The 144,179-nt window shown below is 42.8% G+C and overlaps 2 protein-coding genes across 7 annotated transcripts; one reads left to right on the forward strand and one right to left on the reverse strand.

Moving 5' to 3' along the window:
- The first annotated feature begins 684 nt into the window (after positions 1–684).
- Positions 685–67,399, forward strand: LOC134573083 (semaphorin-3F-like). Of its 5 annotated transcripts, XM_063432527.1 has the most exons (19): positions 2,933–3,071; positions 3,438–3,527; positions 7,015–7,126; positions 36,699–36,859; positions 37,103–37,165; positions 38,112–38,231; positions 38,863–38,956; positions 39,068–39,187; positions 39,989–40,128; positions 41,830–41,944; positions 43,689–43,758; positions 44,040–44,184; positions 45,938–46,160; positions 46,318–46,406; positions 57,509–57,550; positions 58,880–59,037; positions 59,894–59,961; positions 60,040–60,173; positions 66,500–67,399. In XM_063432527.1, the coding sequence occupies exons 3-19, from the start codon at positions 7,027–7,029 to the stop codon at positions 66,749–66,751; spliced, it is 2,094 nt and encodes a 697-aa protein (XP_063288597.1). In that variant the 5' UTR covers positions 2,933–3,071; positions 3,438–3,527; positions 7,015–7,026; the 3' UTR covers positions 66,752–67,399. The 5 variants fall into 5 exon arrangements, with proteins under 5 accessions (XP_063288595.1, XP_063288597.1, XP_063288596.1 ...); XM_063432525.1 differs by lacking the exons at positions 2,933–3,071; positions 3,438–3,527 and adding an exon at positions 685–919; XM_063432526.1 differs by lacking the exon at positions 2,933–3,071 and having other exon boundaries at positions 3,122–3,527.
- Positions 67,400–68,753: 1,354 nt separating this feature from the next.
- On the reverse strand, positions 68,754–117,742 carry LOC134573082 (lysine-specific demethylase 5C-like). 2 transcript variants are annotated; one of them, XM_063432522.1, is made up of 28 exons: positions 117,578–117,742; positions 116,231–116,613; positions 105,698–105,775; positions 103,871–103,993; positions 102,557–102,727; positions 102,279–102,416; positions 101,878–101,943; positions 101,403–101,526; positions 92,900–93,075; positions 92,648–92,806; positions 92,429–92,548; positions 92,113–92,271; positions 91,839–92,020; positions 90,701–90,863; positions 90,458–90,577; positions 89,012–89,388; positions 88,746–88,870; positions 88,337–88,487; positions 86,983–87,079; positions 86,516–86,871; positions 86,274–86,412; positions 85,597–85,776; positions 84,022–84,162; positions 83,416–83,937; positions 78,505–78,559; positions 78,190–78,392; positions 74,809–75,018; positions 68,754–69,730 (listed from the first exon to the last, which is right to left on the reverse strand). In XM_063432522.1, exons 2-28 carry the CDS (start codon positions 116,372–116,374, stop codon positions 69,719–69,721), a joined length of 4,491 nt encoding a protein of 1,496 aa, XP_063288592.1. In that variant the 5' UTR covers positions 116,375–116,613; positions 117,578–117,742; the 3' UTR covers positions 68,754–69,718. The 2 variants fall into 2 exon arrangements, with proteins under 2 accessions (XP_063288592.1, XP_063288593.1); XM_063432523.1 differs by lacking the exon at positions 101,878–101,943.
- Between the last annotated feature and the right edge of the window lie 26,437 nt (positions 117,743–144,179).

A 144,179-nucleotide genomic window follows, 5' to 3' on the forward strand; every position in this document is an offset into this window, starting at 1 on the left:
CTGCATTTGAGATAAGAGAGCTGTTTTGAACTGGATCCTGTTGTGCATTTTTTTTTTCTTCTTGTATCTTTCACTGTTTCAGCCCTCCCTATTTCCACTGCTCCCTGCCAGCTTGCTTTGCCTGTTTGTCTGATTGTTATCACTGACTGTCCGTACAGGATTAAACATGCTAAGAGGAATTTGAATGCAGTGCCAGGAACACCCTTAAACTTGGTAACCTTAAGACTAAAAATTGTATAATGTGGATGACGTACTATATTGAATACCCTTCGCTTCTCAAACATTGATATTTTTTGCTTTGCTGCTGCTAACACAAGTGACTGGCTTATTTTTTTTATAACAATACGTGCTCTAATGGGCTTAGTTTGGTAACTTAATTATTATTGTTTTTTTTTTATCATGTCTCGTGCTTGTTAAACTTAGGCTTGGTATCACCTGGCATCTAACATGGGAAATTCACTGGACATTGGTCTTTTTTGTCTCTCTATCATACGCCGAAAGCTTTATTCCTTTACTTCTTAGAAATAGTGTAAAAGCAGTTTGTGTGGGATCACCTTTGGCTTGGCTAGCTTTCTTTCTTGCTTTTTCATACTTGCTTTCTTGGCTGCCGGTCGCCTTAATTAGTATAGATGTCCTCTTCAAGTTGCAGAAGAATGCAGCATCCTTCAGACTCCACCTTAGGGACCTACAGACAGACTGATGGATAGAAAGATGAAGGATTTCAGTGACTGGAAGCCCAGCTCTCAGTGGGAGTCCTAATCACTTTATGAGCCCCTCAGCACATTCCAGACTTTTGTGTCCCTTCTTACCACTGTTCTTGTTGCAAATAATCTGCAAACAGAGTTGGGAAGCAATCCTCAACGACTGTCTTGCTTCATCTAGTCCGGTCCCTGGTTTTCCCTCCATGCTATTGCTGAAGGTAAGCAACCTGATGTAATACACCTGTCCTCTCTTGGGTCTTAACCAGGTTGTGAATTTGTGAACTAAATCTTACAAGGGCAACATTTATATACATCTAAATTAAATCATGTTGTCTATTAGCCATATCAAAAAGGAGAAATGCAAATGTATTGTTGTATAAATGTTATCTAGTTCTTGTTCAAATATATTTTTATTGAGCTATACGTTTTCGTATATACCCGATTTTGATAATTAAGTGCACAAAGGCTACAAAGCATTCTTTAAAAAAAAATATATATAATATTTATTCAAATTACAGTGGCCTGTGAACAGTGTTTATAGTTTATTCACCTAGCGTGGCAATACCTAGGCAGATATTGCTTTTAACACTGTCTAAATTCCAGAAGAGCAGTACACACCTCTTAGATGGAATACAGAAAGTTAAGTTGTAGAATCGCCCTCCTCTGTGTTCTGTCCTTGGGGTTTGTATCTTCCAATTCAACTTTATTTTTTTTTCCCCTTTGCTGATTTCTATTGTCCAACCTTGATCATACGCAAAATTTTTACTGCCTGTTAGTCAGGTGTATCATTGCTCTGTGCTTTGTTTCCTCTGGGTCTTGGCGTGCAAGTGTCTTTAATTAGTTCCCTGCTGGACTTTATTATCATCGAATTTTGCCCCCCTCTCGTTCTTTGTTTTGGTATATCTCCGTTTCTGTGTTCTGGTCTCCATCCCGTAGAGACTTTAGATAAGCTGTGTGTTTAGAATTCCTATGGGAGGGGACAAATCTGTTTGGAGCTGTTTCTATGCAATCCACTGCGTTCTGACCTCTTGCCTTTTTTATAATTGCTGGCTCTCTGTTTAATTCTTTTTTGAAACATCACTGTTGTATGTACCTGCAGGGTATCTCAATTTATAAAAGCAGAGGAAATCCCTGCTTATACCTTACTTAAACTGTTTAACCTCCACAGTACCCTGAAGCATGTTGTTTTGGATTTAAACAATTTTTACATTTCTTCTTATTTATTTATTTTGTCGCTTACATGTTCCCTGGCATCTTATGGATATTTGAAAAAAAATAAATAAAAAAATGTTTTTTTCCTCGTGTGACACTGGGTGTCACTAATATTGAATCTGCTGGTTGCTATGCCCTCTGTCCAGTTATTTACCATTCTTGGGCACCCCGCTGAGACTCAGAAAAGATTGCAGCTTCCAGCACAAACTGCACTCTTGTCAGTAAAAGGGGCAAAGGCTAGGGAGGTTCATACTGCCTCTGCCCTTGGTACATCTATATTATGGATGAAGCAACCGCATGTAAATCCGCTGCGCGCAGTAGGGAGTGCAGATGATGTGGGGGGAGGTTTTGCGCTGCCAGCTATGTACCTGCTCTGTGTGTAAATGCAGTAGTTGACAGAGGATTGGATTTAGAAGACAAAGAACTGAGGGCACTTCAAGGTCACGAGAACATGTAAAGTGCAGAATATGTAATGAGCCCTTATTTACGTATAGCATGGGCACACAAGAAAATTAAGAACAGTTTTGGCAATTTTGATTTATAATTTGTTTTAATGTATTTTCATATAGTCAAAGACAGTAAAAGCCTTTGAAGTGTGCAGTGGTGTGTTGCCTTAAAAAAATTGGAAACTTTTTCTTTTTGGCATATGTCTGTGCCAAGAAATATTTTTTAAGAAGATTATGGTCTTTCATTAATGTGTGTTTTTTTTTTTTTTTTGTGTCCCTCTATCTTGGAACACTAACTTTCTGGTGCACTCATAATAAGAGCAGCAGTTCTATTATTCTGTGTAGGATGTGGCTAAATCCCTTTGTGCCATGCCTGTGTGGGTGTTGGCGGGTCAAAGGTTAATCACACTCTAATGCCAAGCCATAAAGCCTGTGTCTTGGCACAGCTGTGAGAAATGACAGATTCTCCCTCTATATCCAGCTCTGCCCTCTTTCCTTCCCAGGTGCTACTCCCTCCTCCCTTTCCCCTTTTTTCCCCTCTCCTCCTTTACACCGCACCCCTCGTTCCCTCCCTAACTCTTACCAAATCTTTATTTTGGTCTGATGCTCCCATTCAGTTGCTTTGGAATATTTTCTTTGGGTTTTGTTTTTTTACCTAATGTTTACCAAGTATTCCCTGCTTCTTAACTGTGATTCCTCTGTTAACAATCAGGTATTTTCAGCAATGTCCTTCTTTTAAATCTCTCCTCCCTCATACCTCTGGCTGTATTGACCCTCCCTCTATCCTTATTCTTATTTGCCATTACTAGCCCTCCCTCTGATTCCCTCTCTTCTCTCCCCCCTCTCTCCTTCTCCCTCCTCCCATCTCAGTCTCTTTCTCTCTCGGTTTTAATTCTCACTCCAACAGAATGGAAAGTATATCTGTCAGCTTCTGCCACTCTGGGAGTCAACCATATACAGACTCACAATTGCACGTTTGCCATGCAAACATAGCTACATAAACAGACCCACAGTGCCACTGACACAAACTGTGTTGATTGTTTCCCTTGCCACCCTCTGATGTCCGTTCCGGTGCAAGGCTGCTTCTCCAAGAACTGCACAGAAGATCAGAGACATGTCTGGAAAGTTGGGTCCTTAACCATCGTTAGGCTCTCTTCGCTGATTGGAGGTACTGACCCCCACCTTCTTCTGCTTATCGTTTTCTCTTACATGCTTACCTACACAACTTGTCTGATAACCAGGTATACTGACCTCTAAATGATCCCCTTTGGTGATCCCCTTTTGTGAGTGACAGTTCCCCACCATGTCCAGAAGGTTGAATGGACACCTTCCTTATGATCTGGTATCCAATATATTTTTATAAAAGTTTATAAAATTGTATCCGCTATTTGGGGAGTTGTACTTTTTTTTTCTATTTGCTTTTGCATATCCTACTTTGCTTGTGCAGGTATACATTTTGTATCCGTTTAATTCCATATAAACAAAAACTATCCAACTCTCCACATCCAACTTTTCATACGTATTCTTCTTAGTCTGCATAATATGTATTTTTCAAATCCACTTTTATATGCCCCCCCTTTTCTTTGGTTCCCCCCCCCCCCCCCCCCCCCATCATTTTAATTCACTTATCTGTTTAAATAGCCTTGCTGGTCTGAAAATGAACCTACAATGTTGTGCCTGGATGTATGTGCTCAAAATGAAATGGTCTGTGTACTTTTATTAGTGTGCAATATGTTACTTTGTTATAATAACTGCATTTGCAGTTCATTTTTTTTTTCACTCCACCCACCCCCGTTCCCCACATATACAGCTATCACATTACTAGAACATTTATTTGATCCTATACATTTGTTTCTATCACACCCCACCACTTACCCAGAATTTGGGTTATATATAGCCTTACCAGGCAGGTTTGTTTTGTGTTGACCAGGTACTTTTTTAGAATTCTTGTTTGGGACGTTGTGGTTTTTATTTTTTTTTGTCTACCACACACACACACACACCCTATTGAACGTATAATTCACCCCCCTGTCCTCCTTTCACCTTTCTGTACGTCTAAGTACATTACTACAGTCTTTCCTGCTTTTTCTTATTTTTGATCTTTTCTGTTTTTATTTTTTTCTGGTCTTTCTTTGTTACTTTTTCTTAAACCTTTGAGTCATTGGTTTCCCCTCTGGCAGCCACTAACACACCTTTCTTTTCTCTTTGTTTCATCCTTCCATTGATATGCAATTCCTCCGCATCTCTCACTTTTTGCCCCATCCCCCTTTTATACATTCTTTTCTTTTCACTTTTTCCTCCATTCTATCCAGCACGCACTCCCTTGCATCCCTCCCTCCTCTTCTCTTCTCTCCTCTAGTTTAAGTTTGGATGAGATGAGGAGGTGAAGCACAAAACTGAACCCTATCTCGTGCTTGGTACTAGGTGCCCCGGGTCTGAGAGGTGTTGGTTTGTGTATCATTACATGGAAAACACAAAGCAAGTAGTTTAAAATGCTGATAATCTGCCTAGAAACTCTGTTTTCCAACATAGGTGACTGGGGATGCTTAACCATTGCATCACCAGGACACAAGCATTTCCCCATCGGGTTGTTTTGAAGAATTAATAATCATAATTAATAATGTTTGAGTTACATTGCAGTGAAAGGTGGTGATCATTAGGATAGATATTTTCTGCTTGATGTTGATTTTCTTTTTATGGAGAGAGAACATTTGTGTTTTGCTGTATAAACAAACCAAGCAATCATAGATTTTTCAAAAAAGCAAATGGAAAAACTGTATAAGGCAGTTTTTTTTTTTTTTTTAAGTTCGCCTATAGCCATCATATTTCTTTACTCATTCTTCTCAGTTTTATTTTTCTAAATCTAGCTTCCGAGCCAAGAAAAGTTTTGACATACTTCAATAGCTAATCTCAGTTGAAATGTAACACGTTCATTGCATTTGTGCACCATTTGCAATGTTGCCGTGACAACTGCAGCATCTTTAAAATTTGCAGGTATAGATGCGATAACTTTTACTGCAATAATTAGAAAATAAACACTGCTTTAAAAAAAAAAAAAAAAAAACAATAAAAGGTCATAGAATGCTTGTTTTATAATGGTAAGTCTACTTAATTCTACCTGAGACATGATCTCTACTGCTTATAAGTCATGTCAAGCCAGAGTTATTCACTAAGTGATGAATTGTGACCTGAAATTTGAATAGAAAAATGTAGACCTTAATAGTTGATCTAGATAATTTATCCAACTCGGCTATAGTCACAGCTTGCCGGTTTTAGCCCTGATTTTACCATTTGGTTTTTAACTTGCTATAATTTGCAGTTTAGTTAATAAAACCCATAGTATAAAAATAAAGAGCAGTTTTTCTTTTTCGGACCTCATTCCACATATAACCATATGTCAAGCAAAAAAAATATGTTTAATAAAATAAAATACATTCTACTATATAAATGATGGCCTCCATTTAAATCGCTCTCGTTGTTTTTTTCCATTGTCTAATTTTATAATTCTGAGATTTCATGTGACCTCTACAACTTAATCCTCCTCTTTAGGAAAGGAATTTTTATTTTTTTTTTTTTAAAGAATTTTCATATCCCACTTTACAAAATAGCACATTTCCTATAAGAGAAATGACTACTGTTAAAACTAAAAATATATTCTCACTCCCTCACATTTCCTTTTGGAGGACACTCTGTTATAGAAACTTCCTTTTTACCGCAGTATTCTCTCACGCTCCTTTTCCTTGCTCAGTAATCCCTTGAAAGCTGGAGCTTCTAAGGTACAATTGTTTCTGCACAAAGTGCATTTGCATCCTAATTTCACTCTGATCCTAAATGCCTACGCCGCTTCCTGGTCATTTATGCTATGTAGCTTTGTGCATCTTGTAGTCATTTCAAGCTTACATTTTCAAACCAATTACTCTCAGCTCGTCCATTCTACCACGGAACATTGCTTATTTATTGATAAAATGCCTAAACAATATATAAGAATGCTGAAGAAAGTAGATGTGTGGGTAATTATATAAAGTCAACCATGGTTTTATGGGCACGAATCTAACCCTCTATATGCCTGAGATGTGCGATTAAAAGGAACCACAGTGGCTGAGATGCAGTGCTTCTAAATGTAACTCTCTTGAATACTGTAAAATAAGCCAATTAAATAAATTATTTCCTCTTCTCAGTGTCTGGGGGATAGAAGTGGCGTTGTTTTCCTGACGATTTGACTAATAGCTGCATCATCTTCCTTTTTTAATAAAAGAAAGACAAAAAAAGAGATTTCCTGTGAGGTTACAGCACCGGAGTGACAATTTAGAGAAACGCAGTATAAAATCAGAGTGCATTTGTTTAGTGGGTGGCACGGTTAATGTTTTAAAACAAATTAACCAAACTCATTTGATTTTCTCCTGTTAGACATTTCGTTTGTTTTTGTTGCGGTTTGGGATTTCAGAGCTTCAAAGAAACTCACAGGTTATTAATGCTGCTGTCATACAATTGGAAGTAAAGTTTAATCTTGATTTTCTGCTGAAAAGAGTGATTTGGTCGGATTGCTACATTATGTTCTCCCCCCTTATTGTATGTGTTCTGATTGAGCGATGGTGCGATTACCGTGGGAATCACCGTGTTTGAATCTTCTCTTGTCCCTTTTCCCTATGTTACAGGGTGGTTTCACTATGCTGATATCAGTGCTGCCTTTACTTCTCCTGCTTCTCCTCACCCTTCCCCTGAATGGATGGACTTCCAGACCCCCCCGGGTTTACCTGTCCTACAGAGGTAAGTTCCTATTAATCTCTGACCACAAAGCTTTAATTAAAAATAATAAGAATTGCCTGGCGGATGTATGCTTTACAATGGCAATTTGTGACGTTTCCATTTTTTCCAAAAGCGTGTAACTGATTGTGTTGTCATGAGACCTTTGAACATAAGCCTTCAGTAAACGTCATACCTAAGATGATCACATATTAAGGTAATAGTTTAGTTCCAAATCTAATCCTTATGGATATTAAATATTCTACATTTTTAAGATATACTCTGTTGAATTCACCTGTATTCAAGCAGTGATTTCAACTACAAAACAGAAGAAAAACAAATATCTGGATGTTTGAGTACCATGAAATCTGTGAGCTTGTTGAGAAATCAGTTTGCCATTTTGTGGCCCTCAGACAATGTCTTCAGAGTTTAAACTAAGAGTCTCTGATAGAATATGTGGGGTATATGTAATGTTGTCTTTTCTCAGCATAGCTCCAGAATGCTTTGTTTCAGAAGCTCTGGGTTAGATTCCACAATGCTCCTTATTGCATGTTATAAAATATGTCCCTGTGCTTGCTTGTGACCTGTTTTTCTTAAGGGTCACTAAGGGGAAGAGATTAGTTTGTGTTTTTTTGTGTGTGTATTTGACCTTTAACCCTAAAAGGTCGCATAAGGGTGACAATTGTCTTCTAAAGTTACATCCTAATGGAATTTTTGGGGGAGAATTATTGGCAGAGGTGGGATATATTTACATTATTAACGGCCGGTGAACAAAGGAGGCTGTTTAACACCTATCCTTCCATAAACAAGTGCATGCACTAGGAAAACACACCTTCGTTGTTGCAGTTGTGTACAATTTTTGACTGCAAAGCAAGGTTAATGATGTATCCCTAAAACCCTACTGGCAACAGAATGTCTCAGCGATCATACTCACAGCAGGCAATATACAGGAATGAGATATAAGAATGTATGGAACTTTTCCTTTTCTTTATTTCCTTTAGATTGTAAGCTTGTTTGGTCAGCGCCCTCTCCACCTACTGTTAGAATTGTTTTATCTATTGTACAACGTATAATGGTGTTATATAAATAATTGTAATAGTTATTCCTACGTTCTCATAGAACAGTTGATACAGGGAATAGCTTCCCAGTAAATTTGGGAGAGCTGGAAACAGATATATGATTCATAGTGAGTTGCCAATAATGTAAAACAAAGCAGAGGTTCAGTCATGTTCTAAGCCTTTAACACGGGCGCGTATTTAAAGGGCATCAAGTAGGTGACAGAGGAATTTAGCTCTCTCTATTGCTTCTGTGTAATGAACGCAAATTCTGCGAAGAACAAAGATGGGTGGAGGGAATGGGGTGTGCAGGAAGGGGGGGAATGATGTCGGGTTTTTGATGTACTTTGTTCCCGACAAGCACATTACAAAAATACCATCTTACCTCACCACAGACGTGGGTACCTATTAATAGGGAGCACTGAGCCCCCTCTATCTGTGTGTGACAGCTGGGCCTTTATCCCTCGTGTCACTGGGTGTGTGAAACTGCACTCGTCTCTACAGCAGGCAGGGCTGGGGACACCCTATGTGTCTGTCTATAAATCCCTAGACATCCTGTGTGTCAGAACATATGTATGCCTGAATTGAATGAGGTCACAGGCAATGCAATTCTGATGCAGGATATCCTATCGGCATGCACACTGCTGCTAGGCAGCCATGTACTTCAGCTGTTGTTGTTAAACAACTCCCATCACTTCGAGACAACCTTTTGGATGGATAGATTTCAAGAAAAATTCAAGCAGTCCATTCAACACAGGACGCAACCTAGTGTTTGCAGTCTTTCATGCCTGCCAGAGTTCCTGTACTCATTTGTTATGCAATTTAATAAAAGTGTAGTGCAAGAAAGTTTTTTTTTATTAACTGATAAGAAATGCAGAATTGCTCAGGGACATGTGGATGATGCAGACTGGATTGTGCAATGCTTTTGCTATTACACTTGAAATGGCTATATCTGTGTTGAATGTCTGATGAATAATTAAATATATTATGTCAATTAATTGCCACCTTCAGTATTGGAATACATATACGCATATGATTGTTTCCACCGCCCTTTTGAAGCAACTTTAGCTTCCGTGTTTTTATGCGCAAGAAGCTGGTAGATTGGGCAGTGGACTGCAGGGTGCAGCTTCTTTCTTTTATTATATAGCAAGCACGGTGATCAGGAAATGCGAGTAAGGGACTTATTAATGCGCAGGGTGCAGCTTCCATCTTTATCACATGACAAGCAAGGGTCGCAGGGAACTGGAGTAGGAGAGACTGTCAAAATGGAAATTACAGCTTCTGGCTTGAACCTGTGCGAACCACGAAAGCAGACTGAGGAAGAGAGGTGTCAAAAAGGATGTACACTATATAGCACGATGTATTCCATACTGGCACCCAAATTCTGAATTATCAGGAAATGGAATAACGAAGGAATTTTACATTTTTACCAAAACTGTTGGCTGTTTTTGCCTTAACTTTTTAATTCAGAATAACCATGTGAGAGTGTTTGATTTTAAAAATAAACCCATGCGATGACATTGCAGTAAACACAAGGAACCGTTGATACAATAAAAAGTAAACAGAAAGCAAGCCAATTTGAAAAAGCAATTTTGCTGTGTATTTTTATATTTTCGTAATGTTTATGGGAGTGCTGAAATTAAGGAGGGCTTTAGAAACAATGTCATAATTGTCTTTATTATTTTTTATATTTAATACATATAAGTTAATAACTTTTCAGTGCATCTCATGTCATGTGTTGAAATCTTCAAATATCTTTGGATGTTCGCAATATAAAAAGATCAGAGTAGAGGCTCCTCCCCCCTCAGCATCATCAATGACAGAAGTGCCGCCGGACCGGCGAGGCTGCCGCCCGGCGGCTCCAGCCTGAAACGCGGCCGGCCCCCTCTGACTTCTCTAGGTTGGCGGGGCCTGCTAGCCAAGATGGCCAGACGTGCTTACTGAGGGCTCTTGCACCAGCAGGCACAAAAACGACCATCCTGACCACCCAAACGCTGCCAGCTACACGAGACACCCAGAAAATGAAACAGGACCACTCGGGGAATAGAAAGGTACCCGTCCTGCACCAAAACATGCAACAAGCACCTGCACCAGCCACGCGGCCTACACCGGAGCGGAGCCCGAGGCCTGGGGGAAGCGGCCGACCCCACGGCACGGGACCAGCTCAGACACGGCAATCGAACACTGCCCTGCTGCCCCCCCCTCTGGACCGGCGGGGGTTATCCCGGTCCTCGCGGGGGTCGATCACCCCAGTAAAGCAGCTCGAACAAGCGACTGAACCTGCAGCCGAGCGGGAATATGGGGGCCCAAGCAAGATGGCGGCGCGGACGCGCCTGGCGCCAAATCGCACCCTCACTACACCACCCAAGCACGCCCTGGAGTTCTTTCACAGGCTCTGTGCCAACATGGGGATAAAATTCTGCACCCAGGGTCAGCGCTACCACCGGGTGCTGAGGGAAACGGCAGCATGGATTCGCCCGGCTACCCGACGCCTCCTAAGCAGATACCCACCACGAGCCTCCAGACGGAGAAAAAACTGGAGACCGGAACGGCGGGAAATGGCGGCATGCCCCCCAGACCCCGGCACTCGCCCTCACACACACCAGAGCGAGACCACCAAGCCTGCCCGACCTACTCACCACTCAGCGGCATCGGAATCATCCGACCAACGAAGCACACCTCACACTCCCGGACGAGTGACTCACCGCAATGCATCACAGCACCCTACCAGCGACAGACACAGGCGGAGAGACCCCCCCCCCAAGACCTGCGGGTGACAGAATAGAACCGTGGCACCAACTTTACCGTTGTACCCGGCCCACCTGCCTAGCCTCCAGAACCGGCATTGGCTAACCAAGGTGGACTGCACCAGAGACGGACTATGCTTCTACACGCCCGTGAGCGGTGATAAAGCATAATCCTAATGTACATGCCGCTATTAATGTACTGTTCCTATGCCCATTATTACCTCAGCCTGCTAATGTAGAATGCACTACTTATACCGTTACACTTTGTTTTTGCTCGTTAGTCAAGCTCCTTACCTATGTTCTGCTTAGCACTTCTCACGATACAAGCCCAAATGCCTGGTATTAGACACGTGTACCTCACCTGATACAGGCACAAACCATACAGGCACACGTTCTACCTAATCGATAGCTGAAGTATATCTTGCATCTAACACACACAACATCTCCACATGCATTTTTTATTAACACTATTAGCATATTGTTAGTATGTTTAGCCAGAAGCATGTTTGCTTTTTCATTCGACTGACATGTTATTTCTCCTACTTTTAAAAAATGTGCAAATGTTGATTCTGTCATGCCGATGTCACATTTTATCATATCCTGCCTTGCACGCAGCTACTGTCGTGGCAATACAGGCTCATATGTACTCGCTTGCATACTAACCATAAAGATTGTCAGCCGTAGTACTCACCACAGTTGTCAATACATGCGAGACTTATTGTTTAACCAGCTAGCATTATTATATCAGTTTAGCATTCTCCGGTGGAGATTACACACTTGAATAGTCCACTACTATTAGGCTTAAACTACAATAGGCTCTATCAATAGATACTGTCTCAATGTGAAAAATGCCTAGGTGCATCAACTACAGGCTACAGTTAAAAAAAAAAAAAAAAAAACTTCACCGTATCAGCCTGATCATTTAGATAGCAAGGTACAACTGTCTTACTCGCGTTGTTATCGTTTACCCTCGCACTGACTAAACCTGATTATAGCGTAAATTTACATTTAAAATCAAAACCATACTGTCATAATTCTTGAAGCCTGAACATGTTGTAAAAATGTACCTACTAACCATCTAAACAATGTAAACCTTTTATTTTATTATTACAAAAAAGTGCAAGATTTACTGTTTACCCCTATGTTCCAACTGTTCGTAATGTGCTAGAGGACTGCCTTTGGGGTACCTCATAAGCAACTGTTATCATCATACGCACTACAAAAATAAAGAATTATAAAAAAAAAAAAAAGATCAGAGTAGAGCTAGGGTAGGCAACTTTTTCGTAGTACTGCACCAAAGCAAGATTTTGATGACCATTGGCGTGCTGATCCTTTTTTTTTTTTTTTTTTTCTTCTTCCAAAATGAGGTGTGTATGTTACCGTATAGCGCTTGTGTTATGTATTGGTGCCGCAGTTGTTCTGTAGCATTGTATTTGTGTATGTGGGCTGTTCTTTTGTCTGTCATTTAGTAGTTTGTGGTATTGTGTATGATACTTGAGGATGTGAGCTGCTTGTGGAATTGTGTGTTCATGATATGTCACATTATGTTTTTGGTGGGGTGCATATCTGTGGAGCTGCTTGTGGTAGTGCAAGTGAGAGGCTGCTTGTGGAGTTGTGTAGGTGGATTGTTAGTGTTATTGTGTTTGTGTGTGGGTTGTTTGTATTTGTGTGAGGCTTCTTCTGCAGCTTTGTGTATATCTAGAAGTGCGGGTGGCTTCCCTGGGGTCCAGTGAGGACCGGGTTGGGCAGATACAGGTCAAGGGAAGTAGCTGTAATAGGCTGCTCTACTCCAGTGCGGATTCCCATTCACAAGTACAGGGAGGAAGTAATCTGAGAACACTAGATTACTTCCTCTAAGTTCTGTAATGGTTAAATTCAGGATTGTACCTCACCACCTTACAACATTGCTTGGTTTGCACTAGCAGATATTCAAAGTCCCATTGGGACTCCTGCTAAGACAGAGCCTGTTTGGCTCTGGCAGCTTTGAGTTCTGGATTGCTGACCCTTGATGTAGTATGTCACAGTCAAATAGAAATAGGATAAAGAAATGCACTTACATTTTTAAGAAGCTACAAAGAATCTCCACTTCATGCGTCCAAGTGGAGATAACGGATTAGAGGTGTATTTTTGGGTCCAAGCTTGATATCTCACTGAATAGGTAATGAGTCAAACAGAAAATAGAAAAGCATCCATAACGTGTAGTATATTTGATAGATTAATAGAAATGCACTCACATTATATAGAACCTCTATTTAGATCCTGTAAATCAGCAATAATGTTACACATATAGTGTGTATGGAGTAAGTGAAAATTGATGATGTACATGCAGAATCCAGAGCAAAATACATTGTATTGCTCAATCCATACCATTGACTGGCATATTCCCCAACAAGGAAATTGAGTCCAGAAGGTGGTAATTAGCACAGTAAGTCCAGGAAAATAAAATCTATACTATCTTTATTGGAAGCTATTAAAACGAAACAGTAAAACAATGCGAACAGTAACCACTAATGCTTTTCACCACTGAAGGACCTCTTCTAATTCTTCTCTTAACCCCACTGACTGTCAATCAGGCAACCAGTCCTTTTACTTCTTGGTTGTTTAGCTCAGCGGAGCAAAACTCAAGAGGCACCAATTGTCCAGAGCACCTGCTTTGCACAGACTTCTCATTAAAGGGTTACTCCAACTATCATGACCACTTAGTTGTTTTTTTTATAAAACACTGCAGATTCAATGTTATTTGCAATTGTGTACTAGCCCTTCTAACTGTAATGTTTTGAGATTATGTCCAGTGCAAGCATTTTGCATATTTAGGTTCTCATTTGCAATGTATGCGCTTTTACCTTGTTTTACATATCTTGTTCTTCTCTTTTTCTGCAAATAGTTTAAATTATTGTCTTACCCTGGGTTTTTTCTGCTCATATTCATTTTCCCGCACATTTTTCTTATGTCGCACTTAAAATCAAACTGCTGTGAAAACTCAAATATAAATTTGCAGATGACAAATTCCACCCTCTGTAACGAGAACGCTCATGAGTGCATGAAATGTCTAAGGCAGGATCACTCGGTGTACCTTGCCAAATAGTGAGGAGAATTTGAATGCATAAGGGAATTTGTGGTAGGCTAAATGGAGGGGACAAGATTGCGTGAGCCAACAGAACCATTCCAAAGTACTTGGTAAAAAACAAAACAAAAAAAAAACCATCAGTGAAGAGTCTTGTGTCCAGTATCTGTTGTTAAGAAAGGCTAAAATCAAGAGAGGGATGAAAACTTAACTTAAAAACAAAAACCTAAAGATGTGGATGTGCATTTATTGCCAGAGGCTCTGTCGAAGACTGCAAAAGAATTGTGTTAAATGCAAAGAATTATTTTTATTTTTTTTCCCCCAAGAGCAACATTCTAAAATAAACACAGTATTTTATTACACTCTTGAGATTTGCTCTGTTAGTCTTGCCTATGTTTTTGCACTCTGTATTTAAAAAAAATTTTTTTTTTTTTATATATAATCTTTATTTTTGCTGTGCAAGTTATAACAAACTGGCCCTTGTTGCCACAACAACAGTCCAGGGCTAATCACTGATAAAAAAAATGTCAGCGTGGCTAACAATAGTTCTGCACGTTTTTATATGTATGAGTTAGATAGCATTTGATCTAAGGGGGTATGTGTGCCATAACAAAGCTAATGTTGTGTACCTGTTAAGCCGGGCATACCGATAGAGTATAATTATGATAGTAGAGGAGTACAATCTTAGTTGCGGGTAAATATGAGACAAAGTAAATTGAACTCGTGTGTCATATCTGCAGATATGGTTTCTTGCTAGTATATGATGTCAGAGCCGCCTTGCTAATCTGCAAGGTCTGTATTGCGGGTGTTCGTCAGTGTCGCAAGATCTATTGCTGGATCTAGGGGTGCTGCGCCTGGCTAAGGGGCTGCTCGTGCTGTTCAGTAAGTGGCTCAATCGCGAATGTGGGGGGTATTAGTATGCGGTAAAGTGGCTGCTCTATGAGAGTGTAGATGGGTTGCTGAACTTTGAGTTAAGCCTAGTGTGTATAAGAACGGGTAAAACGTAGTTATATAACGGATGGTGAGTTAGGGTAACTGTGGGTGGGAAGCATAACATGTCCCAATCAAGAGTTCAGGTGGTGACCGCTGCGGTCGGTGCAGGAGGAGGTTTCCTTGGAACGAATACGGTCACTTTTGCCGGGTCCCAGCGTTGGTTTGTAGGTTCAATCCTTTGAGGTCCTCCTGGAGGCAGTGAGTCCGTCGGGAGTCCCAGTGTGGGCAATAGAGTCCTTGCTTCCATGATGTCGTGGACTGCGTACCGGGCCTCTCCGTGGAGGATCAATAGGGTACGTGACAGCCGCCAGAGGTATTGAATGCCTTTCAGTCGGAGGAGAGCGGTGAATAGTTTGAAGGACCTCCGCCACGCCAAGGTGCCTCCCGAGAGATCTGGGTAAAAGGTAAGTTGCATACCCTCGAAGTTGTAGGGATCCTGGTCCTTGATAGCTGTGCGTATTGACGATTTGTCCCTACCATTGCGGAAGTGGACTATTAGGTCTCTCGGTGCTCCTGCAGGGGCTTTTGTTGCTTTTGGGATGCGAAAACAGTCCTCCAGAGATATAGATTTGGCCTGTCGTGGGGAGAGTAACGCCACCGTGAGATGCCTCAGCATGTTTGGCAGTTCCTCTGTGGGTATGGCCTCCGGGACGCCCCTGATTTTTAAGTTATTTTTGCAACGCATGTCTTCCATCATCGCAAATTTATTGTCGTAAGTTTTGTTTTGTTTCTGGAGCCCCAGAATTGTTTGCTGCATAGTGGCAAGTTGTTGAGCATGCTCCCCTGTGGCAGATTCCACAGTTCCGATCGGCTCCTCAGGCCTCGGAGGTCAGCGCGCAGGTGCGCCACATCTGCCAGGATATGGTTTTGTAAGTCTGCCAGCAGGCTTTTAAGCACCGCTGTTGTCACTGGGTCTTTCCCTGGGCTATCTGTTTTTGCGGCTGGTGCTGGTCTAGCCGGTATTTCGTCGTCGTCATCGTCCAGAGACCGTTCGTCAGACAGGTCGGAATAGGCCCCAGGGTAGTCGGCCATTTTGGGCCCGCTGGCCTGTTATGCCTGTCTCAGGAGCACACCAATGTTGTGGCTCAACCGGGGTTTGTCGTGCTTTATCTTTTTATTTTTCCGACCCATAGTGTGGTGGGGGTCTATCTCCTGCTTCCACGGTCGTCTCGGTCGGGCGATATTGCGGGTAAAAGGAGAAATCTTTTGCGGTATCTCGGAGCTCTGAAACCATGCGGCTCAATCGCTTGGCCACGCCCCTAGACTCCTTTTTTTTTTTTTTTAATACTCATCTGAACTTCTTAAAGGTAAACCATTTATCTTGTCAGGTGGTGAATTTTTCTATGTATATTATGTATAAGTAGCTAGAAATTTTTTATTTTTTTTCCTTTTGCCAATTAGCCACCTTGTAGGAGCTGTAAGAGCCGGTTCAAAAACATTATATTGAGGTATGTTTCTGAGCAGTGACATCCTATGAATATAAGTTTGCCAGATCTGTTTTCAACACATATGACTCCACTCTTAAAAAAAAAAGAAAAAGAGATTTCACTACCTGGACGGGAGAATTGCCGTTCATAGAGTTGGCCTTCTGTAGTGGCATAACTAGGGTTGGTGTAACACAGTTTGATGACTTATGGTGTCCCCTTTATGTGTTAGACCATATGAGATTCCTGGTGTTCCAGTGGTGAGCTCTTCAATGGGTGCAGACCTTATGTATTCTTGTTTGGAGCAATCTCCGCAGCCACGATTCTTTTGCTGACCTAAGTGGACAGTTTTTAGGGGTAGAGTAGGCACCTGTGGTACCCCATCTGGAAATCTGGCAGTAAGTCAGTTGCCTACTTAGTCTAACTTATATTATATCTAGGTCTTACTATCTGTATTTTATTGTATATATTTTGCGTGGTTTGGATTTCTCCTGGGGATATTAATCAAGACTAGAATGAGTGCCATCAGATCTTGTTTTGTATACTGTTACATAATCTAATATATACATTAGGGATTGACCATTATTGATATTTTTAGATACCGATAATCTGTGAACTTTCAGGCCGATGGCCGATAATTTGCCGATACCGATATTCCCATAGGAAAGCAATGAATAATGCGTTTCCTATGGGGAAATCCTTATTAGAGTGCGACTATTTCCACACACGCACATTAGGTGGGGGGGCGGGGGAAGACCCAGAACAGGTAAGTGACAGAAGGGGTTATTAAGGGCTATATTATTTTTTATAATTTAGTGCCAATATATTTCCAGAGCTTTATTATCATATATCCACCCCCTTCACTGACTAAGTACCTATGTTTATTGGAGTAAAGAAAATTACTTTTTACAAACCAATTGGCACACAAGCAACAGAGCCAACTAGACAGCACTACTTCAGGCCTGGGTCTGCAGCTCCTCTCTAAAAGTCTCGCGATTTGTGCGCCTGGTTTTGCCGCGGGGAGCGTTGGTGCGGTAACTGACGTTAACGCTTTGACCAGGGCTCGTGAATTGCGAGACGTGGAAAGAGGACGGATTGGGCGCGCTTGACTCATTATCGGCAAAATTATAGGCCGATACCGATAAATGAGAACCCTGAATATCGGCGATAATATCGCTAAAACCGATAATCGGTATATCCCTAGTATCCATAGATATAATAAAACATATATAATGTTTTCCTTCAAAATATCTCCCGGGTGAAGCTGTATGAATGAATATGTTCTGATGTAAAGAGCTTTAGTAAAGATTTTTTTACGGGTCTAATTCCTAGCTTGTTGGCATCTTAGACAGGAGCAAGATGTATGGTAGGCATTTCTTTTTAATATAAATAACTAAGACTACACAATAAACAATCAGTTTATGTAATATTTAATAGGCTTGTCTGTGGTATTATTCAAAGCTAAAGGGGCTTACAGCCATAATTTCAAACAATAAAACATATCACATTTTTTTTTCTTTTAACTTTAGTAACCACAAAGTTGCCAGTCTTAGATGACCTGACCATCTTTTATTTAAAAACCACCGACCGCCATATCCTTCCTTAGAACTTGACCCCGAGAATAACCTTTGCCCCAAAGCTTTATAACCCCAAGCAATAGAAAGAAAGAAATTCGGGGATCCGTCTGCCCTGCTCCTGACTCGGTAATGGCTGACAGGATTGTGCTTGCGCTGCTGCAATTTATTCTTACCCAGCTCCCGCACTTCTCTCTCGTGCGCTTGCATCCAATCCCCAGCCAGCTCATGTCACCGCTTTGGCTATGAACGTTGTGAATGTTGTTGGGTAGAGTTTAACTTTACCTAACCCTCTATACAACAAGGGCAGAATAACCCTTCAATTGCCCCCATACATATATGCCACAGAGCTTCATCCCTGTGGCCTTTATTTTAATCCTGTATTTGTCTGTACCAGACTCTTTAGAATTGAACTTGTCTTTTGTTCGAATTGTTTAAAATGTAGTAATGGTGGTGCATACAACCCTAGGTTCATTGATTCCAAGCAGTGTGTGTAAGATCTGCTGAATGTCAATTGAGATTTGAAGAGGTTTGTTGTCTTTTTTTTTTTTTTTTTTAAATTGACTTTAGTATGTTTTTAAGCACTGACAATAAATTGTGTAACTCCTCTTTAGATTAACATGTATTATAACATTAATGTATTATAATGTGTATTTATTATAGGAGGTTATGGAAGAGGCTAACATAGATTGTAATGTATCTAAATGCTAATTTATCTCTCACATTGCTAGCTGTCATTGTGTTGAGCAATGCCCATAAGATAAAAGCAGCTTGCGCATTCATATTCTCCTTTGATACGCAGTTAGTCGCAGATGGTGTTTGGGAGCGCTGCGTCTCCAACAGAATAATGTAAGAGTTAATATCAGTCCTATGATGACTCGTGTGTGTGTATATATATATATATATCTCCCTAAGGGTGAAGTAAATCATCATTCTCTCTGTGTCTTCCCATCAGATCTGTGAGAATTGCTCTCACAGAATACATAATACTGAATACCAGAGGGAGAACTTGGCCGGTTTATATTTGCCATTCAGCATTAATAACACACTAAATGGGCTTTTCTATTCTCTAAATACTAACTTGTCATATGGGATTTCACTATTATTTTAACAGGACAACATATGCTGTAGCGCTGTGCAATGGGACTAGCATGTGTACCTTTTGCCTGCACAGGGATTAGAGGGTTTAAACCTGACAGCTGATCGTACAGGAAGGTACACAAATATCTCTTTGGCGACAGCCCCATTGATTTTCATTTTAAAAGAAGGCGTCTCGCAGACATTGGTGGAGACTCGCTTACAGAAATCAGTACTTTTCCATTTAAAAGCCTTTTTTTTTTTTTTTTTTTTTTAAATCTTTTTTTTTTCTTCTAGAATTTGTGCACCATGGTCTGTTTTCAGAGGCTGATAGGTCTGCGGTTTTAAAGATTCAAATCATTCTTTTTTTTCCAGTCTGCCAGTTCGGAGTATCCTACTCACCCCCTCCACCCCCCTCCATGTTTCCCTATATATATTCTGCTCTATTAAACCCCAGGCACTCAAGCTCTTTGAGACATTTCTAGAGTTTACCAGCAATCTAGAGACTCTGTTCAAGCAGCAAGTCCAGCCCTCTATACGTGTGGCCTTTGTGACTGTTTCTGTTTGCAGCTATGCTCCAAGGCTGTTACATAAACCTTAACCTTTTTCCTACAATGGCAACTCCTCTTGGCAGCACAAATGTATTTATAGTTTATTGGAGAAGTTAGCGTCAAGAGGGAGATGGGGGGCAGTGCCATTTATTTTTGTTTTGTTTTACACATCAATGGTGAATCTTCCTTTAAAATTTGGTTCTCTGTCCTGCAGGCCTCTTAAATAAATTAGTCTTTCCAAGTACGGGATAATTCAGTGGTATTTAAGAGACACTAAAGGGGACTTGAAGATCTTAATGGGCATTGTCGAGCAGGATTTTCCTTCCTCTGCCTTGGAGCAATGCTGAAAGAGCGCAAGGAGAAAAAAAAAATAGGGATATCATATTTTCAACAACATTAAGGGTATCAAGATAACATGAGCGGGGAAGCACATTCCAAACAGATATAATAGAACAAGGGGTCATGCTCTGAAATCAGAGTGTGAGGATTAGCGGTAATGCGGGGAAATAAAACTTTACCGAGTAGTGCAGTCATTGAATAGTTCCTGAGAGACATGTCAGGGCACAATGCAGTGAGCCAGCTACAATGCTTAGGGAACTGCGATGGGCAAAATGGGTATTTTATAAAAGTGAAGCAATCCCGTTAAAAGAAATAGAATATTCTTATTGAATCTTTTGGTTTCTTAGGTTAGAAATGTGCCGCAGTTTTATCATTTTTTTCTAATCCCTCTCCCCCCCCCCCCCCATATCCAATATTGCCATTTGGCGCTGTGATGCTCCGCACTACTGACTTTCCTTGTTCTTGTATGTTTAATCACATGCTTTTGAGATGGGAATCATGGGACATTTTTTAAATGTGTACTATGGGCCAGAACAGCCTTGCTGTCTTATGCAAAATAATACTAAAAACTAAAATAGAAAAGTATAACCAATGGCTCTTAGCAAGTTCAATGTCCAATTGCTTCTGGTGTGAAAGAGAGAACAAGTTAAAATACTGTATTTGTAATTATTATTATTTGCAAATATATACTTTATTTTTGGTGTTTTATTGCTCGGTCTGTATGTAGCCCTTTTTTTTTTTTATATTCTTTTGTGTTCAGAGACTGGGAAAGGAACCTAAAAAGGTGTTGATTGTTATGTTTATGTAGGGTTTGTTGTTAACTACCAATATTGCAGGACTATAACATTATCTATTTAAAGTCTGCAGTGGACACATTTCAGGCTCTTTAGGCTATTGGACACAAATGGCTTATCCAAGACATTACTGCGCGATTAACGTCAAACATAATTGCAGCCCTATCTTCTGTTTTTCTTCTCCTGATAAAGGTTTCTATGATTGCTTTTGCGTCCCTGGCTAGAGGGCTGCTTCCAGGCAATTTATGTTTTCCGAGTGAGTGCCAAACACTATATATAATTCTGTATTATCTAAAATGGTTGAGAATATGTAATCTTATACTCGGAGTAATTTGTTGTACAGTTGAGGCTATTAATCTCTCTTTCCCCACGGCTGTAAATTTCCATGAGTCTCTGGCAAGGTCAAAAAGTTCAAATTAATAGTTTTTTTTTGTGTGGACAAATGGTTTGTTCTTCTGACTAGTAGGACAATGTTTTATATCCTTTATTCTTTGTGAACAATTGCTAGCTTTCCCTGGGTGTCCCTTTTACCCAGCCAAAGTGCCTTCACTGTTATAGATAGTTGGCTATGTAATATTTCATTAACCTGTCTTTTGTATGTCATCTATTGTGATATATAGCCCGCTTTAAACAGCCAGTAGAAATAACAGCAGCCTCAATAACTACAAAGCTCATTTTTTTTTCTGTAGCATTCCAGGCTGGAGTTGGCTGTTGTGTTGTTGTTATTATTATTAATGAAATGCACATTTTGGACATAGATTTACTGTAAATATACATTTGTTTAGCTATTATTTTGTACACATAAAGGCCTATTTTCCTTAAGCGTTCTCTAGTCCTTTTGTGATTTTAGTATTTTCTGTGGTTTGCTCGCAAAACATGAGAATTTACAATAGAATTGCAATATTTAGGCCAAAATAGTCACAATTGAAACATTCTCCAGGTCTTCTATTTTGGATTTAAATTAGCAGTTTCCATATAGATTTTCATTTCCATTAACAATTTACTGATAGAGGATGTTCCAAATCACTGCATCATTAAATTCCCTACTCACAATCTTCTTAGGACAATGCTATGCTTCCCGTAGAGTGGCCAAGTACTTGTATTAATGAAGGCACTGCATACAAGTACACTCCTCTTAACCACTTACTGTGAAGGAGCTAGAACTATGGGGGCCATCTATAGCACGTTTTACAAAACCTTGAATGGAGAAGTCAGGAAGGTTTTTTTTTTTTTGTTTGTTTTTGTTTTTTCTTATTTATACCTTAGCATATTTAATGCATTCATAAAGTTGTAATAAAAAATGCTCCACCCAGGTGTGTCCCTTGAATTAATTGTTGCTAGCTCATTTTAATATTAATTAATAATGCGATATTATGTCTCTTCATTTGCTGTTTTAGTCCCGAAAAATTGTAAAGCGATGTGTTGGCTTTATATTAAAGTGTATAATGGTAAACATTTTAAATGCTGCCAACAGATTTTGCAAACCTTGGACTCTGTGGGGTTTATTCACTGAATGCCAAATTGTGGAATGAATACGAAATAGAAAAAAGTTATGTGGAAAATGCTGATCTGGAAGAATTCTTCAAATACGCTGTAGTCCCAGTATGCCTATTTTCCACATAAATAGAACAATTCCGTTTTCAGTTCACTGCAACTTGTTTTTTGCTGTTGGTTAAAGTCCATTGTGTAGAGAAACAAAACTTTCTTGACCAAAAACAACAAACCGATACAGTAGGGTTTTAAAAGTCTTTTCTGTAGCCATACAACGTAAAAGAAAAGCCAGAATTCCTGTGAACTTTAGGCCTATCTTTACCACTCAGTCCTTACGTTCATGCTTGAGCAGACTTACAAAGGGATGTTTTTTTTCCTCTTGCTTTAATGAAAGAACCCTCTTTTACAACTGCAAAAAATATATATAAAATAAATAAATCCTCGAGTGGAATCTCTGTGCCAGACGCTGAGATTTCCATGCAAGGATATTGGAAAAGAGCCCATATCCACTGATGACATGATTGCAATTAAGGGGGGGGAAAATGCTTTCATAACAGGAACATCAATACAGCGGAACCCTTGGACACGTCACCTGGTGTGCGTTCCAATGCAATAGCTAACCTAGTAAAACACTGATTAACCACATATTAGCGGCTGTGAAACGTGTGACCACAGGAAACTGTAGAAAATGCTTGTGCTTCCTCTTAATGTTATGGCGGCAGAGGACCTCTAGTGGCCATTTAATATTATTTCATGGAAAATGATGGCTTTTCACCAAAACATTACCATTTGTGATTAAATAAAAAATATAATAATACAACAGTTAAAGTTATTTGTAATAAGGAAGTCAACTCCTTTTTCCCAAGTAGATGCTCTTTATTTATACACCAGTTATTTATTGCAACAAACTATATTGCACTAATACTGTACGGCTTGTATTCTGTTTATTACAGTACAGTAGGTGTACTTTACAGATGTGCAAGTAGTATGTGAAATCCTGGTCTAAAGAGGTTGTTCTATCAGACTCAAAGATTCTCACAGTTTTGTATCCTATATCTGACCAGTGTTTTGTTTTGGATGAATAAAGATTTATTTGACCTTGTGTAATAGGGAACTAAAGGTGTATGATAGCAGAAGAAATTCCTAAAGCATCACACATAGGGACCTACTGTAGTAGGGAACGAAATGTATATAATAACACTACAAATTCCCAAAGCAAGGTAAACCTGCCAAACTCTACCACAGTCGCTTGGTAAGATGATTTGGCAGTTAATTGAGAACTATTAAGAGGATTTCTTAATAACTAAAATCTCCAAGCCATGCATCTTCTATAAGTAAGGAAATAATTGGTTTTATACTTTGTATCTGTCTAGGATTGCTTTATCTATTTGAAACCCACACAATTCCTTTTGTGCAGTTGAGCAGTAAATGTAGACTGTTGTCCTGCTGTTGTGCAGACGAACTGGTAACTTAATTACAGAGGATTCCTGTAGATACTTTCTAGGTGTAATAATGGTTTCCCTTTTGTAGATGTTTCACACTGCCAACTCTACAACACAGCAATGTTCTTGTTCAGCACATCAGCATGTAGAGCTTGGTATGTGTCCAGGAAAACCTAGAAGCTCCAGCAGTCCTAGATCTATCTGGGTTTAAGACAGACTCCTGAGATGTTTTACTCAAATCTTATAGGTCTATACACAACTTTGTCAAATCTGCTATAAATATTCAGTCCCTTTCATTCTTCTTAATTCTTTTAAGTCTGGCTAATAAAATAACTCTGACATTTACTTTGTCAACCAAGTTCAAACCACATTGAGCCTATTGGGTCTCTGTTAATTTCCAATTGGCATCATCGCTGCAGTGAGATTTGTTCGAAAATCGCTTGACTGATTTACTGAACAGCAGCCAAATTCCCTGTTGCAAGAAAATGAAAAATATAATTCCTGCTACGGGTAAGAGTAGAGTTTGAGGGATATTTAAGGTTGAAGGGTTGTTAGTGTTTGTGGGGTTAGCGGTATCCCTTTAGAGAGATTTAGGCTTATTGGCTGATTTTAACAGGTAAATATATGGTAGTGCAATTTCTGTTCAAATATATTCCTTTTGTGACCAAATGTAAATATCTACCCCATCAAATTGGTATACCAGCTTGCAAATAGAATGCAGTTGCTCCCCTTTCTTGCTTTACAGTAAGAACAATAAAAATGTGTAGTTTTCTGTCTGAAGAGGTTTTTATCGTATCTATACACATGTATAAACGTTACTGTGCAATATTGTAAGTTTATAGCCAATGTCCGCAACACAACTGTTTAAGGAATGTATTGACTATAGAATCAGAAATACAAACGTATTCCTGACCCTATAGTGTTAAAAATATATAGTTTAGGTTACCGGCAGCCATTAAATAGAAAACATACAATTTTTACAGGTCTGAGCTGTCCCGCCAGCCCGGCCCCGCCCCTGCCTCAGATCCCCATAGGAAAGCATTGGATTGGCATTGAGATAGTCAATTCTAATGATCTCAGCCAATGAGGCGACTGAGGCTTAGCCAAGAGTTCAGTGTCTCCATGCAGAGCGTGTGGACACTGAACGTCACCTGCAGCACTGACACAGGAAGTGTGACGGCCAGTTGAGGTGTCCCTAGGGAGCAATGTAAACTCTGCCTTTATTCTAAAAAGGCAGTGTTTACATTAAAATACCTGCAGGGACCGACTGTACTCACCAGAACTACATTAAATCGTCACGGTCATGGCCGAATCCCGTTTAGTTTTTTTTTAACCCCCCTCCCGACTCCACTACATCTAATTGATGCCCTAGTCACCCCCAAATGCCCCTAAGCACCCCATATTACCTAGTTTTTAAACTGTATTTTCTGCCCCGATCTATATACTGGGCGCCGCCATCTTTGTGTGGGTAGATGAAGGCCCTGTAGGAAACGTCATCTGCCCACAGTAGATAGCGCTGTTATATTCCTGCGCATGCCCAGTTAAACACTTGGACATGCGAATGGGTATTTCATCCAATCATTCGTCAGAAAGACGAATGAATAGAAATGTCAAGACGAACAAACAAACACCGAATATCGGGGTTCGTTTGTTTGTTCAGTTTATTACAAGGAGGGAGCTACTGGCGCGCAGCCCCCTCCTTGTAATGTGTAAAAATAGAAGCGGCAGGGAGCAGTGCTCCCCGCCACTTCCTAAGCCCCCCATGTCCTCCCTGCCGCGAGTAGGGGCATGTCTACTAAACAGTGACCAGCCTTTCCCCGCCCTGTGGAGCTCAGTCTGCGTCGCACCCTCGCCGGGTGAAGATGGATTCATTTTTTTAGCGTTTTTTTTTTTTTTTTTTTTTTTACAAGTTTGACGGGTATTATGGTTTTTATTGGCCTTTCTTGGGGCTGAAAAATGAAGATTTTAGAAAAAAGACTTCAAATGGTAGTTCTTTTATTCCCCCCCTCACTATTTTAGGGTGAGGGTGTAAGGGATTTATTAATTTTTGTTTTGGGTGGGGGGGGGGGGGTGACTAGGGGCCTGGGGACCCCTAGTCACCATGCGGGTGGGGAAACATTTTCATTTAGGGCCCCCACCCACCGCTCAGTGGGTGGGAGCCGGGGGGAGGACAATAGGTCCCCCCCATTCTCATTTAGGGGTAGGGGCCTGGGGGGAGGACAATAGGTCTCCACCCCCACCCCTTATTCTCATTTAGTGTCCCCACCCACAGCTCAGGGATGGGAGCCTGGGGGAGGGACAATAGGTCCCCCCCATACTCATTTAGGGGTGGGGGCCTGGGGGAGCACAATAGGTCTCCACCCCCACCCCACATTCTCATTTAGGGCCCTCACCCGTCGAGCTCTAGGTCCCCCCGGCTCGGGAGGGGGTACTAGGGTTTTTGTTTGTTTTGGGTTTTTTTTACACCATGAGCAGCCACAGGCTGCTCACTGTTTAATAGACATGCCCCTACTCGCAGTATAGTGAGTAGGTGCAGAATTTACTAATATTAAGTAATTTTTATTAATTTCAGCCTTTTGGTAGATAGCTCCCCAATTCCCACGGTATTAGGAAGCTATCTACTAAGCGGCTGCAAGATGAAGCCGCGGCACGAATAGGATTGGAGTTTCATTCATTGGAATGAAATTCCGATATGAACAAAGTCCCGAACTGCGTCCTAACACGAATGGAGAAACTGTTCTCATTCTGTTAGGATGCAATTCGGCAGCTTCGCTGGCGTTCTGTCTAAATGACAGGATGTTCGTGAAAAGTGAAAGGAAGCATCGCGGGAACACTGATGATAGGTGAGAATTGTGGGAAGATTTCTCTCACCACCGGAAATGTAGCAGCACACTTTGCTCCTCCGCTGGTCAGAGATGGTCAGGCGTAGGAAACCTCTATAAGACCAATAGTCCCTACTTTGTCTTATGTTTTAAAGAAAACTAGAGCAGACAGGAAGAAATGAAGAACAGATCCTGACAGATGGAGAGAAGAGGAATCGATTAAAGAAAGGTAAGTTCGACATGACAGTGCCGCTTTAAGCTGTAGTTGTTAATGTGACTATACTGTCTCTTTAATAAAGTATACAAATAATGTAATTTAAGATGGCTCTCTGTGACAAGTTACAAGTTGCATGCAAACCAGAGTTAGAATCCATTTTTACAGGGTTAATATTTTTTTTGTTTTATTTCATACTCATTCAGCTTTTTTTTTTTTTATAATTCTTTATTTTTGGTATCATAGTAGGCGGTATCATAAACAATGAAAACAGTAAGGCTTACGCAGAAGCCGTCTTGGAAGGCATAACATGTCCTTTGGGTGCCAGGCTTGTGCAAAAGCCACCTTAGTGATTGAATCTATGAGTGAGAAACTTGGCTTGCGCAGAAGCCTTCTTAGATGTTACTATCCGTAAGCGACAAACGGGGCCTGTGCGGAGGCCAACTTAAGAGACATAATAATACATTTTAAACAGTGCTTGTGCAATCGTTGTCCTAAGAGGCTTGGTCTGAGTGTAGTTTGTAGTGTGTATGTGTATGAGATGCATCATTGATTGGGTCATTGCATGCTGTGTGTTTGTGGGAAGTGTGGAGTCTCGTGGTAGTCTGTCCTGGTTTCCCACTTCTAGGTGGTGTTGGTGCTGGGAATGAGGATTGTTAGGGGGTCATTGTGGTGATGCTGGTGTTCCAGTGGGTGTTCCGGTTGGAATCCTAGTCCTGCAAACCCAATGTAGGTGAGGTGGTCGAGGGGAGGGAGGGGGGTCGGGGAGAAAGGAAGAAGGGAGGAAAGAAAAACAATTTTTTTTTTACAGAGCCCCCTTGCTCTCCCCCGCTCGCCCTGAAGAAGGGGGGGGGGCTGGGTTGGTGGGGAGGTGTGGCTTGGGAGGAGGGGGAAATGCTTTGGGGAGGTCTTCCGAGACTGGGGCTAGTTGGTTTCTGTTGAGTTTATGGTGCCATTGGCGCTTTGATGAGCCACGGGTCCCATATCTTGTGAAAAGACTTGGAGGTGTCATGGATCAGAGCGGATAGTTTGTCCATTTCGATTGTTTCGTCTATTTTCTGTAGCACTTCTGTTGGGGTGAGGTAGTGTTGCTGCCCCAATGCCTGGCTATTGTTCTCCGGGTGGCTAGTGCCACTCGGGCTGTGAGTTTATTTTGGGCCCTAGTTAAGGATTCGTGTGGTTTGGAGAGGAGCCAGATCCACGGATCCAATGGAAGATCACTGTGTAGAGTCCTGTTGACGGTTTGGGCCATTTCACGCCACAGTGGGGTGATGTGCGGGCATTCCCACCGTAGGTGGATGTACGTGCCTTGTGCTCCGCATCCCTTCCAGCATCGGTCGGAGGTGGAGAAGTGCATTTGTTTTATTGGGGTGATATACCATCGGAACATGGTCTTGTAGGCCTGTTCCTTGTGTGTGACGCAAATGGAGAGTGATGCTGTGCCCTCCCATATCTCCCCCCAGTCGGAGGGGTCCTCCGGGGGACCAATGTCCCTCTCCCAGGTTCTGGTGTAGAATAGGGCTTCTGGGGTACCGGTGTGGTGTAGGATGCTGTATATGGTAGAGATCTGGCCTTTCTGTACAGGGGTATGTAAGCACATCTTCTCGAAGGACGTGAGTGGGGTGGTGGTGGCGGCGGTTTGGTTGGTTGGGTGGGACAGAAAGCTTCTGATTTGGAGGAAGCGAAAGTGGTCGAATGTTGTAAGTGGGGTGTCTTGTGGGAGTTCCATGAAGGGGATTAATTGTTGTCCCCGGAAAAAGTGGCAGAACCTAATTAGGTTGTTGTCTAAGTGTTTGGGGGTCATGCCTGGTTGGAATTGTGTATTCCTTAGTATAGGTGTTAGTGGGGAGTTTGTGTTTGCGGGTGACTCGGTCCCACAGTTGTATGGAGTGTGTTAGTGCTGGGGACGTGTGGGGGGTGCACGGTCTGCTCTGATTGGGGAGCCATAGGAATAAGGAGGGGAAATCCCGACCGAATAGATCATGTTCCAGGTCTAGCCATAATTTGAGGCCTGCTGGGGCGTGGAGATTTTGGATTTGAGCTAGCTGGGCCGCTTGATGGTAGTCCCAAAAATTGGGGAGACCCAGTCCTCCCTTCTTGTGCGGTACATACAGCGTTGTCCGTTTTATTCTGGCTTTTTCCCCTGCCCATACGAACTTGTCTACTTGGGTCTGTAATAGCTTAAAGTCTTTCTTGGATATGGGGATGGGTAGAGAAATCGCGGGAGCAAGTTCATCTTAATTGACGCCAGGCGTCCCAGCCAGGATATGGATAGGTGTTGCCAGTTCTCCAGATCCTGGGTGGCTTTGTGTAGAAGTGGGAGGTAATTAAGTTGGTATGTGTGTTGCAGTTCCGCTGGTAGGTGCGTACCAAGATAGCTTATGCTCTCTGTTTCATATCGGAATGGGTATTTCCGTTTAAGCGCCTCTAGTGTTTCGGGGGGAGGGCGGGGGGAGTGTTAATCGGGAGGGCCTCTGTTTTACCTAGGTTTAGTTTGTAGCCTGATATTTCGGCGTATTCGTCTAGGAGAGCTAGAAGGGGGGGTAGAGAGTGTATGGGGTCGGTTAGTGTTAACAGAAGGTCATCCGCGTAGGCCGCTATCTTATATTCTTCGGTACGGATTTTGAGGCCCGTAATGGTTTTGGTCTGGCGGATTTTCTGGAGGAGGGGTTCCAGGGACAGGGCGAACAGAAGGGGAGAAAGATGGCAGCCTTTTCGCGTTCCATTATGTATCGTGAAGGAGGGGGGCTGAGCTTTGGGATTAAAGGTTTGCTGTGGGGCCAGTGTATAGTCCTCTGATTGCTTCAGTGAAGGTTGTTGGGAAGCCCATTTTGTCAGGGGTAGCGAACAAAAAGGGCCAGAGAATGCGATCAAACGCTTTCTCGGCGTCTAGGGATAGGAGGAGGGTGGGGTGTGGTCGGTGGTTGGCGTTCCAGATTAGGTCATATGTTCTTCTGGTGTTATCACTTGCCTGCCGGTGGGGGATGAAACCTACTTGGCCTGGGTGAATTAGTTTAGGAAGAAAGGGGTGTAGTCGGTTCGCTAATAGTTTTGTGAATAGTTTGATATCAGTGTTCAATAGGGAGATCGGGCGATAGTGGCCTGGGTCTTGATGGGTTTTGTTGGGCTTCGGGAGTAAGCAAATTTTTCTATCTTTGTCCGGGTGGGATCTGGGTTTTGTCGGGATTCGGGGTCATGGCCGGATAGAGAGGCGTAGTAATCTTGAAAGACAGACGCGATTCGGTGTGGAAGTGTGTGCAGTTGGCCGTCTGGTGCTTTTATTTGGGGTATGTGTCTGGATCTCTGTCTTTGGTGGAGCCTACGAGCCAGGAGTGTGTCTGCTTTGTTCGATTTCTCGTAAAACATTTGCCTCGTCCATTGGAGTGCCTTTTTAGAATCTTGTGCCATGAATTTCTGGATGTCTTGTCTGTGCATGTGGACTTGGGCTGTTAGGGCGGGTGTGGGGTTATTTTTGTGTTGGAGCTCCGTAGCTCTGAGGGCTGTCAGTTGTTGCTTTTTGTACGCCGTGGCCGTCGCGATTAGTTTTCCTCGGATGACTGCTTTATGGGCTGCCCATAGGGTGCCTGCGGAGTCAACTGAGTTTTTATTGATTTCGAAGTAGTCGAGGATGTCTTTTCGGAGTGTTTCTCTGATGGTGGTGTTGTGGAGGTGTGTAGGGTTAAGTTTCCAAGTCCATGTTTTTGTTGTGTGTGGGATGGTGAGCCGGAGTGTTATGTCGGCGTGGTCCGACCATGTTATCGAGCCGATCGATGCTTGTGTGATGTGGGGGAGTAGGGAGGGGGATGTGAGGAACATGTCGATGCGGGAGTAGGATGAGTGGGGGTGTGAGTAAAACGTGAAGTCTGCGGTGGTGGGGTGTAGGAGTCTCCATGTGATTCTCATTCAGTTTTATTCACTAAACTCCATAATTATACCAAATCAAAATCTGAGTGCCAAAACTGAAGCTAAAATAACTGAGCTGTGCCTATAACTGAAATCTAGAATATATTTTTGTTGCCGTTCAGATTATTTAGTACAATTCAAAGTTTCTTGAATAAACCCCATTGAGTTTCTCTTACACTTGTATTTTCTTGGATTAAATATCCCCAGGTGTTTTGTTTGATAAGGCATTCAGATCTTTTAGGTAAGCGTGACATATCCAAAAGTAATGTTTCGTGCTTGTTTGTTGCACGGACATAGTGGGCACACCTGGCACTGGAAAGTACATTTCATGCACCAGTTGTTACTAGACTAGTTTTGTCTCAACTGTAATTGGGAAATAATAGTGACATTGTTTCGTGTGCCAGTACCGGAAAGCCAAATATTGTGATGCTGTTTTTTCCCAGATATTTCTGCCTATTCGATGGTCCTTTTGTGACTAAATGAATGGCACATTCTATCCACGGGAATGATTGCTTTATTATTTTTCTTGAATGGGGGAGTAATGTGTTGCTTAATACTCTTTTGTCCATGGTACACTCCTATTCAGTAAATGCTTTTTCTGTAGAATTTAGAAATTCGTTTAATGTATAGAAGAGGGAAATATATAAGCAACATATGTAGTGTCATGATTTTCCTCGCATGGTAATTACAGTGTGACATTTTGTGTAGCATCTGGTATAATGCCTAGATAAATGTACCAATGTTACTCTGAATGTGTGAACTTTACATGTGCTGAGAGATCCCTAGATCGTGAATGAGCAGTTGGCACTTGGCCTACAATAATGTAACAACATTTCACTGCAACATGTCAACATCCAATATGGCTGTATTCCAAATCTGTTACTACAGTAACTACAAGCAAGAAATTCAGGAACATAGTAAAGAAAATCAGATGGAAATGTAACCGGTGGGAATGCAAGCCGCAGAGGCTTAATTAAGATTATTTTCATTTTCCTTAAACTTTTAATTCTCATGTAAAAATGGTATTGGCTGTTCCTACTTACTCAATGTATAATTTAAAAGCTCTAAATAATCGTGGTGTTAAGAGTCATTAAATATTATTTATTGCCTGCCTTTACTTTCTCAGTGTATTATTTTGATTACTTTCCAAGAATCTCAATACACAGTGTAGAATTATATTGTGCTTTATTTGCTGTATTGTGTTCATTATAATATATATACATGATATAAAAACTTGTTTCCTTTTCTTTCCAAAAACTATAAAAGAATCAGGAAACGATCCTCCTGTTAATGCCACTGGTGCCAGTCACTTCCTCTTTTGCAAGCCGGAAGCTCCTGCATGGAGCTTCTGTCCGCTTTCCTGAGCTGAGCTTAGCTCTGCACCTGCTCTCCGTGGAGGAACCGTAATCACAAACACGGATACAGCACTCACAAAGTCCAAAAATAACAGGCATTTTTGGACCACACTAGCAATGTTTAAGCGTAGCCAGGAGCTCTTCCCTCCGAAGCATGTTATCGTTTTTATGCTGTGTAAAGGGTTCCTTTAAATGAGTAAATCTTCCTTTTGAAGTGAAACACAAAAAATATACAAACAAAGTGGGATTAAGTGTGGTGGCAATAAATGCCACAGATCACCTGAGTGGAAACCCCTTACACCACTCTATAAAATACAAACATAAAATACATACAATGTAGGAGATGATTCACACTTCTAGAATGGTTCTGTAATATAAAAAGCAATATAGTGTAATATGCTAGTACAATTGTATCAATCGAAATGAGCGTCAGGTACTCACAAGCCTAGAGCCAAATTTCTGCATATGGCTCTCATGGATAGCGCTGTGGGACTTTTCAGGATGTCCCTCTCCTATTCCCAGATCACTTATATGGTGCTCCGGTTGGGTAATAATCCAGGTTCCACAACTTGACTTGACTTTTTTCAGGAGAAAACTTTATTGCTCCCCAATGTGGAGTAAAACATGGATCAAATTAAAATTTTGATAAAATAAATAAAAAATAGAGTAACTGTATATAGTCCTGCCAATTGGCAAAAGTCCAAATGTCCGAAACACGTTTCGCCCCGTACCAGGGGCTTTTTCAATCGGTGTATGGGCTTCCTTCTCTGTTTGGCGTCTTCTTAATCCCCTTGTGTCTTTTCACTTCCGGGTTCCGGCTATCGCACGTATGGAACGCAACGTGCGTTCCACCGCTGACGGCATGCGTTCCACTTTCAGATGGCGCCGTCGCTATCTACTGACGTCACTGGAACGCATGTCGAGCATTTATGTTATGCCACTAAAGCTATCTAAATTCCTATTAATTCCGAAATGGAACGCACGACACGCTCGACATGCGTTCCAGTGACGTCAGTAGATAGCGACGGCGCCATCTGAAAGTGGAACGCATGCCGTCAGCGGTGGAACGCACGTTATTATTCACCTGAATAACCGTGGTAATTGAAATTGCAACTCTTTAATTGAGGAATGGAACATGCATACATTTTTCTTACCCATTCCCTTTGGGAAAGCTGCTCTCTCTCTATACACAGCAGTGGACTTTCCATACATTTCTCATCAATATTGAGGAAAGGGGAATGTAATTAATCTTTGTCCGTAATAGCTTGTTTTGTATGGAATTACAAATGTCTTTAGCAGGTATTCTTCCCAGTCATTGTGGTTACTCCATGATGAATTGCAGCAGAGGAAAGGGTTTTTTACACCAAGAACAATAAAGATGTGAATTTCTCTGTCTAAAGAGGTTGTGTAAACAGCAACTGGATTCCTCTTTGAAAACACAGGATATTCAAGGATATTATAGTTAATATCTGGTGTACAATGTTGATCCATGGAGAAAATCTGAAAGCTGTTTTTGTCGTAAAATTGCACAGGGCTTCAAACTAGGTCCTCCGTCTTTTTTTTTAAAAATGTATCAACCGCTGAAACATGTTTTTGAAAGGCTTGCATTTTGCACTGGTCCTGAACATTTTATTAAACCTGTGTTACAATGCATCTGTATAATGCACGAGGTGATACCCACGATCATGAGGGGTATTGGGGCAAACTCTCCTCCTCTGCTTTGTAGAACACATGTAACAGCTATCATTTGTCTGGCCATCCGCTTAATCTTATGTATTTATTATGGTAGCGACATGAAATAATCCATTAAAAAATATTTTTTTAAAAAGTGGTTTACTCGGTTGTATTGTGATGTGGACAACATGTTTGCCTTTGCTTTTTTTTATTTTTTCTCTCCATGAAACTTGAAATCAACAGTCCCTAAAATTGTTACAATAAAACAGGAAATTCTGATTCCATTAGAGAACAATTTGTTTGCCAAATCTCTTATATCCGTGTCTCACTAATGTCAATATACTGCTTTAGTTGCAATGATTACCGTGGGCTATCCCTGAGTGTTCACTTTACCTAAAGAAGTATTGGCTACACCTCGCTGACGAGGCCCAAAGAAGGCCGTGTTTTCTGTATCTCTCATGCAGAGGGAACTTGCTGCCATTTCAGGTCTGGACTGCCCTTATTGGTTGGATCAGTCTGATATGAAAATATTTTAGGTTCTCTCTGTGATGTCGTAAGTGAACAAAAACTAGTTTTATACCTGAGCCGGCACTAACCTGTGGAGTTTCTCTAAGCTTTTTTATCCGTTCTCGGTTCTAATGTTCTTTGTTTTCATTCCCCTGTATACATTGATGGGAAGGAGATCTGAATGAGATATTCTGTTGTGATTAATTGTTGTGAGGGATTTACCCATTTCCTTATGAAATAATGTTATAAAATAAGTTTAGGTGGTACTTGGCTTGGACACACTCATACTTTCCCTCACAGCTATAAACTTTGTTAGAAACTTTGCAGCCAAGGTCATTTTTTTTTTTTTTTTTTTCGTCTCACGAGGTGGAATTTCCAGATAAAGCCAAAAAAGAAAATACCGTAAACTATTATCTGTTTCCACTCTCCTTTGGCCCAATAATTAGAGTTATGAACTACTTGATAAATGTATGGCTTCCTACCAACTCCTTGGAATTCCCCTACCCCTCCGCATCACTTTGAGTGAAGGGTTGCAAAACGTTTTTTATTATTCTTATTTTAAGTTGTGTTATTTATGAAACATACTTTATGACTGTTCAAAAGTTTGGAATAATAGGACCAGTCCATTAAGATTTTTATTCCATATTGTTCTTTTTCTCATATTCTCAGCTGATACTAATCTTAAAAGTTAATTTATTTTTATTGTTCGTGTTCTTATTGGTGCTTAGATTACCTTATTGGTTATGTGGGGCAGATGTGTGGCATTTGCCTCCCTCTGCCAATCAGATGTATTGGGCACAGCATATTGGGGATGTGAAGACCTTCTAAATTCAAGGGAAGAGCCTACAGTCTAGTGTTTGTCAGCCTGACAGCCAGAAATGGTGTCGTTTCAGAAAAATATAAAACTTGCTGTTTCCAATAAACAGTCCAAACAAAGTGAGTCAATGCACCAAAACTACTTCATTGAGATTAAAATGGTTTTGGTGCCGAGTGTCTCATTAATATATTGTATATGCATAAATTCCCAAGAACAAAAAGTAGGTGTTCTATATTTTCCTCTTTATTTATATATATTTTTTTTATTTTTTTCTGTCCAGAACGATTTTCATGAGTCACTGTTTTATAAATTTACCATAAATGTCTCTTCTGTGAAAGGTCAACTTTGAACGACCCAGTGGGAACTAATGAAGTTGGGTTCTAGCTGTGGCAGTGTCTGAATGCTACATTCTTTCTAAAAATGTTTTTGGTACCTCAGAAGAGTCATTCATTGCGGTTCTATTGCACACGTGTTTCCCAGTATGGCTTCAATATGTAATGGCACAATTAACTGCCACGGAGTTTGAGAAACCATCGTTCTCTTTGCGTACTGATTAGACGTGCATTCGGTTTCAAATGAATTGTGATTCATCTGAACATTGGGCGATCGTTTAACCATATGACAAAATCACAAAACAAACTAAACAAGGACTGAACGAGCATTTGAGATTCTGAGTTCTGTCTGTGGGGCCAAAAAATAAATAAAATTGATCGATGGTTAGAACACAGCCACTAGTGGTTGATTTTAATTAAACAACATGTGAGATGGAACCGGTAGAGTGGGGAAAAGGGGAGATGCTATTAAAAAAGAAAATAACAATACATCTACACTTTATATAGTATATAGTGTAATAATGTATATATACATTTTTTTCTGCTTCTCCTTTTTTCTCTCTATTGATTACGGTACTTCTCTTCACTTGAACTGTGAACCATATGGCGCAAAAATTTGCCTACTAGTGTGCTTCAGAATAAATACATGATATTTCGGTGCTTTTTCTTCCAATTTGCTCTGTCCAAATGTTTTTCCCGAGACAATTGCACTGACAAAATTTGTTCAAACTGAAATTTATGGATGAGAACCAAATCGCCCAAAATATTTGTGGGGAAAATTGATTAGGACTATACAATTTTTACACCATGCACAGGTGTAATACCAAATACTTTCCCCATATCATGGTGTATTGTTCATTAGATCTGTTTTACAGTGTTGTAGTTGGAAAATAGTTAAACTGAACCAATACCAAATCGGTTTTAATGACAAAAATGATTGGGATATTTTGCTCTCCCTCATTCTGATGTCAGCGGTTCATTGAATGAATCCCAGAAATTCAGGAAGACAGATGTTTTGTAGAGGGTTTTTTTTTTTTAATGCCACTGGCAGCCTGGTTCATAACTGAACACTTTGGTCCCATGTATGTTCATGTTATAAATATATCTGGCGGACTTGTTAGGAATATTCATCTAGACAATGTTTAATGGAGCATACATCTGTAATGTAGCGAATGCAAACAAAAATGCCTCTATATTGTAATGATAAAAATATATAATCTGTAAAAAAAAAAAAAAAAAAGTACTATAGTGTAATAGTTGAATAAATACTTGCAAAATTGCAAACTTTAGTTTTAGGTTGTGGAACTTCATTTTTTTTTTTTTTTTACACATCTATAAGCACATCTGGCATCCTGACTTTTAAAAACACTCCTTCACCCGATATGTTTTTCACACTTAGTCTCTCCCTTGTCCTCCCACAGACCTCATGGAGTCCCGCTCAGCTCGTTCCTTCACCTTTGGATTTAACACCAGCGATTACCGGATTCTTCTTCTAGATCAGGACCAGGACCGGATGTATGTTGGGAGCCGTGACTACCTGCTGTCTCTGGACCTCGGAAACATCAACCGTGAGCCATTGATTGTAAGCCCAGGAGACCCCATGGGAATGGATGGATCTGTCTGATAAAGCACATGCCTGGGGAAGCACAGAAGGTGCACCTAGTGGGGTATAACATGCACGTAATGCAGTACATCTGCAGACTGATATCATGTGGGAGATAGAGACTTCATAGAGGGGGTACAACCATGCACATAGGCTAATTTGCACTTAATACATTTCATGATCCTTATTGGAATTTTTTTTTTCTCCTCCTCTCCTCTTTAGATTCATTGGCCAGCTCCTCTAAACCGTCACAAGGAATGCCTCATGGCTGGGAAGGGACGTGCTGTGAGTATTTTTTAGAACTTTCCTGTTAAGAGTTGTGTATATACACTGCACACACTTCTGAGATCGGTTTAAACTCTTAATAACTTCCATCAACATCTCATTAGCTACTTCATTTTAAAAGTCAGAAAGGGCTCAAATCTAAGCTGCTGGGATATTTTCTCTGTAATAGTCACAGATCTGTCTTAGTGTATTCCTAACTTGATATCCAGTGAGCTATCTAAAATTAAAGGGTTTTCTGTAGTCTGGGGAGCTATGCTTTTCATGATTGTTCTGAAAGCTAGGATTCATGGAGTGCAAATCATGTTTTCCCCTAAACTACTGCCATGTAATCTTACTGGTGGAGAAAGCACTATACTTTTGAAACAACTTGTGCATGCATCATTTATGTCTAATGCCATGTTATTTAAAACTGTATTCAGGAGCCAACTGCAAATCAGAATTTTATAGTATCTCTGCTTTAGGTTGGTGTGGCTCCTCCATTTTCATTGTGACACTTGTGCATTGGTTGGGGGTAACCTCAAACTGTTGGTGTGTCTCAAGGACGTTTTGGAAGTACTTTGCCGATAATTACCTGTGACACACCCAGCCATCTAAATAGTGATACTTGCTATAAACCTAATCAATAACATGTAATGTAGCGAATGAAAACAAAAATGCCTCTATATTGTAATGATAAAAATATATAATCTGTAAAAAAAAAAAAAAAAAATACTATAGTATACTTGCAAAATTGCAAACTTTAGTTTTAGGTTGTGGAACTTCATTTTTTTTTTTTTTTTTAACATCTATAAACCTAATCAATAACATGCCACAAGATGAAAGAAGTCACCCACATTTGTTTCTTACATAGTGTAACTTTATTATGCTATACAGAGCCCAATATATTTGTCTCCCATCTCTGATATCTGCAATTGTTTTTCTTTACCTTTCATATTTCCCATCACAGGATGAGTGCTACAATTACCTACGTCTCATTCAGCCACTGAATCGAACACATCTGTACGCTTGTGGAACAGGAGCCTACCAGCCACAGTGCGCGCTCATCTACAGGGGCTGGAGGTCCGAGGTAATGAATGAGTGCCTTCTCACCATGCTCCCAATAATGAACGTGTAGCTATATTTTTTATATATTACTAGTTTGTTCACAAAGTGTACAATACTGAGATTTCCATGCGTACATTTCATTACTACAGCTTTTTGATTCAAGGAAAGATCTGACTGACATTCTGGGGTCGAGAAGGAATTTTCTTTTCTTAGTTTTTTGCAAAATTGGAAAGTGCGTAAAACTTTTTTTTTTTCTGTTTGTTTTTGTTTGCCTTCTTTTGGATTAACAGCAAAAACAGATACGAGAAAGGCTGAACTTGATGGACACATGTCTCTTTCCAGCCTATGGATCTATAGAACTAAAATGTAATTATAATGCAGAGGAACTTACCAGCAAGGGTCAATCTGACCAAGTCTTTCATTTATGCATGTACCCATGTACCGGGGATCTAGAAAGGTAGTGGCCAGGTTTTGTTTAAACTGAATGGTCCTATAATAAAAAATAAAAAAAAAGTGGATCGAAGAACCTTTACTTTTGCTTGAGAAAAAAACAAGGTTAATTAATTCTTGCTTTAGTACTGTTTAGTTATTCTCTGACTTGTAAAAAACTAAAAATAAATTTCTGCATCCGATCTATGTTTCCATTTCCTCAGGACTACGTGTTCCGGATTGTCTCAGGCTCTATTGAGTCAGGGAAAGGGAGGAGTCCATATGATCCCAAGCAAGAAAACATGGCAACAATAATAGGTGGGTTTGACTATCATACAGTGCTGTCTGTGTGCTGCTGTTTATATAATTTATAATCTACAATATCTTATTTCACAGACAGATTAATGATTATCTTTTTGTTCACTGCAGATGGAGTGCTTTATGCCGGCGTTCAAGTAGATTACATGGGGACAGACTCTGCTCTTTTCCGCACAATGGGGAACAAACCTCCAATTCGAACAGAGCAATATGATTCTCGCTGGCTGAATGGCAAGTAACCTCATCACCCCAATAGACTTCTATTTATCATACCTTAATTCTTTATATTTCTTCATAATATGCTGGTGAGATTGTTCAATGGATAGGACTCTGAAATACGTAGGTTACAGTGACTCTGAAATGCAGAGTCACTACCTAATTATTGGCTAACTCAGCTCTTTATCCGCTTCTTGATCCAAGGAGATATCTGACTGTCATTTTGGGGTCAAGAAGGATTTTTTTCCTAGTTTGTTGCAAAATTGTAAGCGCTTCAGACTGTTTTTTTTTTGCCTTTTGAATCAACAGCACAAACGTATGTGAGAAAGGCTGAACTTGATGGGCGCATGTCTTTTCAGCTATGTAACTGTTGTACCATGATCAGTAAAATGAAGATCATTACGTTTAAAAATAACCTGGACTTCGAAATGTAACTGGCCACTAGAAGCAAGCTACATGTACCTTTATGGGCTAAATACTTTAGCGCTATTGTTTTAAATTCCACCTCTTAAATCTAAAGTCCTCCTATGGTATTTTGGTACTTTAAGAGTTGTAACATCTACAACTCTGGCACATTTCTATTTTCCAAATTATGACTTTAGTGCCTTAACTGTATTATTTAAAATGCAACCCTTTAGTCTACAATTTTTAATTTAAATGGAGATCTTTAAACCCTAGTTACACTGTCTCACCTGGCCCTTCAGTGTAAAAGAAAGTCACTGGATGGTCGTCCTATAAATTAAGTCTTATTTCTGGGTTCTAACCAACTCTTTGTTCATCAGACTTTGAACCAATGCCATCTCCTATTTCCCTTAGAGCCTTTGTTCGTGGGGTCGCTGGTGGTCTCTGAGAGCAGTTTCAAAGAGGATGACAAGCTGTATATCTTATTTCGCGAGAGAAGCCTTGAGGGAGAGACTGGCCCTGCTGTGCTCTCTCGAATTGCTCGTATTTGCTTGGTGAGAAACAATATGTGTAACGCGATATACTCTTGCATGCTTTACAAAGAGGCCAGTTTAACGGAGTATAAAGTGGGATGTGAGATGTTAGAAAGGGGCACATTCTGTGACATAGGTTAATCCAGCCCAGCAGCACAAATGGATATGCTTATATGAATGAAACCCGTTTCTATTGTTAGAAAATATTCATATTGCAGAGTGAGAGATTTTTCTGTGTTCCCAATCCCAACCAATTTGTTGTCATTTACAGGCTGCTGCTAATCAGTTACGTATTGATGCATTGATCTAACAATTGTCTGTGTTAATAATCCACTTATTGTCACTTAAAGGAAACCTACTATCGTCACATTTATGGCTATAAATATTCAGCTTTGTCCTACTTTGAAAATAAAGAGAATTAACTTTAAAAATAGAAAAGGTGATGAACAGGAAAAAAATGTGTTAATTTTGTTCTACGTGCGTATGTTTACAAAATACCACAGGCAAAGCTGTGATAGAAAGATACATGCAATCAGTACATGTTAAAACCCTTAAGGACCTAATTTATTTTAGTGTTCCTGATTCCTAATCCTTTCATTACGAAGAAAGTTTTGTTTGAAATGTACTAACATAACATTTATTTCAAACATGGGAATGTGTTGCTGGGATATAAATCTAGGCTAAAACATATTTCTGATAAGACCTTCATAAAAATCTAAATTTATATGAATTTGCACAATTTGAATTACTCATTTATTTGTTCGCCCCTTACAGAAGTATTTTGGGGACGACTAGTTCTTGACACTATATAGTATCCCTTCTCACAAGGTCTGAAATATGAATAAAGAGGCAAAAAAATATTTTTCCCACATGGGTAGTAGAGAAGGTGTGACAGAAATAATGATAAATTGTAGAGGCTCGTCTGAGCAGGATACACATCTACCTATTGTTTCTTTAACATTTTGTAATTGTCTCATTTATTCTTAAATTGAACCCTTTTATGATATTGCAAAACGTTGGCGCTATATAAAAAACAACAATAATGATGATAATACTAGCCTGTGTATGGGTATTTCAAAGGACCTGATGGCATGATTAGCAAAACAGCTTAAAAATAGCAATGCAAATGTAAAAATGTGTGTATGATATAATGCCCAAATAACATAATTAGATACAGTGATAAATATATGCTATTGCAACCTGCTGTAATTCTCTGAGTGTTATCAGAGCCTACCCTCCCTTACTGTTAGAATGTTGCTTTGTTCTTTGAAGCTTCCCTTATTATATGGGCAATGGGGAGCTGTTATTTCCATTCCTATTTTCAGAGATTCAAAGGGTCAGCATGTAGTCCTGGCAGAGAAATCAATTTCTCTCCAGATTCGAAATCATTCTTGGAATATAAAGGAAGGTAAGTGGGGTTCGAGAGAGCGAAAGTAAAAACACGTATACCTGATTCTGGTATTAAAGGGGATAAGAGATTAAAGGTGCTGCTCTAACTATTCATCTTTTAAAGACACTTTGGCTATATGACGTGATGACCTGTGCCGGATACATCTATTTCAGCTCCAGACAGTGTGTTTTCAATGTCATTACTTGGGAGTATTCTAGATCTCCAGCTGGAATGGAAATGTAATAATCTCCTCACTGATATGAAATCTGTTTTTAGTATTGACTTTAGGGCTGTTCATTGTAAATATTCTTGTTTATTTCATCTCTTTTTAGAATGATGAGGGTGGTCTGCGTTCTCTGGTGGGAAAGTGGACTTCATTTCTCAAAGCCCGACTTGTTTGTTCTGTGATTGGACAAGACGGAGTTGAGACTGCCTTTGACCAATTGCGTGAGTATGTCCAATCCATTGTCAGCGAGACTTGGATGATCCTTTCAGATTTGATGTTTCTCAAGGGTACAGCTAGTAGAATTGGGAAGTGAAAATAAAACTGATCGTAATGTTTCAACCGGAGTTCTGGTTATATAAAATATCATTTCCAAAGATGTAGAAATATATTTGCAGAATATGGGGGTTGGCAGATGTACTGTAAGAAACTGTGAACAAAAAACACTTATTCATTAGCATTTCACAGCCTTGCTATTACAGTACAGCTGTCTATCCCCATGTGTTCCCTGTTTAGGGTTAATTAGTTTGTAGATTTTCATAAAAATACCCTCTTCTGTTTCGAGGCTCTGGCTTTGAGCCTAAAGCAGTCAGGGTAACTGTCAGCCTAGAACTTGCCTTGATGTTGGTACTTGAGTTATAAATGGTTTTATTTAAAAGTTCTCATTGGTATTTGAGTATTGTGCTGGTAACTTTTTGCTTGTGTTTTTGTTTACAATATTCAGTCCCAACATGTATAGGCCGTGCAGCCTTCCAAGTGCGCTAAGAATGTTGTTTGTTAATATGCGATTCTAAAAGTCTTAATAATTCACATATATTGGACCATATCAAGCTGTCTTTTTTTTTTTTTTTTTTTATATAATATGAAAGACATTTTAGAAGAATTTATTAATTGACCGGCAAGTATGATACACTGTTTTCAAGCTGTTATATAGTCATATACAAAAACACTACAGTGTGATGTGTATTAAATACAATAAAAGTGTAATTGCTGCTGTGATCACCTGTGGAATACTCACACAATCTTGCCTAATTAGAGACACACAATAAAGCAGGATGAATGTACACACCAAACATGCACAAAACAAAATCACAGGAATATTTTGCCCAGAATGCCTGTGTAAATCAAAAAGGGACTTTTTAACAAATGTGAATGCACTCACATTTTCCTGAGCCCATAAAAATGGCTCAAGTTAAAGCTGAATTCCCAAGGATTATTGATAATTTTCCTATTATTAGAGCACAATAAAAAGAAAACCAGAGGCCACAATACATTATCATTTTACATATTCCATCCACATAAGTCTGCATCATATCACCAGTCAGTACCTACATGTGATTCAGGAATGGCTTTCTGAAAGGGGATACACCTTAAAGGACAACAGTCACCTCAAACCTTTTTTAAAATATAGTATTCCTTCAATCTAATGTAGAATATATATATATATATATATATATATATATATATATATATATATATGTTTTTGTTTTTTTTTTAAAACATTTTTTTTAATGACGTATATGTGAAAAAAACAAAAAACATCTCTACATTTAGTATATGAGCCATACACATGCACCTTGGGCCCAGACAGTGTTTGTGCAGGAAGTGAAGCAGGACAAATTATAGACTGTTGGTTTTCACTGTCTGACCCAAGCTGCATGTATGTGATTTGGTGTAGTTATTTATGTATTTGTTTAAAAAAAAATTAAAATGAAAATTTACAAAGTATAGCCAGTGAAATGACAGGATTTAGTCGATTAGAGTTTGCAAACTTGAACCAGAGATCTATTCAAGAGCTCCCCTCCCAAGAGGTCTAACCATATTGTTCTATACAAAATACAGAAATTTAGGAGCTAGAGGTTATATTTTTATAGCAGTGACTTGAGTTTTATCACTCCCTAGATATATGTAGCAGAACATTACTTAGAAACAGCCTTGTTCTTATTCTCAAATTGTGTTTCTGTGTAGGTGACATTTTCATCCAGCAGACTCAGGATAAACATAACCCATTGATTTATGGGGTCTTTACTACATTAGGGTGAGAATATAGCGTAATATCCATGTTTATGTCTTTGTTCTATTTCTGCTGTCTTTCTCTTTTCCCTTTGTTTGTCTTAGTCATGTGAGTGGCCTTTCTCAAGTGTCCTTGATTTGCCTCACTCCCTTTAACGTTTCAGTTGTTGATCTTGTTAGTTTGTGAATTTGAAGTCTCTGTGCTTGTCTGTCTTGCGGTTTCCCTATTGTCTGGTATATTTCTGTAGCCCTGCAGTGTGTGTTATTGCTGTTCCTAATGTATCTGTCTCTGTGTCTGTCTCTTAGTTCAGTGTTCCGGGGCTCTGCCGTCTGTGTTTACTCTCTTGCTGACATCCGTGCTGTGTTTAATGGGCCATTCGCTCACAAGGAGGGACATGGGTACCAGATGACTTCATATTCGGGGAAAACACCGTTTCCCCGCCCCGGAGCGGTGAGCCACATGACCATCTTACTTAAGAAACAGAAAGGGAGTTTTAGAGTGATAATATGTTGATCAGTTTCTACACAAACAGACACCAAATAGTTGCTCCCTAGCTAATTATTTTTAGAACCCTCTTACCCCCCCCCCGCCCCCCCATAAGCCGACGCTGTTATTTGTAGAAATAGTAACACTAACTCCCAATTTCAAGCTAAAATAAACCACCTTTTACTTTGTAAAAAACAATGTATATTTACAGATTGTATTGTCAACATAAGAATTGCTTTCAGATCATCTTAGTTTATTTTTAACGTATTCACTGCAGAATTATCAAACAATGATATAAAGGGGAACCGTCACTTCTCTGGAAATTACACAATAGAAAAACCATTGGAAATCACCTATTTTTCATGTGCTGCTCAATCAAATGTGTATTAAAGATTTAGCAATTGACATCACAGTCCAGTTCAGCCTAGGCACTGCTACAGAAACATTGGAGGAGAATTCTCAAAGTATCTGGCCCTTTTACTTTTCTATTTGGAGATATATATATCTATCTTCATATAGAAATGTGTATTATAGATATAGAGAGAATGTATTTGTCATTTGTTAAATTTTGGGTCTTTTTTTTTTTTTCTTCAAGTGTTGATTAATTTGTGTTCTATCAATTTTTAATAAATACCTTTATTGGCGATGCAATGATTTTATCAATCTTTCCACCACATTTTCTGACAGAAAGCTGTTCTCTTTTAATTCTCCTTTTTTGCCACTCTAAATTTGCCTTCTGAAATTGAAATTTCTGTGAAGACTGCCCAATTTCTACCATAACGCAAACAGTCCCTTTTTATATTATTTTTAGAACACTTTAATAAATGACATCAAAATAATGATGTGATTTAAAGAGACACTCCACTGCCCACATAAAAATAAACACTGTTTGGTAAATATATCCCAAATAAAAACTTGCATGTATTTAATTATGTATTTTTTTTCATTGAAGTTATTTATAAAAACAGCTTGCAAAACCTGCAGTTCTCAAGTCTACTGTCTTTGCAAGACCTCCCCTTCTAACCCCTTGGAGGCTTTTCCCACTATTGCACTATTTCCAAAATGAAAAAAGAGGACAAACTCTTCACACACAAAGCTTTTCAGCATGCTAAAGTACTTTAAGGGTCTGTAGTGTTCTTTTACCTGCCACTTTGATAGATGTCTTCCATTGTCTTTGGTTTTTGCCTCCACTTACTATGTTCAAAGGCATAAAAAGGCAGAACTCATAACCAGGATTGACCGGGAGCCAGGGTGGAAACTCTGGGTTAAGGGATAACATTGAAAACGGCAGTGAGGATTTAAAATTTTTATTTTTTTGGTTTCCAATCACCACAAACACATATTTTGTTAAATTTAGAATGTACATAAACATAGTTTTGTTCATAGGAAGTGACCGTTTCACTGTAAAATAACACCTGCATTTGGGTTCCTATTTAGAGAAATTATGGTTGCAATTCAGTTCCTAGTGTGTGTGTATGTATATGTGTGTGTGTGTGTGTGTGTGTGTATATGTATGTATGTATGTATGTATATATATTAACCTGAGTGGAAATAAAGTCTAACTTAGGACAAACATATAAAAAAAAAAACTTTAAAAATGTATTATTTGTACTTCATTGTCTCTTATCAGACACCCGCTCTAAAACATCCATTTTTGTTTCTTCTCTATTTTTTTTTTCCAGTTTAATTTGTTTTTCCTCTAATCTTTGCATTGCAGTGTGCAGGCGGCTTCTCTGTTCCAGGAATTCGCTCCAGTAAACACTTTGGGGAGGATGTGCTGAGGTTTGTGCGCACTCACCCTCTAATGTACAGCTCTGTGTACCCTGTGAATCGCAGACCCCTTCTCTTGCTCTCTGATGCTACGTACACCTACACCAGCATCGCTGTGGACTCCGTGCCCGCTGCTGATGGGGAATATACAGTTCTTTTCTTGGGCACGGGTAAGGGATGAAAGCCACCTTTTAAAGATTACACATAACATTTTTCATCACTGTAATGTGTTTAATGATTACCCAAAGCATCCGTTACCTTTTTGTGCATGTGCAGTCTGTTGGGTGACCATGAAAATTAAGCCTCTCACCTTCTTTTGTGCCTTAGATCGTGGTACCATCCAGAAGGTAATGATCCTGCCACGTGCCACTGAAGAGACAGAAGGGCTTATCCTGGAAGAAGTGGAGGTTTTCAGAGTAAGAGAGACTTTCTGGATCTATCTGTGCATATTTATAAACTGGTTCTTAATCTGACCTCTAAATAGAAAACATTTAGAGAAGTTCACAAATCTATTCGGAAGCAATGCAGCCAGTTTTATAATTACCCAAAAGTGTGTATTTTGCAATGATGTGGGGCTGTTAAAATCCACTAATCTTTTGTCACTTTAATTTCTAAAAGCAACATTTTATGTTCTCATTAGGGCAGGGCTTAGGCAGATACTTTGACATTGTGACTGTCATGATATGGCATGGTCCTGAAGGGGTTAAATGCTATTGGAATTTTGAGCAAAAAGATTTTGCAAATATATGTACTTATGGACACAAGAAATTTCCATCTTTCCCAATTTATTGCACCAACATATATGCCATGTTTTTTTAAAGGACAAGATGGGCTTTATTTGATGTGACATAAACATGTAGAAATTCTCATTTATATTATATATATATATATATATATATATATATATATAACAGAATTGGCAATAGTAATGTGTATATAATTTGTGCAGTTTAAAAATAAATTATTTTTTGTCCTTATTTACAGAGAACTTGAGGTCTCCAGGATTTGTTTATATTTGGTAGTTACTGGTCACAAAATACAAGGAGTAAAATACAATTTTAATACCTTTTCAAAGTATCAATCTTATTATCCCTAATCCTAAAACCAACTCAATTCCTTACTCAAAACCTCACCCTAATCCTATATATAACCCTAATACTAACCTTATTAGTAGTCCTAACTCTAGCAATAGTGTAAGGATTGCCTCTGCTGTCAATAGAGTAGTTTTTAAATCTACTTCTAAACCTTATACTAATCCTAAACATAATAACAATCCTTAATCTAATCCCAAGGGTTTTTTCCTCTGCTAATATCTGTACTGATAAGAGCAAAGGGAATTCTAAGCTAAAACAATAGTGGTATGTTGCAGCCATCTACTGACTGTATTCAGCATTGCAGATAACTGTCATACAGAAAAAAAGCAATGCCATTACACTGCGATAGGTGCTGGGCAACTGAGCAATGGGACATGCAGGGAGACCCTGTCTAGTCTATTCAGACCATGTTGATCTCCCACACATAAGCTGTTACAGAGAATCACTGTGGCTGAGCTTGATCACTCACCCAAGGTTTTTCTCAATGCATTTAAATGGCCATATGCAATGCTTACTTTGAGGGAAGGGGGGCCCTCCGGTCCACTCGGAGACCTGGCAACGGGGGCTTCGCAACTTAGACACAGAGCGCAATGCCAATGGGCACGACATCGACGGGCCTCTGGAATTGGGAAAAGGCCCAGGGTGGGGCAAAGATAGGGTGGAAGAGAGAGCCTACATGGGTGGTGAGACCCACACGCAAATGGAGGGAGGGACATTCAAATCACTAAACTGCACCTATATGAACTCATCTTAATTGGGATGGGCGAGGGCACGGCAACAGAAAGCTTCCTAACAGATCTAGGAGGCAGGCACTGCATGTCGGTTTGACCATTAACAGTTCATCTCATACCTAATGGAGCCAGGTTGTTTACACAGAGGCTCCATTAGGTACATGTTGTTCTTTATATGTTAATTTGTACCATGTTTTACGTTGACACCACAAAACCATACAAATCCTTTGGCGAGGATACCTGCCACATACTTTTCATTTTGAGCCACTCAGGGGAGACATGGGTCATATAACATATGTTACCATCATGTGTAATCATAGTCTCTGTATTATTCATGGTGTTTTATATATTTCTATTTTGAGCCGCTCATGGGCGACATGGGCCTCTGACTGAGTAAGGCTTTACTAGACAGGCAGTGACCACAGGACGACCTAATTGGGATTGGACTATGGTGGCCACGGCTCACTTGGAGGTTCCTGACTTCCTTCTACTTCCCCTCAGGACTAAGAGTCATACTCAGGTGGGCAGGACCTCAGGTCCACTGGTGGGTATGGGTTTAACTGCCCCTTGACGCTATTATCCCAACGTCACCCCGGTGACTATTTCCCTGAACTCGCCTCACTCTTGCCCAGGTACCACCACTTATTCTCCTCCCTTCCCTTCCCACCCCCGACACACAACTCTTGACGACCCCACCATTTTGACAGAAGCAAACCATGCCACACACACCTCCTAATTTTACGATAGTCTCTATTCACACTAGAGGATTAAATTAACCAGAAAAAATATCAAATGTCCTCCAGGACCTCACTTTAAGGAAGCGGCTAGGCCCAAGATGCACGACCACCATTACCCCACAGGATACTACAGTGACTCACGGGAGCAGAGCCAGGGGACGATTGGAGGGAAGACATACACATTTGCTAATATATATGCCCCTAATCAGAGACACTACAGATTCCTATTACAAACTCTACATAAGCTGAGAAAATTTGCAGAGGTTCTGGTCCTAGGGGGAGACTTTAATCTTACGCTAGACCCAAGATGGGACTCCTCCTCAGGCACCTCCCACGTCCCAACCCAACACATATCCATGTTTAAATCACTATTATCTACAAGCAAGCTCGTGGATTGCTGGAGAGCCCACCACCCCGACGAACGGGACTATGTACACCGAATAGATTATTTCTTCATGTCACATTATAATCTCCCCCTCGTCCAACAAGCCGAGAACAGCATGTCAACATGGTCTGACCATGCTCCGGTGACAATCACACTCTCTCTCCTCTATTCAGGCCTAAGGTAGACAAATGGCGACTCAATGAACATCTACTGCATGGCGACATGGTCTGACCATGCTCCGGTGACAATCACACTCTCTCTCCTCTATACAGGCCTAAGGTAGCAAAATGGCAACTCAATGAACATATACTTTCCCTACCGTATGTAAAATCGGAAATAGGGACGGTCCTCGAGGAATATTTCACAATCAATACACCAACACAAACAACCCCGACAATACTCTGGGAGGCACACAAAAGTGTAGTGAGGGGCCACTTTCTGCAAAAGAGCGCCATAATGAAAAAACAGAGAGAGGCAGACATGACCACCATATTATTAGAAATCTAAAAGTTAGATGCCCAAAATAAAGACAAACTATCCACGCCCCAAGAAAGACTCCTAAAAACTACGGCGGGAAATGACCCAACTGCTCCAGACCAGATACCACAGAGATGCATTGAGGCACAAGGTGTTCTTCTCCTTACAAGGGAATAAGAGCAGCAGACTGTTGACAAGGATGCTGGTTAAACGTAGACAGATTGACCGCATAAGAGATAACAAGAATATCCTACACCGACTACCCTCGGTTTCAGGAGGTAATACGGTGCTAATACGCAGACCTATACTCCCTACCGCGACAACAGACTCATGCAGCAGACAAATGTCTGCTGGACTCCATCAATAACTACCTCGCTGTACACATGCTGCCCTACCTCACACCTGAGGAACTGGCCATGGCAGTAAAGCAAATAGATGGAGGCCTTCTCCTGCTATCCACAGACGCGAAGCACTACCCGGGGCCATGGGGGGAGAGAGAGACTGCTCCTCATACACAAGAGCCACCTTACGGGTATGGCATCGTACCATGGGAAAACATGGAGAAGGCCTTCGACAGGGTTTGTTGGAAATATTTATTCTGGACTCTAGCACAGGTTGATTTGGGCCTCAAGATGCTGGGATGGATCGAGGCTTTATACACGCAAGTATGCAATCCAGAATGGCACTGGTGATGCCCGACTTCTCCCTCTACTACAAGGCCAGAACATAGAAACTCCAATCTCTAGACATGTTAAAACCTTCCATGGTGGGGATCATACTGTACTCAAATTCTTAGGCATAGAATTAGTTAAATTGGACCAAAGGGGAGGTAATCTGGATAAAAAATTGAGGAGAAGGGAATGTTTTTGGATCTATCGTTTGAATACTTTATCGACGAAGGGTTTGAATAAAGGATTTTCCTATTCTACCTTTATTAGTGATCTATAAATGAATAATTATATATATATATGGGTTTATATTATACTTGCAACACTGTGAATATTTTTGGGCACACACTTTTACGTTATGTATTATATGTGTTTTGTAATTCACATTTAAAAACCTCCGCAGGAGAAAGGGTTAATGTAAATTGACCCAATTTGACTATCTGCTCAAGTTGTGGGCTTCTCTTAACCCCACAGTCAAGCTAGGTCTTTACTCTGTATATTCACTAAAGAGCACCCATCATCTGAAATCCAGCAACCTCAGGGCAACCAACACATAGTTTTGTAAAGATTATGACACTTACATAACATTCACTAGTGAAGGTTGTGGAATCTGAGGCATTAAGTACACCAGATGATGGTTAATGAAACAGTTAGCTGTCTCATTGAAATATTACAATGTGAAACTGCCAACAGTGTTTGAATTGTGCGCATAATTGCAGCTTATGCTAAACCTTGCTGCCATGGAGTTTATCTATGAGCTTATATATAGAATGACTTTCTTGTTTGTCCCTTTCCTTGTTTCTATATGTTTGAGCATTTTGCAGGTTAAAATATAACAGGTAGGGACTTCTTTAGGAGACTCATTCTTCATTTTAGCTGCTTTCCTCTTTCCGCCTCCACCCCCTCCCTCTCTGCCTACAGTATCAATCGTGGATATAAAACACTGAGGTGGACCTAGAGAGGGAGGAGTTGAGGGCGGAATGGCATTATGAATGCATTGCCCCCACAGCTGGTCGGTCACACGCCCACCTTCTACTATGGAGTTGAGCCAGGTTGAGGATGGGAGGGTCCTCGAGCGTAACCCTCCCTGCTCAGATGCCCGCTAGTCCCACCCACTAATGATGCCCACGCCCACCATCTACTATGGAGTTGAGCCACGATGAGGATGGGAGGGTCCTCGAGCGGAACCCTCCCCGCCCAGATGCCTATTAGCCCCACCCACTAATGACGCTTTCGTGCGTCTAGGGTTGGGAACGTGGTAATGCGATCGATAGGAGGGGAGGAGTTAGGAGTGGTCGGTGTGATCATCGTCACCGCCCAGCACAGTCCACATCTGTACACCTGATTGTAGTTTCACAGAATCACAAGGCATACAGCGGATTGGCCCGTTGTGATATTTATACCCTCTCCATATGGAGGTAAGGTTATTCCCTGACGAAGGTGCAGTGATATGCACTGAAACGCGCGTCGGGTTCTGTTCTTTTTCTCACATTCTTTTTTTTTTTTTTTTTTTGTAAATCTCTTTTTTTATTGAGGCATAAAGGTATGTGGATACAGAATGTAAGAAGGGAGACAATAAAGTTTCAAACAAGTCGGGAGTAATACAATGCAAGGTAAACCATCTCTAGATGGTGCTAGCCTCATTTTATGTTTATAGTAGTAAGGTTGCGTCAGACGGTTAATCAGTTGCAGAATATTTAAACACATGCTAGGACTATGCTAAGGTAACAGAGTTGAGTAAAGGCAAAATACACAAGCTGAACAGTGACACAGTACAACGTCTTCTATGCAGGGCTGTCTCATGTGGTGCCATGTGAACAAACTAGACGATTATTAACAAGATCAGCTTATTTATAGTAGTTTCAGCGGCTTTTCAGCCTAGCCCAGGTAGGGCGGCTGGGAAGTTAAGGCTATTCTGTGGTCAACATGGCGTGTTCGTGGGTTTAACTTGTTGGTCATTAACAGGCTATGTATCAAGGGCAGTATATGCGAGCGTAATAAGACAATAAAATAACGTACCAGTACATACCCCGCTTATACCCGTGGTGCAAGGCCTATCCAACATTATAACAGCATTCAAACTTATGTGGTGCAAAAGGGGTAGCTATGTAAAGCCAGTTAGTATGGCTGGAATATGCAAGCCATGTCCGGTGCTGCAAGTGCGTAAAATAACATGCATAAGGGTCGTAAGCAGGCACGGTCTTAAAACTGGTAATACAATCTAGATATAAGAGTATAGGGTTAAGTCCATACAGTAAGTTACACGCTCGTTAGGACGGTTTGATCTCTGCCGGTCTAACCGTTTAGTGCCCTTGGGGCTGAGAGTCCATGATCAGCCGATGCCCTTGCTAGGTAAGGTGATACCCTCATCCGGGTGAGTCCACAGGGTGGTAGCGGGATGCCGGTGTTTGATGGCCATCAGCCAGCCCCAGGTCGTTGTGAAGGCCTGCACCTGCTTTCCACTGACTCGGTGTCTCAACGAGGCCGGGTCTTCCCTTCTTTGGGCGCCGATAGGAGCTTGGGTGTTCTGCCGCTGGCCGCAGCGGCCAAGCCTTCGGCGTTGTGGTCGGTGTCTCGGAGTTTTGCTCCGGGTGGTCTTCGGCCTAGGAAGGCGTGTGGGACGGCCATTGGTTGCGGCCTCCGGGGAATCCGAGAGGCTCTTGGCGGTCGGTCGGTTCGTGTGAGGCCCGCTCCACCGCTTCTGCGGAGGGTGTCTGGGACGTTGTGCTCTCACGGTGCTCTCAGCCGCTGATTGGCGTGCCTCCAGCTCGGCCCAGAAGCGGTTAAAAATTTCATCCAGCCTCCTGTAACTAATATCTGCAACACTCCATATCCACTCTCTGATCACCACCTCTTATCATTTGCTCTTGCATACCCCCTCATCCAACAACCTCAGCCTAACCCCCCTCAACTCAGGAGGGACCTTAATTCTCTGGATCTCCAACAGTTGTCAGCTGACATTGATTCACAACTGCTGTCCATCCCTTCCCTCTCTTGTCCTTTACTGGCCATCTCCATATATAACTCTACTCTTACATCTGCCTTGAACACTGCAGCGCCACTCCAAACAAGCACCTCAAGGAGGACCCGCCCCCAACCATGGCATACTAAATCAACGCGCTACCTGCAAAGATGCTCCCGTTGTGCTGAACGCTCCTGGAGGAAGTCTGGTACCCAATCAGACTTTCTCCATTATAGATTCATATTGTGTTCATACAGTGCAGCCCTTGCCCTTGCCCAAACAGTCCTATTTTTCCTCTCATTAGTTCATGTTCCCGCAACCCCAGGCGTCTCTTTGACACCTTTAATTCTCTTCTTCGCCCTGCTGTGGCCACCCCCAAAACTAACCTTACTTCTGATAACTTTGCATGTTACTTCACTGACAAGATTGAACAGCTAAGGAAAGAATTCTCCCCTCCTTGCCTTTCTGTTTCTCAATCACACATAGATCATGCCTTTCCTACCCTTCAGACATTCTCCCCAGCTACTGACCAAGAGGTGGCTGCTCTTCTTTGCTCCTCTCGCCCCACCACTTGCCCGCTCGATCCTGTCCCATCTCACCTTATCAGCTCTCTCTCCACTTGTCTCGTGCCTTCTCTAACACACATCTTCAACTGCTCGCTCTCTTCTGGCATCGTCCCTGCTGACCTTAAACATGCCACTGTAGTACCTATACTAAAAAAACCATCCCTCGACTCATCCACCCTCTCTAACTACCGTCCCATATCCCTGCTCCCTTTTTCCTCAAAGCTTCTGGAAAGGCTTGTCTTTACCCGTGTGTCTCATTTCCTCAATTCCAACTCTCTCCTTGACCCCCTTCAATCTGGCTTCCGCCCTCTCCACTCTACAGAGACTGCCCTTATCAAAGTCACTAACGACCTAATCGCAGCTAAATCCAAAGGCCACTACTCCATACTAATTCTTCTTGACCTCTCAGCGGCCTTTGACACCGTTGATCATGCTCTCCTTCTTCAAACTCTTCAATCGCTTGGTCTCTGTGACTCTGTCCTCTCGTGGTTTTCCTCTTATCTCTCCCAACGCTCATTCAGTGTCTCCTTTTCTAATGATACCTCCTCCCCTCGCCCTGTCTCGGTTGGAGTCCCCCAAGGCTCCGTCCTTGGTCCCCTTCTATTTTCTCTTTATACTGCCTCTCTTAGCAAACTTATTACCTCTTTTGGATTCCACTACCACCTGTACGCTGATGACACCCAGCTATATCTCTCCTCCCCGGACCTCTCCCCTGCCGTCCTGCAACGTGTCACTGCTTGCCTTTCTTCCATCTCTGACTGGATGTCCTCCCGCTTTCTGAAACTCAATCTCTCAAAAACTGAGCTCCTTGTCTTTCCTCCTCCTAATACTGATCCTCCTCTTTCACTCTCCCTTCAAGTTTGTGGTATCAACATCAGTCCATCTTTGCAAGCACGCTGTCTTGGCGTCATACTTGACTCTGGTCTCACCTTTGAGCCTCACATCCAGCATGTTGCCAAATCCTGTAGATTCCATCTTAAAAACATAGCCCGCATCCGCCCCTTTCTTGCACCAGATACTACCAAGGAGCTTGTCCATGCTCTGGTAATTTCCCGCATGGATTACTGTAACCCTCTCCTGATTGGTCTTCCCAAAAGCCGTACTGCACCCCTACAGTCCGTAATGAACGCTGCTGCTAGACTTATTTTCCTCTCTAGTCGTTTCTCTCACACCTCACCCCTCTGCCAGTCCTTACATTGGCTTCCTGTATGCTATAGGAGTCAATTCAAGGTACTAACTCACACCTATAAAGCACTGAACAACTCTAGCCCCTCTTATATCTCCTCACAGATCCATAGGTATGTCCCTTCTCGGTCTCTCCGCTCTGCCCGTGACCACCTCCTGTCCGTTGTCCACACTCGTACGGCCAACTCGCGCTTGCAGGACTTCTCGCGGGCGGCTCCCTTCCTATGGAATAGCCTGCCTACCGCCATCAGACTCTCCCCTAGTCTTGCATCTTTTAAGAAGTGCCTTAAAACCCATCTCTTTAGGAAAGCATATGGCCTCCAAGACTAACCCTTACCTCACATACCTGTCTCTTGCCCTCTCCTAAAGGGCAGTCCACCTTATTTGATTGCAAATTCCTGTCCTAATGTGTTTTACACCCACCTCCTATAGAATGTAAGCTCGATCGAGCAGGGTCCTCTTCAACCTATTCCTGTAAGTTTATTTGTAATTGTCCTATTTATAGTTAAAGCCCTTCTCATAATATTGTAAAGCGCTACGGAATCTGTTGGCGCTATATAAATTGCAATAATAATAATAATAATAATAATAATTAAAGTTCCGGTGTTTGTGGTAGATTTTCGGCTGGCTAGGATAGGTTTTGCTGACTTGGAAAGTGTGTTGAGCACGGAGCTCACACGAGGCACATCCAGCCGCCATGAAGCTCAGGCCCCGCCCCCCCTCACATTCTTTTTTATTTGCACTATGGCGGCAATGGGTGGTTAACACAGTTTTGTTGTTTTTTTGTTTAGACATTTTTGTTTGGGGAGATGTCTAGAGGGTTAATGACTCTGCATGATGATGGCTAGGGACAGAGTTAGAACACCCATGAAGGTGTTTGTTTAGGAGCATCAGGGATATTACCCAGGAATGCAGACTGACTGGCCGCAGATCAGCTCAATTGAAATTTAAGTTCCTGCTCTCTTTCTGCCTTTTAGCTGTCCTGTAAGCTGTCTTTCTATCAGAGCCAGTCTTTGTGACTAGGTATTGCATTTGTAGTATTGCCCTTGGGTTTATTTACCCATACCAGGGATAAGAATTGATCTTTGTTTGGTTCTCTATGGCTTTAAATTGGCATTGTCTCCAGAAGTATACTTTTTATCGTGCACATTAATAAAGTAGCTGTTTTCAGATACGATTGAAGACTTTATACTGAGTAGCAGAGTTTGTCCCTCCCCTCTCATCTTTGTCTTATCCCACTGATTAACAGGTTGCATTTATTCTGCTATTTGCTGTTTACTTTCCCCCTTATCTAAAAAAAACAGCAGAGAGTTTCTCCTCCCTCCTTCCCCCCCCCCCCCCCCCCCTTGCTTTGGGGTGACCCTCTTGTACATTATCATTTTACATTCAATGATTTTTGGGTCCAAGCCCTCTTCGGTGGATCTGTGTGTGGTTCTCAAATTTGTAATCATAAGGCCTGCCATCTCCTGCAGATAATGGAGTGGTCCAAACAAAAGGTACACAAATCATGGAAACAGGCGGAGGAGAGCAAAGCGGGCGTCCCCATTGCTTTGCTGCCATGGCTTAATATACTCTTTACTACTGACACATACACCTACTGAACAGCCAAGCTTCATGGGGAAATGGGAGACAGTCCTTGACTGCATATTTGACAAGGCAGAGTGGGAAAAAAATTTTACCTCACACACCATTGTTCCAGCTTTAGCAAAACACAGGAGACCGCATACAAACTGTTAACCTTTTCGTACCGTACTCCCTCAACACTACACAAGATCACCCTGGACCACTCTCTATTATGCTGGATATGTGTGATGGGGCGAGGCACACTCCTCCACATATGGTGGGAATGCAAGAAGATCCTCCCATTATGGAAGGGGATATATAAAATGCTAGTTACTCACGGAAAGCCCACCCCCCTTCAGACCCTCATAAATGTTTCTACATCACACCAAGGCCCCTAGGAACCTTTATAAGAAATCTATCTGGATGCTCATCCTTAATATTGCCAAATTAGTAATACCACAACACTGGAAATAACCGGTAACTCCCCCACTGAGGTCATGGTTCTCCCAAATGGAGGAGCGAAGATCAATGGAGGACCTACACACCAATCCTATTTAAACACATGGACACAATGGCTGCTGACAACGAAACCAGACTTTGCTGACTAGCTACAGTACTGAATGACATCGACGGACCACGAATTTAATCACAACAAAGACGCAGCAAACTGACGACTCCCCGAGGGGCAATGGTTTAAAAATATCAGGAAGTATTACTTTACTGAGAGGGTAGTGGATGCATGGAATAGCCTTCCAGCTGAAGTGGTAGAGGTTAACACAGTGAAGGAGTTTAAGCATGCGTAGGATAGGGCCAGGGACTAATAAACGTATTTAGAAAATTGGGCAGACTAGATGGGCCAAATGGTTCTTATCTGCAGTCACATTCTATGTTTCTATGTTTATTTATTTTTTTACACTAAAGTTTGATAGTGCTTTATATCTGGTGTGCTATACTAAAGCTTACTGGAAAATAAACTGTGAACTTACCTTATTCCATGTTTTATGACCTTTTCATGCCTGAAATAGAAAAGAGACACCGTGGATGGGCCACTTGGGTTTTAACCTACCATATAACATATGTTACCATAATGTGTAATTATAGTCTCTGTATTATTCATGGTGTCTTCTATTTTTCCCTTTCTCTGACACAGACGTCATCTCCAATCAAAAACATCAAAATATCTTCAAAGAGGGTGAGTTATGTGACATTTTGCCGATTCAGTCCATCTTAAGTGGCCCGATAATTGATCATTTAAAAAAAAAAAAAAATATATATATATATATATAAATGTTTTTTTTTTTGTTTTTTTTTTGCTATGTTTAACCATGGCAGCCATCTGTGTCATGGTGCATGACAAATTGTGGTCATGCAGATTTTTTACGGAGACCTTAATATTTCTGCTCCGGATGCAACTAGTTTCTTGTGCCAAAAACATTACAAGTTACATGAAAATATAGAAACATTTTGCACATTCTTGTTTCTTAGAACAAAAGTTCTAATTTATTGCTCGTTACTCTGTTGGGGTCAGTTTATAATGGCAAGGGTTTGAGTTGACATGGTAAGTATAATGTGCATGCAGAACATTTCAGATTTAAAACTTCACTTGTTTGTTTTTATGGAAGCAAAAAAGTGCAATTTTCTCAACATTTCCCCTCATTTTCGGATTGAATATCTTTGCTGGGAAACCAGATAGGAACCTAGCATTTTCATAGATATACACGTTGTCTATAGTAGTATTTTACAGTAAACCATTTAAGTTTGATATTCCACTGGATGCAGAGCCAGGACTAGTAGCAATCCGATGAAAAATCTACTTTATTCATGTTTTGAGCAATTAACATATGTAATACAAGCATTCTTTGTAAGCATTCAAGATATTCAACCTGAAAATGGAGGGACATTTTAAAACCATTTTACCACCACAAAAGTCAAGCAAGAGAAATCTCAAAGTGAAATGTTCTGCACCTTGGTACCCCCTAAAAAATGTAGGACTAAGATTCCAACCCATCGCATTATAAATTGACCATAAAAATGGAACCTTCAGCCATTTTGAGCATTGTATTAGGACTTGGATTCTAAGTCTAAGGAAGCAGAACATGCAAATGTTTCTATATGTACATGTACCTTGTTATGGGCTCTATAAATCAGTTTTTGTTCCAAGGAATTAGGACCATCCTGAGCTGTTCGGGAAACATCTGTATAACTAAAACTTGTCATGTGCCCTGGCACAAAGATAGCCGCCATAATTAGACCACCTTCGGGTAAAGCAGTGCTGGCAACAGCTATGGAAATTTACCATACGTTGAAATATGTTCTATCGGTATTTTACACCTGGGTGGTTATTTACTAAATACGGACTTATGTCAAATTCATTATGGATTTGCAGACTTTTCCTTTAGTTTCCTTTGCAAAATATGTAAACCTATAGCTAAATGTAATCGATTTAAAGCCCAGTATGTGTCATGTTGTGATAATAATGCTGATAGTGTGGGCTAACCTGCTCTCCTCTTCCTGTTTGTAGCATCAGCTTTACGTGTCATCAGATGTGGGCGTTACCCAACTGTCTCTTCACCGCTGCTCTGGCTACGGAGACTCCTGTGCAGACTGCTGCCTTGCTCGAGACCCCTACTGCGCTTGGGATGGAAAGGCCTGTGCACGATATACCCCCTCGCCTACAAGGTAAACGATGGAACATACTGCAAAATACATTCTCATAATGAACTGAATCTCAAACAAAGCTGAATTACAAAGCTTAAACCTAGAAGGTCAAAGTCGGAATGTCAGTGATGTTTATTCATATTGTGAAAACTTTACTCCGCTTCTTAGTTAAAATGAATTACATCAGTTGCTGGATGAGTAAGTAAGACTTTATGCCAATCAAAATACCGATCTCAAACTCCATGCATGGTCTAACAGGGGCAACCTAAAATGTAACATTTTTTACCTATCCCCAGTTTAGTGAATAAGTCAATAAGTTCTCCTTCATTTATACATTTTTCTGCTTCTCTATATTGCATTAAAACATGACATTTGTGCTTCGTTCCGAACAATTTAGGAATAGTGAACTTAAAATTGAATCGCACAATTAAGGCTAAATATGCATGCTGTAACTCTTTTTTACCTACATTTTGCAGTTTGATTTTGAATGCACTACAATTCCATGTTTAATGCATAAACCTGTCCGTGTTAGAAGAGAGAGGTCCTTGGATTGATACAGGAGGACGGTGTATTTCAAAGTAATGCAAAATGCTGTTTTACACACCTGAACGTTAATACCGTTAAATGCAGCACTGAATAAAATCAAAGCCAATACACAAGAAATCATTTTAAGGGCTGTTCACTAAAAAGTAAATTGCTGTGAATGTCAACGTTTAGGTTGAAATAGCTGAACTGACAATTCATATTGTAGTGAATAGCCCCATTTCTTTCTTGATAAATAAAATATCTTGGAAATAAAGACTGGTTTATTGAAAAAAGTAAGCTTACTGCATCTACTCTTTTTACTTTGATTTTTGTAATTTATCTTTGCTTTCAGGAGAAGTCGTCGGCAAGATGTAAAAAATGGAGATCCCCATAGACAGTGCAGAGGATACAACACACAAAGTAAGTGTGCGGATGGTAGAGTGGGTACTTTGTGAGATGGAGGGAAGTGTCCAATGGTTTCATGCTTTTGTTTTGTAGTGGATCGGGGTGTCACAGAACGGATGCAGATCGGGGTGGAGGGCGGGAGTGTATTCCTTCAGTGTGATACACACTCTCCACTTGAAAGTGTCACTTGGCTCCTGCAGAGAGAAGGCACACAGCACAGAAAAGAGGTGTGTAATTGGTGGATAAGATGATAAACCTCAAAAATGTTCCCTTATTATTTATTTTATTTTTTATGGCCATAATTCCCCTAAAAAGCCCTACACCATTAAAAAAAGGTAGGAAGCGAAACCGTGTTAAAATCATTACATTGTATTTAGTAAGTTATATTAATGGAGAACAATTTGTGGCGGTGTTTCTATTTCACGTCAATAACTCAATGAAACTGAGGGGTGTAGGTGTGAAGAGTGGTCATGGGGGATAATGGTGGGTGGTGAAGAGATCCATGGTTGGTGTAGGTATCTATTGAAGTAATTGCTTGGTGTGTTCATTCCACTGTGCCCATAAGTTTCAGGTGACCAAGAGTGAGGCAGTCATGATTTGGAAGTGTGGTGTAAAGGTTGTTTTCCAGTGTTTGGCGATGACTTTCTTTGCAGCAGTAAGGATATGCAGGATTAGGTGTTTGTTGGAGGGAAGGTCTATGAGAAAACATTGTGCAGTGTGAGGGAGTGCCAAACTGGTGACTGGTGCAACTGCGATCCAGAAGGGTTTTAGAGTGGGACCACTTCAAAAATATGTGCATTTAGAGACTCCTAGCATGTTAGTGACTGCTCTCATCCAGTCTTCTTAGTAAATTATTAACTGGAGGTATTTCTCCCATTGCTCTGTGTGCATTGGAGATTGACGAGTAGCAGAGAGTATCTTAACAGCAGATGCTAGACCCAGACAGCTCTTTTGGAGTATAGTGGGGGTTGGACCTAGTGGGTCTGCAGGACATTTTTAAAGGGACACTATAGGCATCCAGATCACTTCATCTCATTGAAGTGGTCTGGGCAGGGCCGGCCTTAGGCATTTAGACGCCCTGTGCGAAAAATCTTCACAGCGCCCCCCCCCCCGTCATCCATGTATGCTGTAATGTTTGTGTTGTCTGTGTATGTGATAGTAGGTGTGATGACTGTGTGTGATATGTATGCTATGTGTGATATTTGTAATGGGTGTATTAACAGTGTGTGATATGCGTGTATTGGTTGTATGTGACACACACACACACACACAGAGTCAGACGGCCATACACACACACAGGAAGACATCCACACACACACACAGGCAGACAGTCAGTCATACACACAGACACAGCCAGTAATACACACAGACACACACAGAGGCAGACAGTAATCCACACAGACACACACAGAGGCAGACAGTCACACACACGCAGACAGTCATACACGCAGACAGTCATACACACAGACACACAGAGGCAGACAGCCATACACACAGAGGCAGACAGCCATACACACAGGCAGTCATACACACAGAAGCAGTCATACACACAATCACACACACAGAGGCAGACAGTAATACACACAGACACACAGTGGCAGACAGTCATACACACACACACAGACACACACATGCAGATAGTCATACACACAGAGGCAGACAGTCATACACACAGAGGCAGACAGTCATACACACAGAGGCAGACAGTCATACACACAGAGGCAGACAGTCATACACACAGAGGCAGACAGTCATACACACAGAGGCAGACAGTCATACACACAGAGGCAGACAGTCATACACACAGAGGCAGACAGTCATACACACAGAGGCAGACAGTCATACACACAGACACACACACAGAGGCAGACAGTAATACACACAGACACACACACAGAGGCAGACAGTAATACACACAGACACACAGTTGCAGACAGTCATATACACACACACACACACACACACACACACACAGACACACACACACACACAGGCAGACAGTAATACACACAGACACACACAGAGGCAGACAGTCATACACACAGACAGTAATACACACAGGCAGACAGTCATACACACACAGACAGTAATACACACACACAGGCAGAGAGTCACACTCACCTGACAATCCCACAGTTACCTGTGGAGTTAATTGTGGAGGCAGTGCAGCTCCTGGTGACTGTTTGGTGGGGAAGCAGGGACTCCTTCCTGCTTCCCCTGCAGCAGTTTTCCGGCGCTATTAGCTCCGCCCCCGCCGCACGGTAAGCTCCGCCCCCGCTGCAAATGTAAAAAAAAAAAAAAAATTTTTTTTTTTTAAATCCTGTGCGGCCGCACGGCGCCCCCTGCTCCATGGCGCCCTGTGCGGCCGCACAGCTCGCACACCCCTAAGGCCGGCCCTGGGTCTGGGTTCACTGTCCCCTGAATGTTGGGAACTCACAGACCTCTTTTCTTTAGATAAGTACGGAGAAGATAGTGGTTTACTCTATGGAGCCACATTTTCCATTTAAAAGAGAACATTTGTGTTTGGAATAGTTTCAGTAAAGAGGATGGGAGATGTTGGAAGTGTACAAAATAGATATTGGAGTAAAGGAAGGGCAAACATGTTAATAGAGTTTATGGTATTTCAGTGTGGTCTTTTGCCATTCAAATGGGTAGGTATCCTGCACTGATGTCAAGGTCGTGGGAGAGGCCTACCGTGAGGGCATTGATTATGGAGCTGTTGTTTTTATAGTATGAAACGTAAGACTCAGTGTAGTCAGCAAGGCTGTGTGGGAGGTAGTAGGGTTCATAAGTGTGAGCAGAATGTCATCTGCAAACAAGGACAATATGTGTTTCATAAAAGTGGGAATCCCTGGGATTAAGAGTTCTAGAGCCAGAATTAAAATTAGTTTTGATAGGGCACAGCCCTAACTAGTTCCATTGGAAATGGGCAACGGGTCAGAGATAAAGCCTGAGGTTAAAACCGGGGCAGAAGGGCTGTGTAAACACTGGAAATGGTGTTTAGCAATATTTGGCATGCCCTCATAGTTTATAATAAAAGGAGAGTATATTTAAAAGAAGAAAAACTTCCACAACAAGAGGACATAGTCTTATATTAGAGGGGCAAAGGTTTAAAAATATCAGGAAGTATTACTTTACTGAGAGGGCAGTGGATGCATGGAATAGCCTTCCAGCTGAAGTGGTAGAGTTTAACACAGTGAAGGCATTTAAGCATGCGTGGGATTGGCATACAGCTTTCCTAGCTAGAAGATAAGGCCAGGGACTAATGGAAGTATTTATAACATTTGGCAGACTAGATGAGCCAAACTGTTCTCATCTGCCGTCACAGTCTACGTTTCTATAATTTTGCGAACATATACGACCAATTGACCCCGTCAAATGCCTTTCTGTGCCAAGGGCGATTTAAGAAACTAGGAATCTTTTGGTGTCTAGCAACCTCGATAAAGTCGAGCCCGTGTCTTGTGTTGTTTGACACTTGCCAGTGTGAAACAAAGCCGCCCTTTTCTAGGAGATGAGGAAAGAGAGGAGTTGAGGCAAAGATCGATCCTAGAATATTTTTTTTATGCACTAGTGAGAAGAAAGTATAAGCATATTCTTAAGGACTGAGTTCTCTCCAAAGGTGGTGGAGCCCAAACGTGAACAGCAAGTCCCTTGAGAGCCCAGCAATTTTACTATGGCGGTGTCTTGTAAAGGGCAGGGGTTTCCCTTTCTCTCTCCTGTCCCGCCTAGAGGCGTGGGTGTGTAAAGTTATAATATGCCGTGTGAAACAAATATTATGTAGTGTTATAAAGTCTGTGTGGGTGATCCCCGTGGAAGTGTAGTTCACCTGTTTCAAAGCGGTTCAACATTAAGACACAGTGCAGGGTCTAAGGTCTGTGTCCAGCATGTTTCCAGGTGGGAAGAATCTTGGTGCGAGGTGACGATGGTTTAGGAAATAGGTGGGTTTCTGTGACAAAATTCCATCCTTTCAGTTGTTGCTGCTAGTCTTCAGGAGTAGTCACTACCGTTGTGGATCCATTGCACCATTTTGGTGGTATTTGATGGTTCATTACGGGATGCCTCTTACACTGAAGTTGTTGCGCCGTGTGCGATCCTTCGCATCGACTACACTCTCCAGCAAGCCTTTGTGATCTTTCTCTAGTGATGTTAGATTGTCCACCACCTAGTTGCGCGCTTTGCAGAGTTTCTGCCATGGTCTCCAACCTATCAAATGTCACGGTGGAGGTCCACCGTAATGATGGAGAAATTAAAAAAGATTCACCTGATGTTGCAATATCTCCGGGGGGGACTCTCCAGGCTGAAGAGAGGTGAGCAAGGATCTCCGATTCGGATGCAATTTCCAAGGCTGGTGATTGGGGTTTTTGCATAGCCGTCATCTTGTGTGTTGCGAGACCTTTCTTTCCTGGTGAGTCCCAATGTTCGGGGAGTGCAGGTGCCTTATGGTTTTTGTGGGGATGCTATCTGGCAGTAAGTAGTGTGAGGTTTGTTGTTGAACCAGTAAATTATGTGATGGTCTCCGGAAAGTCGTTTATGCATTGGGTAAGCAGAGCTTGAACTTCACTATTATTATTATACTTGGCATCTATATATACTTTACATGTGTCTTGCTCGGAGCAGCTCCAGGACATTCCCCCTTCCATCAGGTTTTTTTGTGAGCAGGCCTTTATTTTTACTTTGTACAAGTGTCCCTTTTTTTTTTTTTTAGATGAACCATAAGAATGAATCCTGTAAAACAAAAATCCTTTATTTGGTTTTAAACTATCCACCCACACTTGGTAGTTAGGTGATCATTTAGTGTTTTTTTTAATTAAATAATTCTTTATTTTTGATGTGCATTTTGATACTGGAAATAATGTCACAGACAGAAATGAGTCACTGTTTTGACTGAGGAAACATCGATCAGTGAATGTGTACATAGGAACAGCAATTTATTTTTTACATGAAAACAAAAGAAACCGTGCTAGTCTCCATCCGATGTGGGAGCAGAAGTGCCATGTGGGTCAGCATTATCATAAGCGTCGATCGGAGTAATCGAACTCTGCCTCACCTTCTCTAACCAATTCGAGAACCATGACGCCAGCAGGGTCCCCCACATGGTTTTTGGTAGTTTCACTGTTGATTAGAGGTGCGCAGAGACCCCTTGCTCTTTCTTCAGTGCGAGTCAGGAAAGCCTGCTCGTCTTCACCTCCAGGGTATGTGCAGAGTGCCTCCAGTGGGGCATATATTGCAGATCGAGCAGATGTTCTCTCTGGACTGGGATGACCCCTGCTGGGGGGGGGAGATGAGGGTAGAGTCTTGAGTTGCCAGTCATCAGTGGCAGCAGGAGAGCGTCCGCCTCCCCCGCACTGACCATGGTTGTAGGCTGCAGGGTATATTCAGGTTTGTCAGCTCAAGTGGTATCCCCATGGTTACCACGGTGTCTCAGTTTGCCTAACAGCCACAATATATTGAAGTGCCTTTTATCAGCAGATTTTTGGCACAATTAAACATAAAATTCAGGAGCGCCTGCGACTTGCGTCTGACCCATTCAGCAGCCAGGCCCCGCCCCTCCGCTGTTTGGTGACATGGGGCTTTGGGAATCTTCGCCAAAACAAACATTTACGTTACAGTCTCACTTACCATGGGAGTCTGTTTTTTTTTTTTGTGGTGCTTAAAGAACTTACAACACACATTAAACAAATCACTGCAATAGGTAGGCTAACCATCTCACACAGCTAGTGGAACCTTACGACTAGTGCCATAGGCAAACTGTTTTTCTCTCTATTAAAAAAAATAATTATTATAAATCTCAAATGCCCTCTAGTAGTAATCAAATAGCACTGCAGGTTCTATGCCTTCCTGTAGAGAAATTCTACCTTTGGAATGTAATTTTTTAATTATTTTTTGTGTGCAAATAAAACATCAGGTTTTTGTAAATCAGGCTTAGGAAGTCAGTACTTTTATGCAAAGCAAACCACATAATGCTCAAATAGGAACATTTGTTTCGGGAGTATAGGCTTAAAGCAAAATTATTTTAGAGGAGAATCACAAGACAACAAATTGAAAACATGAAACATTTAACCCAAAAAAGTCATGGCTCGACTCTGTTGCTTTTTTTTTTTATCCACTACAATGCACTGTTTAGTAGATAACCCAATTTGCCAGCATGCCCCATTGCTAGCCTCTTATTTAATGCGTAAAGAAAATGGACTACAGTGAAGTAATTTGTACATGAAAGTAATGGCTTATGTTCTCATTGATTTGCTAGTATGTGAAAAAAAATCTCTTGAATGTGTACTGTACGGTTGTCTAAATATTGGGAATTGGTAAATGTAATGCAAGACATGTCCTTTTAAACTGGGAGTCAGATATTTTAGAGATTCCTCTAAAAACGGACACAGTTGAGGCTGCAGGAAATTAGCTGTAAGAATCTCCTGTTCCTCAGGTTCACACAAGTATTCTAATATTTAACTACACAATGGGCCATTCATTGTGGTTCACTATATAGCTTGTTCTTTTTTTTTTTTTTTTTGTGCAAGTTGAAGCTCATTCTTCTAATATTTTCAATCCTCAGGTGCGACTTCCAATGATGGAAGGGGGAGCAGTGTTGCGTTCTGTACAAATTAATGACGCAGGAGTATACACCTGCCTGGGTACTGAAAATGGCTTCAGACGCTCTCGTGGCAAAATAAGGCTCAACATCTTGCCCAGGGACATGCTGGAAAAACTGACCATGCTGCCTACCCAGATTCCACTGCCACTACAATGCCCACCGCCACGCAGACAAAGACCACGACCAGTAACCCCTCAATCGGACAGAAATTGACAGTATTCTATCCATGCCAAGCAGACAGCAAGAGCTGGTCAGCAGAAACTCCATCCAACAGGAGACTACCCAGCTCACTCAGAAAATACTGGCAAGAAAGTGGTTGAGCAGTGTGTTGCAGTGAAAGATAAATAGGTTTAGTGCAGGGATAGGCATCCTATGGCTCTCTGGCTGTTGATGATCTGCAACAACTGGGACTGACAGAGGATCATGGGAGTTCATTAGCCTCTAGAGAGCCACACATGGCCTATCCTTGGGATTAGTAAGACATTCCAGAGCAGTGGATGGTTTAGAGGACTGTATGTGTGTATAGAGAGGGTGTGTATAGTATTTAACACAAAACACTGGATGGCATATCTCATATACCCACTCATACAGGAGCAGCCCTTCTCAAAAAACGCTCAACCCCAATGTGGAAGTTTTTTGTTTTTGTGTGTTTTTGCATTCTACTCCAGCAGTTTGTTATGGGGCGGTGATTATTTAAGGTGTACCTGCACAAGGAGACGGCACAGAAATGGGAGGCAGATACGCTTCAATGGCTATGAATGATTAACTGTGGACATTTAATTATTGGCCCACTTGTAATTTTTTTTTTCTAGTAATATCTGATTCACAATCTCAAAAACAAGAAATGAAATCTATTTTGTATTTGTGTTCCTTGTGTTTTTACTTGTTGGATTATCCTGTCTCTGGCATTGCCAAGGACCAAAGCTGTTATTTCTGTAAAGCTGTAAAGTTTTCCATGTAGATAAGTTCATTGAGCTCCTCACGCCAGCACTCTGCAAAAGATGTTTAGTCCATGAAAGTCATCTAGCTATTGTAGAACTACACTCCCCATCATGCCAGACTGGCAAAGCATCATGAGAATTCTACAACTGTAGTGCTTAGTCCCGATACAATGTCACTTCAGTTTCCAACAATAAAAGCAGGATGTTTAAGGAACAAAAACTGCTTGAAGAATGCATGTTTAACCCCTTAAGGACCAAACTTCTGGAATAAAAGGGAATCATGACATGTCACACATGTCGTGTCCTTAAGGGGTTAAACAAACACTATAGCAAATATGTATTCCTAACGCTATAGAGCCGACTAGGGCCCCGTTCCGCATCGAATAAATGATTAACTATTTATTTCCTTACCTTAAACCAGCGCCCGGCTCCCACTGGTGACCTCTCCTCCTCCATTGACGTCAGCTTCCGAATGGAGAGGAATGTGCGGCCAGAGGTGCTCGCACATTCAAACCCGCCCCTAGGAAAGCATTATTCAATGCTTTCCTCTGGGGATCTTTTTTGACACTGGACTCCATAAATAAGTGCGATTTACAGTGTGTAAAGCACGGAAGCGACCTCTAGTGGCTGTCGGGGAAACATTTTATACAGATCCTCACCTCCCAACAAATGTTTTCTGAACTAAGCCTAGCTATAGGGAAGAAACCTTTAAAATAAACCTACATAATATATCCCATTTAAATTGATCCTCTACAACACTTGTTTTCGTTGAGTGATGTGAATGCTGCAGCTTGCATCCCTTGGATTCCAACAGCAGATTCACGTTGCTTTGGAACAAAATGCATTTTAACATTACTATTATGAAATTGCTGACTTGAAAGTTCATTCAGTATAAATATTTGTTTGCTACATCACATCGATCAGATACAAAAACTTGGAGGGAGAGAGAGATTTGCTATAATTTTTAGTGTAAGGCCCAAGAACTATTTGTAGACAGATTTGGTCTAAGAAAATATCTGAAACAATGCAATTTTCCGTTCTTCTAAAGAATGGTCTTTAAAAACAAAACAAAAAAATAATAATAATTCTCCAGTTTCTCTTTCAGGAAATAAGCCCAATATGTAACCTAGAAACTAGGCACTTAGAATAAAACAATGTGCCCTGGTCTTAGTATGGGGTTCAGTTTTTGGTAATTGCAACCAACTCTGCAATGTACAATACGCCCACTATTTCTGTAAAATAGATAATTTATCAACCACACACTGTTTCCAAAAAAAAAAAAAAAAAACTAACTTTTATTTCTACATGTCAGAAAAGATAACACACTCCAGAATGGAGTGCAAGGGATTTTTTTTCCTTTTAACATTTTCTAGAAATATCTTTTTTTTTTTTTTTTTTTAAACAAAGTGTTCTGGACAAAGTGAACTTGGATTGAAGGGGCTGGGAAGTGCAGACACCCATGGATCCTGAATAAGTGGGCGAACAGAGGGGAGAAGGGCAGTTAGTGAGAGTTCACAAGGAGAAAGGGAATAAATAAAAGTAAATGTGTCCCACAAAAACCATCCTTACAGGTTCCCTCGTGACAGAAGGTAGTCCCTCACCCAACGTGGCACCATAATGCCCAGTGCTGGTTTTCTACACCTCCAGGAGGCATAGCTTCAATCCTGTGCATGTAAAGGGGGCAAACCTGTTCATGTGTTTCCTTTGGTGCAGGACATTTAATGAGGGGGCTACAGCATATCATTCACCAGCGTGTAAAAAGAAAATATGCCAGGGTACGAGGGTATCAATTCAAGTCTTTCTTCCAGTAGGAGTTATTTGCTTGATGTTAGACAAGAATTTTTTTTTTTACTCTCTCCCTGTGCCTTAGGATCCTTTAAGTCGTTCTGCCAGGAATCTGCTTTACCAAGCAGGCAGCACCAGCTTCCATGAAGCCCCAGACAAGCAATCCACATCTTCAAGAGGAGAACGTTGTTTAAATAGAGCAGAAAATGCTGGGTAAGAGGGAGAAGGGGCACCTTCTACGAAGCCCCAGAGGAGTAATCCATGTCTTGAGGAGGAGAATGGTGTTTAAATAGAGCACAGAATGCTGGGTAAGAGGGAGCAGGAGCACCATGTTTTCACCTCCCCTACAAGCTGCCTCTTAAATATTTTCAACGAGGTAATCCTTTTGAGCATCTGTCCAGGGGGGAGTGCCACCATCCTAGCATTATATAGGGTTCGGTCGTCAAGCTGAATGTCACAAGCGTTTCTGCAAAGACAAAGAGAATCTCTTAATCTGGGATTTCAGATGACATACAACCTCTTAATGCAAGCCACAAATCGTGCAATTTCAAAACAAGTTGGAAAGTTGTAGGTCCTGGTCTGCTCAATATGTAACCTATACCATTGTCAAAAGGTAGTTTCCCTGCTATTTATTGCCATACAATTATTACACTGTAGAATTCATACCCAAGTAAAAAGTCATACAAAACAGATTGGGCAGTCCCACAAGCCAATTTCATTTTTGTTTATCTTGATGTAGATCATATTTTAAATCGGTTCACGGTCTTCTAAAACTTATTCCCAGCACTTCTTAACCTGTATAAGGTAATGGCTGCTTTTTGCCTGTACAAATGAGTGGATTAGGCCTCAGCAATACTGCAGGCACCTCTTGATTAACCCACCTATCAGACCAGCAGTACACCTCTGTGCCTAGAATCAAGCATATAGATGTGGTTTTAATCTGCCTAGAACAGTAGGAGGTGCTATTATATAAAATAAGTTTATTATAGATTCAGTAGCCATTGGTGAACCCTGGCCTGTAGAAATTCACCTCTGGTGAGTGTTTCATGAACTCTCCAGGTTGGCAGTAGCAAGTAATTTTTAAAACCTGGCTAGTGACATAGAACTAGATATAAGGTAGGGGTGGGCATATAAAGATCAATAGTCATTTTTACTCACACCAGTTTTATTTATATCCTTTGTTGAAAATGATCAAGATACAACACACCAGTGATTGGAAAATATTTACTCACGCCATACTAAATTTTTTTTCTTTTTTTTTTAAGACTAAGTTCATTATATAGGGTCCAAGAGAAGCTAGAAAAAGGGCAAGCATTGCATAGCTGTAAGGGTACACAGCCTGTATAACAAAACCGAGCATTCCACCTAAAACTAGTAAAAATGTCTATTTTAAAAAGTGTTATTTTTACTTTCCTAAAATATATTAAGCCATTGGCATTACAGAAGTTTGCAGTGTGGAGTGCAGCCTCCTCCCTAAATATCCCTATTTATAGAAAAATAAATAAAAGGTATATAGGCACCATAAGGTAGATGGTTAACCCCTTAAGGACACATGACGTGTGACATGTCATGATTCCATTTTATTCCAGCAGTTTGGTCCTTAAGGGGTTAAAGGGACACTATAGTCACCTAAACAACTTTAGCTTAATGAAGCAGTTTTGGTGTATAGAACATGCCCCTGCAGCCTCACTGCTCAATCCTCTGCCATTTAGGAGTTAAATCCCTTTGTTTATGAACCCTAGTCACACCTCCCTGCATGTGACTTGCACAGCCTTCCATAAACACTTCCTGTAAAGAGAGCCCTATTTAGGCTTTTATTGTTTTCTTATCCCCTGCTATGTTAATAGCTTGCTAGACCCTGCAAGAGCCTCCTGTATGTGATTAAAGTTCAATTTAGAGATTGAGATACAATTATTTAAGGTAAATTACATCTGTTTGAAAGTGAAACCAGTTTTTTTTTTCATGCAGGCTCTGTCAATCATAGCCAGGGGAGGTATGGCTAGGGCTGCATAAACAGAAACAAAGCGATTTAACTCCTAAATGACAGTGAATTGAGCAGAGGAATGATCTATACACTAAAACTGCTTTATTTAGCTAAAGTAATTTAGGTGACTATAGTGTTCCTTTAACCCCCTTAAGGACCAAACTTCTGGAATAAAAGGGAATCATGACATGTCACACACGTCGTGTGTCCTTAAGGGGTTAACAACCTGGAGTAAGGAAGGATATATAAAAAAAATATATATATTTTTTTAAATCCTTCGTTTTTACAAGTCAACAGGATTGTTATTATAGATGCATGTGTACTTAGTTGTCCTGTAAGTACATGCAGTGCACAAGCTGTATATTTTGTAATACCTACATATTTTGAACTGCTCTAATCCAATAAACTATTTTACTGTAGCCAGCGTTCAATGGTGTTTTGATGAGTGGGGAAGCAACCTGTGAAATTATTTTAGAAGCGGTCTCCACAACCTGATTTGTCCAGATTAATCTGCACTAAACAGCTTGCAACCTGCATTTTTACCAGCAAATGTTTTGCTCTTTAGTAAAAGTGGTCTTGTGTAGCTAACAAGTATAATAAAATATTTTCTCCCATGGACTGTGTTGTAATCCCTCATCATACTTCTTCAAACTTCGTTAAAGAATACTAGCTTTGACCAAAGGAAGAAAACCTAAAAACTTGTTACGTGAGTGGAAACTGCTTTGAAGCTGGAAGTATGTACATCCAGAGTTTTTATGGGGAATTTACTTTGAACCAGACCAAAACATGCACGGTATTTGTTAGCCAACCTTAAACTATGACTAAAAAGAACCACAAAACCAGCCAAGTGTGAAGGCTGGTAATAGCTTTTTAATTTGGGACACACATATTTCCAGATCCGCTTCCTAAGGCGTCCCTGGGTAATACAACTGATGTCTACCATTAGGCTAAGGCCATATGCTGTCAGTTATTAAATCTACAAAAGGTTACACCTCTCCAACATGGAATCTTTGTTTAGAACCGTTCATTTGATTATGGTGGAGTATATAAATATGGCTGCAGTCTTCCAATTCTAAATGCTGCAGGCCTTTTACTTTGGCAGTGAACACAGACGTTTTTGATGGCATAGCAAAACGTAGATGTCTTTCATGTCAACACATTGAGATCTCATAACTTCTGAGTAAGGGGTGCAAATACTTGCCTGTTGACCAATTAGCGCCGCACCCACCGATTATAAAGTCTTTCTGGTCAAGTTCACAGCTGTTTAATAAGGAATATTTAATGCCGACCGACTTAAAATTACAGCCACAACGAGGTTGTAAAATTATAGACCTACAAATTCCTGGCCTCCATCCGGAATAAAATGTATATATTTTAATAAATGGTTGTCTGTATGGAATTTGAAGATTAAAAATGTCTCCACAACTGCACACTTACAGAAGTTGCCAAGAGTAATGGAAACTCTAAATTGATCAAAAATGAAAGACTGCACTCAACATAAAAACGATCCATGCTTGTGAATGCACTGCCTGTACCCATTTACTGGTTACCCCTGGTTCTGAAATTATAGAGACTCCACGGCCACTCTCCCTGTAGTCAGAAGACACAAACATGTATTTCTTCTTGCGTACTCTACCAACTGACTGGACACACACAACAGCCCATGATTCATGGATTAATAAGATGGTTACAAGTTTGTCCCACATCTCCCAAAACAGCCCTTTTACTCTCCCTTCAATGGCTTATTATCTTCAAATAATTTTTTGCACAGGGAAGCCACGAGGGTTGTCAAAAATAAGACTGGAGGTGTGAACTGTAGTCACCTAACTTTAAGCGATAAATTGATAGAGCTTTGTATGTTAACTTCTCTTGATCTCTTTACATGCCACTCAATTCTCTGCTTTAGAAAACTAGTGCATATAAATAGATTAATGATTACTCTAAAAGCAGTGGTCTAGGCTCTGTTATTGAGCGTAGTCCTAGTATTAACCCAGTGATTAACCAGTTTAGAAGTTTGCTTTTATTTGAAAGCAAAAAGATCTGGCTGCACGTAGGATGACAGGAGACCACATCAATTTGCTTTTAAAGGATAAGATAGAGGATTTATACCCAGATTGAACTAGACATGACTAAGACAGAGGTGGACTCTGGGTATGATCACCTGCAATGTTTTTATTGATGTTGTGAGAGTCAGCAGAATCTTTGAGACATTTTATCGTAAATGAGCTGGCTCCACTTACTGGAGTGCTTTATTCATCGGAAGACTGTTCCATTTGTGATAATTTCTAGACGTGCGGATTTCATGAAAAAATCTGCACTTTTTTATTCAAGGGAAGAAACATCTCCCTGGGTGGCATTCAAATAGCCAGAGATTTTCTGGCCCCTGTTAGCCCCATGGAGCTCAATCAGCCCTATTACAGCCAACGTGTAACAGCATAAGAAAGTCACGAACACATACACACATGGCTCCAATACAATGGAGTGTTCCTTTAAAACTTCAGCGGGTGGAGGGTGTCACCAAACGTGCAAATTTAAAGGGTGGGTACAGGTCTGAGACAGCTAGTCCCTTATGGTGATCGGGGCAAAAATAAATAAGGCCTGCCAAATAGTGATACCAGAGATCCTCATTATGGGAAACCTCAGATCCAGGATCAGGACTTTGAATTCTCACTAAATGACCCTGATAATGTGGTGAACTCTACAAAGTGAATTTTCAAATTTACAGCCAAAGTAGGTGAACGGAAGACATAGCCAACTTATAGAATTTTCCCGTTTGGCTCTTTTGACCTCGAATTCTCACTTTAGTGAACAACCCTGGAAGTGTTACAAGTATTTTGCTATATTTGACTGTTTCCACTTCCTAGTCTCTGCACAATGCAGCGATTTGCAGCAAAGATCTCAGTGAACCTTGAAGTTCCCTTGATTTTTAAGAACTGCATTGTACAGATCGGATACACCACTGCACAGCAACAGTTTATCATACATAATTTAGTAGTAGAAAGCAATTTCATGTGTAAAAATAGCCAGCAAGGTCAAGATTAGCACAGTAAACTGGCAGGGTGTGTGTATTAAAAGACGTACCATTTCTTTTCTCTCTCCCTGTTTAGTATCACAGGTGAGAATTTAATCCAAATACACATTTTTCCTCTTTAAGGGATTATGTTATTGGGCAATACTAACTGGAAAGGATGTGGATTTATTTTTAACAACGTGATAAAGGGACACTGGAGTATCTTCGGGCATAATTCTAGTGTGGTTGAATGTACAATTGTGCCGTGTAAAAATAGTTAACATAATTTTGATTTCCACATGCATTTAATCTAAAGATAAACCATTATTAAAGAAAGTAAATATGCAACAAGCATCACAAGCTTTTAACAAAATGTAAATGCATTCTTCAGACAAAATAATAATAAAAAAAATAAAAAAGTTACGGTCTTTAGAGAGGAAAAAATAAAATAACAGTTGTTCCCTAGGTTCGACTTTAAACACAATTTAATAAGAAATCAGTGTTTTGATGACACGTCACAGGGTGTTTTCCCTCTCTTTGCTCTTCTCACCTCTCCTCCATTCTGGTTGGCTTCACTTCCTCCTTTCCTTACGACCTCCTTTTCTGCAGAAGAATCTGGCAATCTGATATCACCCCGGATTCTCTTTGGTCCCATTTCCTCCTTGGGGAGCAGTGTGGGATATCCATCACTTCTCCTCTTCTTCCTTTTGTCCGGGTCTTTTCCCTTCACGCGAGATGCTTTCCGTTCACACCTTTCAATCTGCAAGGAAATAAAAATCATTATAGAAACGAAAAAGTCCTGAAAATATCCATAAGGTTGTTTATTTCATTCGTTTCCCCCCTCCAGTGGTAGGGAGTAGTAAGTTCCACCACTCAATACCAAATACCAGTTACCAGCATACATTTAATTTCTTGAAATATTATCTTTTAGGAAATAAAAATTGTGTAAGATTTTTTTTTTTTTTTTTTTTATCTGTTCGGAACAATCCTTCAAATATTATTGACTTGCGTTGTCTGAAATCAATGTTTCTAAACAGGTAAAATGAGCGATAATATTAATCTCATAACCTTTCCTTTAACTCAATAAACCTAAAAAAAAGCTGTACCTCACGGACCAGTCAGACATACCCCATGAGAGTAGACATGTGGCAAAAGGGAGCCAGTCAGGGTTTAGGTGGCAATATATTGGATACATTAAAGTTACACACATACATATACATATACATACACATACATATATAAAATTTCTCCCTACTACACTTACTTTGCCAAGCCTCCAAAATTAAAGCAATATGAAGATGACAAAAATGGATACATTCAGCGTATGCCTGTGTATCAGGTTTACTGGGAGTACCAACCACTGTGGCTTCCAAATAGGAATATAAGGTGAAGGACAGTATCCGTGTAAATTAAACAGAACATTTCATAAATCTCCCAAGCATCACATTAATTTGGGTTTGATTCTGCAAAACGTAACTATTCATAAATACCAGTGGGCTAAGCATTGTATGGTCACATATGTGTAAGACCCTTTTCATAAATTACGCCATTGGACAAGACAGCCTAGGGACACCTTCAGTGGCACTCACTCAGCTACCTGAAGTGCTTCCAGTTACATTACAAGTCTGTTGTGCAATGCCGACTTCCGATATAGTACCTCTATCTGCCCAGAGATAAGAAGGGAACTTTCAACCTCGGAAGTGATGCTGCTGACGTGCAGTGAGTCACTTCCGGTACGGACAAAAGTGGAAGTATACACACACACCTCTAGATTACCGGACTCCCATTGGACAAACTCCACAGAGAACCACAAATGAACAGCAACACCATCATATTTAAAAACGGAATAAGATCTAAAGCAGCATACACAGATTGAAAAAGCAATTTTATAGTGCGAAACACATTTCAGATAGGATTCAGGACGTGGTCACAGAGAGACTCGTAATTACCACTTTTATTGTTTATTTTTAATTCTGCTTATGCAGTATTTTTATGTAATACATTTTTTTTTAAGTCTACTCCGGGTCATTGTACTTTGCTGCTTCAAAGAAGGGTGGTGTCCCCCTTAGAGACACCCAAGCTATTCCAGCCAGAGCCAGGTTTACAGGCTCTGGTCAAGGTGAGCAATTATTTGCAGTGTTTTATTCCTATACTGTACCCTGTTATTTACTACACTATAAGGCATTTCCTGCTTTGTCACCTTTTGTCTAATTTTGTTCTGAGGAATAGCATTTAGAGTTAAAGGGGAAAGTGGCACCAGAAGACACTACTGCCAAAGAGATCGGAGCCTGTCCTATGTGAGGCTCTACTCCATGTGAGTTGGTAAGCTACAGTTCCATTTATTTCACTTGTCCAACACAGTTTTATGCTATGTGTTTTTCCTATTTTGTCTTTTATATGTACCTCGATATCCATTGGATCTGAAAAACATCCACGTTTGGTAAATTTTATTGTATTCCCACTTGGAGTAGGTGGTCACATTTCCACTATTCTTATGCTCCACTTTCTGAGGTTAAAAGCTTTTTTGGGCTTTTTTACACTTCTTGTTGTATACATTCGTGGTAACCACCCTCAGCATGGAGATCCTGAACTTTTGCCGTAGAGAAGCATTGATTCAATGCATCTGAGGAGATGTTGACTGGCAAGGGTGGCGTTTGGCCCCACCTCCTTGGTGGAGATCATCAAAATTAACAATCTCAGCCAATCCAAGGCTTTCCTATCGGAAAGCTTTGTGAATGGCTGAGATGTCAGCTAAGGAGGCAGACGAGGGGCGGAGCCAGCACCTTCAGACTGAAATAAAAGGTACGATTTTACTATATTTATGAGGGCAGTATAGGGTTTTTAACACTATAGTGTTAAGAATACATGTTTGTGCTCCTGACCCTATAGTGTTCGTTTAACACTCACAAAGCTTGTAACAACTCAAATTACTACATTTATTCTATGATTCAAAAATACATTTCCATCTACAGGACTTTTCATTGTCAGCTCCATTTGTATTTTCAGACTCTGTTCTAGTTTCCAGTCATCAGAGATTCAGAAGACTACAAATGATATTTTACAAAAAAATATCTGTGGGTGGATTGGCGCTATTAATACTGATACAAAGGTGTAAACACAGCAACTACCCCCAAGTGCCAAGAAAATCACCCAAAGGCACTATACAAATGGATACAAGAAAAATACATAAAAGGGGGGTGCTATATAGACATAAAATACTTATATCTGTACATCGAAGGTCTCTCAGCAGATAACCAAATCAATCTAGAAAAACAAACAGAATGCACATAGCATAATACTGTATGAGGAAAATAGAATGGATAATGATGGTATTGGGTCACTCACGATAAACAGAGCCTATTATAGCAGGCTCTGACTGTATGGGCTCTTCAGAATCTCTGTATGCTGTATATTCCAACAGGATCAGCTCCAGAATCAGCTCCAGCCTCCTCTTAGTATTCTTCCAGTCACACCAGAAAAAAGTGTGACTGGAAGAATACTAAGAGGAGGCTGGAGCTGATTCTGGAGCTGATCCTGTTGGAATATACAGCATACAGAGATTCTGAAGAGCCCATACAGTCAGAGCCTGCTATAATAGGCTCTGTTTATCGTGAGTGACCCAATACCATCATTATCCATTCTATTTTCCTCATACAGTATTATGCTATGTGCATTCTGTTTGTTTTTCTAGATTGATTTGGTTATCTGCTGAGAGACCTTCGATGTACAGATATAAGAGATTCAGAAGAGATGAATTTTAAGGGACTTCTTAGAGAGACTGGTAATTCTGAGTGCACCTGTTCTGGCTTCATACCTAGTGATCTCATTACCACACCTTGCTCTTCCTCTTGTACATTTCTGATAGTTTGTCTCTTATTTGCAGTTTTATCCCATTTGTAAACGTGTACAGTGAGGATTGTGTGTCTGTTACCTCTATGAGAGTCCGGAGTCTGTCCACACATGGCATATGTGATGCTTGTAGTAGTCTCCATATGCTGAGCTCTTCTTCCAAAGTCACCTCCAGAAGATCACCTTCTAACATTAAATCTTCTAACAAGGCTCGAGAACCCAGAGACAACTCCAAGACCGGTGACTTTTCAATACGAGGAAGCAGAGCAGCCAATGCATCCAAGTCTAACAGTACATTTTTGGAGGAGGGAGAAGAAAATTAAATTAATTAATTAATTTAAAAAAAATTAAAACAACCGCTCGCTATGTAGAAAAATCAAGAGACTGACTACACTACCTGGCATTGCACATGTGCCATTCTCTGAGTGAGAGTCTCCATTTTCATGCGAAACCTGAAAACAAGGAATAGACAAGCTGTTACTTCATGTTAATCAAAAACATCCTGAAAACAAATGTGACAAAGAAAGGTCCAGAAGGGGTAAGCTATTTTCCCTAAATAACCTACAGCATTGCTACTACGCAAGGTTGTGTGTCACAATCTGTTACTCAAATAAGAACACTTTCATACCGTATAATTTGTTTCCTTTTTATTTTCATCTTCCAATATGTTTCAAAGAAAGAATAAACATCTTCCATGAAAAAAGGCAGATGGAAGCTCAGGGTTCGAGTGTCAGTGAACTGGGATTAAACTCCAGGTGAGAGGTCTCTGCACATATGATCTGTGTAGAGCTAGCTGCCTGATTTAATCGCAGGGTAACACATACAGGAAGATACAGTTTCAGGGTACTGGGTTCTCATCTCACCATTTGTATTATCCTGAAAAACTAATCCTGCATGTGTGCAGTGATGAATAAATTACTCCTTTCACAAAACCGGAGGGGGGGGAGTGAGGGGGAGAGAAATCCTGTGAACAAACTTTCTGTATTTACTATGAGGTTGTTATGGTGCCAGGAAATCACCAGGCACTTAGGTACTTTTTCTTTTAGAATAGGGAGATACTGATTGGCTTGGCGTGTGATCAGGTGACCGCTCTAGTCAAGCGGTCTAGTCTAGACCACGCTTCCTGAAGGACAATTTGAGAAGTTGGATGTCGCTGAAGGAACTGGAGATCAGGTGCTGGAGGCAACCTTTGTGGTTAAGCCATTTGTGAATTGTTACCACTTCAGGTAAGAAAGCACCTGGCAACCTATTGGCACCATACCAACTTCATTACAATTAATTTACAATTCTTTTAGTTTACTGGCATGGTAAGGGACAAGAATATTGTGATTGCACCAGTCTATATTAATTCTTACCTATAGACAACAGAGAAGTGCCTCTTTAAAATGTTGTTAGAATTACATATCACGCCAGTTAGATTTCAAGGAGAAAACTATAAAGATGTCTGAATGGCAAGGAATGAGTCATATTGAAAATTAAATTGTGTAATCTACATTGATGCAGATTTAAACCACCATAAATGGAGTCTAAAGTGCACCCCAGTGTGTCATAACCATGGTTTTTCCACACCAACAGATGTGTGCATCATTCCCAACATGTATTAGGGATATAAATATATATATATGAACCAGGTATCAACAACCACCCTTTTAGCATATTGGTTGGAAAAAAAATTTCAGCATCTAAAAGGCCCAAACAGCTACAGCATGACAGATGGTTGACAAATCAAAGCTTTCTTTTAATTTAGCAATCCGATCTCTGTTATAGAACGGCTTTGTCATTAGAGCAGACAAAGGATGCAGGTTTATTGCTGTTCTATGGCAATGCTGAAATCATGGAAAATCACGAGATAATGTAGAATATGAGGCTTTTTAGAACGGCAAAGAGCACATTGTAACAAGTGCAGCCTATTTTATTGCATTACAATAAAAATATGTTCTTCCTGAAGCAGTAATGGATCTTGCCACCCTGACCATGATTGTTATCTGTTAGTTAAGGGCATGGTATTCAGACCGGTGTGCCAAGAGCTGAATCAATAGAGAACTGGTCATATGAAGTAGTATCTGTCTGTTCAGTGGGTAGAGGGCAAGATTTTACCCTGAAGAATAATGGTGGGGACTGGTTCCAGTAAGGAAAGGAAAGACAATGTAATTGGACAGGTCTGGGTCTTAAGTTGAGGACCAGTCCTTTTCTGTTACAATTTCCTTACAACAAAGGTGATTTTGGCTCACAGGCCCAACGGATTCCGCTCTCAGCACACAGGTCCAAAGACTTCATCACCTTGCCCCAAAACAGACACTCGTGTTCAAGATCAACCACTGCATGTAAGTATCAGTATGAACAAGGACAGCGATTAGTAAACTTGTTACATTTCCTGACCACACCACATGGTTTATCACTGAATTAGGAATTCTGGGAACTGCAAAGATTAGGCCAATATTGCTGAATTGAGAAATTCTCCAGCTGAAATTTGCAACTTTAGTTAAAGGACCACTATAGGCACCCAGACCACTTCAGCTCAATGAAGTGGTCTGGGTGCCAGGTCCATCTAGGGTTAACCCTGCAGCTGTAAACATAGCAGTTTCAGAGAAACTGCTATGTTTACACTAGGGTTAATCCAGCCTCTAGTGGCTGTCTCACTGACAGTCACTAGAGGCGCTTCCGCGAGTCTCACTGAAGACGCTGATGTCCATAGGAAAGCATTGAGAAATGCTTTCCTATGGACTGTCTGAATGCATGCGGCTCTTGCCGCGCATGCGCAATCGGCACAGACGTCGGAAGAGGGAGGAGAGTTCCTCAGCCCGGTGCTGGAGAAAGGTAAGAGTTTAATACCTTCAGCCCGGCGGGAGGGGGGCAAACCTAAAGACCCTATAGTGCCAGGAAAAGTTTGTTTTCCTGGCACTATAGTGGTCATTTAATAAACCCAAGCAATGCTCCATTTGCCAAGTACAGCACTGAACCCAGGTCTCTGACTTTATCGGTCTGGTTTTACAAACCCTTTAAAATTTTGGCATTTTCTCTTTATACAATGGATTTAATATGTCAACTTCTGCTGGCTGCTCTCAGCGTGGTAAGAGGTGGTATAACACATTAGTATAACCTTTACAATACCAGCTCAGACCGAGAGCAACACGGCATCAGGCAAGACAGCGAAGTGTCAAACTGTTCCAAAAGTTACTTATGAGCTACTGCAGTGGTGATGGTGCCGTGTTATCAGAAGTTCACACTCCTAGCTGTCTCACAGCTGATAAGAAAGTGGCCCAGCAAAGCCACTAGGCTGTATCACGTGGCTACTGTGGCCTGTCTGCGTGCTTCAGATTAAAGCACGGAGGCTCCCAGGCTAGAAACAAAAACGCTCGCACTCTACAAAAGTACATGCAGTTTTATTTCTCAAAGTCAAGCACATTTCTTATTTAAAACGTTTGCATATATTTAGAAACAATGAGTCTTAAAGGATGCTTGAGTGCCATTTGTGCTATCAAAAAAAATGAAAGTCCGCCTCCCATGTTTTTTTTTAATGAAATCCTGTGTTTATATGTATTTAGTGCTGGGGAGAACAAAATGAATGGGAGTAAAAATTACTTTTGGTCACCACCGCTGGCAAGTAGAACTTCACACACAAAAACCCTATACATTTACAAATAATTTAGCCTTTCACACAAGCAATACCAATGAGACCAAACACTGACAACGCAAGGAATCTAGACAGATTTGAAAACCTATAAATACAAAATTTATAATGACAACACAAGTCTGAAACAGCACTTCAAACCAGAGAAGGAGAAGTGCATTATGCGTTTACGGCTACAGACATACAAAATACTATGCAACCTACAACGCAAAAGATATAAGGGAATTCCTTCGGCTCAAGATATGCCTTGAGAAACAGGGAAGAGGTAGAGGTACACTTTGCCGAATCCCAGTTGAGCCTTTAGAAAGCAGTGAATTGACACAGGATCCTTGCTAGAAGGAATTCGGTTTCTCCAACAGCTTAAAAATGGTTTAAAGTTGGCAAAGTGAAAGAAGCAGGAGGCTAGGTACTAATCAGACATTCTCCAAGACCTGTGATTTGTAATTGGTAAGCCATGTAATGTGATAAACACATACAAAAATACAAGTGGTTTGGCACTTATCTCCTCCAGAGCCAGAAGTAAGAGCAAGGAGCTTCTGTCCTCTCCACTGAGCCAACAACCACCTGCCTTGCAGGAAGCTTCCAGGATGAGGTGACCCATTGCCTAATAGACCCCAGGGAAGATGTCAAATAGTTCACAAGCAGAGGGCGCCAGGGCACTCCAAGCACCATATCCACTACAGTTGGTTGCAGTAAGGTTATCGTGCTTGGCGTGTTCTTTTAATAGATATGAGGCTTTCACAGTATCAAAATCCATCTTTGGCCGTGCATGCTAACAAATAAGAACATCTTCCCAAACACCTTTATTATCAATACCCCATGGCACCTGGAATCACCAGTAATCAAATCTTCACTTGAAGTGCTAAATTAAACACCACGCAGAATTGAAAGTGGAAAAAATAATAAAATAAATATATCTATATCTCTATATCTCTATATCACTGTTTGCCGTGCTGTCACACAAACAAGCAACTTTAATCCACTTACACTTGCCTACACGGGTATAAAAAAAAAGCCGAGTAGGAGATTCTGAAGAGTCTACTAAGCAAGCTGAAGTGTGTTTTAAGGAAAATCTCTTCATTAGTTTGCGCACACAGTCTTTTATGGGACTACTTAGTGGAGGACCACTAACGCCACAGAGACAGCATGAGATATGAGAATCAGACCATTTCCCCTTGAAATAGCTGCTGCCTATGGGAAACTGTGAATCGGCAAAGGCAACATGTAATCTGATACAAATCTGAAAATGACTTCCAATTTGAAGCTTTACAGAGGCTTTCAGTATATTCTTTTTAGACAGTGTATTCTGATTCCCTTTATCCCAACACAGCATGAGCCATCTGTTCAGAAGATCAGCTTTCCTAGTTGAAGAAGTGAACACAGATTTCTGCTATGGATGGAGGACCATGCTGCTTTCAGCCAGCTACTTCATACATATGAAAAACAGCTATTATTTAAGAGAAAGAAAGAGCTCACCAATTCCAAAAATATGTTGCAGCTAAGGGGATGCTATTCATCACTAATAAATGTAAAAAAGTCTAAGGATCAGAAATAATATAGATGTGAGATTCCATAAAACAATATTGTTGTCAAAGCAGGCGAGTACTGCACTTTTCTGTTATTCCACAATAAGAAATAATAATATTATAAAAAGACTGCCTATTATGCATTACGTACTGGGTTCTGCTCATTCCGGGTAGTCTCTCTCAGTGCCTGTGGGTCTTTACAGTGCTGCATCCTCTGTCTACGTTCTGCCAGCGTTGTGATTGCTGATGAAATTTCTGGGGTTGCCAAGACTCTTCGAGCACGGTCCTGCCAGCTCATTGCACGTTCTGTTAGGCATTGCAAAGCCTCCCCTTCTGGTAGGCGCACAGGTAATTTCTGAAGAGCGACCAATAGAGATAGGATCGTCTGTAGCCGAGGGCGACGGGATCGAACACAGAGTGGGCAAAGGAAGCGACTTTCCCATTCCCACCAGGTCAAAGGTTGAGAAGAGTGAGCACCACGGTGAGTTGAGAGTCGGGGGACGGGCACACAAAGTCCATGAAATAAGTCCTGACAAAGCTCACACCGCAACATTAGCTCTCCTGGGGGTTCCCCGCAAACACACACACAACTCCTCTCCAGGGAGGAATTCATTGCACGCAGTCTCAAAATGCCAGACTTCTCTTTGTGCTCGCCTTCTTTAAAAGCCAACACCTGAGGGAAACAGAGGACACTCAGTACCCGTATGACAGTTAACGTTATTCTTTTTTTAAAAGGATACAGTATGTAGTTACTCACGATTGAACCAGGGTCCCGCAAATCCTGTGCCGACAAGCCCAGACCCTCAACATCTGATCGGTAGAGGCCAAATGTCTTCTCCTTCCTCCACTGGGACCTTTTACCAGTTTCAGAAGAAACATCAGCACTGGGGCAAAGGACCTGAAATTAAAAAGAACAAAAAGTAGGGAAAGAGTATAAAACAAAAAGCACTGCAGCAAAACAAGAGATAATGTTGATTAAGCTGTATAGCTGAAGGAAACTGGTCCAACTATCCTCCAAAACTACAATTAGTTTGTACATGAATAGATCTTTGCAATGCCTTTTTATCCTGCATGGCAATCTAATATACCGCATATGGCTGTACATACTTCAATACTAGGCATGAACCTTGATGCGTTGCTCTTACAGGGAGAGTAAAGTGCCACCGTTTCAATTTTGGTCACATGTTCTGAACCAAACTATTCACTACATACTTAAATAGAAAATCTGTGTTGTATAGATATACTAGTTCAGTGGTAGGCAACTTTTTAGCAGCACTGTCCCGATGTAGGATTGTGATATCCCGTAGCATGCCAGTCCTATTTTTTTTTTTAAATTGAGGTGTGTATGTTGCCATATTCTGTTTGTTTATTTAGTGGCTTTGCATCATTGCATTTGTGCGTATATGAGCTATGAATGTGGGCTGCTTGTAGAATTGTGTGTCTTAATGGATATCACCTAGTGTGTTTGGTAGTGTATGTATGTGTGGGGCTATTTGGGATATTGCATGTGAGAGGCTGCGTGTGGGGTTGTGTGCATGTATGTGGATTGTAGTGGTGAGTTTGTGCGGATTGTGCGTGGTGTTTGTATTATTTGTATGAGGAGTGGGTTATTCTGTGTATATCTAGCAGTGTAGGTGGCTTCCCTGGGTTCCAGTGGTGACCAGGCTGCCCAAGTATAGCTCAAGGACAGGAGCTTCGATAGCTGCAGTGGGCTTCTCTACTCCAGTGTGGATTCACATTCACAAGTGCTGGGAGGAAGTCATCTGAGATCACTTCCTCTACGCGCTGCAATGCATAAATTGAGGATTGTCCCTCACCACCTTTTTGTATTAACAAGTTTTACTGGGACTCCTGATACTCAAGAGCCTGTTTAGCTCTAGCAGCCCCAAGTGCCGTAGGTTGCCGACCCCTGTACTAGTTCAACATTTTATGCTTATTTTGACTTTTGCAGTCTCACTGTCAATCAAGGCAAATGCCAATGCCCTCAAATAAATTTGTATCGAATGCAAGGTTACAGGAGTTCATTATTGTAAGAGCATCGCAACCATTATCAAACACGAAGCAGAGGAGCGATCTCTCAATATATACACACAGAGCCTACAGAATATCATGAAATAAACACATCCTGCAGAAGCTTCCACTGCTAAAATATAAAAGAGCTACAGATCACCAAAAAAAAAAAAAAAAAAAAATGAAACAAAACAATTATCTATAAAATCAAAACTGATTTTGTCCGAAGTTATCAAGAAAATGAGACTGGAACTTTGACAAGTCCACTATAAAGAGAGTTAGTGGTGAGGACTAAATTGCTCCTTGTGGTCAAGCCTCTTACCTCAAGTAGGGAATAGCCAGAATTTTTCTTCAGGAAAGTTTTTGTTGCTTTGTCCCGCCAGGAATGAGCAGTAGTCACTTGGACTTCTAGTTGATGCAGTTCATCCATCTTCACTGGGAGATCCCTGCCTACAGCGACCAGCCCTTCCAAGTCATCCAAGCAAGGGTAATGATCTCCACTCTGCACATACACCATACATGTACAAATTAATACAATTGACCAGCACATGCTGTTATGCCGGTCTACTCAGAAAGGATCAAAATATTTAGTGGTGCTGTAGAAGCTATAAATAGTGTAAATATACCAGACAGGCTGGGTAGGTATTGCCACCTTCTTAAATATATCAAATAGTGATCATTTATAGAAAAACACCAATTAACTTTTATACATGACTTCTCTCCCAGTGCAGAGCAAGAAGGCTATGAACCACCAGCGTAAGGATTGCACTTGGAGGTCCTCGGCAATATAGGATACATGCTTGTACAAATAGTTACCATTGCTAGCTCAAAGAAGAGAGGAGAAAAGCACGTCCTAACAAGACATTAAAAAGTCCAGCTAACTCGAACTGAGAGGTTGGGTAGAGTTTAACAAATAAAAAGATAATTCACAAGTATTCAGCACATCAAGAACAAAGTATCAACGCTTCCTATTTCCACCACCAAGAAAGGACTGCTTACCTGTATTTCCTCCACATCAGCGCTCCACGCCCTGGCTTTGCAGAGCGCTTCCTTCAAGCTCAGAGTATTCGGAAGCTGAACAGGGATGTTCTCCGATTCTTTTATAATGGCCTCTAGAGTGGCAGGAGGATGTTTCTGCCTGCAAACAGATAAGTAAAAAAAAAAAACCAAAAGGTTGCAAGTAGAATAGGGAGGGAGTTGTAAAAGCATGAAATGTTAAAAAAAAAAAAAAAAAAACTTACCTGGCCTCTAAGCACATCTTCGCCTTCTCTTCCCACCTCAGTGCTATTGAGATGAGCTCTTGCAGTTCGCTGCGTGCCTTCTCCACTGCAGGACTCTCTGCCACATCTATTGCTTCTTGCAGCAGTGAAAGCATCTCCTGAAGTGTACTTGACCTCCCTGCACCAAGCGCTGCCCGTACACTTGTCAGCCAGTCGCCCTGACGCAGTTGCTTTTCTAATTGTCCGGTTTCAGGAAGTTCTACTGGGAATGCTCGGCACTGTTCCAACATATCCTGAAATTGAGAGGCACTGTCTGGAAGAGACTGCAAACACTTTTGAACTTCCTCCTGCAAGGATAGTGCCTGTTCCTGCAGGTCCTGCGCAAAGGAATAGAAGATAAGCAAATTAGTATAAATCATCTGAAATAGATCTACAAATTTTATTTTATTTTTTTTAAAATGGTATGGTAGAATTGAGATGTAGATTACCTGGAGCCGAGGGAGCTGTTCTAGTGGACATGGTAGGGCTTTAATACGTTGTACAAGCTTGTGTAAACTATCCAAAGAGGTTACTGCTGTACCGCTACTAATAAAGGGAAAAAAATAAAGGCATAAATTAAAAGCAGATTGCAAGATGGCAAGACATGAAGGTGCATCATAAGTAGTCAAAGAGAAGATAAGTGGAAAAAAAAAATACAAAACATAACAAGGGAATAAAGTTTGGGAGGTTTTACTGATTTAGTTAAAAATGTCCAAATTCAAACAAACTGTCTTTCACAATGACATCAAGATCAAAATCACCCATTTGGTAAAAAAAAAAAAATATAAACCAGTGGCCAAATGATTGATTATTCTCAGAGTCTATTTAAGTGCATGATAAGCATAAAACTGGCTATTGTGACAGGAGTGCCCTGGCACCCTTCAGGAGATATCTGTATAAATTGTTTTGGCATGATTTGACACTGCCCAAATGGACAGCTAGCTTCTCCTGTTTTGAGAAGAAGTGATGTGTCAGTAGCCCCCAGTCAGACATAGATAAGGCACAAGGCAAAAAAAAAAAAAAAAGTTCTACCTGGGAGGTCACCATAACCACAACAGCAAGCTGTAGACGTTATAGTTTTTGTGTGTTTATCTTGATAGTTGCATAAATTGTTTTGACCATAAACTTATTCCATACGTATATTCTGGAGTAAAACTATTGTAAATCGTTACCATGGCAGAATACCATTCCAACACGAGAGAGGCAAAACAAAATATCCTTAAGTAGGACCTCCCAGACATATAGTGCAGATGAGAACTGCACTGGGAGTGAGGCTATGGCACCCCCAACCTGCCAACACGCTTTACTAGTATTGGCATTTATATAGTGCTAACTTATTCCAACGCGCTTTACAATATTATAGAGAGGGATTGCAACAGGTTACTGGAGCAATAGCTTGATGAGGACCCTGCTAAAATGAGTTTACAATCTAGAGGACTGGCTGAAAAAAACAAACAAAAAAACAATGAAAATCTAGTGCAGGAGTAGACAATCCCTTCTGCACTCCAAATGTTGTGGAGTGCATCTCCACTGATATTTTGTCAGCATTATTGCTGTAAGAGCATTATTGGAGACGTAGTCCTCAATATCTGGAGTGCCGATGGCTGTCTACCCCCTGATCTAGTACATTGGGAGGCTTGCAAACATGCTCAGTGTCTTAAAGATTCCCAAAGGAGTTTGCCCAATATTTGTAAACCACCAGGTAAACAAACTGCAGGGTTGAAAGCATGCAGACACATAACTGGATATACAGAGAGTAGCCCTGGAAGCCTACAGCAGCTTGTTCAGACATACAATACAGACCTTGCAGGCTTGGAGTCACTCAGCAGAATCTGTGCCTCCTCTACGCAGAGCTTGGCTTCTTTGATCACACCTTTTAATTGTTGAAGCATTTCATTCCCTACAAATTTTTTCTCAGAGGCTTCTGCCTCAAGAACTTCTAACTCCTTCAGGTCTAAGAACAAAAAAAAACAGACTGAGTGAGAAGCAGGAAACATATGTGAGAGAAAAAAAAAAAGAAAAAAAAATGAAAAGCAAAGAAGATGACTCAAACGGATTCTAGTGACTTAAAGCAGGAAGACCCCAAACAGTTACAGAACAACTCTTATGATGGATAACACCACCTCTCCATAGGTGGCTTTGCTTTTACATAGGACAGTTGCAGCAGATGGATGTGTGCACAAGCCTTTGTAAGTAAATGTAGAGTGCTTACCTATCTTTCCACCATCTTCTACATCTAATGCCTTCCGTACTTTACTGGCCCATGAGTCAAAAGATTCTGCTCGGCCTTTTAGTCTGTGTAACATGGCTGGCAGCTCATCAAGAGTGTAACGGTACCTGCAGAGAGCATGAGAGGTGTCATCCAGACATAGAAATCTAAAGGAAAAAATTGGCGATTCTTTCGGACCTACCATTATGTTGTATGTTTGCAAAGTTACTCAGCAACTCCAAGTTTCCAGCCATGGAGGCACAACTAACCTGAGAAACTGACGAGCTGGTGGGCACTGGCATAAGTCCTCTATGTGGTATAAACACACAAGGCCCTGCGGACAGTCATAGCATGCCAATGCAGAAAGGAAGCATGTGGTTTTGCATTTCTGGCATTGTCTTTCGTCATCAGGGAGCAGCTCAAAGGCTTCTCTCTCTGCCTCTGTAATGCCTCTCTCAAGCAGCGCTTTGCGAAGTCTGCGCTCCTCCTGTACCAGCAGAAACATCTCTTTATGAACAGCTGCAGCCAAGTTCAAGTCCAGTCTCTCGGGAGAGGCAGCCATTTTGCACATCAGTTCCTCGTGTGAGAAAACACAGTACCGCCTCAGCCGTCGATAATGCTCAATGCATTTTCTGCCTGCCATTAGCTAGAGGGGTGAGAGAGACAGCTCGGCGTCAATATATGCATTAGTTTGACACAGTAATGGCAATTCCTGAGATGGAATATCAGATGGGACATCATCCTTGCATCTCTAAGCCACATAGGTTAGATCTCAGTGGACCAAGGCACTGCTAACGACACATCCAATCAAAGGTTATGATTGAACAAAGATCTCTGCCATACAAACAAAAACAAGTTTGCTAAAAAGTGTGTTATCAGTTGACGCACAGTAATTTAAAGTCAATAGACATGAATTGGTTTTAAAAAAAATTATTCTTACGGATCCACAAATCTGGGTACTTTTTAAATTACCAAACTTTTTTCTGACAAACCATACAAATGATGTAAACGAATAGAAAGCACTTGGGTTCAAAACAAATAAAAGAGAACTCAGTCTGTCATGGAGTCCTTAAGTGCCAAAACGCGTTTCGCTGTATGAGCTTCAGTTGGCTGTGATATCTTCTAGGTTCCAGATATCAATATATAATCAATATGGGTGTTTAAATGGACTCTGCACTAAGTTCTCTTTTGTTTAGTGGAATTTCACTAGTATCTGGCAGTAAGTCCTATTCCAGGTTCCAGTTAGGAGAGGGTCCCCTCGCAATTTGACACCAGGCATTTATACCTGAGAGCCAAGGCACATATAGGCTCTCAATAAGGTGAGAGTCCCCATCTTAAAGTGATTTTAGATCTAGGATACATCCAGACATACTGCACCATAATCTTTTGTCTTGTTTATTTTGAGATCCTCATCTACCCAAGAAGGTACCCCACCTTCTGCCTAAAAAGGACATCTGCATTGTTATAGAGCCTTATCCTCAGGCTCTAGAGATTGTGAGTGTGTCTACTTTTATCTATTTTACACTTCGCTCTTTTTAAGTACCATCTGCACTAGATGTGTTATGTTTTTTTTTTTTTTCATATTACCCCACATCAAGAACATATAAAACTTTTTAGTAAGGGGTAAGCAAACATCTGATTATTCTAGCGCTCCACCCACTTATTAAAAAGTTCTGCTTGATAATTACTTTCTGAGATACTTGAAGTAGACTCACCCAATCGGCTGTGCAGAAGTTGACTGCTTCAGCAAAGTTGTAGCCCTGGTTAAAACCACTGTGGTATGCCCTTGGAAACGTGATGACAAACTCTCCTGCACATTGATTGGTCCGCACCACCTGCAAGAGAAACAGGAATTCAGAATCACCCAAAAATGCAGAGCCAGTGTAGCAAATAGAGAGTGCAACAAAACAGTAGCAAGTAGACTTTAATCAATTAAACTACAGAATAAGTGTACTTACAGGAACTCCGTGTGACATGAGGGTATTGGGGTTCATGAGGGTCACCAACTGATGCAAGAGGTCTGGCTGGCTCTCAAACAGCTCTGGGGTTAACTTCTTCATTACACCTTCAAGTTGTTCTGCTGCTGAAGAAGGAACACCATACCATGTCTTGGGCTCCCCCCTGTACATTGTAAGGAGATGCAAAAGGAGAATGGAATTCCATTTTATGGAACATATGGAAAGATATATGCTAACTGCAACATGACACAAGGGATCTAAAAGACCATCACACCTGGCATGTGCACCCATAACGGGCTACACCAGACAATGTGCATCCATGAACAATGTCTAGTAGTCACAGAGGAAACAAAGATGCAGGTCAAAAGCGGCGGTATTTCAAAGGATGTCTCAATGCAAAAAACAAAACAGTATCTTAACAGTAAAGAAATACTTAGGCTAGTGATTTTCCATGAAATTTGCAAAAGTCCTGGACATATAGGTGGGTGCTCCCTTTATAAAAATTACCAATAATTTGGACCTTTGGTTCTTTCTACTTTTAATTAGAATCCAAAAAGTAGTTATATGCTGCAACCTCTGGGGCTTCAATAGCGGCTATGATCAATTCATCTCTCACCAGCACTTGTATTAAAATCTACATACCTATAAAGCAAGCAATACAATGTAAACGCAAACAGTAAATGGTTACTCAAAAACATAGGTAAAAGCTGCGTAGAGGACAATGGATAAAACACACTGCTAGTTTTCTTACCGTTGGTTGTGTTGATTTTTCTTGTCTTACTCTCTTGAGCAGTTCCTGGCCCCAAGTTGCCCCTCCACCAACACCACTGTGTTTCGTTTATCAAGGAATTTTTAATTTTTTTTTTTTTTTTTAATTTTTAAAGCACCTACACATGTGAGTAACCATTTACTGTGTTTCTATTTTATTATCTGAATAAATATGATATTATGACAGCCTTTATAGATCTATTCACAGCAAACAAACCATTTACCAACAGGGTTATAGCTTACAAAAAGTGCATGGTCTGTTGAAAACGTCTACATAGCAGCATGCACTGGTAAATTCTCAATCACAGACTATAAACATACATTGATAAGATGATATATCACGGGCAGAGAGAATAACATTGACACTAACCAGTGGAGGTAGTTAATAGAATAGCTCCAGTGATCCTCAATGTGCCAACAAAAGGCAGAGAATACCATGCCCACGTATAGCCAGGGTACCTTCATGCCAGATATGTCAGCATTTATGTGGCATAGCACTGACTGCTCTAGTACTGGCATTACGTTCAGATTCCAACCACTTGTTGCATACGCCTGAGAGAAAAAGGAAGCAGACATGCAATGAGTTGGAAGCTGATATAAAACAATAAAGGACACAGGAAGAGATGTGATAAAGGAGAACCAACCTGTTCCTCTGGAGTAAGTTCATTTTTGCCATCCATCATCGGGAAGCCACTTCCAAACTCTTTTGAATGGATGTCGGCACCATACTGCACCGTGACATCTTCTTCTATACTATTCACTAACCTCCAGAACTCCTTCTCTACAAGCTCTGTAGGGACCATCTACAAAAAGAGCAGAATGCGTTGCAATGACCTGGTAAGAGCAATAATAGAGCAAACTGGTGGAGACAGAAATCATTCCCTCTAGCATCAGATAAATAACCCTGAATAATTATTATTACGTATGTTCCGGAGGAGTAGATTGTGATATGACACTTACATGAACTGGCATGTTAAAGTAGTCTGCCTTAAAAGAGTCTGCCATCTCGCCGAAGCTTTGCAAAGTGAACTCCCGAGTAGCTTGTTCAAATCCAAATGCTTCAGGAGGACGCTTACACTCCTGTTGAAAGAGAAAGTTATCAGAGGATAACACTGATTAAAATGATCAGTTATGATGGTTTGCAAGTACAGTTTCTCAAAGTTGGGTTCTGCAACATACCGCCATGACGCATTTGGGGCAGTGCCAGATTCCCTTTGGTAGTTCAGCAAGAGGGGGTAGGAGGCAGAATGTATGGTAGTTATCATCACAGCCATCACACAGCAGCAAGCGGTCATCGTCATCCCCACGGGAACAGATACGACAAACATAGGACTCCACCTGAAACAGCATGGGCACCATGAGAGAGGTAAATTGAACAATAAGTTAAACAGCCAAATAGAATTAGGATGGTGTGAAACATAACCAACTTACAAACTGGGTACTGCTGTTATATCTCCGCAGTCTCATGGTCATCTTCGTGCAAGGCTCAGGGCTGAGGGGTCGCTCTCTCTTTATATGTGTATAAATTTCCCCAGGTTCTCCTCGTATGTCCACCCCAACCTCCTCTTTGACCACAAGAGTTGGTGGACACTCTGGGATGTCACTCTCTAAAGAAAGTATGGAAAATATGCATGCTTAGTATCTCAAAGAACTGCCAAGTGCTGACACCCTCACCAAGTATTCGGTTTTAAACCTCTATCTTGTGACCTTAAAGGAACACTATAGTCACCTAAATTACTTTAGCTAAATAAAGCAGTTTTAGTGTATAGATCATTCTCCTGCAATTTCACTGCTCAATTCACTGTCATTTAGGAGTTAAATCACTTTGTTTATGTTTATGCAGCCCTAGCCACACCTCCCCTGGCTATGATTGACAGAGCCTGCATAAAAAAAATGGTTGGGGCGTGGCTAGGCTGCCGATGGAGTAGGACGCAGGCAGTGAGAGCTCCTAGGCCCCAACCCGCCAAAGCCCATTAAACATAGCAATTGCCCCCGTCTATATGGGCAAACCGAAAAGGGGGGCTACCCCTGGTCAACGACAGACCACCATGAGCCAGCAATCCGGGCCGATGGATGAATATCTTTCCACCCCACAAGGCATAACCGGAGCTCGAGGCCCTGACAAAATGGCGCCCGCGTCCCCAGGATCGAGCAGCCGGGCGAGCCCTACACAAGACTCCCCACAGAGAGACGCCTTCACGCGAATGTCCGCAGAACTGGCATCCATATCGGCAAATATGCTTACCAGACAAGACAAGAGGGAGCTGGTAGCCGAACTCCGCACGGCTATTAGGGAAGAAATAACGGCGGTTCGGAGAGACCTGACCACACTGGAACACAGGGTGGATGACCTGGAGGTTCAACGCATGCAAGCTGACCACCACCTACAGGCCACCGACATGGCGACCTCACGACAGGGTAACCTCCTCCTAGAACTAAGACGCCAGGTAGAAGACCTCGAAAACCGCGGCCGGCGCAACAACATCCGCGTTAGAGGCCTGCCGGAATCCGATGGGGAATCCCCAAAGGAACTTTTAGAGGGCCTGTTCACACAACTCCTGGGGGAAGAAGCACCGTCAGACTTTTGCCTGGAAAGGGCCCATAGAGCTCTCAGAGCACCGAGGAGGGACGGATTACCCAGAGACTTGATCTGCTGCCTGCAATCTTTCCAGTTAAAGGAGACTATTATGAGAGCTGCCAGGGCTAGTCGCTCCATTAGATTCATGGACTCTCAAGTATCTCTGTTCCACGACCTCTCCACCCTGACCCTCGATGCCCGAAGGGCGCTACGGCCACTCACCGGCCTCCTACAGCAGAAGCGGATCCCGTACAAATGGGGATTCCCTTTCAGTCTGCAAGCAAGAATAGACAACCACTGGCTCACTGTAAGATGGCCAAATGACATTCCCCGATTCCTGCGCGCTGCGGGCCTCCCAGAGATTCCTATCCCTAACTGGATACTTGACAACATGCCAGCTAGGCCCACGGGCCCTACTGTCCCGGCTGACAACCTTGCTGAAGGGGATCCGCCTAGCTCTTCCACGCGCCGAGGTGGCCCCAATGCTTCAGAGGAGTAGAAGGTAGGGGTTCCCCGGGCGCGGGTCCCATCGGAGCGCTCCTGCCGGACTGGTGGCCCAGGGGCCCCTGTGACCATCACACCGGAATACCGCAAGTGACCCAACTTCCCTGGGAATGCGTTTGCACACAGAGACACTGAGACTTATCGACCTGGGTATGTACTGTGATCCCCCCCAGGCCAAGGGTCCCTAACGCTGCACGAATACTCCCTTACCCCCTGGAAGTCACAAATTGGGTGGGGTATGGGCCGAGAAGGGGAAGCATACAGAGAGAGGCAAGGAAGGGTAGGCCACCAATGCCTCAAGCAGTCCCAGGGGGGTATGAGCTTGTTTGGGAGGGGGGCTCAGGGGTCGGGCTCACACTCCCCAGCTCACAGCAGCCCGATGGATCCCAAGGGTGGGCCTCGTCCCCAGTGGGGGTAGGTGGTGACCACTTCCCGGGGGCCTGGGCTCATATAGCAGAAGAGGTCAATCTCCGAAAACCCAGGAGGAGGGCAGCCATGGGGGGATGTTTTTGGGAACTTGCGGGGATCATCCGGACTGCCTCAGAGTTTACAGCTAGCTGTTGATGACCTGTCCCCTGGGGGCTGAAGGTCTACGGGGGATAGATGGGTTCACGGATTGCTTGCTGGCAGGTGGCCTTAAAGATCGGGGGTTGGTTGGGGAGGGGGGGCCCGTGGCCTGCCAGGATGGCAGGGGAGAGAGGGGAGGGAGAGATGGTTATGCGCCCGTCACACCCCTCACGGCCCAAGGGCCCTTTAGCCTCTCCCCTACCCTGGCTAGGGTGGGGGGCTGGAGAGGGGTGGGAAGACCGCGTCCCGGGAGGCTCCGAGAGGGAGCACAAACTTATGCCCAGGAGGCACGCTACAATTGGTTAAATTGTTTTACTGGTTGATTGGTTCAGTTGTTTATTCACCACTGCAAACCGTCACTTATAAAGCTGGATGCCCAGACTTGACCTGGACCACGAGAGTTATGGGGACTGCGGCCTATACAGGACCTAGCTCGACTAGATTGACTGACAGACGGGCCAGAGGGGAGGAGGACCTAGGGAGTAGAGGTCACAGTCGAGCCATGAAGTAGAGAGGCAGGAGGCTGCTAACAGGGGATAGGCCAGAGAAACAGTAGAGGGTCCGCCCACATACCACGAGAGACAGGCCAGAGACATAGAGTGACGATGACGCGGACAAACTGACCGGGACACCCCATACTTTGAGGTATAACTGGAAGACTACGACACTCATCACATAGCTGCGACCGGCGGGTTGGGAGCCCCTGGGGACAGCCACACACTCAACACTCACGTTCGTGCGACAGACACCGTAGGTGACCTTTCTCGCACCCCACGCAACAGACCCACTGTATATATTTTGGTCGGAGTTCGGCAGGACTGCTGAAGAGCAGCTACCGAACGACTCCATCCGACCGAGGCTCATTGTTGCTCATTTTTTTTTTTTTTTTTTTTTTTTCCTTTCTCATCTCACTCTCCTCCTCCTCTTTCTCTCTCTCCCTCCCGTCTTCCCCTCCCACCTTCCTCTCCTAATCCACGTGTGGGCTGCTGCGCCATGCCTCACCCAACAGGGCCCGGAGGGGGAGACTCACGCCAGAGTGACATGGGACGATTCACCCCCGCACAACTTAAAGTATGGTCCAACAACGTACGGGGGCTAAACCTACCGGAGAAACGGTCCCAACTTCTTCGCCAGCTCTGGGCGGAAAAAGCGTCCGTCGCGCTCTTGCAGGAGACGCACTTTAGGGGCCAAGACTCGCCAAAGGTGGAGAACAGTCGCTTCCCGCAGGGGTTCTATGCCAACCATCCAGACTCTAAGAAAACAGGGGTGGCGATTCTTTTTGCTAGCTCCGTTCCATTCCAACATACAGACACGCTGTCGGACCCTGGAGGGAGGTATATCTTCCTGAAAGGTACCATTGCCCACCAAACCTACACATTCGCGTGTATATACAGCCCTAACACCAGACAGCATGTCTTCCTAGCCAAAACGCTAGCCAAATTAGAAAAATTCAGGTCCGGCCTGCTCATAGTGGCGGGGGACCTCAATGCTCCTCTGGACCCGAGAGTCGACTCCTCCAGGGGGACCAGCACTATTCCAGCGCACTGCCTACGCTCAATAAGACGAGCCCTGCACGGAATGGGACTGGTCGACTGTTGGAGAGTGGCCCACCCGGATGATAAAGATTTCTCATATTACTCATCAGTACACAAACGTTACAGTCGGATAGACTATGTATTTATGCCCCAAGAAAGTTTAGCTCTACTCCAGGATGCGGATATAGGGATTATAAACCACTCGGACCATGCCCCGATATCGGTGATATTGAGCTCCCCGCTATTTAAACCCGCCGAGCGCCAATGGAAACTTAATGAAACTCTACTGACCGAACTGGAGACTCGCACCACAGCACTACAGGCTATCACACAATACTTTGACAACAACGACACTCCCGACATGCCGCCACTGACGCTATGGGAAGCACATAAATGCGTTATTCGAGGTCACTTCCTATCCATCAGCACGCAACGCAAGAAGGACAGAGCCCGTCACATCTTAGAACTAACAACACAGATTGCCGACCTAGAAAACTCCCATAAACGGACCCTAGAAGACGACACATACCTACGGCTTACAGAGGCACGCAGAGCACTCCGAGACCACCTATCTCAGGGCTTACTACACACCATGCGGAAATCCACCAGACACTTCTATGAACACTCAAATAAGAGCGGTCGACTTCTCGCACAAGTGCTCCGAGAGAAACGTAGAACCCAACATATCCACCAGATACACACACGCCCTGGTCACAGTACCAGAATGCCTGAAGGCATTATGGCTGCCTTTAGGACCTACTATATGGACCTATATAACCAATCCAAGCTCACACAAGGGATTGCAGCCCAAAACCACCGCAGGAGAGTTTCAGAATACCTAACGCGACACGTGTCCCGCACACTCACTCCAGAACTAGCTGAGGAACTCGACGAACCCCTGACACTGGAGGAACTGACCGCTGCCATGAAATGCTCCAAACCACACAGAGCTCCAGGCCCAGACGGCCTTCCTATAGCCTACCTTCGAACATTCCAGGACAACCTACTGCCCCGCCTCCTGAGGGGCTTAAACTCCATACAAGAAGGGGGACGATTCCCCACGGACTCCTTAGCAGCGACAGTCACGGTCATACCCAAAGAGGGAAAGGACCCCTCCAATTGCTCGAGCTATAGACCAATCTCCCTACTAAATGCAGACCTGAAGCTATTCACAAAGGCCTTATCCCGGAGGATATCACGGATCCTGCCGGATCTCATACATCCAGATCAGGTGGGCTTTATCCCAGGACGAGAAGCTAGGGACGACACGATACGGGCCTTAAACGTCATACATAGCGCAAGGTCCTCGGGACGCGACACAGTCCTCCTCTCCACGGACGCCGAAAAGGCGTTCGACAGGGTGGATTGGGTCTACCTGGACGAAACACTTCGTCACATGGGATTTGGACACCACATGCGAACATGGGTGTTAGCACTTTACACCACACCGACGGCCAGGATCCGTATCAATGGAGCCCTGACGCAGTCTTTCCCGATATGCAATGGGACTCGCCAGGGTTGCCCCTTGTCCCCCCTCCTGTTTGCCCTCACTCTAGAACCATTCCTGGAGGCGGTCAGACAGGACGGGGGTATAACGGGGGTGAGGGTGGGGGCTGAGGAGCACAGAGTGGCGGCCTATGCCGACGACATGCTCTTCTTCCTGGAACAACCTAGGATCTCCATGCCCAACCTGCTACAGGCATTTCAAACCTATCAACAGGTATCCAACCTGAAACTAAACGTGGAAAAATCCGAAGCTATGCCGATAATGCAGGAGGAGGAGCATGTCCGCCAGCTCAGTGCTCAGTTCGCCTTTTCATGGTGCGCTACAAAGATACGTTACCTGGGTACCTGGCTCCCAGCTGACCTGACGCAGATCTACAGGTTGAACTTTCTCCCTATCCTCGCGACCATCCAACGGGACCTCCAGCGATGGACACAGAAATACATCTCCTGGTTTGGCCGCATTAATGCGGTCAAAATAAATGTCCTTCCTAGGCTGCTGTATCTCTTTGCCACGCTGCCCTCCAGCATCCCCCAGACGTTTTTCAAATCAGTGTCCACAGCTATCCGCAGGTTTGTCTGGAACCAGGGACAGCCGCGCATTCGCAGGTCGATCCTGGAGAGACCGAAGACGGCTGGAGGGGTGGGGCTTCCTTTAGTGCTCACGTACTACAGGGCCACGCACCTGCACCGAATAGTGGACTGGCACGCGCGTCCCACCACCAAACGTTGGGTATCCATGGAAATACAACAGTCCCGGGGCACCATCCCATCTAGGCTCTGGCTCGGGGGCTCCACCTTCTCGGATCTCCAAACTAAGAACCCGATGATAGACGCCACCCTCAAGGTTTGGTGCGGACAGCGGTATGCCCATCAACTCACCACTTCCCCAAGCCCGCTTACACCCATTACTCACAACCCAGGACTGGCGGGGGGCCTACAACCGTCCGCCCTACACAACTTCCGACAGACAGACTGGTTCTATATGCGCCAGTGGAGTCCGGGGGGAACGCTCCTACCACTCGAGGCCCTGATGGTGGAACGACAACCTACTCAACTAGACAAATTCCACTACCACCAAGTTAGGACGTACTATGCCAAACAACAGGGGCGAACGCAACTCCAACGCCAACTCACGGAATTCGAACGCCTGTGCACGGACAGACGGCATATAGACCACGGGGTTTCGCTCCTATACGCTATGATCCAGAGGTCAGGAGATAGCCTCCCTCTGGGTTTCACGAGCAGATGGGAGAGAGAGACCGGAGCCCAGCTAACTGAAGAAGAATGGAACAAAATATTCCTCCTCACCCATAAATGTTCAATCAGCTCGAAGTTTCAAGAAACCGGATACAAACTGTTAACACGATGGTACAGAACACCAGACTCTCTCAGACACATATACGGGTCGGACGCGGGCGAATGCTGGAGATGTGGCACCGAAAGGGGCACTAGCTTACATATCTGGTGGTCGTGCTCCCGTATCAAACCTTACTGGCAGATGATCAAGGCCAAGATCAAAGAGATCACGGGCGATGACGTTCCCCTACAGCCGCTACCAATGCTCCTGCACCACACACCTATTCCCATGCAGGCATACAAAAACTCCCTGACCATCCACTTGCTTAACGCCGCGAAAACGCTCATACCCCTACTCTGGAAGGGCCCCTCGGTACTCACGTTCAGGCAATGGATAGATAGGGTGGAGAGTATCTACGACATGGAATCGTTGACTGCCTCCCTGCGAGAGCGCTCGGACAAGTGCGCCTTGACATGGTACCCATGGAGACTATACATCTCTAGAGGCGTAGCTTGAGTCCCCAGAGATCTGAGCCCCCGCACGGGTTAGATAACCCGATCCGAGGCTTGATGGCCACACAGACCCCGCACCACCGCGGGGAGGATGGACCACGCAGCTTACACACCATGTCCCCCCCACCTCACAGTCCCTCCCTCCCCTACCTTCCCCCCCACCCCCCCTTTTTATTTTACTTTTATTTATTTATTTTTTTTTTTTTTTTTTTTTTTTTTTTTTCTCTCTTTTCCTCTCTTTTTCTGTCCTTCATTCTTTCTCTCCTGTATATTTCGATACTCGTACCTAGTTCGAGATGCATAGGATAAACCGGCTTTCGCCAAACTACACATAGACAGCCACAACACTCAGCCGCGTACACACACACACACACAACATACATCTACACCCACAATGACCGCCACAGACAGACTTAGCCCGGCAAAGCAGACCTTCGCCCTTCCCGGCACACAAGCCGAGGGGCGGCGTACAAATACACGATGACACAATGCCACCGGGTTGCGGGACATCTATACTTACCCACACCTAATTAAGGGAACTGACCCAAAACTCACTAAGAGGGCACGGGAGCCCAACACAACACCCACTATAGACAGACCCTAATAGATAACGGTTGAACACAAGGAGAGTACTTCAGGGTACTAGGCAGTGACACAAGGATGGCCAACACCCAGCCATAACCGCACCAGATGGTCCGCTGACCCGAAAGGGGAAAGCCGCCCGGCCACAAAGGCCCATTCTTACTAATCCACAGGACTATCAAATTCCCTTCCCCACGGGTGTTAACTAGCAATCAGACGGAACTCACTTTTCTTAAGCAAAGTCTACCTTTGAAAAATATTGTTACTCATGTATGTATTGTACTCTTGTATTGTTTTACACACCGTATGCTTACGGAATTTCTGATAAACGTTACCTCAATAAAAACAGATTGACACAAAAAAAAAAAATGGTTTCACTATCAAACAGATGTAATTTACCTTAAATAATTGTATCTCAATCTCTAAATTGAACTTTAATCACATACAGGAGGCTCTTGCAGGGTCTAGCAAGCAATTAACATAGCAGGGGATGAGAAAATCTTAATTAAACAGAACTTGCAATAAAGAAAGACTAGATAGGGCTCTCTTTACAGGAAGTGTTTATGGAAGGCTGTGCAAGTCACATGCAGGGAGGTGTGACTAGGGTTCATAAACGAAGGGATTTAACTCCTAAATGGCAGAGGATTGAGCAGTGAGGCTGCAGGGGCATGTTATATACACTATAACTGCTTCATTAAGCTAAAGTTGTTCAGGTGCCTATAGTGTCCCTTTAAGTCTTCGCATCCAGAAATGTCTCAGTCCTAAACTACTCAGCTTATATTTAATCTGTAAATTGTGCCACACTTTAATCATTCCAGCCCTTGCTCACAAATTTGTGATAAGTGCTGATTACCTTTCTTGCGCAGATTCTTGTCTTTTGCCATCAGCCCTAAGCCCATCATTTTGGGACCAGCACCATAGATCTGAAGTTTCTTCAACTCTGGGTTCTTCTCGATGTCTTCTTCTGTGGGTTCCGGCTAATGGAATCAGAAGAGAATGATGAGAAAAGGCTAGGTTTTGAAAATATCACTCAAAACGTATCCATATAGGACAAAAGAATATGGAAAAGCATTGGAAATTGGTAGAGAAGAAACAGAACTATGTAAAGAAGCAGGAAGAACACAAACACTGGCTGGCTTATGTTTTACGAATTAGTGTGGTCAATGTAACATGCATAATTCAAGGACAACATAAACATACACAAACCCCTACTGTCATAAACTTCCTACAAAGAAATATGCAATGACAACAAAAAGAAAAAAAGAGGAAGAGGTACAAAGTAGAGTCTGCGAAAGGGCACAAGTAACAAAACACACAGTCCTGTATACCCAGGGTGGTGATGTTTCAGGGGGTAGAGGAGAGCTGTGAGAGGCAGGATCTGAGCTGTCAGGATCCTGCATGAGATGACAAGAACATGGAAAAAAAAAAAAAAAAAAATCAAACAAGTGAGTTGGCAGTGCCTGGAAAACAGGCTTATTGTACAGAATGCCCCACAGTCTCCTTAATGGCATGAAAAACAAACAAACTGTCCTCATCAGCACACCTACGGCACGAGCTTGGCACACAAACAAACATTAAACTAGTATGAAGATGCACTTGAAAGAAAAGAAAGTACACAAAAAGTGTCATGTGATTCACTCAAAAAAAAAAAAAAAGAGAATTTAAAATCTGAATATGGAAAGAAACAAAATATATAATACAATATAAAATGAAGTTAAAAAATGTTCACCTCTTGGGTAAGGCGTTTGGCTCGTCGCCCATAACTGGTAATTTTTGAAGGCTGCACAGACTGCCTTAGTGGGATACTGTGTGGCTTATACTCCTTATCCTTCTCCTCATTGTCAAAACGAGGTTTTTTCGCATAGTCCTGTAGTATTTAAAGATAGAGGGGGGTAAAAAACAAAAACCAAAAAAAAAGATGATAAGTGAGATTTCTAACGGTATCCCTTACTAATTCCAGTTTAGGAAGTGCTCTTCTTAAATCTCTCACTTTTTAAAGTTCCTTACCACCATATTAGCTCCTGACTGGTACATGTAGAATGGGTATATGACACGCTCATAGTGTGAACGCAACAGTGAGCCGAGGTTTTTCCCTGAGGGGTATCCCATACGTTGTGCCACACGGGCCCACCTCCGCTCTCTGCTAATTAGCTCATAACCACCTTCATCCTGTACAATCTGAATGAGAAATAAATAGATTAGAATAGTCTTAAAGGGCTCTCCAGATGACCATATGATCCTCAGTGTGTACTGTATGTTTACAGTTAAAGGAACACTATAGGGTCAGGAACACAAACATGTATTCCTTACCCTAGTGTTAAAACCACCATCTAGCCATTTTCTGCTGCTGGCTCTGCTTCTGATCTGCCTGCTTGGCTGATATCATCAGAAGTGATTCTCTGAGCCAGTCACAATGATTTCCCATAGAATTGGCTGATACGGTCCAGGAGGCAGATCAGTGGCAGAGCCAGCACAAGTCAAACACAGCCCCGGCCAATCAGCATCTCCTCAGACACATGAATTGAATCAATGCATCTCTATGAGGAAAGTTCAATGTCTCCATGCAGAGAGTGAAGATATTGAATGTCAGTCACACGGTGCAGCACTGCCCCAGGAAGCACCTCTAGCAGCCATCTGATGAGTGGAGGTATCCCTAGGCTGTAATGTAAACATTGCATTTTCTCTGAAAAGAGTGTTTTCTGCAAAAAGCCTGAAGGGGATGATTCTACTCACCAGAACAAATACAATAAGCTGTAGTAATGGTGATTAGTGTCCATTTAAAATGTGTTTTTGCAACTATAGTACACCAAGCCCACCATCTTCTCCCCTCCCTCCCAACATGCAGGTTTTCCCTGTTTGCTTTAATAATACAGCTGTACAGATGTCAGATATTTCTGGGAGCTGAATTTCCGACAGAAAAACATGTTGTGCCGATAAATAAGTGAGGTGCTAAAATGTGGATAGGATATGCTAAGAACTGCTAGAGAAGGTAAAATGATTAGGAGGATTGGACCGGACTAAGTCCTTTCCTAGTAAGAGTCAACTGGAGAAGTTCCAATGTCTAGGGATTTACAGCCAATGCCAGAATTCTAAAATTCAAATGTATTTGCTAGTAATAAGTAGGTGTGCAATTTCCCCCCCCCCCCCTGTTTGTTGACCATGTATTCCCTTGAAGACTTGACAGTTTCCACCCAATTCTGCATTCCACACACACACACATCTGTGTCATCCTTCACTCATGTCTGTGTGATTCAGATCCATCAACTGTTCTTTCCTTGCACATCTACAATTCTGAGATCTGGCTTCTAACACATAACTTACCTTATTTAGGGCGTACAAGTCAAGGATTCTGCGCTCCACATTTGGGATTTTCAGAGAGGATCCCTGGATCTCCCAAAATTTGGCAATTTGGTCCAAGTAATTTAACTTGACTCTGGTTTCTGCCTGGTATTTGAAATACAACAGTAGAGGTTAAGAGGATCATGTAGCAAAACGTAAGCATGGATCAAAATCCCCACCCACAAGGTATTGGCAATGAAAATGTAATCCTGGCATGCGAATTAGAGATCCCCACTGTCTGTATGGAGCCTCACTGCTTATATAGCTATGAATTATCAGCATGTTCTACTTTCTGACTTTCCAAGTCTTTAAAGACTGCAAATGGAGTTTGAAAGTTATGGAGTTTGTGCATGCACTTGCCTTGTCCATTTCATGGTGTACTTTGTAGTGGTGAGTAGCTTGTAGACCTGGCTAGTAGCATGTTCTGAGCCATCGTGGCTCATAATGTGCTACTAGCCAGGTCTACATGTTACACAAACAAAAACAGGGAGATCTCCTTTTGATCAGCTTTGTTCCCTTATTTTGGTTATTGTCCTAACAGTGGCCAATAGAGTTCCTCCCTGTAATTTAGAGTGCAGATCTATAGACACGGCACTGTACAATGGGTATAGAAAACAAGTTAAGGTGGGGATTGCTAAACCCAAAGAGTCCAATCAGCATGGTGAGAACACTGGGAGTTAAAGCACACTCATTTTGATTCATTTTTTCAGGAGGACCAAAATACCTCCCTTTGACAGACTAACACCCTTGCTAGTTCCACATTTAGCAGTGAGGAGCCTGCACCATTATCTGTGTTATTAGTAAGGAGGAGGCAGTCTATGCGTGAAATGAAAATAAAGACAGCTCTCCCCTCTCTTCTTGGATTTCCACGCAGCATCCTGACTGACCACATTGAAAGCGAGTGATAGAACATTCATTCACTCAATGTCTGCATTAATAAAGTGTTCAGGAGTGTGAGAGAAGCGGGGAAAGCAGTCTCTGGTACTGCAGTACACAGACTGTCTTGTCAGCTAAAATGTTAATTTCCTACCCCATCTCACCACTAAATAAAAAAGGTGTGTAGCTGGGGTAAGGAGAGGGCTGATCATTAAACAGACAAACGGCTAAGGGTGTAGAATATCGCTGTGGGAAAGTATAGCTTATCAGAACCTGTAACCCTCCAACCAAACAAAACCAACAGCAAAAACATATGTGAGGAAGGCTGAACTTGATGGACGCAAGTCTCTTTCCAGCTATCCAACAGTCCTGTACACTATTTACTACCAGTAGGAAGAAACTGATGGGAAACAGCACCCTGTCATTTAGGCCAACATATTCTAAATTGATATACTGTGTCAGACTCTGCTCCAGTTCACTCATCACCTTAAACAGCAATGGGGTAACTTTAGATCAGATGTTCAGTGACAACATTTGCAGACATTTGAGACCGATCTGGCAAAATAGAGGATTGAAATGCTGGTTCACCACAAAGCAAACAAGAAACTATAGTATAATGTATAGTATAAAATACAGAAACTTGATCCCACTGTTCTAAACATATATGCAGCTTTCCAAGGCTCGTCAGCAGAGCAGAACCTGGCAGATTCAGACATAAATGAAGCGCATTATGGAGCTTGGCTTGCATAGTCCTCATTAAACAAGCCTGAACGGAGCAAGGATTCTGGGATCTTCAAAATGCAATTTGAGCTGCTAGGAAATCATGGCCAACTTGAACATGCTAATAAGAGTTCATCAGCAAAAATTGGTTCCAGTGTGGAGGTCAATGGGGCAGGCAAATAAGACATTAAGTTCATCCAAGAGTTTACTTACCTCCAACTCATTGAGCCTCTGAATACGTGGTGTGAAACGAAAATTGTCTACTTCTACAGCAAAGGGGGGCTGCCAGTCCTAAGAGAGATAAAGAAGTTAGTAAGAAGTCTAAAAACAAGGCTGAGACGACCCTATTTTGTGGTGGTAAATATGTTGTGTGCCAGTAATGAAAGCAGACCGAAATGCATTATGGTTATCTGCAGATCCTTGCAAAATATTTTCTTAAAGAAACAAACATGTATTCATGACCCTATAGCAGGGGTAGGCAACCTACGGCACTAGTGCCATGCACGGCACTCGAGGTGTCTTTGCACGGCACTCAAGGCTGCTAGAGCCAAACGCACTCTGGCCTATCAGGAAAAACGTCCCAGTAAAACTTCAGATATCTGCTAATATGAAGAGGGGGTGAAGGACAATCCTCAATTTATGCATTGCAGCACATAGAGGAAGTGATCTCAGATCACTTCCTCCCAGCACTTGTGAATGGGAATCCACACTGTAGTAGAGCAGCCCTCGACAGCTATCGCAGCTCCTGTCATTGACCTGTAGCTGGCCAGCCTGGCCCCACTGGAACCCACCCACACTGCTAGATATACACAGACCTGTAGAATAAGCCTCCCCTCATACAAATAATATGAACAGCCCCCCCCCCCCACACACACACACACCACACAATCCCCACAAACGCAACACCACTAACAATCACACAACCCCACATGCAGCCTCTCATGTGCAATACCCCAAACAGCCCCCAAACACTACTAAACACACAATGTGACATATCCATCCACACACAATTCCACAAGCAGCCCTCATACACAGCCCACATTCATATGTATCATACACGATACCATAGACTACTAATGAACATATACAATATAATAGCTCATATACGCACAAATACAACGATACAAAGCAATAACAGTAAAAATAACACAAGCAGAATACGGCAGCATACACACCTCGATTTAAAAAAAATAGGATCGGCACGCTACGGGACATCACAATCCTATATCGGCACAGTGCTGCTAAAAGGTTGCCTACCCCTGCCCTATAGTATTAAAAACACTATCTAGCCCCCTGGCACATGTGTATACACACACACACACACACACGATCTAAGCCAATCACATTGCTTTCCATAGGAAGGAGGCAGGCCAGGTGCGGAACCAAACGCCACCCTGGCCTATCAGCATCTCCTCATAGATATGCATTGATTCAAATTTTAGTGTCTCCATGCAGAAGGTGGAGACACTGAATGTCAGTGACTGCTCCAGGAAGCAACTCTAGCAGACATTCGAGGAGTGGCCACTGGAGGTGTCCATATGCTGTAATGTAAACACTGCCTCTTTTTACTGCAAAAAAGCCTGCAGGGACTGACTATACTCACCAGAACTAAAATAAGCTGTAGTTGTTCTAGTGACTATAGTGTCCTTTTAATAGCAATGCCTTTGCCCCAACATACCCAAATAAGATCTTCACTGGGTGGATATCAGTGACTCAGAGGCAACTTTTATACAAATCTAGTAGCCGCCTAAATGGAGGCAGAAATGTGAAAACACTGAAGCATAGACATAGCTTACAAATCGATTAGCACATCTACTTTAAGATTCTTATTTAATGACAGGCAATGTGCCAGTGACTAGAATGGTATGGTCATTTCTTATTTTATTTGTTACAGGTTCACTGCCAAACAGGTGTAATTGATGAAGTGATCACAATATTGGTTACAAGGGGCATTATTACGCAAAACGAAATACTACTTTGGTAAAGGTGCCCTTCTCACAGCTTAGTGTAGCTAACCCGATTCTCCTCGCAGGCTGCAATTCCTCAATTAGAAACTCAAAGCAGTGATACATTCTTCAGCTCTAAAACTATTTATGTTAACATTTAGCAAAATGGCGTTCATTAGATGCTTCCAGTAGAAGGAAATGCTCAAGTGACAGTCCACAATAAATGTGATGTGCCTGTTCCAAACAACACCCACTGGGAAAAAAAAAAAAGTTTTGAGTACCAAGGTGTGGTGGGCCCTAATCACAGTGTTAATAATCACTGACTGTAGATTTGTTGTTTTGATCTGTTCCATGAGTTATAATGCCAACATTGTATCAACTGGAACTAGGATTAGAGGTGCTTGTTCTGGCAACATTAACAGCAACAATCTTAACCCCCCTTTGGACCGGCGGGAGTTATCCCGGTCCCCACCAGGCAAACTACCACCTCAGCAACCAACCTGGGCGGCTCAACGCCGAAAGCAAAAGGCTCCCACACGACCTCACTAAAATGGCTGACGGCGGCGCAGCAATCCCACTGGCCACCAAGGATGAACCCTCTGTGGCGCGCTGCAGCAGTGCTCGTACATTTCACAATCCGAGCTGACATCGTGGGGATTCTCAGATGGCTCTCGTCATTCAAAGTGAATACTTCTGGAATAAGCTTGAAGACAGGCAAGAACCACAACAGCCTGCATTTATTACACCTACTCACACTGCAGTGGCAATCCCTAGACGCTGGCTCAGTGCCTACTCCGACTGAGTGTGCCTGACCACCGGTCCTCAAACCGACACCAGAGACAAACACTGGAAGTGCACTCAGGGAAGTCATCCCCATGCACCAACTCCACTATACTGCAGCCCGCACCTGTACACTGTGGCTTGGAAAGTACTGCGACCATAACCATCCAACAGCCGGGAAGCCCGTCAACAACGGTCTGTACACACTGTGGCCTATGGCGGGACTTTGGGACTCAGCAGGCCTCTTAGGTGCATTACAGGGACTCACCTCATGTCTAGGAACAGGCTGCTTTTTCCTATCTTCCGCATTGCTAGAGCCAGCAGCGACCCCAGTTTCAGATAACATATACGAATCAAGACACACAACGTGTAGTGTACCACTGTTAGCCACATCAGAGGTCACTTAGGCTGCATTTACTGATAGTGTGTATCTCCTCAGTTAATGTTAAAGTAAATGTTATTTTTTATTTTTTCATGCCTTCTGCTGATGACAGCCCAGTATGCTACACTCTACCTGGTGGTAACTTGCCTTTATACCCATCTTGGCTAAGCTTGCGACCCAATAAGTCACAAAAAATGTCAGTATGTTTCTCTGTATCCGTACCTCATGTGTCGTAACCTGTAACTGACACAGAAGTTTAACCCTTGATGAACCACATTACTTTAAAAATAGTGCTGTGAATCAGACATGTGATGCTCTGTACTGGATGTGTTATTACCTTTTGCAATGTCTATGTTTATATGTGAAATCTGCAAAGCTCTACAAAAATAAAGAATTATAATAAAAAAAAAAAAAAAAAAAAAATTTAAAATATACATACAAGCATGCCTTGGTAGAAATCTCAAAGGAATATTACAGCGAATGAGAATACAGGTTGATGGACCTCTTGGGTTACATTATCTCACTATCTGATCCTGCAGAGCAATACATTATAATCCAGAACCAGCTTTTTGTTTTTTTAAATAATGCATGTTCACCATTTTGCCCATGGGAAGGTCTCATCCCTGGTGATCAGTGCTCTGAAACCGCCACACAGAGCTGTGCCTCTGCCAGGTCTAATCAGCACAACTCCGTTAGGATACGATATCATGTAACATTACACAATGAGCACCGAAGGAGAATTACTACCCGATGTGCATGCCACCATTTTAAATAAGTCCATCATAAAATATCAACATTAAAATTAATTACCAAATGGGCCAATCACCACATATCACTGATAAAAATGAACTTTTTCCTCCATATGAACATGCTGGCGGTTCAGTACAAGACATACATTTGCTATTGTAAACATGTCCTGTAATATGCACATAGCTTACTCCCAACGGGATCAACCTCATTTTATTTATTTATTTTAGAGCCAATACCGATAATTCGAATTTCAGGCAGATGGCCGATAACTTACCGATACTTTGTACATTTGCCATTAAAAAAAAAAATTTTTAAAAAAAATAAAATTATAATATATAAAACAATCTGTTTTCCTGGCACTGCAGGTCCCCTCTCCCTCCCACCCCCCAATCCCCAGGAGCTGAAGGGGTGCAAACCAGGGCTGTGTTTGACTTGTGCTGGCTCTGCCCCTGATCTGCCTCCTTCACAGTCTCAGCCAATCCTGTGGGGAAGCATTGTGATTGGCTCACAGAATAACTTCTGATGATGTCAGCAGACAGGGGCAGAGGTAGCAGCTGCAGACTTGAATAAAAAGGGTAATTACTTACACCGCAGGGCTAAAATGAAAGGGGAAATGCACTCAGACCACTTCACATATGTTTACCCTTGATAGGATCTCTGATGAACTGTCCAGAGACATCGGAGTTCAAATACCTTTTTCTCTTGGAAATGCTATTAGAGCAAAAAAAAAAAAAAAAAAAAAAAAAAAAACCACTTTGCTTAACAGAACCCAGGTGTGTGTCATGTGGTCTCAGAGGATGCAAGTACATCTACGCCCCTCCAAACGCAAATTTCAGGATCCCACAAGACCTAGTATGGAGGTGTATGAGAGGCATTGGTAGATGCCCCACTGAGGATTGTGGCAGGTAATAGATGCAGTATATTTTTTTACCCAAGTGTTGACAGTGACATCTGCAAATTAAAATTGTACATTTGCTCTCCATTTTTATAGCAGGTAGGATATAGTACAGTTCATGATCTTATAAGTAATACTGTGATAAGATTAAATTTCAACGCCACTTTAAGAAACAAAAATCTTCAGTAACCACACGGAATGGTGAAGAATACATAATAAAAGAAAGGTTGTGCAAATGTAAATTGCAGGTAAATAATATTGAATATCTTCAGAGATGCAAGACATATTCTGACACGCTTCACATATTTGGTATCACACTTCTGAGACCAAAAAAATAAAAAGCTACAGGCGTTTTCCTCTTAGCTCAGGCGTCAGGTGGGGTTAAACAGAATGATAAATTGAGTCATAGAAAATACACTGCGAACACACTGATGTCGCATTTGGAAATGCAATGATCCAGACAGTCAAATGAAGCACATTCTCTGGAAATATTTATATGATAAACACCATAAAGGTTTCTAAATTTGCTTTAATACCCAATTACGAGTTCATCTTAAACACATAGAAAGGGTAATTGACTGTATAGGCAGCCATAGAGATGCATGTAAAGTCATATTGCAAACCAACAGATGGCAAGAACATCATTTTTTTCCTTATCCTTGAGCGATTTGACTAAGTTAAAGAGATACTAGGATTGTAAGCATTACAGCTTAATGAGGTTCTATCGGCACGAAGTCTGTTTTTCACCTCCACATTATCCGTGCAAATCCCTCTAAACTCAATCTGAGTATATAGGGGAGCTCAACGTTTCAACAGGAATAAGCAACATCAGGGACCAAGCTTCACACTTTTCTCTGAAGACTCCCAAAAGGTTTAGTTTTTCAAAAATACGCATAGAGAAGCACAGACTGAACACACAACCATCAAGATAATGAAGACTCCAAACTTCGCAGGTAAATCTGAAACACTACAGCCTCACAGATGGTTTAACAGAGCTCAAATATCAGGACTCTAAATGTTCCACAACTATTTTTCGCTCAACTCGTTTACAAAAAAAAGGCAACCTTTCCCTAAAATCTGCTTGATACAGTTTTCCTAAGAAACTGTTCTCTATCCAACCAGGATAAAGATACACTTAACGGACACACCACTCACCATTGCGATACCCAAAAGAAGGTCAAATGTGGATGTAAAAATAAATAAATAAAAAATAAACTATTCGCAGTCCTGAGATCTTTAACTGAATCCACCAACCACATTCCTCTCCTCCTTATCCTATGTTCCATACTTTCAGAGGACTTCTTTTATTGGCCTAATCTAAAATAATGCAGATTCTCCCCCCCCATGTATTGGTTACGGTTCCAAAAATCTCCTAAAGTTGTACCATGGTAAGGAGTCAAATCATCAACATTTTTATTACACAGATATATTTCCATTACCCAATGGTTTGTTACACACACCTTGAAGGGGTAGATAATTTGTGTATATGCAGCATATTCTCCTAACTTATCTTTCATATCGTTAAAGAAATAAATTCTCTCGGTAGAAACAAACGTAATGAGATATTACAAGGGGATTTCTACATGATTCGCAATTCAGTAGTGGACAGGTCACATTCTTGGGACTCCTGCCACCAGCACTTCTCATTTGTGGTCCAATATTTGATAGACTCTTGGAGATACATCCATTTGACAACATGTCATCTTTTTCTCTGACACACATTCTGCCAAACTGACCACGTTAATTTCAAACTCCCCATTACATATAGTGTTACAAGAATAAAACTAAAAGCCATATCGGACCATGGTCCATAAATATTAGACCTGCAAAGGTCTCCTACTCCATATTTTATTTAAGAAACTGGAGTTTCCCGACACATTTAATGTTCATCTAGAATTGTGTTTCAATAAGCATGTTGAAATTCCAAGCCTTGATGGGTTCAGTCAGAATATTAAAATATCACTCCAATTAAAACTACCCTGTACAATAACATCCTTGACACCTAGCATGGCTGATTCGAATCCTGGAGATTTTTTTCCGGAGATGAATAGGTGCCATACCATAGGCAGACGATTTATTTTCTATTTCAATCCAGATCAAGTCACACCTCAATTATTTTCCATACAGTCATTTCTAGTTGGCCTCATTTTTTAAGATAAGTCACGATAAGACAAAAGCATCTCTCTAGCTTGCTCAGTGCGACTGGTATATCACCTTCCTTTTCTTCTGGACCAAGCGAGATCATCTTAAATAATTGAGTGTTTAAATAATCTGCTACATCTACGGGTTAAAGAATTTTGTAACTACTGAATTGGGTTGGTTTACCCAGCTAGCTTACTTTAACAGGTGTAATCAACAACTATCATATCTCCAAAATTACCACATCTTCTACAGTCTTTAACAGTGCTCCTCTTCCACAAAGAATTAAAACATTCAAACAAGTTAATCCAATCTTCTACAGCTGTACAAGAAAGCATGTTTCTAGCATGTTTGATAGAAAAAAAAAATGAAAAATTATATATATCTATCCCAGCAGCCAACGTTTGTGGGGGAATTTAATCAGTCCAAAATCTAGGACTACAATCCCCCATTGCTATACTGTTTTGTGATCGACTTCTCAATAAGAAAACCTAGACCAACCCAGAATTTAGCAATGGGTATTCAGATTTTATGCCATCCATTGCTGGGCAATCCTCTCTTCCAGCTTGGTTCCCATTCATTAGACAATGGAAAAGGAAAAAAAAAAAAAAAAATTGTAAATATTCTCTACTCCATACACCGGTTTACTGGCTCTCCTAATGTTTCACCCCGCATAGTCTCACCAAAGACTTCTATAAATTTGAAGAGCTTACACTGGACTCGCCTCTACTGAAAGGCTCTCTTGCTTCAAATATTATGGGATGAATTTAAAGGGGGGCCTGATAACCTGGCTCAAGCTTTTACAATCTAACAGAAACTTTTATTATTATGGCTACAATGCTGCTTCGCAGGCAGTTGCACTTAATAAATTACATGGGTAAGAATACCGTGCTTTTGTAGTAGATATCTCCAACCTTCCTGGTAGTCATATTTTCTAGAAGGACTCGTTCTCACCTTCCTATTTAAAATTTGGGCAGCAATTATACGCCCTGAACTAACCTGCCACTAGTTCTCTCAGGTTATCAACTAGGCTGGACTAGGCTAAGGAGGAAGTCCACTTTGGCATTAGCCAATGCACAGCAGAGGGTTTGATCTGAACGTTAGCCTATAGTTTTGAGAATCTGCTTGACAATAAAATCGAGGCAATTGAACCTAAGGATTCTTTGCCCCATAAATACTACAATAAGCAGGAGTGATTATGGTGCCCATTTAACATTAAAGGAAAAACTCTGAGAACAATAGACACTACAGCCCGCTATAGTGGTTATGGTTCTAAGAGTACCCTGGTGTCATTACAGTGTAATCTGTCAAGTGGTATTAGAGTAGTTTGACAACTTACATTGGTCTCCATGGTGTTCACAATACATCCATTCTTCTCCTGTAGGTGAAGACAAATGCCTCTCTACAGCTAAACACAGCCCATACCAGAATGAGTTCATTAGCGGAGTGAGGTTTGCTAATGTGCTCAGTCAGTGAGTGTGGCCCTGCTTAGCTCAAAGTTAACCGCATTCTTCTTCAGGAAGATACAGAAGCAGGCTAGCACACAGACGACCAGTGAAACGTGTTCCAAAATAGTTTCACGAGTTACATTTGGACACGGCACTCCTGGCACCATAACCACCTCAGCAGGCTGTAGTAGTGATGGTGCTTGAAGTGTTCCTTTACCAGGATTCACTGGCAGATACTACATTTGTGCCAGACTACCCATGCCAACAAATCTGAGTAGAACTTCAAATTCCCAGTTTACAAACAAAATTTGTAACAAAACTAAAAATCCTGCAACCGTGTAAATCTAGTCTTCCATAAGGTAGCAGTGATAAAAGTATGGATTCTGACAACAGTGAAATGAAGATTCCTACAGTTAGGGTTACTACAAATGATAAAACAGAAGATATTGATGAGATCCAACATAAAGTATACGTATTTGTAATGCTGTTCGATAAACAGCTAAAACTCAATATTACTCAGTTTACCCTCTCCACAAATGAAAACGTTTAAGCTGTTTCTCCCCCCCCCCCCCCCCCCTCACAATATATTAAAGAGGTAACATTTAACAAGGTCACATTTATGAGGTCTGAAAATTGACTCTTAGGGTATAAAATATTCTTATAAAAGATCAAAACTAGATTAACTGTGCAGCAGGACCCCCTTTCTGTGTAGAGAACAATGCAACCTATATATACACAGCCTGTATGTTGCACTAGGCCCACAGCCCTGAGCTACAGTGAAAAACAAAGAACAGCTCTTCAAATTTCACTGCTTACGTGTGAGATGATAAACTGGATAATGGACAGTTCATCACTGCTGTCTCATCAGAGGGAGGGGCTTTAGTTCTTATGTGGCTTAACGCAGCCTTGGCCTGTTAAAACCTGTATACCAACATACATTAATAAAACTCCATAGAGGAATGCGGGATCACATCCTATTCTATTTTATACTCCTGGGAACAAAATGACTGAACAAAAACAAAACCAAATGTTGCCTAGTTACTAACAGGGGGAGGGGGGGCTTATAAGAATAATTGTGAACGAAAAAAAAAAAAAAACTAAAAAAGTAAATAAAATCAAATAAAAAAAAAAGTCAGTAGAAGCAGTGAAAGGCACGACATCAAAGCAACTTTATTTACATGTATGTACAGATTATGCTTGGAAAATGTTAAAAAAGATGTTTAAAAAATAGGCCATTTTAAAACGTGGCCTTTAATGGTCAAAAACATGCCATGTTCTGACGATAACACAGCACAATGCTCAGTGGGTTATATAATGTTTGTTTTATGCAGCGTGTGTACAAAAGTTCTATGCCAGTCGATTTTCGTAGGAGGGCTAAATTATTGTACATGTGCTGGTCTGTGGATAGGATGATTCTTATTGAATTTCCATTCAGTTCTAGCTCTATAAAGACATGTTTCATAGACCCATTGGGTTTGTTGTAGTTTGATAGCCCTACAGTAAACCCATGAGACAGGACTATTTGTGCCTCTCTGGATGTCAATGTCCAAAGTACAGTTCTCGGTCTGCCCCTCCTGCTGTCGCATAGACAAAAGATTCTCACTCAGCAGTCATGTTGCACACTGAGTGAGTGCTTGGTGGCAACAGGGGGGATGGTAGGGTTGTGTTTGGTTACGTCCAGCTCCTGGTTCAACCAGTTTTTTCCTACGGTCAACAGAAGCCATGTCATCTAACGTGTAATCCAACAAATAAGTAGCCTAAAAATTAAATGGCTACTTGCTTCCTGCCCAAATTTCCTATTTACACACACACTATTTATGGCACCATCAAGTAAAGAAGGTGGATATTTTGTGGAGGGAGTCAAGAACTATTCAGGAAAAAAAAATAAAAAAAAAAAATCCAAACCAAAGACAAATTAGACACACAGGCTCTCAAAAGAATCCAAAATGTAAATATAGAAAAATAAGTCACTTATAAAAGTCTGTATATCACGAAGTGTAACCATATTTGTGGGAGTTTTACATTCTTTACAGCAGAGCAAGGGAAGATTCTTAGAAAACTAAAGGGAAGATGGGTGGGGGCAGGGAACAAAAGCACTTCCTGGGAGCCATGTTGCTAATCATTATTTCTCCATTCAAGGCTTGGTTTAACATACAAAAAAAACAAAATGGAAGGGACATACAACACATTTGGCAAGGAGTAACTAGAAATGAGGTCATGGACAAAAAAAAAAAAGAAATGCAACATTAGGTTTATTCAGCTATGCTATCCAGTTTCCATGGAAAACAGAGGTTATATGACTTGACATATGGAAATTTTCATGTAATGAGCTGTTATTTTTAAGGGCGATGGTGGCTTCTACCAACCCAATGGCAAATGTAGGTTTTAGATAGAGATTATACTCACCACTGGAGGGCGGATTTTACATATCCCAGACTTCTCAGCGATAGGCCTAATCCTAGCAATATATCCCAATGGATCTGCAAATTCTTCCCAGGTTGGCTCAAAAACAGGACATTCTGGGGGAGGAATGAAATCTTCAGACTCCATGTCCTAAACTGAGTCACCGTTTACACAAACATGTATTGTAAATCCAATGGGAGGGGTAAAGACTTTGGTCACAGCACCATCCTTCAAGCCAATATCTGCAGAGTGTGGGTAGAGAGGGGTCTTTAATATGGCAATGGCCCTGACGCCAATAGCCAAACCTGGCAAATACTGTTTTTTTACGATATTAACCCAGAATCCCACAGATGTCAAGAGGTCAGCAGCTTCCTGGATGTTCAAACCTGCGTAATAAATAAGAGTAGGGCTGAGTTCAGATTGTGTAGAAAGAGAGAAAAAAAAACAAACATTTCCTCCTATTGAATAGACTACCTCCGGCTGCCTGCATGCTATTTTAAGCTCTATATTAATTTTTATCTATCTAATCGGTCTCATACACTGTGTCGTAGCCTACTGTTCAACAATATCCTGAAAGAACGGCCACTAACTCTTAACCTGTTCGTTGCCAGGTGGCCTTAAACAGACATCTGGCCCTTGGCTAAATTTAGATTAACCCACGGACATCACCAAGCATAGCGCTCCATGTAGAACCAGAACTGGTTTATCGTTACGTAGCTGTCGGGAGAAACCAATACCTATATAGGTCAGCCGGAACCGATGGATAATATAATCGCTCCTCCGAGTACCATACGGTCAAGCACAAAGCGTTTAAAAAACCCACTACCCTCACCTGTATTAAAAAAAAATCTATATATATTCTACGGAACCAAACACAAAGCCAAAACATTTTTTCCGGAAAATGCGGTTCTAAACGCACAATAAATTTGGTATTTTAATCCTTTCACCCTCTAATATTGCCGGATGTTTACGTGCGGCCGTAAATATAAATACCTGACGCAGACCGTGTGTGTCTGTCCTATGCTGATTACAGGGTTTTTTTTTTTTATGATATCAATCCAAGATAATTTACAGCAGCCATGCTGTCACTACTGATGTACTGACCTCCATTATACCAAAACTTGAATATTTACCTCCCCCCCACACATGGCCAGGCTATATTTAAGGCAATATTTGGAGGTTCCTCCTAATCACAGGTTAACAGAGACCCTCACCCACCCTATTAACCCCATATTCCCCATTAGCCCTGTATTAACCCCATATTCCCCATTAACCCCATATTGACTGGTGTTCACACTGGTTTGTGGCTGGTTAATAGTGAGGGACAGGGCCCCCCAAATCTCCACACACCTCCAACTCCACCATGTCCCCGAGCACGGGCAGGGAAACCACCCTAGCCAGCCCTCTTATTATTGTTGTTTTCCTCCTTCAGAGTCGGTTCTTCCCAGAGTCTACGCAGCCGCCATCTTGCTGTCCTATTACCAGGCTCCCTCCGCGCCCCCACCGGTGACCCCGCCCTTTCCCGGACCCCCCGCGGCCCGTCCTGTCCCTTCAGTGACTCCGGAGGAGAGAAGGTGTCCGGCCGGGGCGGTTAATGGAGAAGCGAGGATGGATAGAGACGGAAGAGAGAGCTTAGATGAGCCATTACGCCAAAGAGTGCCTCTCGGCGGAAGGATCTATAAACACCCACCAGAACCTGCACGGGGAAAGAGCCGGACTTTATTTTCCCGTCCAATTGCACGTTTAAAGGGCCAAGCTGCGCATGCGCTGCCACACAGGAAGCGGGCATGTGCAGGGGAGGGAGGGGGGGGGAAATACCTCTGCTATGACGTCAGGAAACCCACACCCGGAAGTATGGAATGCACGTTGTGAATCAACGTTTAAAGGGACATAGTTACATGCTAATGTTTTTAAAGGGACAGAAAAAAAATAATTAACAAAAAATAAATATATAGATATACATTTTATTGTATTACATTAATAATCCTAAAACAAATGGGGAAAAAAAGTTATATTAAATCATAGCGTAGAATCTTAAGAAAATATGGCAAATTTTATTTATTTATTACTAGCATTTATAAAGAGCCAACATATTCCGCAACATAGTACAATATTATTATTATTATTTATAAAGCGACAACAAATTCTGTAGCGTTGTACGATAGGTGGACTAACAGTATTTGCAACAAGATGAATTGGACGCACAGGAACCCTATGGTTGAGGGCCCTACTCAACTGAGCTTGCATTCTTTATATAGAAGTTGTCTGTTAATTATTAAGTGTAAAAATCTTGCAGGGAAAAATTAGTTAGAAATTTGTGATCAGATTAATTTTAAAGCATCTCTGTAATTTCTCAGTATGTCATAAATCTTTATAAAATACTAATGCTGGGGCGGAGCCTGACCACGAGCTGTAGCGGACGCAACCCAGTATCGCTCCCGACCAAAACCCGCATCAAAGCCTGATATTTGAGGCTTAAAACCCTCAAATAACCCACTCCTGACCGGGGGGACCAGCTGAGCACAACCAAGCTGCCCCTCCATGCCATTTGTGTACCCGGCACGGGTGAACCGACGGAAACGCAGACCTGAGGCCTACAAACCCACAGCCGTCCTCGACTGGTCGGCACCCCTGGGCAGATTTGAACCGCCAGAGGACCCAGAGGTGGAAGACCTCCCCACAGAACACTTGTCTACCCCGGCAATGATGGGCCGCCGGTCCCAAAAACCTCCACCGGAGTTGCCCTCAGGATCCAGGGACATAGGTGCCATGCTGCAACAACAACAACCGCCGCCCAAAATGGCGAGAGCACGAAATCATCAAGGTACCAATAGACCCCATACCGCCTGACTTACCTCCACAAATGGCACAAACACCCAAGGGGAATCAAGATGGGTCTGCCCCAGTCACCCAGCGGGACGTTCACAACCTAGTTGGGGAAATCAAAATCTCCTGGCAACCAGCGTAGTGGCCATTAAAGCAGACGTGCAGGCTATCACTGACAGGGTGCAGTCCACGGAAGATGATATCTCAGGCATCAAGCAGGGACTGACAACCCTACAGGACTCTGTGCTGGCCCTATAAGCCCAATAACAAGCACTCTCTCTCCACTACATAGCCCTCAATGACAGGACAAGACGTATCCACCTTATGATCAGGGGAGTGCCAGACGTCATCACTCCCGATTAACTGCCTAACTATATGAGGCGCCTCGTGCCTCCATTCTGCCGCCAATGCATGCCAAAAAATTTAACACAGACGGGATATACCGCCTACCATCCTCGGGCAGAACAGCCCCAACCATAGTCCGAGATGTGATTGTACACTGCGCCACTTCCTAAGACAAGAGAATCCTGGTGAAGGCACTCCGGGACAAGACGCCACTAACATTTGAAGGAGCACAACTCACCATCTATCAAGACCTCACCATATCCACACTACAATAGCGCAGATCGCTGAACCCAGTCTTCAGCATCCTCAGAGAAGCGGGAATAGAATCTCACTGGAGATCTCCCAGATTCCTGGTGGTCACACATAAGGGAACTCTACATAAACTCTCCACACTAGCTGAGTCCCAGACATTCTGTAAGGCCTTGGGCCTCCAGGCACCCCGCACCGGATGCCTGACCTCCCCAAGAGCCGAATAGGCAGCAGCCTCCAGGACATACACTGTTCATATAGATGTGATGTATTTAACTTGTTTGCTTTGAGCCATACCCATTCCACTTGTTCCCCTCTAAGAAGGAGTGATCTGCCACTCCATTTGCAGCCATGAGGGGCAGCAAAATGTGCAAAGTCCCACAAAAGTCACAGATCTGTGAAGCTGGTTATAACTCTTTGAAATGTGAGTTTATTAAGTATTTTCTTTTAGTGACTCCTTCAGATTGTACATATCGCAGTATTAGTTGTCCCTGTCTTTTATCCTTCATATAAGTGGAACGTTTGGACTACAAGTTATTGAGGACATAACATCCCAACAAGCTCCCATAAAGACATTTACTAAAGTGAGATCCTCTTATTTGGACTCTTTTTTTTGGACTAATTTGTCTATACTCTGGAGAGTGTTATATCTCTTTTTACTGTATGTGCGTACAGCCTTTACACCTCCTCTGCTGTTGTTTACCTGTTGGTATAAGTTATTGTCTTTTTAAAATGTTTTTTATCATATCTGGCGCAGCCCTTTCTCTCTTTTGTATTGCATGTTCCTTATCTAAAGGGTTAGAGGGTTCCCCTTTGTTGGTCCACTGCCGGTCTTATCTATCTATTATTAGCGCTGACCCTTTTGCACCTTTTTGTTTTTTTCCCCATAGAAATGCATTAATACAATGCTTCTCTATGAGGAGATGCTGATTGGCACAGCGCAACATTTAACCCTTCCAATGATTACTATGGGAAAGTATTGGATTGGCTGAGATCATTAAGAGTGATTATCTCAGCCATAAAGGCAGGGCCAGCCGCAGCGAGACCGGCGCGTCGGGAAAAAAAGCTGAATAAAAGCACCTTCCCTTGCAAATGGAGGTGGCTGGTCACCCAAACAGACACTCACTGACTTGACACACACTCACAGACTCATTGACAGACAGACACAGACACTCACTGACAGAGAGCTGGAGTGGATCCTTTCCATTAGGTCCAGTGTGACTGCTGTTATCCTGTAATCAGAGGCGTAACTAAAAATCACTGGGCCCAGTGCAGGAATTGCTCTGGGGCCCCCCCATGTATCTCACCCCCCCCCCCCCCCCGCCAGCCGCTCCATGCATCTTATTCCTCCCTAGCCCCTTCATGTGTCTCATTCACTACTTCCCAGCCCCCCATGTGTCTCATATCCCCCCCGCCCCTCCATGTTTCTCATTCCCTCCCCCCAGCTCCTCCATGTTTCTCATTCCCTCCCCCCAGCTCCTCCATGTGTCTCATTCCCCCACATTCCCTTCATGAATCTCATTCCCTACCTCACAGACCCTCCATGTGTCTCATTCTCTCCCTCCTCCAAGTGTCTAATTTCCCCCTATCTCACCCCTTGTGTCTCATTCCCACCCCCAGCCTCTATATGTGTCTCATATCCTCCCCTCCATGTGTCTCATTCCCTCCCCCTAGATATTTCAAGTGTCTTATTCCCTCCCCCCAGACCTTCCATGTCATTCCCTCCATCCCCCAGCTCCTCCATCTGGCTCATTCTCTCCCCCCTCCCCTCCTGTCCCTGTTTACCCGTAGCGCGGTACTAGGACTGACTGGAAGTTCTCTCTCAGATAGCACTTTCTGTCAGACCGCTCAGCCACGCTACACACAGCAGCAGAAAGGGAGCAGCACAGTTCTCCCCTCCTGCTTAGAACCTGGCAACCCCAGGCCTCGCACCAATCCTGAAGTGATGGCGGCGGCCCACGGTAGCAGGTATCTCAGTAGTGGTCGGGTCCTCTGAAGGGACGTCAGCTGCGAACCCTACAACCTTGGTAGTTATGCCGTTGCCTGTAATCTTCATGTCTGTTCTCCCTTGCGCACCGTTTAGTGCAAAGGCCCCGAAATTACATCATATTCCAGCATCACAACAGGGTGCGCGAGAGTGCAGAGCAAGAAGAGCAGGAAGATTACAGCACCCTCACTGCCCGCCTGCATTAAGCCGAGGGAAATAAGGCGGCACAGCAGCGGGGCGCAAAACTCCAACTCCCTGGCCCCTGGCCAGAGACTTGTATTTTTTTTTCATATTTCTGGCACTACACTGTTATTGGAGTCCTTTGGGCACCGATAGGAGAACTTTAATGAAGGATACAAGGAACTGCTGCCCTAGGCCTACAGCAGCCGCCCCTCACAACTCTTACACAGCCGGTGTTTCGAACAGCAGAGCCGCTATGGAAGCCTGGATGCCCTAAGGCAGGGATAAGCACCCTTTGGCACTCCAGATGTTGTGGACTACATCCCCCATAATGCTCTTACACCCATAATGCTGGCAAAGCATCATGGGAGGTGTAGTCCAAAACATCTGGAGTGCCGAAGGTTGCCTATGCCTGCCCTAAGGCATTGTAATCCCTGCAGATGTTTAATTGGCTGCTGTCTGGAAAGCCTTTCCATCAATCAGCACTCTCATTACACAATGACACATTATACCATGTGTCATCAGACCGCGAGGGAGTGGGGAAGAAGGATGCAGCCCACTACCGGTAGGAATAGTCACACCAAATATACTTCTAGGTTACAGTGAGGAGTGCTATAGGACAGCAATTAAGTGGAATTAGTAGCATTCAGCAATAGGAGCGGACCATCTATGTTGTGTCTGTATGACTGAATGTGAGTTGGTATCTGGGTGCGTGACTGTGAGTGCCCATGCCCTGCATGCATAATAGTAAGTCTGTATGAGTGTGTTTAGGTGATTTTGTGCATCTATGGCTGTGTCTATTGGTGTATATCTGTGAGTGAATAGATGTACTGTATTAGTTTTCAGGAGGCTGCCAACAGAAACTCCTAAGCCCTGCCATATGAGGACCTCGCTCATTGGTTAAGAGCAGTGTTAATTTTGGCGTCAAATTTCAATTTAGTTTTAGTCATCTGAATTGTTTTCTTTTTAGTCAACTCAAATCGAATGGGTTTAGTTAAAACCTCTGTCTCTTTTGTCCCTTCCTCAGTCCCTCTGTGTCTCTTCGTGTCCCCCCTGCCCCTCTTGGTGATTCTCTTACAAGCTCCGATCTGTCTCTTTTGCCCCTTCCACAACTCCTCTGTGTCTCTTTGTGTCCCACCAGCCCCTCCCCCCAAGCCCCTGTGTCTCTCTTTTGCTCCTTCCCCAGCCCCTCTGTGGCTCTTTGCCCCCACTCTCCCAGCCCCTGTGTCTCTCTTTCTCTCAATCAGGGCCGGCCTTAGGCCTTTAGACGCCCTGTGCAAAAAATCTTCACAGCGCCCCCGTCATCCATATATGATGTAATGTTTGTGTTGTCTGTGTATGTGATAGTAGGTGTGATGACTGTGTGTGATATGTATGCTATGTGTTGGCTGTGTGTGATATTTGTAATGGGTGTATTAACAGTGTGTGATATGCGTGTATTGGTTGTATGTGATACACACACACACACAGAGTCAGACGGCCATACACACACAAGAAGACATCCACACACACACACACAGGCAGACAGTCACGCACGCAGGCAGACAGTCACGCACACACACACACACAAGCAGACAGTTATACACACAGACACACAGGCAGACAGTCATACACACACACACACACAGGCAGTCATGCACACACACACACACAGGCAGACAGTCACACACACACACGCACACAGGCAGTCATGCACACAGACACACAGGCAGACAGTCACACACACAGGCAGACAATCAAACACACAGATACAGGCAGACAGTCACACACACACAGACACCCCCCTAAGGCCGGCCCTGCTCTCAATAGCCCTATTTTTCGGTCTCTTCCCCCCAACACCCTGTATCTTTATCCCCCAGCCCCTCCATGCATCTCATCTCCTCCACGTGTCTTCTAACCCCCCCCCCCCCCTTTTCTGAAATCCGAAGCACTTCGGCTATTCCAAAATTCGGTTCGGCACTTCGGTTCGGCAATTTGGCACAGGCAGACAGTCATACACACACACAGACACACGCAGTCATGCACACAGACACACAGGCAGACAGTCATACACACACAGGCAGTCATGCACACAGGCAGACAGTCACACACACACACACACAGGCAGTCATGCACACAGACACACAGACAGACAGTCACACACACACACAGGCAGACAATCACACACAGACACAGAGGCAGACAGTCATACACACAGACACACACACAGTCATACACACAAACACAGGCAGACAGTCACACACACAGACACACAGGCAGACAGTCACACTCACACTGACAATCACACAGTTACCTGTGGAGTTCATTGTGGAGGCAGTGCAGCTCCTGGAGACTGTTTGGTGGGGAAGCAGGGACTCCTTCCTGCTTCCCCTGCAGCAGTTTTCCGGCGCTTTTAGCTCCACCCCTGCCACACGGGAAGCTCCGCCCCCCCACAAATGTTTTAATTTTTAATTCTGGACGGCCATTTGTGAGCTGTGTCGGCCGCAGGGCGCCCCCTGCTCCATGGCGCCCTGTGCGGCCGCACAGCTCGCACACCCCTAAGGCCGGCCCTGCTCTCAATAGCCCTATTTTTCGGTCTCTTCCCCCCAACACCCTGTATCTTTATCCCCCAGCCCCTCCATGCATCTCATCTCCTCCACGTGTCTTCCTCCCCCTCCCCCACTTTTCTGAAATCCGAAGCACTTCGGCTCTTCCAGAAATCGGTTCGGCACTTACAAAATTCGGCAATTTGGAAGATCGAAATGAATTGCAAATGTCTATCATCTGATTTGTTTTAGTTTTTGTGTAGTTTTAGTCGACTAGGGGAGGGAAGGGGGGGCAAAATCCGCTTTTGCCTGTGCAGCTGAAAATCCTTGCACCGGCCCTGATTCTGCACAGCCGTCCACCTCGGGGATGCCCTAAGTTGTCCAGTACAGAACGGACTGACTGTTAAGGTAAACCCCGTGCCATCCAGATGTGGTCTCCCTAAAAATGCCAAACAGGGGGTTTGAACCTGGGTCCTTTGTTGTCTTTGGGTCCAATTCTTTCAAGCTGTTATAGCCATATTATTCCTGGCTAAGTCCGCAGCACTGGGGGGCTGGACTTATTCTATCGTCTTTGAAGTGCTTCACTTAAGACTGATCATTCATCTGCTGGGTATATAAACTGCCCCTCCCTGAGGACATGATCAAGCCTTTGATCCTGGTGCATGTGCTCAGTTTCTGTTTTCTGGTCTCCTGAATTTGTATTCCATATTGACCCCAGCTTCTGACTTTGGCTATACCTAGTTTTTCCTGACATCAGGCATCCCTTGACCTTGGCTACACTTAGTTTATCCTGATCTCTAGCATCCCTTGACTTTGGCTACACGTCGTTTATCCTGACCTCTGGCATCCCTTGACCTCGGCTACACTTAGTTTATCCTGACATCTGGAATCCCTTGACCTCGGCTACACTTAGTTTATCCTGATCTCTGGCATCCCTTGACTTTGGCTACACTTAGTTTATCCTGATATCTGGCATCCCTTGACTTTGGCTACACTTAGTTTATCCTGACCTTTGGCATCCCTTGACCTCGGCTACACTTAGTTTATCCTGACCTCTACTATCCCTTGACTTTGGCTACACTTTCTTTATCCTGACCTCAGGCATCCCTTGACTTTGGCTACATGTCGTTTATCCTGGCCTCTGGCATCCCTTGACTTTGGCTACACATCATTTATATTGACCTCTGGCATCCCTTAGCCTCGGCTACACTTAGTTTATCCTGATTAGTGATGTACCGAACTGTTCGCCAGCGAATAGTTCCTGGCGAACATAGCGTGTTCGCGTTCGCCACGGCGGGCGAACACATGCGCGGTTCGATCCGCCCCCTATTCGTCATCATTGAGGAAACTTTGACCCTGTGCCTCACAGTCAGCAGAGACACTCCAGCAAATTAGCAGCAGACCCTCCCTTCCAGACCCTCCCACCTCCTGTACAGCATCCATTTTAGATTCATTCTGAAGCTGCATTCTTAGATAGAGAAGGGAAAGTGTAGCTGCTGCTCATTAGATAGAGAAACTGGAAGGGACTCATCTGATCTCTGCTGTAAGAACAGCACCCCAAAAAGCCCTTTTTAGGGCTAGAACATCAGTCTGCTTTTTTTTCCTGTGTAATCTAATTGCAGTTGCCTGCCTGCCAGCTTCTGTGTCAGGCTCACAGTGGATACTGTGCCCACTTGCCCAGTGCCACCACTCATATCTGGTGTCACAATAGCTTAAGCTTGACATTTAAAAAGAAAAAATGTTTTTTCACTGTAATAGATTGAAAAGCAGTTAGTTGTCTGCCAGCTTCTGTGTCAGGCTCACAGTGGATACTGTGCCCACTTGCCCAGTGCCACCACTCATATCTGGTGTCACAATAGCTTAAGCTTGACATTTAAAAAAAAAAATGTTTTTCACTGTAATAGATTGAATAGCAGTTAGTTGTCTGCCAGCTTCTGTGTCAGGCTCACAGTGGATACTGTGCCCACTTGCCCAGTGCCACCACTCATATCTGGTGTCACAATAGCTTAAGCTTGACATTTAAAAAGAAAAACTTTTTTTCACTGTAATAGATTGAATAGCAGTTAGTTGTCTGCCAGCTTCTGTGTCAGGCTCACAGTGGATACTGTGCCCACTTGCCCAGTGCCACCACTCATATCTGGTGTCACAATAGCTTAAGCTTGCATTTAAAAAAAACCCAAATTTTTTTCACTGTAATAGATTGAATAGCAGTTAGTTGTCTGCAAGCGTCTGGGTGTCAGGTCTTCAGCGTGTACTCTGCCAACCTCTGCAAGTGCACTTTGCCACTCATATCTGGTGTGACTATAGCATGCCTTTAAAAAGAAAAAAAGCTTTTCACTGTAAGCTAATAGCAGTCAGTGTCCTTAAAGCGGGTGTCAGACCTTCAGCGTGTACTCTGCCAACCTCTGCCAGTCCACTTTGCCACTCATATCTGGTGTCACAATAGCGTGCATTTAAAAAGAAAAAACTTTTTTCACTGTTATAGATTGAATAGCAGTTAGTTGTCTTCAAGCGGGTGTGTCAGGCCTACAGCGTGTACTCTGCCAACCTCTGCCACTGCACAGTATCTGGTCTCACAGTAGCTTGCACGCATAGTACCACTAATCCAAAAAAAAATGACAGGCAGAGGCAGGCCACCCCACAGGGGCCATCGTGGTTGTGGTGCTGTGATTGCCTTTGGCCCTAGAATAATGCCCAGTTTTCAGAGGCCACGTACCCTGAACTTGAAAAGTTCTGAGGACATAGTTGACTGGCTAACACAGGACACCCAATCTTCTACAGCTTCCGCTCGGAACCTTGACGCACCATCCTCCTCCAGCTTAGCTTCGGGCACCTCTCAAGATACCACTCACCCGCCTGCCGCCACCACCAACACTAGCACCACAGCCGCTTAACTTGGTATGTCAGAGGAGTTATTCACACATCCGTTTGAAGAAATGAGTGATGCGCAACCATTATTGCCAGAGGATGTAGATAACAGGGATATGTCTCAGGCAGGCAGCATTACACACATGGACGTATGGTGTGATGATGATGATGTTGTACCCGCTGCTGCTTCCTTTGCTGAGTTGTCAGATACAAGTGAAGTGGTTGATGATGACGATGCGTCCATGGATGTCACGTGGGTGCCCGCTCGGCAAGAAGAAGAACAGGACGAAAGTTCAGATGGGGAGACAGAGAGGAGGAGGAGGAGATGAGTTGGAAGCAGGGGGAGGTCGTCGCAAGGAGCTAGTGGCACAGTCAGACAGCATGCATTGGCACCCGGGGTCAGCCAGACAGCATGCCAATCAATGCATGCTGTTGCCACTACCAGAATGCCGTCATTGCAGAGCTCAGCAGTGTGGCATTTTTTTTGTGTGTTTTTGTGTGTCTGCCTCTGATGCCATTTGCAACCTGTGCCAAAAGAAACTGAGTCGTGGGAAGTCCAACACCCACCTAGGTACAACTGCTTTGCGTCGGCACATGATCGGACATCACAAACGCCTATGGGATCAACACATGAGTACAAGCAGCACGCAAACTCAAAGCCGCCATCCTCCTCCTGGTCCAGCATCTTCAGCCACGTCAACCACTGCTGTCCTCCTTGCCCCCTCTCAACCATCCGCCACTCCGTCTCCTGCCTTGAGCAGTTCCCGCTCCTGCCCACAGTCAGGTGTCTGTCAAGGACATGTTTGAGCGTAAGAAGCCAATGTCAGAAAGTCACCCCCTTGCCCAGCGTCTGACAGCTGGCTTGTCCGAACTATTAGCCCGCCAGCTTTTACTATACAAGCTGGTGGAGTCTGAGGCGTTCAAAAAATTTGTAGCTATTGGGACACCGCAGTGGAAGGTACCCGGACTAAATTTCTTTTCACAAAAGGCAATCCCCAACCTGTACTCGATTGTGCAAAAGGAAGTAATGGCATGTCTGGCACACAGTGTTGGGGCAAGGCTCCATCTGACCACTGATACCTGGTCTGCAAAGCATGGTCAGGGCAGGTATATCACCTACACTGCGCATTGGGTAAACCTGCTGACGGCTGCCAAGCATGGAATGCGTGGCTCTGCAGAGGAGTTGGTGACACCGCCACGACTTGCAGGCAGGCCTGCTGCCACCTCCTCTATTCCTCCTACTCCATCCTCTTCCATAACCTCCTTGGCTGAGTCCTCTTCTGCTGCTGCGTCTTGCTCCACATCAACGGCACCCCCCCAGCTCCCCAGGTACTATTCCACATCCCAGATACGGCAGTGTCACGCCGTCTTGGGTTTGACTTGCTTGAAAGCAGAGAGTCACACCGGACAAGCACTCCTGTCTGCCCTGAACGCACAGGTGGAAAAGTGGCTGACTCCGCAGCAACTGGATATCGGCAAAGTGGTTTGTGACAACGGAAAACATTTGTTGGCGGCATTGAAGTTGGGCAAGTTGACACATGTGCCGTGCATGGCACATGTGTGTAATCTGATCGTACAACGCTTTGTGCATAAGTACACAGGCTTACAGGACGTCCCGAAGCAGGCCAGGAAGGTGTGTGGCCATTTCAGGCATTCCTACACGGCCATGGCGCACTTTACAGATATCCAGCGGCGAAACAACATGCCAGTGAGGCGCTTGATTTGCGACAGCCCGACACGTTGGAATTCAACACTCCTAATGTTCGACCGCCTGCTCCACCAAGAAAAAGCCGTTAATGAATATTTGTATGACCGGGGTGCTAGGACAGCCTCTGGGGAGCTGGGAATTTTTTTGCCACGTTACTGGACGCTCATGCGCAATACCTGTAGGCTCATGCGTCCTTTTGAGGAGGTGACAAACCTAGTCAGTCGCACCGAAGGCACCATCAGCGACATCATACCATTTGTTTTCTTCCTGGAGCGTGCCCTGCGAAGAGTGCTGGATCAGGCCGTAGATGAGCGTGAAGAGGAAGAGGAAGAGTTGTGGTCACCATCACCACCAGAAACAGCCTTATCAGCATCGCTTGCTGGACCTGTGGCAATGCTGGAAGAGGATTGTGAGGAAGAGGAGTCAGAGGAGGAATGTGGCTTTGACGAGGAGGAGGAAGACCAACCACAACAGGCATCCCAGGGTGCTCGTTGTCACCTATCTAGTACCCGTGGTGTTGTACGTGGCTGGGGGGAAGAACATACCTTCATTGACATCACTGAGGAGGAGGAACTGGAAATGAGTAGCTCGGCATCCAACCTTGTGCAAATGGGGTCTTTCATGCTGTCGTGCCTGTTGAGGGACCCTTGTATAAAAAGGCTGAAGGAGAACGACCTGTACTGGGTGTCCACGCTACTAGACCCCCGGTATAAGCAGAAAGTGGCGGAAATTTTACCGAATTACAACAAGTCGGAAAGGATCAGGCATTTGCAAAATAAATTAAAAAGTATGCTTTACATAGCATATAAAGGTTAAGTCACAGCACAACGGGAATCTAACAGGGGAAGAGGTGAAAGTCATCCTCCTCCTCCCACGACCACGCCGGCAAGGACAGGACGCTTTAAAGACGTGTTGTTGATGGAGGACATGCAGAGCTTTTTAAGTCCTACGCATCGCCACAGCCCTTCGGGATCCACCCTCAGAGAACGACTCGACCGACAGGTAGCAGACTACCTCGCCTTAACTGCAGATATCGACACTCTGAGGAGCGATGAACCCCTTGACTACTGGGTGTGCAGGCTTGACCTGTGGCCTGAGCTATCCCAATTTGCGATAGAACTTCTGGCCTGCCCCGCTTCAAGTGTCCTGTCAGAAAGGACCTTCAGTGCAGCAGGAGGTATTGTCACTAAGAAGAGAAGTTGCATAGGTCAAAAAAGTCTAGATTACCTCACCTTTATTAAGATGAATGAGGGATGGAACCCGAAGGGACTGACACTGGGCGATCCATTCGACTAAAAAAGGCCTGAGGAGATGAGCTGCCTTGGGCTAAAAATGGTCCACATGCTGCTGTATTTTAGCTCTGAATGCCGGTTGACTTGCGTGACTTATCCGCCACCAACTAGGGTTCAAGCCCCAATGTTTTAGGGCACTTTCTGCCTGGGAAACAAACATCAATTTTTATGGCCGCTGCTACAGCAGCGGCTGCAACAATACCTAATTTTTCAGGCATGTGTACATGCCTAATTTTTCGGCCCTCTGGTGCTGCACTGTGGCTTCAAAAAACAAACCAAAAAAAAGGCACATAACAGGGATTAAACTGATAGGAATAGTACTACTTAACACACCACTCCTATCTGGTGGCACATTAGATTGCACACGCAGTGCCCCAAATTTGAAGTAGGAGGACCGACCAAGCATGTTTTTCCATCTCCCGGTTCCTAAAATCGATGCCATATACACGTCCCCTGATAGGGCGCCAGCTCGTTATTCTCTTGGGCGCCAGCTCGTTATTCTCTTTTTCACTTCACTACGGACACTTTACTGCACTATGGGCACTTAGATCCACTCTTTGTCTTGCACTCTGTTATTCCTAGCCAGCATCTGTGATGGGAAATCAGGCAGTCATCTAAACGTTTAGATTGAGCTTTAGCTTAGAACACCCTTGAAGGTGTTTAAGGAGATTAGGGCTAGTTTAGAGGATTCTTCTTAGACCTCTCTGGGTCTTTATAGCCCTTCTACCTATCCAGCATTTCTGGAAACTAGCTAAGAGAAAGGGTGGCTGTGTGTCTGTGATACATTTAACTTTATATCACCTTATTGACACTTTATCACTCCGGTCTCCATACTCTCTGCCTATACCCATCTATTTAGAGGGAATTTCCTTGTCCCTGCCAATATTATATAATAGGTAATAGTATTACCATTATTACATGTTAAGACCTGCAGTGGTTATGGTACTGCGGTCTTCTGTTCCTTTCCCAACCGCTGAGCATTAGTGATTATAGCTCCAGCAGGGGGTAGAGATGAATACAGCTTCCAAGACAATCCTTCCCAGTGAATAGAATATTCCTCCCAAACATGAGCCAAGACTTCATGAAGGGTGTAACAGAACTAAGCTTTATTGAAACAGGCTGGCTTTTATGGGGGATCCTCCTGCAAGAGGATGTCCCAGAACAAACAAATACATTCGCCAATCACTGTACAGTATTTTACTAATACACGCCCTCCCTCTGCCTGGGAGATATTGAGATAAGTTAAGGAATAAATCAATTATCTCCAGGCAAAGGGCACACATTTTCCCCAAAAGTTAGAACACCCCTTTCCCCACAAGGTATCCCCTGATAGCCCCGATCTGGGAGGCAAACATATCCAAATTTCACCCAGATCGGTTCAGGGGTTCTTGAAAAGTGTGGAAGTCCTGTTTTACCGACCATTCACGAGGCTCCTGCCCAAAACAGTTCCACAAATTCAGCGTGTGCGGTCGGTCAATTGGGAAAAAGGCGAAAAGCGGTCAAAATACCGAATATATCCTCCTGGCTCATAGTAGCGATTGTTCCCCTGGTCTGTACGAACATAACTACCGAATGCCGCTCTTCTGGCTGTTCGGTAAGTAGGAGAAGCGGGAGTTCGGTAGTTTTCAGTGGTGGTTCGTGCGGTCGAGTGTCCGATTTTAGTTCCAGACACTCGACGACCAAGTCCCGCTGACTCTCCTCCTGCGAACAAGATGGCCGCCGTTTTCTTTTCCACGTGGCGTTCGGCTATACGAACAGCGGCCACCCAGAGAACACTTAATTGACGGTGCTTTTGAACATAACAAGCGAGGAGGGGGTCAGGGTTCGGTAGTTTCAAACTGCCGAACTAATAACCACTTTTAAGCAGAAAGAATGTAACAAACACATAAAAATAGCAGAAAAGGTCGGATAAAGTCCATTTTCTTCACATTACACAATTAGGTCTCTGAGGACAGGTGTCAATCCATATCTGCCAAGTGACCCTATGCAGGGGGAACATTCCCTATTCTGCTCTGTCAGTGCGTATCAGGGATCATTAGGATAGGTGTCAATCCATATCTGCCAAGTGACCCTATGCAGGGGGAACATTCCCTATTCTGCTCTGTCAGTGCGTAGCAGGGATCATTAGGATAGGTGTCAATCCATATCTGCCAAGTGACCCTATGTAGGGGGAACAGTCTCTATTCTGCTCTGGGTCAGTGTGTATTATGGTCTCTGAGGACAGGTGTCAATCCATATCTGCCAAGTGACCCTATGTAGGGGGAACAGTCTCTATTCTGCTCTGTGTCAGTGTGTATCAGGGGTCCTTAGGATAGGTGTCAATCCATATCTGCCAAGTGACCCTATGTAGGGGGAACAGTCCGTATTCTGCTCTTTGTCAGTCTGTATCAGGGATCCTTAGGATAGGTGTCAATCCATATCTGCCAAGTGACCCTATGTAGGGGGAACAGTCTCTATTCTGTTCTGTGTGAGTGTGTATCAGGGATCCTTAGGATAGGTGTCAATCCATATCTACCAAGTGACCCTATGTAGGGGGAACAGTCCCTATTCTGCTCTGTGTCAGTGTGTATCAGGGATCCTTAGGATAGGTGTCAATCCATATCTGCCAAGTGACCCTATGTAGGGGGAACAGTCCCTATTCTGCTCTGTGTCAGTGTGTATCAGGAATCCTTAGGATAGGTGTCAATCCATATCTGCCAAGTGACCCCATGTAGGGGGAACAGTCCCTATTCTGCTCTGTGTCAGTGTGTATCAGGGATCCTTAGGATAGATGTCTATCCATATCTGCCAAGTGACCCTATGTAGGGGGAACAGTCCCTATTCTGCTCTGTGTCAGTGTGTATCAGGGTCTCTGAGGACAGGTGTCAATCCATATGTCAAGGTGTCAATATGTCATATGTCAGGTGTCAATCCATATCCATTGTGATTTAGGAATGTTAGGTGCTTTCTGCCCTTTATGGATTAAAACCAGACTCTGCATCAACTGTGTAATTTTCCATGGGAGTTTTGCCATGGATCCCCCTCCGGAATGCCACAGTCCAGGTGTTAGTCCCCTTGAAACAACTTTTAGATCACCTTTGTGGCCAGAAAGAGTCCCTGTGGGTTTTAAAATTCACCTGCCCATTGAAGTCAATGGCGGTTCGCCCGGTTCGCGAACGTTTGCAGAAGTTCCCGTTCGCGAACCGAAAATTTCGTGTTCGCGACATTGCTAATCCTGATCTCTGGCATCCCTTGACTTTGGCTACACGTCGTTTATATTGACCTCTGGCATCCCTTGGCCTCGGCTACACTTAGTTTATCCTGATCTCTAGCATCCCTTGACTTTAGCTACACGTTGTTTATCCTGACCTCTGGCATCCCATGACCTTGGCTACACTTAGTTTATCCTGATCTCTGTTATCCCTTCACTTTGGCTACACGTCATTTATCCTGACCTCTGGCATTCTTTGACTTCGGCTAACTCTCGACTATCCTGCTGTTTGTGACCTTGTCGGTACTGCTTTGGAGCACCTTTCCTGCACAGCCCCCAGTCCAGGTGGCTTCTTACCTGGTCACCTTGGGTGGTGTCTATCTGCAAGGGTGAGCAAGCATATCTGCGCTACAGACTTCCATCTCAGGTAAAATTTCCAGACACTGACAAACACCTGGGATTTGTTGAACCACAGTATATTCTTTAACTTAAGCTATGTGTCTATATTTTTACCTTTTGTACCTAAACAGAGTTTGAAAAAATATATATCTATATGGGTTTTATACATGAGAACAAAATGGGACATAATTTACAACTGGTTTTCACATTTGTGACTTTTTTTTTTTTTTTTTTAAATTCTTTATTTTTGTTGTGCAGGTAGGTACATGACATTTCAAACGCCACAACAGCGTACATATATATTCATATAGAATGAGCAGTGGCATGAGAGCGTGCACGTTTTTTTTTTCTTTTTTTAAATACAAACAATATAACAGGCTTAACATTGATGAATATTTACTGCCATGTAGTGTAGCATGTGGATGAGTTAAGGTTGCTGAGCTGTACACTATTGCAGTATAATGAATGCTGGGACATACAAGTCTGCATGGAAAACAAGACTGATGGTTCAATCGTAGGATATAGCAGACATGGGAATTTCTTGTTAAATAGATTAGGTAGGTAGATGAGAAATCTGGCCACACTGAATGGCTAGTACAGTTAACCCCCAAGGCTTTACACCCTTAAACATAGCTGCATTTTATGTGTTAACACAGGACTTCTAGCGACAACATTGTCGGCATCAGTATGATCAAAGACTATGAATTGCAACACAAAAAAAAAATGGTTATCAGGCATGTAGATGTCGGAATAAGGGTGGCATGATCAGACAGTCTAACGCCAACATATGCCCTGGTCTGGGGAGAGATAGAGGCTGTCCCTGGGTTGTTCAATGTGTGGCTGTCTTCAGGAGCTGTAGCTCAGTCACGGAAGGCACTGCGGTGTAGATCGAGGGTAGGGTGAGCCAACCGCTTGGGTAAGCCTGTGTCTGAGTCGCTCGGTGATGTTCCATGCTGTGCCTGTCAGTCAGCTGTCTCCTCGCCCATGCGTCGTGGCAGCTTTGTTCCGGCAAGCGTCGGAGTGGTGTGTCGCGGAGATCCTTCCTGTCAGGCTGCTTCATGCAGGTATGTGACTTCTGCCTTGCGTGTGTAAGGGCCTTAACCAGCGAGGGAGGAAAGAAGGCTTAGTTCCCATTGCGAGCTAGTGGATTTGCGTTTGCCGCCATTTTAGTGGGGCCTCGTGGTCTGAGTAGTGGGATCACTGGTGCGGTAAGGGCTACAGTGTGTGGGCCGGGATCACCCCCACCGGCCCAAGGGGGGGGGGGGGATCGGGGCCCTGTTTGCACATCCGTTGGAGTCCAGCACGATACCGTCGGGTGGGATAGCGGGGCAGCGGCCGTCCACCCCACTCACCACCTGATTAGGCCTCATCCTGTAGGGACGACTGTTATCGTCTCGAGGGACTAAAGCAAAGGGTTTGCAAGCCTCTCCTCTGAGCCAGTGCTCCCTTGTGCCTCGGACCGCAGCTGTTGGTCGTTAATCAGGTGTAAGATCTGCTTTTGTATGTTTAAAGTTTGAGGGTTGCAGGAGCTGTTGTTGTGTGCGACCATTCAGGTTGGCGGTCAGGCCCCGCCCCCCCACATTTGTGACTTTTTTAAGAGGAGAGATGACACAAAATACAGGATGGTAAAGATTGGAAGATCAATAAAAATGTTATCTAATATATATATATATATATATATATATATTCTCGGATCATGGAAATATGATGTGTAAACTTCATGTTGTGTGATTTTTTTTATTTTGAGAAAAACTAAAGAATGGAAAAAAACAAAAAAACAACCTAAATAATAATTCGTTCAACCATGTGATTTAAGACTTGTAAGACGACCAAGACATGTTGAATTTAATTTACTAGTGACGGTAATAATAGTGCTGCATGTGGCATTGCATTCACCACTCCTCATATGATCTTTTACACAATCATATGATCTTTCTATTGGATTGTGTAAAGGGAGTGGAGTATGGGATGATCGGATGGATGCCATAGAACAAACATGTGTGGACTTGCTGTCTATAAAATAATTAACGTAAAGCTGACTTTACGCACTGCGCCAATGCTCCTGCTGCTTCTATTTCTCCAACAGTCCAACATCTTCCAGTCATCACGTGGTTGTGTGGCATTCCTACTTTCTGCTACACCCACTACATCCACCTCTTTCGTTCTCCTGGCTGCATTCCAAGAGTCAGCTTCTACGCACTAGTAAGAAGGAAAGGAAATGCGTGGATAAACAAGTCCTGAATAGAAAGGAGCCGACAGCTCCAGGGCTTGTAAGATGGACAGGTAGACCAGGTTGAGAGATTAAAGACAGAAACTGACATAGGGTTATATGTATTCTTAAAGGTTTTTTCCAACCCTAAATAATTAATAATATTGGCACTATTCTATTATGCCCTATAACTAGGAAAACCGACCAAAGAGCGTCTTAAACTAAAGTTTAACACACCTTAATTTGGTGAGGGGCAAAGCTGCTCAGTGCACCCCTGTGTGACGTCACGGGAGCTGCACCGAGGTCCAATCTAAGGCTTTTTATTCTGAGCAGGCAGGGGGAGTGGGATCGAGGGAGGAAAAGGAGGAGGGTGGGCGGGTAATTAAAAAAATAATGTAGGCAATAGGGAGGAGGAAGAAGCAGTTATGTCTGTCGACAGTGCGCACTGACAACAGACTTATTTTATGCACAGAATTTACATTACGTAATGTGTAACACAATTAAAAGTATCTCTGGATGTGCAGTGTTTCAAAAAAGCAGAAGTGGTTGTGGTGATTAAAGTAACCCTTTAATAACTCATCCTGCAAGTGTCAGTTTTTTTATTTTTTTTTGTGTTTTTTGGCAATAGGATTCTGTAATTAGGCCCATTACAATTTTACAATTATCAGCACCAGGCAAACTAAGCTCCAACAGTGGCTCTGTCACCACCTCAAGAATGAGTAATTCATAAAGATAAAATCGTCATTAAATACTCACATTGGCGGTGTTAGAATTTCCCTGAAATTCCAACCCTCTCAAAAGATATACTAAGACAAAGTTTGGAGTGAAAGGAGATAGTATTTTGTCAAACTTGTCATTTCCCCGAGACGTCATCAGTGATGGCGGGGGTGGGGGAGGTTGGTAAAAGCTCCTCCATAGGACTCATTGCTGTACTAATGCGCATGGCTGAGAGTATTAGCTCCTTGCAGCTGAAGTGGATGCAGTGAATCAAGATGGTGGTGCCTGCGAGGGACAGGTTCAGGTAAGTAACTCTTACCTTCCAATGCCCTACCCTGGCCACCGCATATTATGGAGAGACCGCAAACTGTGACAGATCCCCTTTACTCCAGCACTGAAATACAAGTCATCCATGCTGGCCAAACCAGCTCAGGGTATACAATGCACAGCATTATTGAAATATTCTCATATGTGAAGAATACCCTGAACACAGCTATAATATGATGCACTCTATAATTCTGAAGGCCTGAGACAGTGATTTATTTTCCTCTCTTAAAACTTCCAGAAGGTAGATTAGGAGATGGTGATTGGTGCAGAACAGCATTTTGCTGCACATGTGCAATAGCCTCCCAATGCTTTACGATGGGAAAGCATTGCTTTAGCTGAAATTGTAAAGTTTGATGACCTCAGCCAAGGAGGCAGAGCAGGAGCGGGGACAGCTGCGAGGAGACTCGCGTGACACTGGAAAAAAGGTGAGTCATCTCACCTTTTACATTGCTGACAGAGGGGGGCAGTGCGCCAAATAGTGTTTTCACATCTATAGTGACAGGAATAGATGTATTCCTGTCACTATAGTGTTCCTTTAAGTTTTTTTTTGTTTGTTTGTTTTTTTACATTTCAAAAGCCATATTACATTTGAATTATCTCAAACCATTCATTTGTTTCTCTCATACGTTACTGCCTCTTCAAGTATACAACAATAGCTAGATCTTACTGCACATGTTCATATCTCCCAACCAGGGACGGCGCTACCGTTAGGCGAACCGCAGTGCTTGGCGAGCGGCTTTAGAGCCACCCCCATCAGCGCCGGGCAGCGCAGTATGGCAGAGCAGGCACCTTCCTACCTTGATGACAGGTGCCTGCTCTGCCATCAAATACCGATGACCGGCGGAGAGGTGATGGAGCAGGCGGGCGGCGAGGGAGGCTCTTCTTGCAGCCTCTCACTCCTCCCTCGCGCGCCCTCTGTGATGCTGGGAGCCAGAATATGACGTAATTCCGGCCCCGGCCTACTAAACAGCGGGTGGGAGGAGTGAGAGGCTGCCCCACACTGGACCCCAGGGAGGTGAGTGTTTGAGTGTGTGTCAGTTAGTGAGTGTCTGTGTGTGTGTGTGTGTGTGTGTCAGTAAGTGTATGTGTGTGTATGTCTGTCAGTGAGTGTGTGTCTGTCAGTGAGTGTCTGTGTGTGTCTGTCAGTGAGTGTCTGTCAGTGAGTGAGTATATGTCAGTCAGTGAATGTGTGTCTGTCTATCTAGTAATTGAAAAAAATTAGATATAAAATACACATTTTTGCTCAAACTAGATTATACAGACATAGCCTTGATTTTTAAAATGTTAATTTAGAAAACATAACAAGCTAATCTAAACTCAAGAAAAATCCACAGGGACGTAAACGATGACAACAGAAGTGCAAAGTAAAAATGGCAGTGTTAAAAAAATATAAAGAATTTGTCTTTTTCCATTGACTAATTTGGCCTACGATTTACAGCTCTGCCATTGACTAATTTTGCATACATTTTAAAACTATTTCATCTTGTTAGAATTTGTCTGTCATTGAGTGTCTGTGTGAGTGTCTGCGTGAGTGTGTGTATGTCTGTCAGTGAGTTTCTGTGTGTGTGTGTGTGTGTATGTGTGTCAGTGTGTGTGTGTGTGTGTCTGTCAGGGAGTGAGTGACATGAAGGGGTGGCAAATATCCTTGCACCGGCCCTGCTCCCAACACTTCAAATGGACAAAGCCGGGACAATTTAATTTTAGGGGTGTGAGTGGGGTTGTGACAAGGGGCAAGACATTTAGATGCCTTACTAATAACAATCTATACAATTAAATGTAATTTAGAACAAGAACAATGTATCTTATTTTTTCATAATTATTTCTAAACATATTTATCGTAGTTAAAAGACATTAATGTAATATTGATGTGAAGCTCTGTTATACACATAGACACCAATACTATGGAGCTCCTAGAAAAGTGGGATATTAGTAAACATATGCAATTCGTTTCGGTCCGAATATGTATTCGGACGAATTTCGGGAAATTCGGACATTCGGGTACTTCCGAATGTCCGAATTGCCGAAGTCACGAAATTACGAAGTTCCGAAGTGTCAAAGTGCCGAAGTACAGTATTGCCTAAGTACTAATATACTTACCCAGTGAAAGAAGAAGAATGTTACATTGTATACAATTTTAAATAAAAAGTATACAAACATAGCCAGGATTCAGCTGTAAGCATTTTGCAACACTTACAACAATCAAGTAACATACATTCAAATAAAATGTAAGTTACTTGGCCAGTCAATGTAATGACAGGAATGAATAAGTAGATAACTCCCTAATTCCCACGGTATTAGGGAGTTATCTACTAAAAGGCTGAAAGACCTGAATTTGTCTTTCAGCCACATTTACTAATACTAAGTAAAGATTACATAGTATTAGTAAATGATGCCCCTACTCGCTATACCGCGAGTAGGGGCATGTCTATTAAACAGTGATTAAACAGTTCCCCCTTCCCGAGCCCCCACCCGCACTTTTAAACTAAAGGGACCAATTGCCCCCCCCCCCCAAGCGGCGGGTGGGGGCCCTAATGTAAAAAAATGGGGTGGGGGGACCTATTGTCCTCTCCCTGGCCCCCACCCCTGAATGGTGGGTGGGGCCCTAAATTATAATAATTAGGGGGGACCTAATGTCCTCCCCCCGGGCCACCACCCCTGAGCGGCGGGTGTGGGGGCCCTAAATCATAATAGGGGTGGACCTAATGTCCTCCCCCCTGGCCCCCACCCCTGAACAGTGGGTGGGGGCCCTAAATTATAATAAGGGGGGACCTAATGTCCTCCCCCCAGGCCCCCACCCCTGAGTGGCGGGTGGGGGCCCTAAATCAGAATAGAGGGGGACCTAATGTCCTCCCCCCTGGCCCCCACCCCTGAGTGGTGGGTGGGGGCCCTAAATACTAATAGGGGGGACCTAATGTCCTCCCCCCTGGCCCCCACCCCTGAGCGGTGGGTGGGGGCCCTATATACTAATAGGGGGGACCTAATGTCCTCCCCCCTGGCCCCCACCCCTGAGCAGTGGGTAGGGGCCCTACAGTAAAATAAGGGGGGGGACCAAATGTCCACCCCCCTGGCCCCCACCCCTGAGCAGTGGGTGGGGCCCCTACATTAAAATAAGGGGGGAGGACCTAATATCCTCCCCCCTGAGCGGCGGGTGGGGGCCCTAAATACCAATAGGGGGGGCCTATTGTCCTCCCCCCCCAGCCCCCACCCCTGAGCGGCGGGTGGGGGCCCTAAAAAAATGTTAACCCCCCCTCCCAGGTGACTAGGGGTCCCCAAACCCCTAGTCACCCCCTCCCCCCCAAAAAAATGAACCCCCTACTTAACCCCCTCACCCTAAAAATAATGAGGGGGGGACCTTTAACTAAGTGCCTGTAAAAAAAAATTCATTAAAAAAAAACAAAAACAAAAAAACTTACCATTCGATGTTTTCTTTCTTCTAAAATCTTCTTTTTTCAGCCCCAAAAAAGGCCAAATAAAAAGCCATAATAACCGACGCACTTAAAAAAAACGAGCGCAAAAATAATAATAATCCTTCTTCACCCATGGAGGGCTCCGCGCAGACTGAGCTCTGCAGGGCGAGGGAAGGCTTATAAAGCCTTGCCCCGCCCTGCAATTAGGCTCAGAGCACTCTGATTGGTGGGTTTAAACCATCCAATCAGAGAGCTCTGACAGGTAAATGAAGAGACTGACAGGTAAGTCTCTACATTTACCTGTCACAGCACTCTGATTGGTTGGTTTGAAATCCACCAATCAGAGTTCTCTGTGTCATTTTACACAGCGTGGGAAAGTTCTTTGGAATTTTCCCACGCTGTGTAATTTGACTCATAACACTCTATTGGTTACTTAAGCCACCAATTTTTTACTTAGTAAAGTAAATTTGTCTGAAAGACCAATTTAGGTCTTTCAGCCTTTTGGTAGATAACTCCCTGGGAATTAGGGAGTTATCTACTAAGCGGCTGCAATAGAAGTGCCGAAGTCCCGAAGTGCCGAAGTCCCGAAGTGCCGAAGTTGCCGAAGTTCCGAAGTTGCCGAATTTCCAAAGTGTCGAAGTGCCGAAGTTCCGAAGTTGACAAAGTTCCGAAGTTTTGACGTGCCGAATTGCCGAAGTCCCGAATGGCGAAAATCCTGAATTTCGGAATGCCAAACCGAACCGAAAATTTTCCCCATGCACATGCCTAGATATTAGAAGAGAAAAAGGACATGGATTTAGGCACAAAGTAGGGACCAGCTTTCAGTGGGTAGACCTCTCCCAGCCCAGAGAGCAAAGCAGGCTGCTCTTACAAGTAGGGAGTTTAGTGTTTATAGCAGTGGTAGTCAACCTTTTTTTACCTACCGCCCACTAATGCAACTTTTTGGTTGAAAAAATTTCCTTACCGCCCACCAGTTTTCGCGCAAATGCGGAATATTTTTTAGAAAGGAGGGTGTTTTACAAAAAATAAATGTACGTACATTTATCTTTTTATTTCTACTTAATGCAGGTTTATAAGGTTTTTAACTTTATAAAGTTTAATGAGAAAACAATAAAGTAAATTGAAATTACCTTTACTAGTGATTAATGAGATCCTTGAGGTTGATGCTGCGAGACTAAATATTTGATATCTGGTTCGATTTTCGTAAGGAACAAACGAAGGTCTCTTTCAGTGATATTCAGACGACTTCTCTGTTTGCGCATAATATGATTTCTCATATTATCTCTCTATGATTTTTCTTGTGCGTCAGCTCATCTCCTCTCCCTCCTCAATTCCCCTCCCCACCTTTTTTTTCCCCCTTTTTTCTATTTTTTAACCTTCCTTGTAGCAATGCCCAGTAGGAAGGCTGAGCTAGGTAGCCCACTTACTATATAGTCCACTATAACAGACAGACACACGTACAAGACACACGTACAAGACACACGTACAAGACACACGTACAAGACACACGTACAAGACACACGTACAAGACACACGTACAAGACACACGTACAAGACACACACGACACATACATACACACACACGACACATACATACACACACACACACGACACATACATACACACACACACACGACACATACATACACACACACACGACACATACATACACACACACACGACACATACAGACACACACGACACACATACATACATACACACACATACATACATACATACACACACATACATACATACATACACACGACACATACAGACACACACGACACATACAGACACACATGACACATACAGACACACACGACACATACAGACACACACGACACATACAGACACACACGACACATACGACACATACATACACACACATACACATACACAAGACACACACGACACATACAGGAACACAGACAGACACATACAGGAACACAGACAGACACACATACACACAAGACACATACATACAGACACACAAGACACACATACCAACAGACAGTCACACATACATACAGACACACAAGACACACATACCAACAGACAGTCACACATACATACAGACACACAAGACACACATACCAACAGACAGTCACACATACATACAGACACACAAGACACACATACCAACAGACAGTCACACATACATACACACACACAAGACACACATACCAACAGACAGTCACACATACATACACACACACAAGACACACATATATACAGACACACACACACACACACACAAGACATACATACAAAGACACACACACACACATTATATTTAAGTCACCCTCCTGTTTCCTACCTTTTAGATTCAGGAGGGTGACTTTCCCTGGGGTCCAGTGGTGGCTCAGGTGGATGGGAGTCAGAGTTCCCACTCTGACTCCCTGGTCTTCCTCCCGCGCGGCTCTCAGGGTTAGCTGGGAGGAGTGATGTGCAGTCACTTCCTCCCAGCTCTGCGATGTCATCACAGGGCCCCCTTACAATCCACATCCATCGGGTGGCCCTGACAGCATGGGCCACCCGATGGACCCCTCCATATGCGGCCCCGGCGGTTTGCCGCGCGGGCCGGAGCCGCAATTTGTCACGGCGGTACCCAGTCGCAGGGGTACCGCCGGCTCGCACCCGCCCGCCCTTCCGCCCGGTCGTCAAAACCTGGAAATCCCTACCGCCCACCTGAAATCCTAAAACGCCCACTAGTGGGCGGTAGGGACCAGGTTGACGACCCATGGTTTATAGCAATCCCAGTCAGGAACTGTACTAAACTCAATTATCTCCAGGTACAAAACACATATTTTACAACCTCCCAAAAGTGCCCGTAAAACACATGAAAACCCAACAAAAGTCATATCCTTTGATAGCCCCGATCTGGGGGACCAACATATCCAAAAATCACCCAGATCGGTTCAGGGGTTCAGGATATCCATGGAGGTCATAATTTGACTGACCGCACACGAGGCTCCTGCCCAAAAGAGTTCCATGAAATCAGGCTGTGCGGCCGGTCTCTTTCGGGAGTACAAATTACATCAATATACCGTACAGAACTGATTGTACTTGTGCTTGCCTTGTGTCCCTAGTTCGGGAGTTTGCTCCCACTGAATACGAACGCCACTGAACATACTTGGAGATGGAAGTCCCAGCGGTGTTCGCGCCGTGAAGTGTCCGATTTGGTTTCCATACACTTGACGACCAAACACTGCTATACGCGTTTGCGGGAACAAGAAGTTCATCCATACGAATGGCGGCCACCCATCCGACTGTTTAGAGTGTTGCAGTTAACGAGGTCAATAAGGTTAATAGGCAACATACATCTCCCACGGGTGGTCCAAGAGTTCAGAAGTTGGCTCGGTATACGAACAGAATACTCCTGATCCGTTCGGTAGGTCTTATATACCGAATCAGACAAAGGAAAAGGCACGAATAAAGCCTTTTCACAGTCCTGAACCAAAGTCACACATGGGCCATAGTCCTGAAGTAAGAGGCTGGCCAGCACGCCCCTTCAAGAACCCGTGACAAGGTTCAGTTCGTCACAGTATATAATGGAAAACTGAAAGGAAAATAAAACCAAAATATGTCATAATGTGAATTGCCTCCACCGAACTGTAAATTTGCAGCCATAGATTTTGCACCCTATTTCACTAGTAGGGTTCCTGAGAAGCTTACTAAATTTGCTACATTTAAATTTTATTTAATGTGAGAAAAATACGT

The sequence above is a fragment of the Pelobates fuscus genome, chromosome 9 (genome assembly GCF_036172605.1).
Source record: "Pelobates fuscus isolate aPelFus1 chromosome 9, aPelFus1.pri, whole genome shotgun sequence".
Lineage (NCBI taxonomy): Eukaryota > Metazoa > Chordata > Amphibia > Anura > Pelobatidae > Pelobates > Pelobates fuscus.

Coding starts and splice junctions, on each gene's coding strand:
- LOC134573083 (XM_063432525.1), top strand. CDS start 767: ATGAGCCCCTCAGCACATTCCAGACTTTTGTGTCCCTTCTTACCACTG. Junction 44,185..45,937: donor CGTTTCCCCGCCCCGGAGCG/GTGAGCCACATG, acceptor TTTGCATTGCAG/TGTGCAGGCGGCTTCTCTGT. Junction 46,161..46,317: donor AGTTCTTTTCTTGGGCACGG/GTAAGGGATGAA, acceptor TTTGTGCCTTAG/ATCGTGGTACCATCCAGAAG.
- LOC134573082 (XM_063432522.1), bottom strand. CDS start 116,374: ATGGAGTCTGAAGATTTCATTCCTCCCCCAGAATGTCCTGTTTTTGAG. Junction 105,776..116,230: donor GTAAAATCCGCCCTCCAGTG/GTGAGTATAATC, acceptor TATCTCTCTTAG/GACTGGCAGCCCCCCTTTGC. Junction 92,021..92,112: donor AACTTACTCCAGAGGAACAG/GTTGGTTCTCCT, acceptor TTTTTCTCTCAG/GCGTATGCAACAAGTGGTTG.